This window comes from Apiospora kogelbergensis (genome assembly GCF_038363985.1).
Source record: "Apiospora kogelbergensis strain CBS 113332 chromosome Unknown utg000001l_segment0_segment0, whole genome shotgun sequence".
Lineage (NCBI taxonomy): Eukaryota > Fungi > Ascomycota > Sordariomycetes > Amphisphaeriales > Apiosporaceae > Apiospora > Apiospora kogelbergensis.
Window position 1 is genome coordinate 1 of NW_027117418.1, and position 113,183 is coordinate 113,183.

Below are 113,183 nucleotides of genomic sequence, written 5' to 3' on the forward strand. Positions count from 1 at the left end.
CGGTGTCGCGATAGGGGTCATTACAACTGGGGCCGCTACGGCCGGGGTTACCAACTCTCCTTTTATGAGCACGTGGAGCTATTACTTAATGGGACGCAGTTTCTTCCGTCTTGTTAGAAGGAGCCACACGACACCCTGGAGCAGCTCCACGCCACCGAGAGCCGAGTTTTGGTGTTAGCCCCAACCCGTTATTGAAACAAGCCCAGCGCGATACTATGGACAGCCCCTCATCGTAGACAGTGCCTGTCCGCTTCAAAAACAGCCTGCCCGAGGCCCCGGCCACCATCTGCGGCTCGGTTGACAAGGCCGTGTCTGAAACTTGATATGCACATTTAACGTCACTTCAAGAACTCGCAGAGTCCCAGGCTGTTCTTCAGTCACAAAATTAACTATCTCTTCTGGAGTACAAGCAGCAGTGCCTCACTGACTCGCCAGCTGCCCCAGCCATCTCTCCAGGTCAGCCATGATGCCCTCTCCCAGCGCGATATCGACAGCACAGTCCGGCCAGCTGGCGGCGACACACATTCCACGACCGGCGACACTGACGGGCGAAAACTCGATGGCAGCAGCAGGGATCTCGGCACTGAGACCAAACTGTGCCCAGTCGATCGACCATTCCTGACCAGTATCGTTGGGGCCGCCTTCTAGCACGCCAATGTTGGTCACCAGCCATGATAGTTGGCGCGTCTTCTTCGCCTGGTCCTTCATCGTCTTCTGCCAGTCCGTGACGTACTTGAACACCCCCACAATGTCATTCCGCAGCCTGGCTTCCAATCGTGCCGTTATTTCCTGCCGGCTCCGGACCGATACATCCCAGAGCTCGCGTTGGAGGTCGGCAGACATGGCTACTCCCTCGCCCTTCTCGGCCGGTAGCTTGGAGCGAATCCGCGCCACTAACTCGGTGTCGTACCTGTGGGGCATCTGAGTAACGTAGTTCGCCACTGCCCTGTCGGACTGAGCCCATGGGACGTCTGGCGGGGCTGGAGGCAGATTCCGACGGTGGTCAATGATGGTGCAACCTTGGAAGGCAGGGGCGGTCGCGCTGTCGAGGCGCGACGAGAAGGCGATGAGCGCCAATCCGTGTAGAAGGCCGGTGATGGTGGTCTTGTTCTGCCGGCAGAGGGCGAGGACGGCGACCAGGGATGCTTGGTCTATGGAAAAGGCCCGGAACTGAGTTTTGTACGGAGAGGATCGAATTGGGGACCAAGTCGCCTGTGCAGGGTCCCGATTCATGAACTGGGGCCGGATATCCTCCCAAAATACCTTGGCGAGGTACGTGAGGTCTACCGGAAGCTTCTGCAAGCGCTCGATGGGGACGGGAAGCAATGGACGAGCCTGGGGTAGTGTGAGGATATCGCCATCTAAGCCCGCTCGGTCGTGTACACTGCCGGCGTTGAGAAACTCGAGAAAGTCTTCGTGGAGCACCTTGGCTCCTGCACCGTCGAATTGAGGGTGGTTCCAAGTGAGCAGGGCCTCCATGATGGGAGAACTCTCTTGCCGGTAGATAATCATCGTCCAGCCGGGCTGCTTGATAGAGAATTCTGGGAAGCGGCCGTCGAGCTGAGTGCGAAAGGCTTCCTGCACAGTGTGTTCAAAATCGTCATGGCCGCCGATATGAACCCATTTGATGTGTTGAGTGAGGTCCAGGCTCCGCAGTTGGATCCACGAGGGAGTCTTGGAGGTGGCATCGACCATGCCGACTTGCAGCATCGGGTGTCTCATGATGGTGTCCACGACAGCGACCTTGACTGCCTCTTCTAGCTGGGTCCGCGATTCCGCTGGTGCAAGATGGGGCGGGATCGCATAGCGGCATGAGAGAGTGGTGCCGCGGTACTGGTCCAGGAGATACATGGCCAATTGGTACGACTCACTGAACACGATGTTAGTTTGATGTCCCGATGTTCCATGCTAGTCTATGCTTACTTGATTCCGCATTTGCGTAGGATTGTCTCCGCGCCATCTTTCGATCGTTGCGCCATGGTTCATCGATGAGGTGTAATCGAGTAAATGGAGCGATCAGCGTCTGATTGATCTGGAATGAACGGAGGAGAGATCAGTGAGAAAATAGCGTGTATTTCACCTCCTGAAAATGAGTCTACAAGTAGTAAGCCTGCACGCGCCATGTCTGGATGCACTAACTACTATTGTGATAGTGCAGGTACTCAATGCACGGCGCGTCTATAGCTTCACCGGCATTACTAAGCATTTGACGAGCACGTTCGAAGGATGAGATAGAATGAAGTTGCAAAAGGAGTAAAAGTGCAGGTCGAAATTAAGTTTTGAGTTCGGGCTTAAGTCTTAGCATGAGCTTATTCTCACCGCACCTGTTATGAGCCCCACGCGGATCACGCCAAATGTTTATGAAGTATCTTGAAAGGCACCTTAATCGGTTGGGACATCCGAAGCTCTGGTAAAGGCCACAGTGATCTCTTCTGCTCACATCTATCCTCGCCGGTGGTCTCGCTCCGGGCTCCAGTTACGCGCTGCTAGAAGATGAACCCCCACAAGCTCGTTCTGGAGGGCAGCGCCGCGAAAATCCAAGTTGTCACTTTTGCTCTCCCATTGCTCAAATCATTGCAGATCATGTGGAAAAAGGCCTGGTCCCATCGTCAGCTTCCGAGCCTCTCTGGCCGACACCTCGACATCAAATTCCGGCCATGTTGGTCAAGTCTTCGGACGACAATGTGCTGTTGTTCCTGGCGTCTCTTGGTCTCATGAAACTTGGTGCTGCTTCTCTCGACGCATGCCTGTCTGACCACTCTTGTTAAATTGTTATTCATCCTGGCTGTCAACTGCTTTGCTGACCATGGCTGCAGGCTGTCTCTGAAACTAAACATCCCAAACCACCATCGAGAGCCTCCGCTGTTTCCAGTACGGCGGAGCGTGGGTTCCCACGATATCTTGGCCGTCGTAACAGCGGATAGCCACGACTGGTTCCAACATCCTCTGGAACCTCATTGTAATCAACCTGAATGCAACAGAGCCATCCACACGCTGACGCCGAGCCTCTTCACGAAACCTCCTGCTTCCGAGTTTTTTGTAGCCACGGGACTTTGATTGCAAGCCATGTCTGTCAGCGGAGATCTATCTCTCAACTATGTACCTAGCATCGTACGCATGCTCCCAAAGCCTCCTCTTTATGTAGTGCCAATGCAAGATCACCGACGTGGGCAAAGGTCCGCCCCAGTGCTTTGTTCAGCTTCTCTGGGTTGAGTCCAGCGTATTCATCTTGACCGCAGAACAGACGGCCAGTCTCCCTACCGGCATCGATGACTTCCTGACACCTGGGCCGCCTTACTGCATCAAACGCCCTGAATGCTGCATTGATCTCCACTGTCGATGATATGCTGCCAGCAAGGTGGCCAAGGATGAAAGCGTCTTCGATGGCCAGTCCGGCACCAGCACCTTGCCAGGGCGTTGTCGCATGGGCTGCATCGCCGATAATGCAAACTCGATTATTCGCATACATAGGGGTGGACTTGTGCTCCCACTCGGCGTATCCTTTTGGGTCGTCTTGGTCCAAGATGAGCTACATGAGTAAGCTGCACTGTACTGCAACAAGGCTGCGCAGGTTCATCGAAATCAACCCGCGGCACAAAGCTTACCTCTACCATCCCCCTGGCTACAGGACCTTCATCCCAACTTGCTGGAAGTGCATCCATGAGCAATTGTCTCGTCACCGGTCGCTTTCGGTCAGCCGAGCAGTTATTGTCAACAACCGCAATGATGCACTGAACCATTGTCCGGTTCTCGACGATGCCATGAAGCATAGCTGCCCCATCGCCAAGCCAGGCATACTGGCGATCGACCTTGAAGGACTCATCTCCGAGTGCTGCCCTGGCCTTCTCGAAAGGGACCAAATGGCGGATGTCCCACCAACCAGCAGGAGACGCCGCATGCTTTTGTGCTTCGTCTCCGATAACGTGATTTCGGACGGAACTGAAAATGCCGTCTGCACCAATAACAGCATCGAACTGAGTTACCGTGCCGTCCTCGAAAGCGACTCGGACTTCACTTTCTGTTTGCTCGAGAGACGTGACGCGCTTTCCTGCGTGGAGAATGTCCCTAGGCAACAGTGAAAGAAGTGTTTGGAGGAGCGAGGCACGGTTCATAGTGAGACCGGCGCTGACTCCAAGATCAGAGATGAGGGCACCTGCCTGCGGTCCCGAGCCCTACTTGGTGTCAGTACAATACGGTCTAGTGTTTGGACCAGAGACGCCACAGACCAGCACAAGTCGGGCTGCATCCAGACCTACGGCTCCTGCCCGGGTTCTCAACAGATCTGTCGCTAAAGGAATGATGTCCTTGAGGGCCTTGAGCGCGAGCGGGGATAGCCCTACACCGGCACCCCTTTCAGTGAACTGGGAAGCCCCTTCGTAAACTTGGACATCCACATGCGAATGTTTTACGAGAGCGATGGCTGCCGCAACACCAGCGATACCGCCGCCGATGATACCGATGCGAATAGGGCCAGTCATTTTGGGATTCAGGTGGAGGAGACTGGTGGAGGAGACTTGTGGATGGCAGGGACAGGGGAGAAAATAATGTCGCCGGATACGGCTCCGAGGTATTGGTCTTGTGATGCACATGTGTTTCTGGCACACTCTGTGCATCTGATATTGACTGCCACGTGCATATAAGCCCAATCACATAGTAGCGTGCAGGGTCATCTGCGCCTCGGTAGAATTACTCGGAACAACTTGGCCCTGCGCAGATTCAAGAACAGAGCCTGCGATTGGATACCAATCCACGGCCAGGTAGCTAAAGCCAACGGCTGGTTCAGCGCCGGAGACACCTCCTCGGCGTGTTTCTAGTGTGACGGCGGGCGGATTTCCACGATGGCCTGGCGCCGTAACGGCATGTTGGCCCGCAATCGACAGGCTCTTCTGGTCGACAAAAGACATCCTACAGGACACAGAGCTCGCGCACAGGTGTCAGGGTGAACTTGTCCGCCTGCAGCACATGCTAGCGGCCCGTCGTGTGCTCCGATTCGGACACAAGGTAGCCGCCATCCGGCACAGCGCCAAGGTCGAGTGTTCTGGTATCTGGACCACTGCCTGCGCTGCCGCCCGCACCTCGGACCGGAATGACCCAGGGTACATTACAAAGACGCGGTCGCCAGGGTGGATGGTTCCGGAACCGCCACCGACGCTCGAGACAACACCCGTAAAATAGTTTCCAAACAGGGGTTCGGGATCGTAGCCGGTATGGCGAGATGGTCTTGGGATTGAAGGGAGACGGCTTCGAAGCCGATGTCGATTTGGTCATGCCCAGGGGTATTCGACAAGGCATGGGACTGTTTCTAGTACAGAACATCTTCCAACCTGAAGGGTGCCTTCATTCAAACCTCGAACGCCATATCAACGGCGAGAACAGGCGTCTATCTATCTAATCATGACCGATCCAAACTTTGCGCCTCGCACATCTTTCGGTACATGCCTCCCAGCGCCAACAGCTCAGCGTGCGTCCCCATCTCGACGACGCGCCCGTTGTAGAAGACGCAGATGCGGTCCGCGTCCTTGATGGTGCTCAGCCGGTGCGCCACGGCCACGGTGATGCGCTCGCCCGACGCGGCCGCCTCGGCCAGCGCCCGCTGCACCGTCTTCTCTGACTCGGTGTCGAGCGCCGACGTCGCCTCGTCCAGCAGGATCACGCCCGGGTTCCGCACCAGCGCCCGTGCGATGGCGATGCGCTGCCGCTGCCCACCCGAAAGCTGCGATCCGCTCGTCCCGCACGGCGTGAGCGCGCCCTCGGGCAGCGACATGACAAAGTCCCAGGCGTTGGCCGCGCGTAGGGCCCTTTCTACCGCAGCGTCTTTGTTGTTGTTTTCATCGCCCTTCTCCGCGGACGAGGACGAAGATGGTTGGGCTTCGGTTTCTAGCCCCATGAGGATGTTCTCGCGGATGCTGCCTTGGTAGAGCGTGGGCTCCTGTTGGACCAACGCGATTTGTTTCCGATACAGCCGGGGGTTGATATCGGTAAGAGCTTCGCCGTCGATACGGATGGTACCCGTCGTTGGATCATAGAAACGTTCTAGCATGGCGATCATGGTAGACTTGCCGCATCCGGATGCGCCCACGAAGGCGACAAATTCGCCCCGCTTGATCTCAAGGTTGACCCCGCATAGTACGCGTGCGGCAGGTCGTAGAGGATATGAAAACTGCACCTTTTGGAGATCAATGGAACCAATGTTGTCGGCGGGGCCGTGATCTTTGTTCTCGGATGTATCTGATCGGATGAGTGGCTGCAGAGCTTCGATCCAAAAAAGATAATTTGCTGCACTCTTCCCCTTCGTGATGCCTAAATCCCGTGTCAGTTTCATTAAATTGAGCATCATCAAAGCAGGTTGCTTGGAAGCCACACTTACTGCTGGTGTAGCCAAACATTTGGCTGGCAGCTTGACCCGAGAAGAAGGTGCCCATGAAAGACACAAAGAATTGGTAGAACGTCAGCTCGCCATTGGCAACCAACTTGCATCCCCACCAGAACCCCAGTGCGAGAATGAAATACTCGATGGATTGGGTGAGAGAGAACCAGAACATCATGTGTACGAGCGGAAGCATCGACTGCTGAATGGCGTGGTCGAGTCCTACGGTGTATCGATTCAACGTCTCTTTCTCAATAGCCAGACTGGAAACGGTGCGAATGGCCGTGATAGACTCGGAAGCAATGGATGCGCTTCCCGAGAAGCGATGCGCATTGGCGCTGTCCATGTGGGTTTCGAGTCGGATCCGCGCATAACCGGCAGTCAGCATGGGCGGCAAGCCGGCAAAGACACCCACAAGGCCCAGCTTCCACGATACGACAATAGCCAGGATGGAGGAACCGAGAACGTTGAAGATGCTGATCAGAATGAGGCCCATGTTGTAACTCATCAGCTCCAGGATGGCTTGAGGGTAAGAGTTGAGCCGACTGGCTAGCGCACCAGTCGTATTCTCCGGTCGGTCGAAGAATTGGATGTCCTGGCGGAGGATATTCTCAAGCATGGCCTTGCGAAACTTGCGGTTCATCTGCTGGGCCACCATGTTTGTGAACCATCCCATGGTGAAATAAACCACCAGGGAGGCGAGTCCGAGCACAAACAGCATCAATGCGAAAAAGTTGCCCCGAGTCTGCATTGCCACGGGTTCCAGTTGAAACACATCCAGGACCTCGGAGAGAATGATAGCCTGGGCAGGGAAAATGGCAGCTAAATAGGTTTAGCAGGCACAATGGAGCCCGGGCCGGTGCAAAAGGAGCAAAAGGAGGGTTTTGGTGATGGACTTACAAGCTACAACACAAGCCACAACAATGATGAAGTACAACCATTTCAGCTCTGGAGTTCTTCTTAGAAGACCCCAGACGGTAGCCAGGAGCCCAAGGTCTTTGTGTTTGTCGTAGTTATCACGGTCACCCAGATGTTCTGCCCGTTTCTGAACCGCAGTTGGGTACCGTGTCAGCGATTTGGTGGCAGCGAGCGCTTCCTCCTCGTTCTTCTCCGAAACCTCACTGTCTTCCGGGCTTTCCACTTCCACCTTGGCCGTGATATCCTGCGCCCGTACCAGTCGCGAATAGGCTCCGCCCATGGCCAGCAGGCCGTCGTGGGTTCCCTGCTCGACGATGCGTCCCTTGGCCATGACGACGATGTTATCGGCATCCCTGATAGTTGCGAGCTTGTGTGCGATTACGATGGTCGTGCGGTGGCGGGAAACGTTGTCGAGCGCTTTCTGGACGATTCCTTCGGCGTGGGGATCCAAGGCGCTTGTTGCTTCATCCAGTAACATGACTTTGGGGCCAGACACGATGCTTCTCGCGATGGCGACACGCTGTTTTTGGCCACCCGAAAGCAGTCCCCCACGTTCACCGATCCGGGTGTCATAACCTTCAGGTAAGTTGGAAATGAACTCATGAGCGAATGCGAATTTCGCCGCTTCCTCGACCTTGGCCATTTGTTCTTCGCGGGGTACCTGCTCCCAGGGGGTTCCAACCAAGCCGTTTGCAATGTTCTCGAATACGGTACCATTGAAAAGTACAGGCTCTTGCTGGACGAGGCGGATATTGGTGCGCAACCAATTGAGATTGAGACTTTCGAGCGGATGGCCATCCAGCTTGATGTGGCCCGAGGCTTGTTGATACCAACGCTCAATGAGGCCAACGATGGTACTTTTCCCAGATCCACTGGCGCCCTAAGCAATATGTCAGCTACTGTACACCCGGAGCGTCTCATTTGACTTACGACCAGAGCTGTAACTTTGCCAGCGGGAACTCGCAAGGAAAAGTCTTCCAGAATTGTGACTCCTGGACGGGTAGGGTAGCTGAAAGTGACGTTTTCCAGTTCAACGAGGCCCTCGACCGTTGCGAGCTTGTCTCCCGACTCATCAAAAGGGTCTATTTGCGATCTCCGATCGATCAGCGCAAACAACTGAGAAGCGCCAGATGCTGCGCGATTGAATGCGATGGTGTATGGAGCTATCATGGTTACCGAGACGGTCGCAATGATGACCGACATCAGGACGCTGAAATGGGTTAGCGACACGGGTTCCCCGGCGGGGGTGGGAGTCCTACGTGAAAACGGTGCCCAGAGAATCCACCTCTTTATTAGCCACCATCTTGATTCCCTGCCAGAAAGCAATACCCATTCCCGCATAGATCAGAAAATACTCGAGACTGAAGAGTATACCCATGAGCGGGCTTTTCTTGTCGCCAAGGGCTTTAGCATCGATCAAATATTCGTCGTAAAGCGTAACAAGACGTTCCCGGATGCCAAAGGCGTGGATCGTCCTGGTGGTTGAAAGAATACTCTCCGCGAAAGCGCCTCCGCGGGCAAACACATCGAGCATCTTGCTCTCCAGCTTAGCTTCTCCGACAGAGATGAGGCCCATCAGCATAATGAGCGCGGGCGCCAGCCTGGACAATGTACCGTTAGAATATGTGCCTTTATGCTTGTGCAAGCCGCAGGTGTACCGAAACATTCAAGCTACGTACCATATTAAGATCAGTGTCAATTTCCATTGGCCAGTGAATGCAACGATAAATGCAGCCACAAACGTCGACGCGGCCTGAAAGCATAGTCCCAGCTTCTCAGCAATCCCTGACTGGATCAAATTGCCGTTGGATGTTGCTTGCACTTCAAAGTTCGTGTCAGCCTCATATCGATGAGCCCTTCAGGGACGCTGACGCCTAGGGACGAGTGAATGGGCGCGGCAAGACGTACTAGATATTGAGCCGCCGTTGCCTACATCAAAGAAGGCAATCTCCTGAGAAAGGGCAGCCTTCAGGTAGGCGGTCCGGATGTTTCGAACGATGTGGTAGGCGCAATACGTTGTGAGGGTGGTGTAAATGTAGGTCAAGCACAGGCGGGCAATTCCAATATAGACAAAGTACAGACAGTACGTCGAAACATCGCTCATGAATTCATCCCTTGTACTGGCACCACTCACGAAATTGTTGAGAACGGTGATGAAGCCGCCCAGCACAACGTTGAGGAGCGCTAAAGCAACTCCCGAAGCAAGAGCGGCGGCAATGGCAATGAGCTCGAGTGCCACATCCACTGGACGTGCATATTTGAAGATTCTCTGGTAGATACAAAGGTCGGTCAGTAGAGTTCTCGTAAGGCGAAAAGGGGACGAGTTACAAAGTAAGCCCCCGCCGAACCCCCTGGATCATCCAATCTGTAATGTTGGAGTGGATCCTTTACTTCGCTGGTGCGTGGTGATGAAGCAGAAGTGTCTTGTTCGGCAGTCTTTTGTGTGGTGGAGGCCATTGTGTGTGATTAAGTCGTCGCGGGTTCGAGATAGGTAAGTGAAGCAAACGACGATCCAAATAAAATGGGAGGTGCGGGAGTACGTCAATTAGCCAGAAAAGGTGTAGACAATGAAAAAGGCAAGCAAAGAAGCTGCAGTATTATGTCAAGCCCCATGCCAAGGGTTGTTTTCAGGAGTAGGACTCTCGGGAGCTTGGCGGTTGAATGTTTGCGTTCCCGCGGACCCTGCTTCTTTCCGCAGCGGCAGATGCGTCCACACACTGCACACTTGGTCGGCTGAGTCATCCAGCAAAAGTCGGTATCAATATATTTATGCCAGCTTGGAAGTTGGCAGGTGACGATGAAAGTACGAACTTCGGAAAAAGGAGGCCACGGGTCCCGAGGTTTAGTGGAGAAACCAAGGAACCACGCAAGTTTCGGGCTGCGAAATTGAGCGGGGGCCACGAAGGTGCGGCCTTCTCACACCCCCGAACTCCTTCGGCTGAAATTGACAATTGGGTTTGTTAGCGGGCACACAATCAACGACAAGGCTGATACCGGGGACGACGCCCCTGCCAAGGATCCAAACTCGCCAAGAGCCCGGTGTTGGCGTCGGTAGTGCGGTCGAGAAGAATAGTCGTCGCCAGCCCGAGGGACAAGGCCATGGCCCCTATTTGCGCGCACGAACAAAACGCCGATATGTCAGACGTGTTGGTGCGCTGGTTCTTTTGCTTGGCGACGGTGAAGCCCAGTTGGATGACGGGTCCCTGAGGCACACAATGACCGAATTTTCGTAAACATCACCCCACGATGTCTTGTCTTAAGGAATTCTGTCAAGCAGCAGGCCGTTAGATCCAGCTCCCACGATAATCAGCACAAAGGCAAGGACGTGGACTGCTGATTGTCGCGAGCTCTTGTCACAGGGGAGCTGGAAGAGAGGTGGAAGTGAGTAGATGGTCGCGGCAATTTGGGAAACTTCGAGAGCGGACTAGACAAAACACAGACGACTAGACAGTGGCCGAACAGTTGGACTGGAACGATGCGATGAACCAAGAGCCAGTAAAAGCGTCGCTGCAAGAAAACGGCGGCCCAGAGGACAATGGAGATGTAGAGGCCAAGCTTTGAAACACCAAGTATCATGACAGTGGAATTGACCTGTTTGATTCGCTGGAAAAGACCAGGAGAAGCCGCGGGGAAGTCGGAACGAATCAGATACGTGTTGCAATGGCTAGAGCAGCAAGGCAAATGATATTGTAAATCCGATCGACAGCTCGTCGCTGAGATAATGTCACCTAGACTGGTTGTGCTCGACAAGAGCCGTTATCGCCGACAGGACGCTAATGGTGCCCACGAGAATGAGACCCGAACCCAGAAGACTCGCAATACATGGATAGCTGACTTCTCTCAAACGTGGCGTGTAGACGCCGCAAGGCTCACTGAAGCTAGGTCTTTCCATCCTGTTAAATAAGGGGCTCAGTGTCATAAAATTGTCACCCAAGTCATCCACACGGTGCTGTTCCCCTGGCGCACAAGAGCAGCGTAACTCTTTACACCGACCGAAAGGAATCCCAGCTCGGCAACCGAGAGCTTGCTGTCACTGGCGGCGTCGGTGTTGGGTCTTCGGTCAACATGATGATGTACAGTCGCGTCCATCACTAGAATGACTGGGCTGGGACGTTAGGGAGACGACTCTTCATTTGGATAAGTGTGACGAGACCACCGCCGCATCGGCTTCTTTCAATTCTAAGGTCCATGTTGAGCTGTTCAACAAACAGAAATAAAACCTTGTTCAATGGCCGATTCCCAAGATATGCTCACGGTCAGAAGAGCCAATATACCCAATAGCCTCGATAATGCCGTCTCTTCGTCTAAACAGGCCTCCACAAATAGCCCACTGCAGGTCGAATCAGGGAGAGTCCATGGAGGTACGGGTCTTATGGTTGTTCCAGAGAAACTGCAGTTTCAACAGCACCACCGAAGACTTCTTCGCAGCTGCAACCAACGTAGGCCAGCCCGAATGCCCAAATCTGCAGAATCTGGATACCAACAACAGCGTGGTGCAAGCGCGCCGCTTCATCGGCTGTGCGATTACCTGCAACTTAACCTTCCAGAAGAGGCTCATGCATGTAATCGCGCATATTCTAGTCGAGATATGAGGGGCCCCGGATTCTCAAACCAACAGCAAGCCGTAGTGGACAGGGAAGGCCAAATGCTCGTGAAATCCTTACAGTCTCGTAGAGCAACACACTCATCTCGCAGGTCTATGTGATGAGATGTGATCCCGAAAGTTCCTACGAACGTCGGGGACGACGACAGGCACGCTGGCGGTGTTGAGCACGGCGAAATTGCCAACACCGGACGCTCCAGTAAGAAAATATTGCCCGGAATACATGCATGCCGGCAAATTTAGTTAGTTTCGGCTCTATCAAAGGAAAGTACGTTCTGCTATAACGTTCAATGCCATCACCGGCGGACGGATGGACGTCAATGAGTTGGACCGCCAAGGGCATATCGTGAAGAATGCGTCTGTCATGAAAGTGGCTGCCCTGGTACCCGGAATTCAAAGGCCTATGACTAGAATGCCAAGAGTAATTCCAACATTGACCATGACGGCGGGTTTGAGCGGGCCAGGGGCAAGCATGATGCTCTCCAACTCAAGCGCTTGCACTCTTTTTCACTCATATCTACTCATTCCCAGGAGACCTGGGCGCCATTGTACCGGGCCTGTATTTGGATGTTTCCGCCTTGACTTTCTACCAGTATTCTTGCGGAAGCCTATATCGCCAGTCTCAGCCCGGATACCCCAACTGACTTCACAGTGGGCTTCTTCGCCGAAGCGGGCGACCAGCTCAAAGTCGAGAAACAAGCCTGATCGCACATGAAACAGCGCGAGCTCATCCGTCGCATGCAGACGAGCCACGGCGAGCTGACCACGACGCACCCGCGCTTCCCTGGGGGCTCAGCGGCGGCCACTGTTGAGCTGACCGACCGTGATGGGCTCCTGCCGACCGACGCTGAAATGAAGGAGTAAGCGCACGAGAATGAAGGCACCACGTTGCACTCGCTAGACACTTGTCGCATGGCTCCGCTCGACCAAGGCGAAGTCGCGCACCTGGCCATATACGGGTTTCAGAGTGTCAAGACGGCCGAGCTGAGCATTGCCCAAGAACGTGGCAGTCAACACGGCCAACACAGCAATGGCTGCAGCAGAGAAGGCAGCGGATACCCTGGCCCATGGCAGTGGATATCAGTCAACAGCAATTAACATCAGCTATGGAATGGCTCGGCGTCAATTATGTGAATAAGTAAGCACTCTTCCAGGGGAGCTTCTAATTCAATGCTCTTCATAACTAAATATAGACAATGGTCTTGATGTACAAGATGCAACACGAAAGTACCAGCGCCTAAGTGGTGTGGCCTTCGCCCAGTCTGCTACTGCTCGCCGGCTTTGCTCATTCAAGAGACAGCAGTACGTCAGCAATTGTCATTTGCGGAAGTTTATCTCTAGAAGCATTTTCGGGCCACCGATCTTGTCTATCCGCGAGAAACCTTCAAAAACTGTAAAAGTAAACCTGCGCTGTCGGGGTCTCCCTCCGATTCCCATACGTATCAACACTGGCCAAAGACAAGTCATCGCTCGCCTTGGGCTGAACAATGTAACCGAAACACCCGGTCGTAGCATTGGTCGACATACGAATCTTGCCTACCTTGCTCTTTTGGGGCGCGATGTTGATCTTGCTAGGGGCCCAACTGACATCGAGGGGTCGGAATACATGGGAGGAAGACGATGCATCGTCGTACTGAAGCGTGATCTCGAGGGGACCATCGATGATGGCCGGAGTGAAGGCAGGCGACACGTCGTCGTTGCGCTGGTAGACTGGGAATGATATGTTGCTCGCGTCGCGGGGCGGGTCGAAGACCACCTCGATGGACTGCCAGTTGCGGACCCGGCAGTCGAGCTGATACTGCGGCGGCTCGTGCGGCTGCTCAGTGACGTTGGCTGCGAGCGGAATTTGTACTTTGGCAGGGCACGTCCACGGCTTGATGGTGTGGTCTGCGTTGAACTCGAGTGGGTAGTAGAAGGTCTGCGACAGCGCTTGGTTGTTGTTGGCATGCCCGACGAGGCCGTTGAGCGTCACGCTTGTCGGACTCGAGCGGTACGCCAGCGCTGCTCCCACCACGACCTCGCCATGGGCCGTCGGCAGGACGCTGGTGCCTTTGTTCTGCGCGCCGCACCCGTCCGTCCGAAGGAAGCCGCCGTCCGTGTAGGGTCCAAGGGGGTTGTCCTTGGAGTACAGGTAGTAGATGAAGCCGGCGCAGTTCTGGCACGTCTGGCCAAAGATCATGTAGTAGTATCCGTCGTGGTAAAAGAACGAGCATGCCTCGAGGCTGAGGTCTAGCGCCGCCAGCTCCGTGGCGCTGCGGACGAGGCGGAACGTCGCATCGCTCGGTGCCGGGACCGAGGTCAAGTCCGGGTTGAGCTTCTGCACAACGACATCCCATGTGATACCCACCGTTGTGGGGTATTTTCCACTCCCATCGATCGGGAGCGTGGCTTTTCCCATGGTGTCGGTGAGGAGCCAGTACGTTCCATCAGGACCGAGCGCGATATCAAAGTCGTGGCCAATGTTGGCGCCGGACAGGACGCCGGGAGCAGCGGATGAGGGGCCCGAAAATGGCCCTGCCGGCGATTTCGACACGAGGTAAGCAAGGTCGGTGAGCTGTTGATTTCCAAGTAGCATGACGTATTGGTTGGTGGCGTTGGAGTAGCGCACGACCGGCTTGGTGGGCGTAATTGTGAGCTCTGGCGGCAGATAGAAATCTTCGAGTTTCCACGTGGTCAAATCAGGCGACGAGTAAGTCCTGCATGATCAATCTTTGGTCTGTTTTTGACTGGGGAACTGCAACTCACTTGATGCCACATGGCGTAGGCGCTGATCTGGACACGAGACATCAGCACGGGCGAGTGTGTTGGAACTTGGAAGCAAACTGACCCTCGAGGTGTTTGTGGATTGGCCGGCGAGCCCTGGGCGGTTGCGTTGATGTTGCCGAACCCGGTGTATCTGCCATAGCTGAACTTTCCACATGCCCAGGTGGCTCTACAGAGGTTCACGTAAGCTTCATTCAACCGGGAAGATAAAAAAAGACTGCCACTGAGCAAAAGGACCGGGAGGACAATACGCACGAGTAAAGATAGTAGCGACCTTCGTAGTATGAAAGGTGGGCTTCAACTTGCTCTAGACCGTTTCCGTCCTGGTCCACGGCCGTTGCAAGCTTCCCGCTGGCCTGGTAGTCGACAGGGTGCACAGGGATCCCGTCCTGGCTGTCCAAGAGATCTTCCACATTGTTGTGATAGGTGGCGTAGACATTGTCACTGCTATTACGCGGTGCCACGGTCGCCTGACAAAGGGAAGCTCCAAGAGCGAGACACCCAACCACGCAAATGAGCATCTTGTCGCTGGTTGCTTGTATCTTATGCAGGGCTATCCATTGCTGGAGATTGAGTTCAGACGTACGTGGGCATCGGAAGCCGTTATAGTTTAAAATGCCAAGACCTGGGGTCATCGCGCGTTATTAAATAAGCAACTTGGCGCCATCTCCCCCTGTCCATCCAGCCAATCAATCAGCGAATCATCCAGCCCACGTTCCGGCCGCTGCAACGTCCACGGCGGACACTAGACAGCATAGCCCTCCGAGTGGGGGATGAGCACGGAAGAAGCCAGAAGCGGGTCATTCACTTCACATCATCTCACCCCGCCTTTGGTGCTTCCTTCTCGATCCCTGCCGGCGTCTTGTACAGCCTGTCTGACTGCGTCCCGGGATTATCGTGGTCAAAATCAAAGCGGTCTACAAGTTCCAAGCCCTGCCTCTGCATGCGCAGCGATGTCAAAACGGAGACCCCGTCCCGCATCAACCAAGCGTCGTCACTCTCAAATTGCCATCTCTCGACCAGGCCCCGGAACTCGGCCAACTGCTCCTGCACCGCGGGGTCGTCCACTATGTTATGCAACTCGTCTGGGTCATTCTGCAGGTCGAATAGCTCCTCGGGCCCGCGAAAGAGGTATTTCGCCAGAGGCCGGCCCCCGATCATGATGGGCTGCTCCGAGTTCCGGATCGCCTCCCACGACAAGCTGCCGTACAGGTCGGTCCCGAACGGGAAGTCCAAGCGCCAGGCGATGTTGCGGTGGTATTTGTACTGGCGCGTCCGCAAAAATCGCGTCGGCCAGTAGTTCTGCACCTCGTGAAACGTATGGGAGCCGAAGACGTGCTGTTGCCATCGGTCGGCGCCCAGTATGTCGGCGCACTCGAGTACGGGCAGGAATGAGTGGCCTTTGAGCGGCGGAGAGGGCTTTTCGGACGGTGCCGTGACGTTTGATGTCGCGAGGGTGTCACCCGCCCAGTCCAAACAGGTAGGCAAGATATCTACGAAGGAGACCATGTTCGGGTTGATCACGCCGGGAGTCGCGTGCGGTCTCCGCACGATGAGCGGCAGCCGGACACCGGCGTCATACAGGGTCGTCTTGGAGTTGAGGAAGGGGGCGCCGTTGTCACTGACAAACATGACCAGCGTTGTCTTGTCCAGATCGCGTCGCTTCAGCTCGTCCAGGAGAAGGCCCACGCCGAGATCCATACGCGAGACGGACGTGTAGTACTCAGCGAGCTCCTGGCGCACGACGGGCAGATCCGAAAGATACGAAGGCACCTCGACGTCGTCGGGACCATAGTGCGGGATGTCGAAGCCAGCGCCAAGGACGTCGGGGTCGTCGTTGCCGAAGCCACCACGCGTGTCGTCCCGGTGCGGATCGCGGTAGCCCACAGTCAGGTGAAACGGCTTGTCGGCAGCGGCAGCGTTGTCGAAGAAGGCGCCGGCCCGTTGAGCGTTCCAGCGCACGTCGCGCGTTGCGCTTTCCTCGTACACCTCCCAGGAATACACATCCCGGGGGCCGACGTGGACCTTGCCGATAATGCCTGTCTGATATCCTCGGTCCTTGAACAGGCTCGGCATCGTCGCCACGTGCGCATGTGTCTGGAAGTGGTGCAGCCCGTGATGCAGCCCATACATTCCGTTCTGGTGCGTGTGCAGGCCTGTGTAAATCGTGGACCGACTGCCGCTGCATGAGGCCGTGCTAGCAAACGCGTGTGTGAACTGCGTCCCCTCGGCAGCCAGCCGGTCCAGATTTGGCGTCTGGATGCTTTTCACGCCATAGCAGTTGAGTGTCAGGCCAAGGTCATCGGCAATGATGAGGACAATATTACGCCTGTCGTTGGGGTCAGCCATAGTAGCGAGTTAGAACTTTGGTAGCAGGAGTTGGCAACATGGATGTCAGCGAATGGTGTGTTGTAACAGCTCTTCAACAGTTCTATTTGTTCGCCGAGTTCCTGCCCAAGTCATGTCCGACTACCGCCGCGGGGTAGGCAAATCTCACGGGGACTCCTCACCATTCTATACCCCTGCCGCAATTGTCCAGGGGAATGGTATCATCTACCACCCCACATTCCAGCCCTCCAATCCGTGGTCACGCAATACGAACCCCCGCATTCCGCCATGGACTAATCCCGATCTGCTGCAACGTCCATCCTGTTCGGGGTACAGAACGGGTCCAGTCGTCTGGCAGCTGATCAGTTGTCACCACGCCGGCTTCATAGACAGACTTGGCCTACATTAAGAGGGTTGCGAAATCTTCCAGGCCTACTCATTGAATTATACGCTTCCGGATTGCTCGTCACTTCATCTCGTCACTAGACAAGACCTGAGCTGACAGACCTCACGATGTTAGGGCTTGGCCATTTGGAGCTCCGAGAGAGCTTCAACAAGCGTCTCACCTTCAGCATCTTCCTCATCGCGTTCTCCCAGTTCAATTTCGGCTTCGACCAACAGGGCTATGCGGCAGTCCAGGCCATGGATGCCTTCGCGCGCCAGTTTGGCGTTTACAATCCGACCAAGAAAGCCTGGGAGCTGGAGGCCCAGTGGCTCTCGTACTTCAACGGCTTCATGTACCTGGGCCAAGCAGCCGGTGTGTGACATCGAACAAGGTTCTGCCCGGACATGGCTAATCCAAACCCAACTCAGGCGTCCTCATCGGCAGTCAGGTCAGTAGACGGTACGGCCGTCGGATGTGCATGTTCTCCATGAGCATCTGGGCCATCGTTTGCGCCACAATCGCCATCACCTCCAAGAGCCCTCACCAGATCTTGGTTGCGAGAGTGCTGAACTGCAAGTAGCACCGAGCTAACACGGCCATGGCTGTAACCGGCGCTGACGTGTGACCAGACATTTACATTGGCATGGAGCTGGCAGTCGTGCCCATCTACCAGTCCGAGATCACTCCCAAGAAGTCCCGCGGCTTCGTCGTGGGAACATACCAGATAAGTCTCATGGTAAGGCCTTCTCCTCATCTCTTCTCATGAAACAAGGCTTCATGTACTGACATGGACCAGCTCGGTGGTCTCGTCATGAACTGCATAGCCCGCGGCACCGGATCCATCAAGAGCAACGTCGCCTGGCAGATTCCGCTCGGGCTGTTTTACGTGGTGCCGACGATAGTCGCCTTGTTAGTTTGGTTTATCCCAGAGGTAGGTTCTCCCGACCCAGATTATTGGCGGTGAGCACGTGGCTAAGAGATCGGGTATCTCCAGTCGCCTCGCTACCTCGTGATCCATGACCGACACGACGAAGCCCTCCGGGCCTTGACGGAGCTACGCGTCGGCAAGCAGACGGAGCAGCAGATCACGGAAGAGTTTGCCATCATGGTTGACAGCATCGGCAATGAGCCGCAGCGGGGCACCTTCGCCGACATCTTCCGCGGGACTAACATGCGCCGCACTTTGATCGTCGTCGGTGCCAACGTTCTCATGCAAGCCATCGGCCAGCAGTTCACCAGCATATACGGCGCTCTGTACGCCAAGAGCCTCGGCACCGTCAACCCCTTCAACGTGACCATCGCCATCGCCGTCGTCAACGTGGCCACGGCCTGGGTCGCCATGACGCTCATCGATCGCATGGGGCGGAGGTAAGTGGCTGGTCTTCATATCGGCTTGTCCGGAAAGTCTAACGTACCCCGTCCAGGTTCATGATTCTAGTCGGCGCAACGATCCAGGTGGCATCTCTCATGACCATGGGCGGTCTCGGCACCACATCCGCGCCCGGGTTTAGCATCAAGTCCGGCATTATCGCCATGATGGTCGTCTTCAACTTTGGCTACTCGTTCGGCTGGGCCCCGTCCGCGCACATCCTGAGCGCCGAGATCCCGAGCACGCGGTGCAGGGACATGACGTATCGGACAGCGTCGGTGCTGAATATTCTGACGCAGTAAGTCTGGGAGGCGTGGAGCCGACTTAAAGCAAATGACCGTTGCTAACATGTCACCGTCCAGATTCGTTGTCACCTTTTCCCTGCCGTATCTGCTCTACGCGCCGTATGCCGAGCTCGGGTCCAAGGTGGGCTTCATCTTCGGCTCCATCGCGGCTGTGTCCATCGTCTTTGTCTACTTTTGCGTGCCGGACTGCAACGGCCGCTCGCTGGAGGAAACCGAATGGCTGTTTGAGAACCACACACCGACGAGGAAGTTTGCTTCGACGAAGGTCGACTTGCAGCAAGCGAAGTCGGATGATTTCCGCGAAGCACAGTCTGTGCGGAAAAATGATGTGGAACTGCGAGAGGACGCCTGACCGCCTACATCTTGGTTGCGAACGTCGGATGTTGACGGTGTGACCGAGTCCGTTGAGATTGGCTTTAGGGACAGTTGATTCCTATAACATGAGTATAGTCTTGAAACGTCATCATTCTAGCTCCAGACCGCACGTCATTAATACGTGCCAAGTACCAAGTCAAGGGATGCTGAATACAGGTCTGCAGGGTCTTGCTGGCGTCGCATCATCTCAGACAGCGGACCCTGTAGCTATATTAGACGATTTGAAAGAACAAGGCCCAGTTCACCAGCTCTCTTGATCTCAGGGTGGTGATCTCCTTGGATCCCGGTGATCTGGGTCACTGTTGTAGATTGTGTGTCTGTCGTGCGATTTCCGTTGAAATTCTGAGCTGAAACGGACCACGGATCTCCGACTGCTTTCTTTATCTCCACGACAGGGCAGTTCTCAACATGCCTGGTGGTTGCCCGTCCTTGGAACTGTGACTGGAGATCAGCTCTGTTCACATCAACAGGAAAGAGTGGTTGCAACGAAGTATCGCAGTAAATTGCATGCTCGTTGCTATTGGGCTAGCTAAAGTCTTACATTGACAGTGGCCTGCGCGTGTGGAGGGTCAATTTTGACACGACTAGGTAATTTCTTGCTTATATCTCAAGAGACGTATGAAACTTTATTTAAATTTGACTGTGAGGCTACTCTGGACATACACTAGAATATCCGTAGAAGAATACCACACCTGTTACGTTATTGCTCAAATATGTGGCTGCCGGATATCGTAGCTTTCCTACCTGCATGTCTCACTAGACCTTGGATTGACTGCGACTACAGGTTCTTCAGTTGAGTACAGCCTTTAGAGCACGTGCACTTGACTCCCTTTGACTAAGCAACATGCCACAGCCCCCTTCCTTTGTTTGCTCTTTGTTTGTCCTTTGTTTGCTTATATTACACCCCTTTTTAACCGCCTTTTTAGTTTTGAGCCCTGCTCTGCTACCAATAATGAATAGTTATGCATATTCATTCAAAACACACTTCGTTATCTCTCACGACTCGCAAATGCCATTGTCTTCCTCTTTCTGATCATGGCCTATATCCTCGTCGAAGTCCCCGATGTGCCCTGTGGCAGGCAAATTCCCATTCCCGAAGCTGTCTTAGAACGATTACGAAAAACAAAGCAAGAAGCAGACAAACACAAAGTCGATACTTGGCTAGCATCGGTAGTGACACACGATACCGAGTCCGACGATCCCAACGAACCCAACGAGCCCAACGAATCTGATACGTCCCTCCCGACTAAGCGTGAGCGCCAAGATTGTAACGAGGACACTCAAGACCCTCCCATAAAGCGACGACAGACAACTACCTCGAATCCCTTAGCAAATAATCTCTCGATCCCGCCTAAGATGCCAGACTTGCAGAAGAGAAAGAACGAAACTGTAGACGATGTCAACCAGCAACTATCGAGTATCACCTCTAAAGGTTCCACGAATATAAGCAAGCGTCGAAAGGGGAACATTAAGACTGTGAAGTTCACGCACTACGAACAATTAGTGCGCCTCGAGAAGCCCTTCCTTATCGAAGAGATACCCCATTTGACAGCTTTGCTGCCGGAGGACATCCGCGACCTATACGATCAGCTCTGTGACATTTCCGACAAGAAAGACATTGTCCCTTCTTGTCTTCGCGAGGCCATCACCGAAACCCTCGGTCGTCCTTTCCCAGACACGTATTTCCAACCGCCTAACCCCGCGATCAATCCGACCGAAGCAAAAGAAGCCCACACAATGCTTCAGAGCATAAAGAAGATTGTGCAAAGTGCGAAGATTTGCAGACAATCTCTTCGGCATGAATGCAGCTGGAACACCCTTGTCCATGGCCCAGTCCTTGACCTAGTCTTCTCGAGTGAACCTATCAATCCGCCCGTGCTCTGGCAAGAAGACTTGCAACGACCCACTCGTGATCTGCATGTGCGATGGGAGTCGACCATGAGCGCGACGATCGCAGGCGACTCTTTGCCGCTGATACCGAATGTTGACAACCAGACCCAGGTCCCTTGCTCGGTTTCGGCCGACACCCAGGTCGTGCAAGATCGGCTGGAGGGCACCGAGTCTTCTACTCCATGGTCGGAGCCCGCCGACTTATCCCAGATGCATTCCCGCCCCTCCGGCAAAAAAATAGATTATGTAGCCGCGCTCGAATTTGGACCATTAACGGCGATGGGCCGGACCATCCATACCATCACGAACAACATGCAGTGGTATGGCGTCGGCGGCAGCCACCGGCCCCATCTAAATCACACTTGTTACAGCCCATTGAAGGATTCCATCATTGCCCTCTCTGTAGAGACCAAGCCGGACGTCACTACAAGCGACCCCTTGCTGCAGCTCGGCCTCTGGGTGGCCGCGTGGCATAAACGAATGTTCGACATTCGCTACCTCCTTGCGAATAATATCCTCACTTATACAGGACTCCAAATCGAACTCCGGCCTCGTCTAGTGACTGTACCCCTGATTCAGGTGGTCGGCCATCGCTGGACAATACACTTCGCTTGTGACCAGGGCGACCGAGGCGTTATCTACACAGGGTTCGAGATTGGGTCAACCTGGTCGCTCCGGGACGCATTTGTCTTGGTTAGCTCTCTCCGAGCTATCCGATCGTGGATTGAGACACGGTTTCGCGCTAGCATGGAGATGTGGTTTTGTAACAATGAAATGCCGGGAGTGCCATGCCGGGGCCTTGAGGGATCGACCTAGGTACTGCTACTCCAGTACATTGATATACGCTCAACATCCTCTAGAAGCATATAGCCTTAGTGGTCTTGCTGGCGGCACCGCATCCTTATCCCTTGGGCGACCTTAACCCCAAATACAGCGGGCGTAGGCTTATTAGATAATCGGAAGTCTGAGACATAACCCCTTGAATATAATACTGAGCTTAGTCCCATTTACGCAGCTGTCTACTTCAAATTTAAATTCAAACTAGTATGGTGACTTGATGGATGTCGCGGCGATTTGGGATTGCGCAGTGCGCTTTATGAGTTGTCAACGATCGCTGTGGTTTAACAAAGCCGAAGAAGCATTGATGGACTCTGCCTTCTAGTGGGAGGTGCGCATCTGGATGTCCGATAAGCCCCAGTGTGGCCACGTCAGCTTTGACATCACCAAGGGCTTCTAATGCATGTTGATTGATCTTGCGAATCCTAGTCCTTGGACATCGTTGGGTATCTTCGTAACCCCAGAGCACTTGAATGCGGAGCTTGCCTAGCTTGCTCATATATCCGGGAACCCGAGAACGTGGCTTGAAGATCCAGACCTGGTGGCGAGTCACCGCACTGAATGGGATCACCTCGTATTGGCCTAGCCGGATATGTCGGGAAACCCATTGCGCTCGAAGCCATCACCAACACGCCACTGCCAAGAGAATGCCGCATGCCTCCAGATAGCGGCGTGCATCGAGAGGAGCGCCTCAGGATTCTGCGCCATGCAGCTCGCTAGTTCGAAGGGATGTTGTCATCTCCAGCAGCAAGCAAGGCAGCGGGAAATAATAGGCCAAATAAGGTGGAAAACGAGAAAATAATAAGCCAGGAAATAGTAGGGCGATTTTTAATATAAAATCAGGAAATAATAAGTTAGGAAATAATAAAGTTCTTTTTAATATAAAATTAAGAAATAATAGGCGAGGAAATAGTAGGCCAGGAAAGAGTAGGCCAGGAAATAGTAGGGTGATCTTGGTGTGATATTGCGAGATAATACCTGCGACGCAGAATGCACCAATGTAGGGTGGTATTCTCCCTCTCCGGGAGGCGATCTGTGACGGCAGACGGGAGATTCCAGCCTATATAGGCGGCGCTTGAGCTGCCTGTCGCCCAGGTGCGACGAGGCTGTCAACTCTTGACTTGAATAAGCGTTTATGGGTGCCATCAATTACTGGCTAACTCTCGGGAAGTATCACAGGATGCCCTGAGATCGGAGAAAGCCACGAAGCGAAGTTTCTATGAGGCTACCACGGCCGATTTGAGCTCGTCTTGTTATTCGAAGCCACCGCGGGGTTGTGTTGCCGATCCTGGAGCTGTGTATCTAAGGGGCGGCAGGAAGACAAGGTCACTCTTTTCAGGCGCGCAAGGGGAACTACAGAATCAACTCCGTTTTCCTCGCATTGCTGCAGCCATGGGAATCCTGGAGATTCAGCCTGCTCATGACGCCGAAATCAGCGACACCGCCGAGCAGTCCAACTCCTCTCAGTGCTTTGACATAAGCGAGCTGCTTCCTTGAATGTGTCCCCTGCACGACTAATGGCATATGCCGGGATTACTTCCCAAGACGACTCCAGAGGATGACTGCGCCGACCTGAGCCCTCCACCTACAGCGTCTGATCTCCCGGGCCCTGATTGCCTCCAGCCGGGAGATATTGAGGTTTTGCCCTGACAAGTGGGACATCTCAACGCTGGCCTACAAGGCTGCCTCACCGTTGACGCCAAGACAGTTCTCATACTGCCTGACCCCTGGCAACTGGCGAAGCAGCTGTTTCGAGACAGGGCCGAGGTTGGTGGATCGTGTGTTCTCCTTGCCGAACCCCGCGAGAAAGCCCGATCTAGATCCTGATCTAGATTCCAGTAGACGTCGAACCTGTCATGATTCTATCCATACCTGCTCATCTTGGACTGGTCTCTTGGGCCGATCTCATAGCATTGCACATCAGCTTCGCTTCCAATAGATAAGGTCAAGCTGGTGCCATCTCCTGCTGCTCGGCTAGGCCCTTTCATCCCATGCAAGTTGTCCGTGGCCGGCCCAGTCAGATCCCCGAGCAACTCTCTAGACGTCAGTACGCGATAAGTTCCGGCATATGTTGAGCCATCTTCTCAGAAGCACGCGCGAGGCCGACCTGAGACCGCGGAAGGCCATATCACTCCAATGTCGAGCTGCCAAGCAGAAACTGGAGTAGATATCTCAACCTGCCACATCCCAGCCTCAGAGCTTGATATCCGGAAGTCCAACAAGTCGATCCCTCCCGGCGCAGATACAGCCATCACCGCCGAGACCGCTAGCAGCCCCGGAGCCGCCCTCGTTGCAGCAGAACCATGTCTCCATTCAAGAGCAGCTGGTGAGCTCCGGCGAGGGCGTTGACGACATGGAGCTTATTACTTCCTTACACTAGCTATTGTTTCGTACTTTAGTATTACAAAACCAGCTATTATTTCGAGGCCTATTATTTCGCACTTTTATACTACAGAACCTGTTATTATTTCGGGGGTTATTATTTCGTACTTATATACTATAGAACCTATTACTATTTCGAGGGCTATTATTTTGTACTTTTATAGTAAAACCAGCTACTATTTCCTTTACTATATCTCGTCACCGATGACGGCAACTGGTTGCCAACTCATTCCAGAGCTAGTGGCTGGTGCACAGGGGGCCTGCGAGCTCTCTTGGCTCGCTGCAGGGGCTGTGAAGTCATTCAGAACCAGCCGGGCCCATGACACCGGAATGCCACTATTCCCAGTCTCCTGCCTGTGCCCGAAAGGTCTGACCGTGTGGCCATCTACCTCACTTTGGATGCCATTGGACTTGCTTTACTGCTTCAGAGCTTGGGTGGTGGACAGTTGGCGTGCTCGACCAGGCCTCGGCACGATGACTTTGCTTCTGGCGCGAGCATCGGGAAAGGGATATTTATGGAGGGCTGCCGAGCGGGATTATGTCAAGCGTTGGTACTAGGGTAGGGGTATCGACACGAAAGGTCCAGCAGCCAGCGGCCGTTCCCTGTAGTTCGTGTCAGTCACGGCGTGGGATTGGATCTGTTGACGACATGGGCTGCAGCATCGTCAAGTATGCCTTCGACGGTCACCAGATATCCGAACTGAAGCGGCCCAGTGAGCACGCCACCACTCACTATTCCTGGATATGTGAAGATGGCGGACGTCTGATTGCCGTCTGGGCTGCCGTCTCATGCAGATTAAGCTGGAGCCGGTGCCGCTGCAACTGAGAGACAGGGGCAAATCGATGAAGGGCGTTCGAGAGGCAATAGAATCGGCTGGAAACGGGCTTTTGGTTGGGCTCGGGCTGGTCGTCCATGGAGAGCGGCTGTGCGGATATTAGCAAAGGATCAGATTCCTCTCAGAACCAAGCACCTGCGCTGGGCCCTTGGATCTTGACCTGTGGAGGTCGTCCATGCGAACCGATCTAGCCAGATGAACTGTGCATCCCATCCACGGCGTAGCAGACTCTCGTCAACGTCGTGCTAGCCCAGGCAGGAGTACGCACCTCCGTCTCCAGGTGGCCGTTGTGCTAGGTAAGGCGTGGCTAGCTGTTGCACCCTTTCCCACAGCGTCTGCTCTCGCCAGCGCTTGGGGTCATTCACTTCCGGTCCTGACGGAACTCCCTAGCTTGATTAGTACTTCCTGGATATTCACCTTAAGCGGCTTATTACTTCGGGGGCTATTATTTCCGGGATCTTCAGTCTGCGCCTCCAGCTTCTCGGACTCTAGGCTCTGTTGCTGACACCTGGTTACTGGGAACTGGAAGTAGGGGAGCGGGCAAGGCTGGAAAGGCTGCGGCGAAAGGCCAAGTGTCGGTCCATCCTGCGTTGGCCTGAGCCTTGAGGCCAACCGGGAATTATAGAATGGTTCAAGTCTTTCTTAGTGGCGTACTCACTTTTTAATGGGGCCTCACGCTGGAACTTCCAGGACCTGTCCGAGGCCACCCAACACGTACCTGGGCGAACACATCGTCACCCCGAAGGAATGCTGCAAGTCTCTTGATAAGGGGCTGTGATGCTTCGAAGGCGTCTGCAAACTCGAGGATTTCCTCTTGGATTTACTCTCCTGTGAAAGCCTCCGAGACATTGAACCGAAGAAACGTCAGCTGCGGTATGCTTCTCGAAACCACCGGACTGTGCGGCCGGTCAATGGATGTCAGGAGGAGCCGCTCGGGCAATCTTGAGACCCTGATGGTGCCCGTGTACTGTGCTGCTTGCTCGTGGAAGAAGATTCTTCCAGGGTCTTTTGCTGTCGTGGCTGACATGCTCTGGGGAAAAGAACGAAGCACATCCTTGCCGGCATTCACTCGGCTGTGCTGATGTGCATGTCGCCAACGGGGAAGAAACATGGTCCTGGGAATGTCTTCTTTGGCTCTACTCATTCGGTTGATGTCGAGCTGTGAAGGGGGCAGCCAGCATGCTCCGGATGCGCCGTCATCCAGCAGCTTGATTCGCAGTGAACTCGAACTGTCACGCCGAACCAATGCATGGGGCAAAGGAGAGTTGACGTTCCTGGCATCCTAGGCGCTTAGTGGTCGCTTCAAAGTGGAAGCCAATGCATCGACTTCCTTGGCCCTGATGGTCGGAAGCAGGAGCGGAAGGAATTCAGGTGCAGCAGGAGATACAGCAAGCGACGCAGCAAGAGAGGCAGCAAGAGGAGCAGCTAGATCAGCCGACGCAGCCGACGCAGTTTAAGACACAGGACAACGGCAGAGACACACTGAGTAAGGGAATACAGCAAAATGAACCTACATGCTCTCGTCTGGCCATTGCACGCAATCCAGTCGGGCTTTGGTGCGACCGACGACAAGGACTATAATCAAGGGATATTGCCCACCGATATAGGTCAGTCTCCTCCTGTCTACGTGACATTGCAGACACTGAGCCTTAAGCGCCCAGTCCTCTGGATAGCTACTGAAGTTAGGAGCTCTTGGAGGGGCTGGAAAATGTCCTGGCACGTTGAATCTGGGATAGATGTACGATACTGCCTCGCTCAGATACTCCAAGCACCTTTGCTGCCACCGTCACTGGCACCAGAGCACCCAGACTGTGGCTCATACGCTGGGATTGGAGATCTCGACTTGGCCAGGCTATTCGTCGAGGCAACACCAGCGGATGGTCCGGCTTGACGAAGATGCATCCCAGTCCTGCCACAGCCAGCCCACCCAAGCCCAGATCAAGTGAGCAATGGCCTGATGCCAGAAACACCAGACTCCCAGCCCGAACAGACGTATGCCGAGCCCCTCCTATTGCCATGTCCGATCCCTGGCCCCTCCTGCACTGATGGAAAGGCCTGTATCAGAGAATGGACCCCGACATGCGCAGCTCATCTCGGCTTCCTAGAGACTGCGGAGGACGTAGCTCACACCACACCACAAAGCTGTCCTTTCACGGGGTCACTCTGTCAACGTGCCTTAGTACATAGCTGCCCAGATGTCTGTCGAGCTTCGGATGGAGGATCTGGTCTTGCTGAGGTCATAGCGGCCTGTTACGTCTTTGGAATCGCCTCATCTACCTCCTGTATGGCCTCGCCTTACCCTGGGCGTCAGGAAATTATGAAGTGCGATTATTACTTCCTAGTAATACTTCCTGTTTTTACACCAAAATCACCCTTATTACTTCCTGGCACAATAATTCCTGATCTTATACTAAAATTACCCTTATTACTTCCTGGCCTAATACTTCCTACTTTCCTACCTTAAACCGACTATTACTTCTACAGATAATACTTCCTGATTTTATACCAGAATCACGCCTATTACTTCCACCCGTAATACTTCCTGTTTTCTCACCTTAAACTGACTATTACTTCCAGACCGTCCCGACCCTCTTCTTAGGTGTGAGCGATGCTAGGAGTTGTGGGAATCGTTCTCTTGCCCGTGGAGGTGTAAAGGCGCCGCCGCTACCAAGGATGCTGGTACTTGTGGTGGCGTGTGGTGACGAACAGGTCGGCTCCCAGGACAGCAGCCGGCATGGGCAACATCAGGAACCAACAGTATGTGTGGATGTCTGGCTTGGTTGGGACAGGCGAATGGTGGACTAGCTCGGCCTCTGCAGCCGCCATTCTCACGACGGTGATCACATCACAAGCAACGAGCACTTCCGTACGTTAGCCTGTATCACGGCGATGGCCGATGCTGACAAGGGCAGTGGACCAGTTCAGGATGACAGGGCAGGCTTGAAATCCCGGAGTGACTCGGATGAGCTCCATTGACATATTGATTCGAAAGGACGCGTGCTGGTGCGAAAGACGGTTCGGGTCTAAGAACCCCTGACACTTTCTCTACCACAACTCCCGGTCCATCCTTGCCGATCTCGAGACATTCAGCATTCAGGAGCCTCTCGGTGAGACAAGGCCATGTCTGGGTATAGCAGAATGATCCCACCCACTGAGCCTCGCCAAGTTGTCCGCGGAGTATGGAAGCATGCCACCTCTTCTCCCCTGAACGCTAGCGTCGGAAGTCAGTGAGCAGTATCCAGAGAAGTGCCATGCCGCCGTGATATCCAACGTCGCTTCATCAGGAGATTTGCAGCTGCCCCCGTCTGTTTCAAGAGCTCTCATGAAAGTTGATGCAGCAGAGTCGGGTTCGACACCTGAAGAGATTGGCCAAGGATGCCCATTCCTTTGCAAGCCGTTGCAAGTCGTAACTTTGGTGGTGCTTGAACTATGGTATGTCCACGTTTCGGATGAATCAGACCGTGGATATCTAGCAGGACGACGGGAACCTGCCGGAAAGCTGAAGCATCGTATGGATCTGTCACAGGTGTCTTTCTGCTCCTTCGTACTGACATTGGCGAACTGGTATTCAACAGGAGGTGGCGATGGCTAGGTCCTCTTCTCACTGCCATAATAAGGTGTTCAAGGCTATCAGGGCTGTTAACGAGACACTACTGTCGACAAGGACCCTTCCGCCCGTCCAACCAGAGCCCAGGCACTGGGATCACGGAGAAGCTGGGTTAGCTCTCTTAAGTTCAGGCTTGACAAAGCTTGCTTCATGGAAAGTCCCACGGGGATGAGCTCTGTGTGGCGGCACTTTACCAGGGTGAAGCCTGAGAGCCACAAGCCGAAATAAGATGGATGTCTACCGAACAGGATTGGGCGGTTTCGTGTCCGGGATCAATATCTTGAGATCGTCAGGGGTGAGATGAACAGGGGCGAGAAATATTACTTCTTGAAATCGCACCTTAAACCTACTTATTACTTCCTAACTTATTACTTCCTGGAATTGTATGTACAGTCCCACCTTAACCTAGCTATTACTTCCTAGCCTATCACTTCCTGGAATTGTATGTACAATCCTACCTTAACCCAGCTATTACTTCCTAGCTTATTACTTCCTCGAATTACACCTTGAGCTAGCTATTACTTCGGCTGTACTAAGGACTTCTGTCGGCGGCTTGGATTTATATCTACCTGAAGCGTTGCGGCTCAAGCACTAACCCGCCACGCCGGCGACGAAGACGCGCAGCTTCGTGGGTGGCGGCGGCAGCGTGGACGGGGGCGCCGGTGATTATCGTGGCGGTGGGGGAGAGATGCTCCTAGCTATGCCAGCTCCGAGTGCTGCCTCTACACTCTCTGCTGCTTAAGGTGGCGTCGAATAAGCCGGGCCTCTTATCCGGTGTCCCGGAGGCTGCTGCAAATATGGCAGCTATTACAGAGATGCTGAAAACTGACTCCTTGCCGCTCTTATGTTGGGTGTTAGCTGGGTGTCTAAGTTCAACATGTTGTCTACTTCCCTTCGTATACGAACAGGGGCAAGGAGATGACTGGGCGTCACCAGGGGTGCTTCCCAATCGCACCATATGGCCCAGGAATGGACATAGTATCACGCAGGAACAGATAAGACAGTCAATAAGAGCTTTAATTCTACAGACGACTACCTATGACCTTATCCGTCTCCTTCAGCGTTGAAGAGGATAGATGGTCTTGAGACACCAGGGAAGTCCTGGCCTCTCTCACTGCCCAGACGCAGACAGTGCTCCCGCCCGATGTACGTGACGAATTCGATCTTGAGGGGGCCGCCCCTACTATCCGGTAGAAAGACCTTCTGGTAGATGGCCACGATGCTGCCAAATCTCCTGTTCGCCTCGACCCAGCGCCCGCTATCGAGGTTTTCCGTATGGTTAAAGATAGCCCCACGAGATGTCAAGAGATCCACACCCCATGGTATCTCCGCATTCACTGGCTGTATCAACGGGATCATGACGCACTGGGCCTGGTACGCGCGCGCCAGGGCCCATTCCACATCGCCGACTTCGGGCTCGGTCAACGAGGTCTCGGCGATCAGGTCCTCGCACTTCAAGTGCTCGAACGTCTCGGCCAGAGCCTCCCAGGCTTGATGGACGAGAACCGCACCCAAAGTACTGCATATCATGCCATGCTGCTCCCACATTGGAGCCTCCAGATCGGGTGGGAAGAAGAGCTGATCCCACATGTACAAGTGGAAGCCGACAGCCATCCAGAGCCAACCGCGGTCAAAATAAGTTTGCCCGACCCCTTTGGTCAGCTCCCCACGCACTTGGTCCAGCGCCTCTCTGTGGACCAGCTGAGCTCCGGGGAGCGATGCGAATTAATGATGAGAGCCATCAAGGCTATGACGCGGCTCACCCGCGGGTTCTTGGTTTCGAGCGAGAGGGCAAAGAGATACGACCCTTCGAAGGTCGGCGTGCATATGGGAGCCGCTTTCTCCAGCTTCCCAAACACAACCAACGTCACCCGGCCCCGTCGAGTGACATGATATCCGTCAGAGCTGCCCCGCTTCTCGATGCAGCCCATCATGCCCAGGCGTCGCAATGCCTCAGCGGCCATTCTAGGGTCCGGTACACGCCTGATCGGCCAGTCGCATATCGGCACTCCCTCATACTTTACCACCAAAGACAGGAGCAGGCGCAGCAAGTCCTGATTCCAGGCTGGCCCTTTCGGATCCGGATTCGAGGTGGGGTGGCTTCGCTCGTCGAAAGGCCCTTGAACCAGACGACGGACGCTGCCCGGGTCTCGAGTCTTGAGGATCCAGGCTTCTTGCTGTTTGATGGCGTCATACGCCAAATCAATGGTCGTGGGGACTAGCAAACTTGTACTCGAATCGTAATGGAGCGCCGTGTACTGAGCCTGCGCGACAGAAAGAGTCAACCGCGGACAAACACCGACGACACCCAGCCCGGGGTTGACGCCGAGTGCCAATGATTCTCCGTCTGCACCTCTCTGGAGGATATCGGAAAACAGCCCATGCTTCCCCATTTCTGCTTGCGTGTTGACGAAGACGTCTGGATCCGGCACCATGTCTATACCGACATGTGCGATGACGAATCCTCCCTCTTGAATATGTTGCTGCATTTCCTTCCCTACCACATCAGCGAATTCCCCGTGAGGAATCAGCTCGGTAGGGATATCGGGGTTGGTATCGGGAACCTCGATAAGGGTCATGTGGCAGCCGGGGGCCCATCTGCGAAAGGCGGTGATTGTCCGAATGGAAATGCGGGTGTCGAGGCACAGCGCTGTCACGGCGTGGTCCTGGCGACCCAACCGATGAAGCAGCTGGCTGAAGAAGAGTTCGCCGTCGTACGAGCAGTACAGCTCGACATCGGCCAACACCACGCACTTCGCCGGCATTAAGTGCCATGGGAAGGAAGCGTAGGTACAGAGTAGCAACCCATTCCGTGGAATGGATTCCTCGTCCTGAACCGAATCTTCCCAGAGGCCCATCAGAAGGCCAAAATCTTCGGGCCAGGTGAAGTCGCGTGCCAGATGGAAGAACAGGGAAGACGCCTCCTGATAGTATGGGAGCACATAGAATATGGGCCCAGCATCGGCTTTCAATGTCATACGTGCCACATGGACCAGCAGCGACGTCGACTTGCCCGATGCATGGGGAGCACAGATGTAGGCTGCAGTCGACCTTGGGGGGCTCGGCGGAATGGGCGCGATGGAGGAAGCCGTCGATCACATCCTGCTTGGCTATCCAAGCAGAATGAAGATCCACGGTAGGGGGATCATCTATCTCCATGGCGCCTCCTGTTGACTGTGGACTGGACATCTTGGAGGATGGTGTTTTGCGGACAGGTAAAAATTCAACCTTCAAGGGAATCAAGGCGCAAAGTTGAACAGACAATGGTCAACTTATGCAAAGTTGGCCTGGGGACGTCAAAGTTTGATTAGGCAGGCCGGTCAATAGGGCATCAACTAACTGAAAGGCAGGCCGCTGTATCTACCCAAACTACAGCTTATCACTTCGAAGGACAATCCAATCGAAACTGGACTCTCTATGGGTGTTCTGCCTTGCTGTAAAGCTGCAAGCATGGATGCACTCCATTGTGTCGATTATAATTATGAAATCGAACCCAGCTCCCCTCTAGCTAAGCTCTCATGTTCCAACTTCTACTCATGCCATATGCCATTATTTCCCTTTGTCCTTTTACCATTTTCCAGTCCCGAACTGAAGTTAGATGGACGCTGTCCAATGATATCTGTCAGCAGGCAGTTCCTGATCCCCCTGATCTTGCTGTACGACCCGCGCGGTACGACAGTTGGCGGGCCACGGCCCAGGAAACTCTTTTGTACTTCTATTCCCACTACCCACGGACATATAGATGACCTACCAGGTGCTTGGTGACGCCAATGAGTACGTGATTGATTGAGACGTCATCAGTGTTGCAATATTCCATCAGATGTTTCTTTCGGTGGACTGTATCTGTTCTGAGCCAGAACATGAGCTGACTTAACCATTAACGAGTGCGATAGTAGGCGAGGAAGGGGATAAATTACCAAGTATGCCGTGAGTCTTGCTAAGTTAAATAGCAACACGGCCTGGGAGACCCAGCCGTCAAAGAAACTAGTGCTGGCAGCTCGAACCTCAACCGTTATAGAAGTTGTTTGTTACAAATTCGTCTCGAGAGCTCGAAGCAATCGGTTATTGGTGTCTTTTGGGGGTGAGGTTCGGTGTCTCGAGGAACGGCGGGAGGAATGTAGTGGTCAGCTGGGATATTGCTGGATGTAGAAGGGGCTTTATCGGTTCGCGAGAGTTACTGAAACATGGGAGAATGTTGGCTTGAGCTCGGACTTCGGCCGTAATGGGGAACCGTATTCTTGAGGCCTCGGCGAAAAAAGGTGTTGGTGGCTCTCGGGGGTGACTCTCAGGAGGTTTGGCGTCGTCTCGAGAAATGACGTGAGCATGTGGTGACGGTCGGCGTGTAAATGTTGGATGGAGATGGAAAGGGAGGGACGTTCAAGTTCAAGTCGAGGTCGATTTGCGAACGCCAATCCGACATGAGAGATTCGTAGGCGTAATAACTTGGTTTGTTGAAAGCAGCTAGGTGGTACAATCTCCATTACCTCCAATAGGCAATGATTAATTGTTCTGGTTGCCAAAGCTTTAGGCTTGCAAACAGCGCTGTATTCAATACAGAGGTGTCTGGGTGCCTATATATTTTGGCAATTAAAGCAAATACAAATTTCTCTCCTTCTTCTCTTCAACTTTCTCCCGATCACCGCATACAGAAGAAAGCTCAAATTGTCACAATTCCCCCCATTTCCAGCATCACCCGTCACGATGCCTGCGCCTCACGACTTCGCAGACCTCCCCGACATTCGCGAGCAGACCGACAATGCGCCGGCTCAAACCGTCTTCTTGATGACGGAAGCCATCGCAGGACATCGCTCGACGCCCATGCGCTGGAACAGCTTTGATGTTCTGGTCATGGTTATCCGCCATATTAATGGCCACTTGAACCAACCCGATTGCGTCGCCGGCACCAACGACGAAGAAGATTCCAAGAAGGCCTTGGTCAAACAAGAGAAGACCAACCCAATCTTGCGACTTGCCTGGTCCCGTTTCGAAGTCAACTACCAGTCTCAAATGGCCCAGGACATTGCCCGACAGGCCATAAAGACTATGCTGTGGCCGTCGATCCCGCTTCCCCAGTTCATGGAGCTCCTGGAGAGTAACGTAATGCTGGAGACCCTTTTCGGACGCGAATCCTTCCTGTTGTTTCACCCAATTGTGTTGAGTCAGCGCCTCGAGAGTCCGAAGAACGGCAGCTGGCTCCCCGAGGGCAAGGACTTTCCTTTGATCGAGTCGGCCAAGCAGAGCCTGGTGCGTTGGGATTGCGAGAAGGGAAGCCTGGCCGACTGTATCGAGTCGCGCTTTGGCATGTTCGAGAACGGCGAGCGGTGCTACTGGTACCGTTGCGACAAGCCCATCATCATGCGCGTGCACTTCACCGTCCGCCCCGACATGTTCAAGGACCAGGACGCGCACAATGCCCGTCACCGGTATGACGTCCTACAATGTCTGGTAATTGATGGCAGCGAGTGGGTGGCCGACCAGAAAACCGGTACGATCAAGTCAGTGGAGAAAGAGACCACCTACCTGCTATCCATGGTGGTGCGACTGGCCGACGACCGATACGACCAGCGCGTGCTTTTCCGGCGCTACAATCTGAGCGGAGATATGATCGAGGAACCGGAAAACTTCGAACATCGGGAGAAGGACTGGAGACTTCATGACAACTCCGGGGATTACGTCTTATTCTACGCCCGCTGCTCCGACAACGCGATCCCACGATACCCTGGCCCCCGCTTTCCCGAAGTGCCAAGCGAGGTTCATATTGAGGCGCACCGTCGATACTGCCAGAGCATGTTTGAGCGGTGGAATGCGGCTGCTAGCAACATGTAATGGAACTCGCCTCGTGATGGATTGCAGCTCTGCGGTCAAGGCTTGAGAGCTGGGTACTTGGGCCGGGCTCTTGCGTCGCAGTTAATTGCGAGAGATAACATATCTTTGCTGATCAATTGATTCGTCGGATTTCGTAGACTGAATTGCATACATTGTGACATTTCGAGATTAAGGTGATTTGATATTTCAAATATGAATTTTGTTTTGAACTATACACTGTGTTTATCCCTGAATGGAGCTCGCCACTCCAAGTGGTACTGCATTGATAAATCAATACCCAGTTCCTGGCGAGGAATAGTGGAATTAACAGAAAGGTTATAGCTATAGATAGACGGGCTTTTTGATTTTACAGGACATTCTTTAAGCAATGGCTCAGAATATAGAGGGTTGTCCACTAATAAGGGTGCTGGACTTACAGTAAGGTGTTAGTGAATAGGGGTGAGGTTCTAATAATTACAGTGGAGTCCACCTTATTATTAACTTACATGAAAGCCTTATAACAAATTCCAACATTGTCTTGATTCTGTATCCTTGTTAAAATAAGTTTTATCATTGTCCTCTGTATCCCGCAAAGCCCTGCAAGTCAAAAAAAAAAAAAAAAGAGATCGATATTTCAATCCCAAGTATATCACCAGTTCTTTTCGCGAAGCCCAGCCATCAGAACAACAACAGGAGCATCATCACTACCGACCTTTTCTCCCCTTCGTTCCTTGAAGATGTCGGCCAGCGGCAGCAACAACACCACCGGCGGGGATGGAATTGAGGGTCCGAGTTCTGCTCCTTGTCTTAAGCGGGTTAGGGATGAGACGTCGCCGGATGACGCCTCGTTCCAGGCCGGCTCCAAGCCTATCAAGCGTCCCGAACTACTCCCCCCGAGGTGGCCAAGTAAGCCTATGCAGTTGAGGCAGCCTTGGTGGCCAAAGCGGACAAGGCGACCAAGGTGTAAATTGCGGCAGAGGTGGAAGATCTCACAGCAAGGCGGCTCCGAAGAAAACCAAGGCCGAACTGGATTTGGAAATGGAGGTTTATTGGGCAGGAGCTAAGGAACATGACTAGGCTCTCTAGGAGCAGAAGGACTAAGAGAAGGCTAATGAGGACGCCATGGACCTGGACCAGTAACTCCAGTGACGCCAGAACATTTTGCAGACGCTTGAAGAGCATTCCGCAATGTACTCTTCGGTTAATCCCAAAAGGGTTTATTCATTATCTAGTTGTCATTGCTACCTTGGGGCTATGCCAAGAGAACCAGGGGATTCACTCGATATGTGGACTTCCTGCCATGCGTTGGGAAAGATCGGTCCCGATATCGCCGGCCCCCATTCCTTCATTGCCCCCGCATGCTTTTCCTTCCCAAACTCGAGCTTTGCGCAAACTCGCGGGCTGCCTCAGCAAGGAAGTTATCCTGTTCCTTGCGCCTCTTATTGGTGAGACCAACGCAGATCTGACCCAAGACCTCTCGGAAGAAGGGCTCGTCTTGGACCTCGCCCAAAGACTCAGTGACGGCATGCATCCGGGCCGAGCGGTCACAAAGAAGCGCCCAGCGCTCGTGCTCCTTGCTATCCTCGGGGGCAAACACGAACTCGCTCAAGGCGACAGCCGCATCGACCTCGTTCTTGTGGTGGGCCAAGAGGGTGCGCTCGATATGAATGAGAGCCCACACCAGTATCAAATCGTGGACCATGACTTGTCGCTCATCGATGAAGAGCACGGACAGCGGCCCCTTGGTTTGGAAAATGTTGCACAGCCTGTCGAGAACGATCTCCTCGTCGTAGAGGTCGCCCGCCCGAATTCTGGCGACTGTGGCATGGCCGAGTTTTATCATGGCGCCATGTTGCTCGCGCAGGAGACGCCGGGCCTCTGAAGTTGGTGTCTCCGTCGCCTTTCGATCGGCATCGCGGCGTTTATCGTCATAGACCTCGCGAAGAGGGGCCAATAGCTCCTCACGCTTCTCCCCAGTAGCCTCACGCGTGACGTCCGGGCCGGCACGCATACGATCCGTATAGGTACGTGTCAAGTACTCTCTCAGCCGCACCGGCTTCTTGATCTTGATCAGCTGGAATTGCCACTCGAAAAGGTCCAGAAGAGTCTGCCTGTAGTGCCATAGAAGGCCCGGGTTTACGTTGTCGATTTGTGCAATTTCGAGGGCCAGGGCGGGGACTTGACCGGAAGCAATGCCATAGTAAAGGACGAATTCGCTTCCCAACATGCTCAAAACTGCCGAAAGGGTATCGTCTATTTCCTCGGGCTTGCCCAGACATCTTTGGACGTCGATGCCCTCGGGAATGAATATCATGCCCCGCAAGGGTACGAAGCCGACGTCATTCGGGACGCCCCCAATGTCATTGTCGGCTAAGATTTCGTCCATTTCCCTGGGGTGCAGGTTGTATGAGTCGCGAGATGCCGGGGCGACGTATTGAATCCGGACACCGCGGATCTCCACGTATTCTTGGCATTCCTTGCGCGCTTGCTCCGAACATAAACGGAGCGCCTCGAGGCTGAAAGTAGATCCGAACTTGTTGGTGGGCTCCTTGTGGGCATAAGCCGGGGTCTTGGGTACGGCTCTTCGATCTAGATTCACAACGGTGTCAGCGGATGCATATCCACAGGCGAGAGAAGAAAAATAGTAATGGATTGCAGCCGAGGCGGCCAGGGCAACCGAGGTGGCCAGGGCAGCCGCGGTGGTCGAGGCGGCCAAAGCGGCCAAGGATCTCGCCCCAAGCCGGCGAAGAAAACCGCGGCCGAACTGGACCTGGAGATGGAGGATTATTGGGGTGCGGCCGACCGGGACACGGCTCGCAACAAGGAGCGCGACAACAAGGCCGCGCTGGAGGCCATCCAGGACGTCGAGATGGGCGGCCAGGACAACCTGGACTACTCCCAGTCCCAGTAGCTCCAACGACTCCAGACTTCGCGGGCTCTTGAAGAGCATTCCGCCATGTACTTTTGGGTCAGCCCCAAAAGGGGTTGACCACACGAGTCACATTACATAGTTTTGCTTCTGTACAACGGCAATGGATTTTATAAAACTGTGACTGGTGACTTAATGATGCTATCTTGGTGATATGTGAAATGTGAAATGACCCGGTCACCCACCATGGTGGGGTCCAATTGAGGCTCCCCCTTTAGAACCCAAACGTGGGGCTGGTGACCTTTTGTAGTTGTAAGGTAAAAGTGTGCGGCAACCCATGCCTTACAATCTTTCTTTTTACATCCTTAAAGAACTGCAAGCTAGAAAATCTCGATTCACGGATCCAGGTTTTCCAAGTTCCAACATTTCTTCTAACAACTGCTCGGCTTTCATCATCATTCTTTCGACATCTTCTGCCTTTCTTAGAAGAAAGATGTCGGCAGCCAGCAATAACGGCGGTGGTGGAAATTCCTCATTGGATGCCAAGTTGGATGACATCATCAACAACAGGCGCAAGGGCGGCCGCAAGCAGCCCCGGGACAATACGTTGCCCCAGGGCGGCTCAATGGCCGGCTCCAATGTTGCGCCCAAGACGGGACAGTCCGCGAAGCGGCCTCGGGACGAGGAGTCGGATGCCGGCGAAGTGCCCCAGGGCGTCTTCAAGTCTGTCTTCGACAAGCGTGCCAGGATCGAGTGGGCCCGCCTGACCGACGTCGTCCAGCACAAGGGCGCCTTCTCATACCCCTCCGTAACGAGACGTAGCTTGGAGAACAATAAACGGCGGGCCGAAGAGATCATAGCCAAGAACGACTCCAGGGCCAGGGAGTGGAAGGCCCAGCAGGCCTTAACCGCCAAGGGCGGCTATCGGTTTGATCAGCAAACCGATAACCAATCTGATGGTGGGTTTGAGTTACAGCATAGCCACAAGCGTCAGGCCGTAGACTTGACCAAGAATGTGGACGATCTCTCCGTCGTCGACAATGACGATGGAGAGAACGTCAACGTTCCCCCGAGAAGCTTTCGGGGGCTCAGCAGGGCGGTGACAATCGTTGGACCACTTCCTCTCCAGCTGTGCCCAAGCGACCAAGGATCGAGACAGGCCTACCCGACGTCGAAAGCTCCCTCTCTATTGAAGGCTATTGCGCAGGCACCGCTGAACTCAACGAAATCTTCGCTCGGTTCACTGAACGCCACAAGGGGAAAATGCATTTCGTATTGCGCTCCGTGTCGGACAAGGAATGGGCGGATATGAAGTTGGTCGAAGAGTTGAAGGCCCAGCACGCCTCAGCCGCCAAGAGCGGTCATCGGTTTGATCATCAAGCCGGTGGCCAATCTGATGGCGGCAATGGCCACAAGGATATCTCCGTCGTCGATGGAGTTGACAATCGTTGGACCACTTCCTCTCGAGGTGGCCAAGCAAGTCGAGGCCGTCGCCCCGAGCCGGCTCCGAATACCTTCAACGCCCAACTGGACTTGGAGATGAGGGAGTATTGGTCAGAGGAGGAACACGACCGGGCTCTCTAGGACGTCAACATGGACGGCCTGGACTTGTCTCAGTAGCGCCAGCGACTTCAGACAGAGTTTACAAGCTCTTGAAGAGCATTTCGTCTTGTACTCTTGGGCCAACCCCAGAAGGGGGTTGACCACACGAGTTACAACAGATACAGCACGTTAGCTATTAATTTTGTGCAATGACAATGACAATGACACTAGATTATGTGCCACTCGTGAGCCTCTGTGATATGTATGTTGGAATTGACTGAGCTACGCCACAACGATGATATGACTGAATGCCATGAGAATCGAACTATGTACGGTGAATGTTGACCTCCTAACCAAGCTCCCATCAAATCTCAAATCTCAAATGCTTCCTTGACCATGGTCGTGCCGGGGTCCAGCTCGTGCATCGATGGCTTCTCCTTGGGATATTGAAGGGGACGGCGTCATTCGGACGTGTCGGACAGTCGTATCGGAGGTGCTGTGATTGTTGGCAGCAGGGCAGGATGTGGAAGGGTCGGCTTGAAGGGGTTCGAAGAAGTTGGAAACGCTGCCAGTGGTCAGTAAAGGACGATCAATGCGACGGGAATGCTCACATACCTTGGAAGTTGTTTTGTTTCTGTTGGGGTGACAGCCCAAGAGAATGAGTTAATAACAAAGATGGCTTCAGAAACAGCTTTTGCAAGTGCCCTGTACTGTGGGCTTCTCTGGGTGTTGGGCCATCAATTCAGTGCATTTTGGGGCATCTCATTCAGTGGACTTTGGGGCCTTATTGGGCCTGGAATTAGTAGCTATGATTTGGCTCCGCATCGATTGTCAAGGACTTACATCTTCGCTGCCTCTCGATCCAGTTTATGCGGTCAACATTCAACATGAAGTCAAGCACTCTGCCAGACGTCCGCCAAACATCCGAGATTGACCGATGCCTTTGAGCAGCAAGGAATCTCCAAAATCGACAAGCCTCTCTGGTCGTCGATGTGGTCAAGAGTCAGCCAAGGTATCACTCCAGTCATTGAAGGACTACTTGTTCATCGCCTTTACTACTTCCAACGTGAGCTAACTTCGTCATTCCCAGGCACATACTCCCATACCCCGAGCAATCCGAAGACCGAGCAGTCGAGGACCGAGCAACCACACTGAGCATTCACACCTCACCGAGCAACCAATCCGAGCAACCAATCCGAGCATCCAGTCCGAGCAACCAAAAGACCGAGCAATCAAGAGCGAACAGCCCGAGACCGTGTTCATTTATTTCTGTCCCAGAACCATCGAGAAACACTCCCCACTCGACTGGAGTAAGAGATAAAGCTGTCTGCTCATGGGACATTCCACTGGGGCAATCAACTGTCACCCGCGCCGACCTACACCAAGACAAGTCATGCAACACTCAACCTCAAGGACGCCGGCATGGCATGAACCTCCGACGGATACAACACCACGGCCGTGGAATAAAGGACGCCAAAGATGAACATACCACGGGGCCAACACTGTTGGAGAATGAGATGTAAAATAGTAATGCAATAGTACAATGAAATGCAGTAGACTTGTCTGTCCCATCCTCAAACCGCATTCAGCTGTCCAACCAACACTCCTATGCTCCTTTCTTTTGCTGCCCTGTAGGCAATGCGGCCTCCCCAAGCTTCCGCAATGGGTCCAAGTGGCAGAATAGCAGTATACCCCGATCTCAGCTCCATCGGATCACACATCGCTCTTCCGGGTCCTGGCCGGGCTGTTAGTAAGCTGCCTTCCGACCTCATTCACTCCAACGGCGCCGGATCAAGCCCAAACCTTGGAAGCTGCACTTCCATGACTGGAAAAAACGGCGGCCTAGGAATGAGCCCAATCGCGGCATGTTTCGCTCTTCCACTCTGCCTCCTACCATATACCATTCATATCTCAACACCCGTTACCCTTTCAGATTGAGTCAGATTTGCACTAAACTTGGGCTTCCGTGTCTTGACAGCTAGAAGTCGCAGCAGCTTTAGTATAAGCTGAATTGGATTAGGTTTTTTCCTGGTCGTGCTGGCGCATATAGGCCCCTGAAAATGCCGAGACATATCATTCCATCGGAACAAGTCCAATCTGACCTAATGTTTGGCAGGAGCTTCTCCTAGCAATTGATAACCCAGATTGGGACCGCCTTGGTTTCACTTTCCGAGGAGCCCGTCCCAGGCCATATCATGTTGCCTCCTTGATACGGCTTTGGTCCAAATCAAGACCACGAAGTCTGATGGGTCGGGATTTACGTTCACATCATGTAAAAGGTACAACAAAGTCATTGATTACTTGGACTATCTAAGGATAAAGTACAGCCGCCAAGCTACTCTGTACCGTCTTCTCGCCTCGTACTCGGGAGTACACAGACGGGGCGCTGGACGTGTCCCACATGATCTGGTGGCACCGACGTCCACCATGATGCTGGCACTCGCCGCTGCCCTCGTCGGGAATGGCACAGAAGGGATCATCACCCCCCAGCACCGCTACCGACTCCATACAGCACCACTGGGCCGCTGGGGCGACCTCTTGAAACCATTCCAGGTGACTCCTAGCCGTCGTGCTGTTGGAGCCGTGCGCGCGCATCTCGAGCGCCGCCTGCATGGGCTGGATCGACCCGTCTGTTACCACAGGCTTGCGCTCCGAGAGGAACATGAAGGCACTCTCCACCTGGAGGCGCCACTCTTGCTCCTCTTCCGTCTCCTCCTTTTTGAGGCTTGGCAAATCGTCCCAGCTCCGACGCGCCAGAGCCGGCTTGCTGAGCTCCGCGATGGTACTGGAGAGCTCCTCGATGGTCTCGTCGCGCTGCTCCGTGGCACGGCGCTGGCCGTTCACGCGACCAAGCTGTATCATCAACTCTTCCCGCAGCACTTCGATTCTCCAGTCCTTGTGACCAACCTCGAGCTCCAGCGATCGGATTTCGTTCTTCTGGGTCTCTGCGTGTTCGGCCCACTCGCGAGCCTGATCCTGCAGGCATTCTTCGGCTTGCTCCAAGAATTCTTTCTGGGCATGCTCCTCGAATTGCTCCTTGGCCCGCAGGACCTCCTCAACTCGAGCATCGGCGCGCTGCAATCTGTCTTGGAGCTTGGCCATGGCCTCGAGAAGGTCTTCGCAGCGTTGGCCCGTCTGTTGTACCTCAAGCTCCAGAGCCTTCTCAGCTATGAAGCAAGGCTTGAGACGGTCCATTGCGTCGTATGCGGCATCTCTCTCGTCTGTTCGCTGTTGGATGATGCCCTGCTTGATGGAAAGTAGCTGCTTCCTGCCTTCCAGCTGTCGATGCAGGTCCAAAACACTACCTAGAGACTCGAGCTCGCGAACGTGCTGGCTCAAGCCAACGTTTTCCACGGACAAGTCGTCATTGGTCTCCTCGAGACGAGACGCGCGCTCCTATACACTAGTCAGTTCTTCGTGGACCTGGTCGAGGTCCAGCCGTGCGGTGTCGAGTTCGTCAGCGACCTGGTCACGCGCAGACGTAGCCAGACCAGCAGTGGTCTGTACGACCTCCAAGTCCTTGGCCAGCCTGTCGCTGGCACTGCGGAGCCGCTTGAGCTCGACGTCCTTGTCAGTCGAGATGTTCTTGATCAGAGCCAACTGCTCGCGGCTCGAGTTGGTCAGCGCCTCGACGGCGGCGTTGGCGGCGTCCTGCCGCTGCTCGGAAAAGGCAAGCTTCTCCTCGACCAGACGGGTCTTGGCCTGAGCCAGAGCGGCCTTCTCTTCGGAAAAGGCGACCTGCCGGGCCCACAGCTCGACCTTCCCGTCGTAAAGACGGTCGCCCGAGTTGTTGATGTCCCGGCCCTCTCGCACCAACTCTTCGTGTGTCCGCTCCAGACGAGCCGCCCAGCCTCGTAGCCGTGCGGATTCTGTCTTGTTGAGCTCCTTGGCGGAGTCGACATCCCGCTGCTGAGTTTCGAGCGCGGTTTGGCGCCTCTGCAGATCTCTCTGGCTCTGCTCGAGCTCTGCTTGATCTTGCTGAAGACGCTCGCGATCCGATTGCAGCGCTTCTTTGTCTTGGACCAACTTGTCGCGCTCCTCTTGGAGCTTGGTCCGTTCCAGTTCAAAGTCCTTCAACGACTCAGAAAGCTTGATACTGTCCGAGTCGAGCGTCTGCTGCTTGGTAGCCCCGAGCTGTTGTTCATTGGCAAACGTCAGCTGGGCGGCCTCAAACTGCGTTTGCTTTTCGACCAGAGCGAGCGTGCCCTGCTGAAGCTTCGATTTCTCCGCAAGCAGTTCGTTGCGCAGCGTCTCACTGCCGCGAATAATGGTCTCAAAATGCTTGAGCCTCGATCCTGCCGGGGCCGTTTCAACACCGGACCCGGACGAGTTGATCTGCCGAATCGTCTGATCGATGTGTACTTTCAGGATCCGTGCCTGTCGAAAGCAGGAGCTAACCTCCTCCTCAGACATGGTCACGATCGTATCGGTAGACGAGGATTGGATGACTTGACGATTCGATTTGCCTAGGTTTGACGGAGAGGCAAAAGATTAGCAGAAGACGACAATCCAAAAAAGAAGGAAAAGAGATGGCCAACTTTTGTGGGTGCCTGTTCGAAAGGAAGGCGTGGGATGCGCGTGGATTCGGTCTCCACCCGAGAGCCCTGCACCTTACAGTTCAAGCAGACTATCTACGAGTGGCAGAGGTGCTGGCTACTGGTCTTGTGCTTGGGTATACGCTGGGTCCTGTAACTGAACCTACGATACCACCTTTGGGTGATATACTTCAGAAGCCTACAACCGCCAAGCCAGACGTGGAGTAAGGGGCCATTGGCACAAGATCTGTAGTGCACGACGTTCAGGGGTAAGGCAACTTCTGTCAGCAAAGATTGACCTAGCAAGCAGTGAGTAACCAAACAGTGAGTACTGGGTGTAGAGTGCTGTTGGGCTTGGTCCCTTTACGTTGCAATTGATACCAGAGGTCTTTGACACCAACATCCCTGACTGCTCAGAAGGGCAGTCAAGAAAGTACCTCCGATTCGAACGGAAACTCACAACATATGTTGCCTTCTATCAGAAACCTCAGCAGCCCAAGTGAGAGTGTGATCGGCCTTGATTCCATTGTGTGAGTTGAAGTCGAAGTGGTTTCAGGGGCCCTGATATCACCATAATAGAACCGGCCAATGTCTGGTCCAATGAGGACGCCATCTCGACCGCTACCTTCTGCGATATCAAATAAGCTTAGCGTGAAACCTCGGGGCAATCCATTTTGATCTGGGGAAGATATGGCTGTTTGAGCCTGGCTGGTAGCCGCGAAGCAGCAAAGTATTGCTAGTATAATGTCTAATGTAAGGATATCCCCATTTGCTCACGCAGCCACAACTGGAGTTGGCATAATAGTTTGCCTTCTTTCGATCGGATTGCTGGGATGATTCACCTACCGGCGCCGGCAGATAAAGGCCAAGACAAGGCACATGCGACCTTGCGTATCTATGATAAGTTCAAGTGAGTGTATTAAGCATTAATCCGTTTATTAGTAATTAGCCTTTAGCTAGATGATTGACCCTTGGATCTATTGTGGCGGGCGACACCTGACCCCGGTCTAACGACGATCTTGAATCTGCCGTTAGGGCCGACACCATGGACTGGCACCGATCGACACCCGCATGCCGCGCGAGGACCTCGGATGGCAGCTCGGCGGGCAGCTCGACGGGAGCAAACGACGTCGGCATCTCGTACAGCGGCTTGTCGGCCAGTGCTGCCATCTCGAAGCGCATCCCGTCGTCGCCCTGCACCTCGGCCGCGCCCTTGGTCGCGCTGTGTCTGGCGTCTCCCAGCTCGGCGGCCGCGTGATCGTGTGTGGACGGGCGCGGCTGCGGGTCGTGGTCGTCGTTGTCGGGCAGCGCGACGCCGCGTTCCCGGGCCCGTTTCCGCCTGGCGCGCCACAGCAGCCCGCTGACGACGAGGAGGGCCGCGAGCAGGGTCCCGATGACGGCGCCGGTGATGATGGTCGCCGTGTTGGTCGGTTTGGCGGGCTCGTCGGTGGGCTGGGGCGCGCCGGTCGCCGTGCTCGTGGGGACGGCGCTCGAGTAGGACGGTTCGACGCCGGTCGCGAAGGCGGGCGCGATGGTGGCTATAATGGTGACGGGCTTGCTGGAAAATGAAGTTGCGGTGCTTACGAGGGGGCCAGGCGGTAGCTGAGGCTCCGAGTCAGCGAATCTCATTGCAGTAAAGTCTGCGGGGCGGTTTCGGCTGCCTGGGCGCAAAGGTCGGACTTACCGTCGCGGATGGCGTGTCGGGGGACCGGGCTTTGAAGCTAAAGGACGGGGAGTTGCAGACGGTGCCGCGGGCCAGATCCCATAGCTGGACGGCGAACAGCCTGTCGGGTTTGCCGTCGGTAATGTCGTCGGGCGGCAGCCATACTATCGAGCTCTGGGTGACGTTCCCTGGAATGGTCAGCGGTGGTGGTCTGAACTGCGGTGTGCCGAGGACAGCCTACGGGCGATAGAACCGACCAGCGACGCCCGGGACAAAACGTCGCTGTTGAGGAGGATGTCGTAGAAGCTGTCGTGGAAGTTGGCCCACGCCAAGACCATGGGCCGGCCCGGGACCATGTGGTTCCAGTCATCGGTGATGAAGCAATCGGCGGCCCATAACGGCGTCGCCAACGCGAGGATCAGCCAGCGTATTGGTCTACAGGCCATGACGACAGGTAGCCTTGCTGGTCGACGGAGGTATGCATGGAAATGTACAAAATGGGAATTCCAGAACGTGAGGGAAGAAACAACGAAAGTTGGGAGTCTTCTGCATTACCGTGGGTAGGGGCGGTGGATCTGCTAAAGGGTTAGCTTTTCGTACAAGGGGGTCGCGGTTTCATCGTCAGGCACGGTGATTAGCAGGCCTGCCTGTGATCTCCGGAGCATCGTGGGTTGCTCGAATGCGTCCAAAGCTACTCCGCATAAAGGCAATGATCTCACGAGCGACAGGACTAGCACCGGCACTCGGTTGCTCTGTGTCGATGTGCGATTGTGCCTGGGTTCGAATCGTCTCGTGATGGAAGCCATCGGCGGCACATCCACTTTCATCTGCATACACTGGAGCCGCTAGGATAAGGGGCTATGCCTATTTTTAGCCCGCTAACCACGTTTGTCTACTCAGCACTCGGCAGTCCCGCTCAAATCCGATCTTTACTCCACTGTATACGAATGACCAATCACGACTCTGCATATCACATCGAAGTCCTGTTGCAGTTCCTTGAGATACGTTCTCGGGGAAACACTCTCTTAGATGCCAGCTCCCTCCATCTTGAGCTCGATGCTGGGGCAAGTGGATCCTGGAGCTCTCGGTGACGCACATTCTACAGCACCAATTATATCATGGCCATCCCAAATGATGATCAAATTTGTCCATTGAACGCCCGGCCTATCATGAAGTCTTCCACCATAGGGGCCGTCCGGTTCGTCGTCCCGTCGTTAGTCATTGTGGTGGCCAAAGGGTGTCGGGAATGGTCTTGGTACGATTGACTGTAATGCTTGTTGGTCATGACTGGAGGATCCGAAAATCCCCCGATCTTTTAAAACCTCGTGAGAAATTGAATGCTAAGGGGAACGTGGATGGGACGCCGCACTCCATTTCAAATCATTCAACTACGGCCTGCTCGTGACTGGTTCTGCAGCATGCTTATTTGGATGCCCCCTTCAAGCCTCTACCGTCCTTGGCATCTCCCTCTCCCTTTCTTCTATTAGCCGGACAATGTCCACATACTGCCTCTTCTTCGCCAAGTCCAGAGCACTCATCCCTTTCCCTCTCGGGGTATTAAGTTCCCTTCTGTATGAGTCGATGTCTATGCCACGCAGTAGCCTGAATCGGGGCGCCTCGAGCGCTGCCCCTGCGTCAAGTAGCGCCTTGACCGTCATGGCATTGCCGGTCGCTGTGGCGAGTTGCAAGCACGACCGGGGTTCCGTGTTAGTCGCTTCTGGGTTCGCACCATACTCTAGCAGCACGCGAGTCGTGTCCGGAGCCCCGCGCCTGCAACTCCAGTGGACGAGGCTGTGGTCGAGCAGGACCTGCAGGTCGGCCTCGCCGTGGGTATGGCGGTAGTGTTCCAGTAGCGTCATGAGCACCTGGGGCCGGTTTCCATACGCTGCATATTGTATAGCTCTATCCACATCTTCTCTCGCCTGGTAGTGGCCCGCTTGCAGGATCATCCGGACCATGCTGTCATGTCCCATGTATGCTGCGGCTCTAATGGGGCTTTTCCCGAGGTGCAAGAAGCCAGTCCATTCGTAAGTGGGCTCAAAGGGCAGCGCGCCTCGGTTCGTGAAGAATTCCCAGAGAGCCATGTTGCCATTCGCCGCCGCCGCCCACGACGGTCTACCAAAGAACGAGAAGGGATCGGGGCTGGCATCGGCGTCGGATGCGGTGGCGTTGCTGTCCAGAAGGGAGCGAATGAGTTTGAGATCCTGCATCCATGCGGCTACCGCCAGGCAGTTTTCCCACATGCCCCCTGGTCTATGCTCCTTGGTGTACGGTGGTGCCATTGACTGCAAAATGACATGGTATACCAAGGCGCCCGCGTTCACGGCCAGGAAAAGACAGGCGCTGGACTGTATTTTTTCGAGCGGCACAGGGTCCTCCCATGACGCCGTGTGCTTGGCGAGCAGGTCGCTGGTTTCACGGATGGTGAGAATCCAGGCATGAGTATCGGGCCCATCAGTGCGAACCCGGTGATGAAGATATCGTGCAGTCAGATCAAAGTGAGGCTCCAGCCGCTGTACATCGATGTACGGCGGCGGCGGTGGCACCACGATCTCCTCAGGTTCCACTACGTCATCTATGATTCTCGCTAAGATGACGGCGTTGAGGATTTCCTCGGAAAATGCCCCTAGGAGCCATTAGCAACAGATAGCAGTCCGAGAGGATAATACATACGGCATACAGTTCGAGATAGCATCGACTGACGTCCCTGGTCGCGGACGATGGTCAGGATGATGAGTCGGAAGACGTCTAGTGGGAGTTCTAGAAGCTGCATCTTGACTTTGGATATGTGGGAGGTGCGCTGATGCAAAGGAGAGCATTAATGGAAATTGCATGGAGGGACTGGGGTTCCTTTTATACTGCGGCGTCGAACACGTGTCAATTGCTAGTAGGCATGCAGCCTGAAGGATGAGCAATATTATGGACCGAAGAGATTTAACATTCAAATTGCCCCCATCTTCTCGGGTCTCTCCTTTCCCGTGTGTCTGTGTTTTTCGGTGAACCTCAATGGAAGAAAGGGAGTAATTGCAAAACATAAGTCTCGTACTGCACTGCATTTGCCGGCGCAGGTCATGATCGAACTGGCTTGGTGCTGGCAGAATGAAAAAGGGGCTGTTGCCTATCCTGGGGCATCCACCGTATCCTAGTGTGTTCCTGAGTCTCCATGAGGCATGCTGTTTGTTCAGGGACTGCTTACTAAGCATACTTAAAGTCTGAAGGTAGTGGTTGTCTTTTCCTCAACCCCTTTGGCGATTGCTGGGCAACACGGGGTTCAAGGCCTCATCACTCCCGAAAGCAGTGTCCGGAGGAAGGAGGTGCACCCTCGACTTCCCCCGGTACTGGCAAATGCTCCATCCGATTCTCTCGACACCATATACTCTACTCTTGGTATTAGCTCGGGCAAGTCAGGGTTCTGTGGTATCTCAATCTTACCTGCCCACGCTTTGAAGCACTCAAAGAGTGTCGATCCTACTAAAGTCATGGCAACAATCTGACCAAAACCCCATTCATTTTCGGAACTCCCAGAGAGAAACTTCTCATTGGAGGCCCGCAGCGCATACACCATATAACCGTGAACAGGGTACTGAGCCAATGCAAGCGTTAGGATGGTGACTCGCGCTTTGTATGGTGAGGCGTTGCTATTTGCTTGATAGAACTCCAAGATATCATCAAGTCGGCTCGTGTTGTTGCTGGAATCGCTGAAGGGGGGTTTCATTTTTATCTGTCGTGGTAGAAAAGTGGCGAAAACAACCTGCAACACTCGATATTTCGATATCAACCGCTCCAGGGTTTTCCAACTTTCGATCATCAGCTTCGAGAAGTCGGCCATGAATCGGGGACCAGGCCGATCTATTTGGTCCAATCTTTCTACCATCGCCGCGAAACTTTGTCCTAGTCCTTTGATTGCATCCCTGAAGGTATCTGGGGCTACTGATCTGCACATGGCCAAACTCCCGAAGAGGTAGAATGCTGTAATGCCAAGGTATATGTGGTCAACAAGAGGATGAGCTGCAGTCGGGTCTGACGTTCTGCTGGCATTATAACACCGCCCCGAAGAGCCGTCATCCCACGACTGGAGTTTCAAGCCGAACAGTATCGTGAATGCCAGGTAGAGACAAGTATACACGATTAGCAGTACGGCACTGAAGAAGAAGCCGTCTGGTCGCTTGAAGGTTGTGGTCACCGCCGCCGCAGCAGACACGCTTGTGATAATTAGTTAGATGATTGGTAGATTTGAGGATGATGAAAACTGATATACCCGGTGAGGTTGACCACGTCATAAACTATGTGGAAATGGTATAGCCCCAATGTCTGGTGTTGAGCCAAAGCGCCTATGAGCAGCGAGATTCCTGTGAAATCTAGTCAGAGGGAGACGAACCATATATCGTGGGCGTGCCTTGCTGACCGTTGAGTAGTTGTGTGTCCCCAATTGTCCTTAGCACTCTATCAATAAGCTCAATCTTTCGATCGCCGTCAAGACGAGTATGGTCTAGCATCATTTGCATTTGACTTCCTTCGGAGAAACCCTCAATGAATCCTTCAATGATTGATTTAATTATACCGCTCTCATTCTTGTCCTGCTTGTCCTTCTTGTTCTCATCGCGGCGCTGCTTCTTGATGCGTTGGGCCTCCCGCTCACGAAGCCGGCTTTCAATCCAGGTGGACCATCCCGATAGGAAGAAGGAAAGGCCAGCCTGTATCGTGAACGACAGGATGATCTGAGGCGCGTGTCATTAGTAACGGAAACTCTCATGACTTTGGGGATGGATATATCAATTGGACGCACCCCTAATCCTGCGATATCAGGATTCGCAGCTCCGACGTCGATGCAGGTCATGATTGCGCTGCTGATTCTGCCACTGGATGATGTTGCATTGAAGAATTAGACCGGGCTGAGGATCAGCACTGCTGTTCGCATTAAATAGCTGACATGGCTGACGCAGGTCTATTTAATATAGCACCCAGTTTCTCTCCCAATCGAAGATGATTGGTCTGCTCATGTTGATACCTAACCTGCGTGGGTAAGCGAAAAGCTACTGCATGTCAAGGCAACGAGGGAGCGATTAATTGATTAAAAATATATATTATGTACATATCTTGCCATCATGTCTTAGCAAGGTTCTCGGCCGTCATTTCATTCCCGTGGCTGATTCCACCAAGCGCAAAGGCTGTGACTCAAGCTGAACAGTCCTTGTCACAAGTTCACATTGGCTTGGCCGTGAACAGCTGCTTAGGGCTATTATTAGGGCATGCTGAGAGTGCTGCCTGTTGAACCTGTGCTAGCCAGCCAGTGGCGTTTCGAGCTGCAGCGAGCTTCAGCTCTTCTTCGGCGCGCATGGAATGCTGCATGCCCACGACACCCGCATAAGAATTCGATCGTTGATTGGACACAGCCGGCATGACGAGATGGATTGTGAAACCCACCATTTGATCAATCTCCGAGACCATCGAGTATTGCCACGTCTTTGATGCCGTGCTCCCTGGTGGCTTGCTTCTGACCAAGTATCGGCGAGAGATCATATGTAGCATGCGCCTGATTCAGTGCGAAGAATTATTGCCTGCTTCGTCTCTCATCTCCGGACCTTCACGACATCGTCCCAGAAAGCCCCCGGTCCGTTCGTCGTCACATCGTACGTCCGGTTGGGCATCACCACCTCCCACTGCATGGTGGCGTCCCCATTCCAGTACGTGGTCCTGGCGGTGCCGTTGGTTCGGTAAAGGGGCCCCGCGAGCTCCCGTCCCGTGGCCACGTCCCGCCCACCGATGGCGCGCCCGAACAGCTCCAGCGCCGCCAGGGGTTGGTAGAAGGGCACCATGTGCCCGCTCTCGTAGACGCGCGTGAAACTGAAGCGGCCGGCCTGCCTCGTCTGGCCGTGCGTGATGTTGTCGCTGGTGCGGAGGTCGGCGTATCCCGCGGAAGGGGCCTGGAAGAAGGGCTCGGCAAAGGCTTCGACGCCCAGCCAGTTGCAGTCGAAGTCGGCGTCGCCCGCGTAGAGGGCCACCGTGACGTTGCGGGACAGCAGGAAGCGCAGGTCGTCGGCGATGTCGAGGCCGCGGGCGTCGTCGCCCGTGCCGTGGAAGGCGCGCGCGACCAGCCGGCTGCTCTTGGTGAAGTTGGTGGCGGCGCCGAGGGCGCGCTGCACGCGGGGCGTGTTGAGGTAGTCCTCGTAGAAGGTGTAGGGGAAGGGGTCGGGGGCCGGCTGGCGCACGTCGTAGTCGCTGCGGCCCGCGAGGTCGCCGTAGGGGTACTCGACGTGGTCGGCGCAGAAGTCGTCGGCGCGGGCGCACACGTCGTCCCGGCCCGAGGTCTGGCAGTCCCGCAGCTGGTCCAGGCAGTTGCCGGCGCCGTAGAGGCTGTCGTAGAGCTCGGCGGCCGTGTCGTCGTCGAACGGGGCGTAGCCGTAGGTGTTGCCGGGGCTCACGGTGAAGTTGTAGAATGCCTGGTAGCCTATGATGGGATCGAACCTAAAGCACTTCATGTCAGTAGCCGTGCTGACATATCGCATGAGCCAAGTCGAAACTTACCATCCATTGCCTACTAGCAGCGTCTTGAGTGGGATCTTGACAGTGCTGGGTGTCAAGCGGTCGTTCCGGCGCTCTATGTACGCACTGAAGACGGGCCCGTAGTGGCCCCCATAGCTCTCGGTCGCCAGGTTGAATCCGTTCTTGGTGTATTGCGGAAATGCGCCCATGAAACCTTGGAGGGTGAGCCAGAAGTTCTTGGCCGCGCCCTCGGTCGAGTTGGCCGTCAAGGTCATGTTGGGATGAGAGTAGGTGCCGCACGAGGACGGGTCGGCCACGTAGTCCGGGCAGATGTTGTCGGGGAGCTCGATCACGTCCCCTCCTTGCTTGTAGCCGGGCACGGGCTTGGTGTAGGAGAGCCCGGTGTGGGTGGGCTGGTCGATGAAGAGCATGTTGCTGACGTTGGACCAGGAATGGGGGTTGCTGTAGACTTCGCCGTAGGGGTCGACGCCGCAGGGGCCCAGCTCCTGGAAGAGGCCCATCATCGAGCTCGAACCTATGTGCCCACGAGTGTTAGATACTGGGGTTGGAGTGGGTGGCATGTGGCGTACCTGGGCCGCCGTTGATCCATACGGTGAGGGGCGCCTCTTCTGGGTTGCCGTGCCGCGCCTCGAAGAACCACCAGAAGATGTGTTGGTCCTCGGCCACATCGGCATAGCCAGAGAAGCTCTTGACGTCGGGGTCGAGCTCGCAGATGCCCGCCTCCACCTGCTTGTACCGCACCGGCACGCCGGCATGGCCCATGACCATCTTCAAGTCGTCGGGTGGGCTCATGAATGTCGCCTCGGTCCCCAGCCCGAGGAGGCCCACGAGGAACGGTATGGATAGTCGCACCATGGCTGTGGTGGTTCGAGAAAGAAGGATGTGAATTAGATAAGATTATACATATTATTAAGAAACCGACACAAGAAAGAACGATTCTATCTGTAAGTCATGTAGATAGATGGTATAGAAGACTCAACACATGAGCGTGGGTGTCCTGGAATGAACATATAGAAGAAGCAGAAAATTACGTAGCGTAATGCCGTGACGCAAAAATTGGTCCAATTCCTCGGGACTGTTCCCGACCACAATCCCATGCACCATATTTTCCTCCATCCCATCTCGGCGGCTCGTGGCCTTTGACGAGATCGTCTCTGATCGTCCAATGGTGGGAAAGTGGGAGATCGACGCAGGGGTCGAGGGCGATCAGGCACATGGTGAAACCAGGAAACGCGGCTGGGAGCCCCTCAATTTCTCACCTAATAAAGTGGACGGCCGATAGAGCCAGTCTAGAATCGAATCCGGCCATGTGGCGGCCCAATTGTATGACAATTTGCTGTGTCTGCTCGATACGTCGACGTTGCATTGAATGACGACCCGGCTGGGGTTTACTGATAAGCCGGGAATTGTTTGATCTGTGTTTTGCTTTGCCAGGCCCCCATTCAGCCAGGCCTCCCCCAAGCCAAGCCAAGCCGCCGCCCCAGAACCCCAGGCTCCCGTTCCTTGTTTGGACGAGGTGCTAGTCCCTTGGAATTGCACGCCGGACTGTCGACAGCTTACGACTACATAAGGAAGGGCGACCCCTCGCATCGCGGATGAAACCGCTTCCGATCATGTCAATCTGGAGGGATCGCAGCCACCCAGTTTCGCACTCTTGGCCACGCCCTCGAGCACAATCTCGCTGATCAGCTTCCCAGTCCCGGGCGCGTTTTGGATGCCCCAGCATGTGTGGCCGGCGGCGACGGTCAGACCCTGGGTGCCGCCCACCTCGCCGATGAAGGGCCCTCCCTGCGGCAGGTAGCAGGCCTGCCGCGCCAGCACGCGCCCGTCCCTGCCCAGGTCGTCGCTGATGCTGCCGACCTGGTCGAGGATGTCGCGGCAGCGCGCCTCGTCCACCTCGACCTCGGCGTTGGTCGCGGGCAGCGGCGCCGTCTGGTCGGTCGGGCCGCAGGCGTAGGCGGTGCCGTCGGGGCGCGCATAGATCTCGGGCTCCACGATCTGCATGCGCCTCAAGGCCTGGCGGGTTTGGGTCGTGGACCCCGGGCGGTCCTCCGGCGTCGGCGAGGGGAAGCCCGACGGCAGGTTGATGGCGGTGAACAGGGCGTAGGGCGAAACCGTCCGCGGCGTCTTGATGACGACGCTGTGCGCCCGCGACGCCGTGACGGGGATCCGCGGCAGCAGCTGGACGTCCACGGCCCAGCCGCCACGACGCAGTCGGTCGTGGGCAGCGACTCTTGATTCCCGTCCTTCTCGTAGGCGACGCTGACGACGCTCTTGCCGTCGCTGCTTTTGTTGATGGCCGTGACCTTGGCGCCCGTCACGATCTTGACGCCCCGGTCCTCGGCCATCTGGGCCATAGCCCGCGTGAACAGTTCGGGGTGCACCTGCGCCGTGTTTTCTGGCGTCCCCATGTTTTCGTACCCCGCCCAGCGACTTCTCCGCATCCAGCCAGTCGAGGTCCTCGGGCGCGCCCAGTCTCTTCAGCGCCTTGGCCGATTTCTTGTGATCCTTATGCAGGCCCTTCGAGGCTCCTTCCTCATTGCCGTCACGGCTTTGCGCATTGTCGGCCGCCGTCATGTCCTCGTCCTTGCCACCGGTGAAGCCCGGGGGAAGCCGCGCACTGCAGTCGACCTGGCTGGCGTAGCAGCGTCGGTAGCCCCATTTGGTGTCGCCCCCGTGCTCCTTGGCCAGCTCGTCGTGCAGCCTGAAGCTCAGGGGCACGATGTTTTGCGGGAACGCCCAGAGCGCCAGGAGCCCGCCGGCCTTTCCGCTCGCGCCGCCGGCAATGCCCTCGTGGGCGGGGTTTCGCTTCGACGCGGACTCGGGCGGGAGCAGCGAGGCGGGGTCCTGCAGGCTGTCGGCGGTCCGGCCGCCCGAGGAAGAGGAAGAGGCTTCGAGCAGGGTGATGCGGTGGGTGTCGGCCGAGTACGCGGGGTGCCGGGTGAGGAAGTAGGCGGCGCAACAGCCGATGATGCCGCCGCCGACAATGGTGATGTCCTTTTGCTGTCCGGCCATGGTGTGCGTGAACGATCGTAACATGAAAGACTAGAGTGCAATGTTGAGTTAAGCTGAGTTGTTGCAATTTGCGCCGGATGGTCGAAACGGCTGTCTTTCTTCAGTGTTGCCATGGCGGGGCATTTCTCCAATTTACTACGTCACTGAATGAATGATGCAACCGACTTCGAACAATGCCGCAATGAGGCCGTCGACGTATAACGCATCGCGATTGGGCACATGTAAAATGGCTCAGTGGCCAAGTACTGAAGGACCAAGGCAGATACTACCGTCTGCACTACTAGAATTTCAGTGGTAGACAGTGGTGATGCTGGGAGTAAACGGGAAGTTGACGGGCCAAACATTGGTGCGCCGATCTCGACTCATCGGAAAACCCAAGACCCCTCGCTAACTTTAGGGGACATGGTACCTGAACTTTACTTTAATCTCTTGCCAGTAACACGACTCACTTTCTAGTAGCAGCAATATTGCACAAACACGCAATGCTCTCTCATAACAGCCAGATCAGTTTATGGCAGCTATAATCTCAATGCCCGTACCGGCTTGCACACTCTGCGATGGAAAACGCCGAATCGCGAGTGGCGGGGACAACAGACAGTGCTTCCTCATTCGGGGAAGAATGATTGGAGAAAGTCTCATTGCCGGTATCATTACCCCGAGATGCCCAGCGAACAGGAGTTATCAGCTCAGCAGCCCCAAAATGTCTTCTGTCTGAATTGTGTTCGGGTCTCTACCACAAGACTGTGCTAGGTATTCAATTCAAGCTCACCATCTTAATAATGCACAAATATTCAATCATCGCTTTCAAAAGAACTCTAGTCATCATATCTCTAGCTCTAGCTTCCACGGCGTATAGATGCGCCAGCGAAGACGACTGCAGCCTGAACGGGATATGCACAGCCTGCGGGAGGTGTCAGTGCGATCCGGGCTGGACGTCCGACGACTGCGGCAAGCTGGATCTCCAACCCGCCACGCGATGGACGGGCTATAACCACACCAACGTGACGCGCCCGGACTACTACAGCGCAAAGGGCGGCAACTCCTCCTGGGGCGGCCAGATCGTGCGGGACCAGCAAGACAAGTCGCTCTTCCACCTCATCACGTCGCAGTTTGCCCGCGGCTGCGGCCTCTCCGGCTGGCGACCCTTCAGCACCGTCATCCGCGCCGAATCGCGGACGGGGCCGGCGGGGCCCTACCACTACGCCCAGGAGCTGTTCGGGACCTTCCATCACAACCCGACCGTTGTTTGGAGCCCCGCGGATGAGCGCTACTTGCTATACAGCATCGGCATCGACGCAGAGACGCCCACGCATTGCGCATCGTACAAGTGGAGCAACAACATCTCCGTCTCCAGCGCGTCCGATGTGCGAGGACCCTGGACGTCGCCCCAGCTCGTCACGAACGGCACCAACCCGGCTCCCTGGCCGGCCTGGAGCGAGGAGGCGCCAACGTCGCAGATCGTGCTTGCGGTCGAGGACAACAAGATCTTCACGGCGAATCGGTGGGATGACGGCATGTATCAGCTGGCCCAGACGATGCCCTGGAACACGTCCGACTACAGCGACCACTGGACCGAAGACCCGTTCCTGTGGCGCGACAAGCGCGGCAACTGGCACATCCTCTGCCACTGGATGATCGACATCGCGGTGCACGGTGTCAAGTACCCGCGGGTCGGCGGGCATCTGTTCTCGCGGGACCTGACGGGGGACTGGACTTTCAAGCTGCAAGAGGTCTACAACACGACTGTCCACTTTACGGACGGCGGGCGTACCGACTATTACCGGCGCGAGAGACCGAAGCTGTTCTTTAGTGACGATGGCCTCTTGACCCCAATGTTTCTGGTCAATGGCGTGCAGGAGTTCAACAGTTCGGCAAGCTACACATTGATACAGCCGATTGGTGATGGTGCGTGAGAAGTAAGAGGGCAAACGAAGTCTATCATAAGATCACATTTGAATATACCCTTGCAGAGCTATGGCGAAAGAGTTCATTCATCTATGGAGTTACTAAGTTGCCCGTAATGTAAAGCAACCCGTCCTGACCTACCAATTGTTCGGATACTCCTCCGGGCTGAGCCCAAAGTACCCGGACGCGGGCAAGGGGTACATGGAGGCGTTGTTGTTGTAGAGCTGGTAGTCGACGCCCTTCTGCGCGACCGTGTTCCCCCACAAGGCGAACGAGGCGTCCTTGCCGGCGCCGAAGGAAAAGGCCAGCGTGACGATGAGCCCCGAGATGGCCACGCCCACGTTCAGGCCGGCAAACACCAGGTACGAGTACTTGCCCCACCACGCCGTGTACCGGCGCTTGAGGTAGTACTGGAAGAACCAGGCCACGTAGATGCCCAGCGTCGCGTAGCTCAGGTTGTTGTTGCCGGCCCAGGACAGGGCCCCCGACAGCGCGATGGCCGGGTTGAGGCACGCCAGGGTCGCCGCCGCCGGCGTCCAGACGAGCCGGTCGAACGAGGCGAAGCGCGCGGCCTCCATGCGCGACGCGAGGACGGCCCGCAGGCGCGGCAGCAGCCTCTCGCCCGCCATCCACAGCACGCCGAGCACGGCGCCGAGCAGGAAGCACCACGGCAGGACGGGGTAGAGGCGGAACATGTTGTTGGTGCCGAAGGCGCCGTAGAAGATGACGGACGACCACACCGAGTGCGCGTACTGGCACACCATGTACTGCTTGTTGTCCCACTGGCACAGCGTGTCGTCCTGGTTGGCGTAGACCATCATGACCTCGAGGATGGCGCAGTAAACAAAACAGTTGACGACGCAGGCGGCGACGTGGCCGCGGAAGACGGCGCGCGGCGGGATCTTGGCGTAGTGGGCGTACTTGAGGTCGGCGCTGAAGCCGCCGGCCATCTGCTCGAAGGCGCCGCCGAGCATGAGGATGATGAGCTGCGGCAGCGGGCGGCCGGGGAACCAGAGGCCCGGCAGCACCTGCCAGATGACGTTGAGCTGGATGCCCGTGTTGGCGATGGACTCGATGACGACCCAGGGGATGGTGAGCAGGGCGCCGACGCCCGTGACGCCGAGGATGGACCACCAGGGCGTCTGCGTCGGCCAGGCCGTGACGCTCGCGACGGACACGGCGAACCCGAAGGCGAAGACGAGGCCGTACCACCACTCGGGCACCTCCTTGTAGGTGCGCATCATGCGCGTGTGGCCGTCGGCGAAGCCCGTGTAGACGCTGCGGCGCTTGACCGTGTTGACGACGATGCCCACAAAGGCCTTCTTGCAGGGCTTCCAGAACTTGGTGAAGACGTAGACGATGGAGAAGGTGTAGTAGACGAAGTTGGCGCCCGTGACGAACAGGTTCGCGACGGCGTAGTAGGGCGGACCGTACTCCTTGTACTTGGCCACGTCGACGCCGTTGGTGGCGTCGAGCACCTTGGAGACGTTGTACTGCCCCCTCTGGTTGTCGAAGGCGCCGTTGGAGTTGATGGGCATGTAGGCGGCCCAGAAGGCGTTCTTGTAGTACATGACGAGAATGATCAGGCCCGAGAGGGCGCGCATCACGTACTGCTGCAGCTGCGCGAAGAAGGGCGAGTTCATGGCGTCCTTGCCCGACACGTTGGGGTCCCAGCTCGAGAAGGGGTTGAAGCCCATGCCGCCGTAGGCGCCCGTGACGGTGGCGAGGTTGAAGTTGGTGGGCGAGATCCAGGTCATCCAGTTGAAGAGGCGGAGAGAGACGAAAAACTGGTTGGGGATCCAGTAGTAGACCAGAAACACGAGGCTCGCCCAGACGAACATGGTGTAGCGCGTCATGTGCCACCCGTTGATCTTCTCGCGCTTGCTGTCGCTGTTGATCAGGGTGCGGTTCAGGGCCAGCGTCGGCAGCACGTTGGGCCAGACGGCCTCGATGGGGTAGACGGTCAGGCGCCGCAGGATGCCGGCCATGCCGAGGCCGTAGACCTGGTTGGCCAGGGCCAGCATGATGTTGAAGCCGAACGAGGCCCAGCGCTGGCCGAAGAAGACGGGCAGGCGCATGACCAGCAGGCCGGTGAAGTTGCCGATGGTCGAGGCGCCCGAGAAGATGATGGTGGCGAACAGCTGCTCCTTGCTGGTCCAGGGGCCCGGGTTCAGCGTGTAGCGCGCGCCGCGGGCCGTGAAGCCCCAGTCGGGCAGGACGTGGGCGAGGCCGCGGCCCATGGGCACGAGCAGCAGCTGGACGACCGAGTTGGGGATGGAGATGCCCGGTTGGCGGGGCGCGAAGAAGGTGTTGAGCGCGGTGCAGACGCAGACCCAGAAGAAGCCGAGGAAGTAGGCGCGCAGGCTCTCGCAGGCCTCGCCCGGGTCGTCGTAGGGCAGCGTCACGGCGCGCACCTCGGTGTAGGGCGACCAGTTGTGGTACAGGCCGGCGCGCTTGCACACCTCGTACGCCCACTCGCCCTGCTCCATGCCGCATGCCCCGTGGCCCTCGACGAGCTCGGCGAGGCGGGCCATCATCCGGCGGTCGATGCTGTAGTCCTCCTTCTGGGTCTCGAGCAGTTCCTTGAGGACCTGGAGGGATTCGTCCTCGTTGAGGGTGAGGACACACTCGACCATGCGGTCGGGATCGGCACCGGCCGGCAAAGCCTCGCCGCCATGCTCGCCGGTGTATTCGGCTTTGAGACGGTCGAGCCATTCGGCGGGGGGAAGAGGGTTGGCGAGTCAAAGCGGCCTTTCTTTTCGTAGTCCGGTTGACTTACTTTCTCGTCTTGCTCGACGACATTGTCGATCTTGTCATCGGGCTTCTCGCCAACATAGTCCACGTTGGTGCCCATGTTGGGAGATTACTGAGAAACACAATCCGCTGAGCCACCGGAAGCAGGAATCAAAAGTAAGAAGATTGGAGGAATGGCCAGACTATTTCAGCTTTCACTTTGCTTTCAATGCAGGGGCGCGAGACTTGGCATCCAGACCAATCATGCTGACCTAGAATGGCCCATGATCTGGGGGTCTTCCGGTGACAGAGCCGACGGGTAGCCGAATGAGATGTTGGGTGGCATAACCTCGTAGCATTTGCCCCTCGTATCACCTTCCGAGTCGGGAAGTCTGGAGGTCTGGAGGTCTGGGGATGCGATGCGGGGTAGAAGTGTATTTGTGACGCTGGCCCGCGTAACGGCCATGATCCCAGCCCGTAGCATGTCTCTGCTATGTCTTATCGGGGGCGGTCTGCTGGCCACATAGATCGTTGGTGAAGTCCAGCCAGCTCTGGGCTCGGAAGTTGGTCTCCGATGCAGTCCTTCGTGCCAACGTGCCAACTTACCGGGACTGGGGTAGCAGTCGTAGGCGGGCAGGTCAATTGGCGGCGTTCCAGTTTCTTCTTCACTTCTTCGCCAATCCTTGGAGCGGCCATGCACGTTCTTATCTATGCGGCAGGCATTGACTGGTCGCACTGCCCATGATGGATGTTTGTGTGGCTGGCAAATAGTTGTACAGCAATAGACAGGAGCTGAGAGTAGAGGCCGGCCAACATGTGTAACTTCCTGGCCGCTTGCTCTAGCTTCAATGTGATCAGGGATGGGCTGGATGTAACGTTGGTTCCTGCGAGCAACCCCAATTGCGGAATATTTCTCCAACAATCCTGAACGATGACTTGGCGCTCCTCCCTTGTGCTTCATTCGGTCTCTTCAATGGCATCAAGACATCAAGCACAGCGGTCATGGTGCTCCTGGAACCACTGATCTAGAGTCCATGCTCTATCAAGCCCATGACAGAAGATTCTCATCCATTATAGTACTGGATGTGGCCACCTCCCGCATTTGGTGTTACACGCTCTAGCGTAAAGCCACGCTGACGCCACCCGTGGTCGTGCATGCCCCAAATCGCGGGGTAATTGAGCGACATCCATTGGCTCTACTTGAATACCGTACTGGACGCCGAACGCCCCTTGCGTCCCTCTAACATGGCCTTGGTTTGCTTGATGGGGTCCCCGAGAGGCAGCCGGGAGGCGGGCACGGGAATCACCCACTCAAATGCCCACTCCTGGTGACTGTGTAGCATCTTCTACTTAATGGGACCGAACTCGCGTCGTGCGACCGGCCCGTGATACTGTGTGACCCTCGACAGTCGCTATCCGAGACGTGGACGGATGACATCTGTGTCCCGAGGGCTTCTGTTGGTGACCGCTAGTTGGTTGACGGTAAGTTAAGTACCTAGTCAGAGGTCTGGAAGCTCTGCGTGGCTAGGGGAGTCCTGGAAGCCTCGATAACATGCAGAAGAGCCAATGCGGTCATGTACATCAATCTTCATCGTGGTGTCGAGTGACTCCAGAGCATCACTGCCTTGCAGTTCGCCCGAATACACACCAGGGAAATTCTTCTATTTGAATGAAGTCGTATTGTAGTAGGAATCCAGCCCCGTGACAATCTGATCCCAATCCTCACTCAGCAGCTCGGACCCTAGGAAGTCGTCCCATAGATGATCCAGGCCAAAGCTGGCTACTGCGTCCTCGGCATCTACTGGCTGCTGATAGACTCCCGCCGCCGCGGTTTTGTTGCTATTTGACAAGTGCGCATCATCCTCTGCTGGCTGTCCCGCAGTGCCAATGGGTGGTTTCCCACAATCGACACTTGTTGCGTCATGTTGAGGCTCCGGGGCATGAACCTCTGGCCACCTGTCGGCCCCCTTAATCTTGATCCGATACCGTCGGAGTACTCCCGTCAAACCCCGTACCAAGCCCGCAGCCACCGCCGACTCCTTGCCAATGGCCGCGAGTAGATGGCAGGCACATGCCAACGCGTCCTGGACATCGCCGTCGGCAGCCTGTCTAGGCTGCTCCTCGTTGCGGTTCATGCGTAGACTCGAGTCCAAGGCGAGCACGGCGCACGCTGTGAACAGGTGATTGATCACGACGCCCATGCGGTGGACGGGCGAGCCGGGGCAGTTCTCGTGGCCCTCGTGGTCCAGGATATGGGGGATGGGCTGCTGGGGATTGGGGGTTCTTTGAGAGACTTCTCGAGCAGCGCCATGGAGATGGAAAGCACCGTCCGCGCCGATTGCACGCATATTTCCCGTGATCTATGGTATCGGAGGTCGCCAGGCCGCCCGTCTGTATCCTTCCTCATGAGGAACGGCCGGTGTAGTCGCGCGCGTCGCGAGTGGAATCCCAGGTAGATCGTCGCCCGCTGGAGACAAAACAGCCGCGGGGCGCCGGAGGGTACGGGGGCGTGCAAGGCCATGGCGGGCGGCGACGAGACAAGCATCTGCTCGAACAGCTGGTCCAGGGCCAGAACCTGCTCGTAGTCGCTGATTTCCGCCTGTCCGGGGGGTACCCGTCGACGACGGCGCGGCAGACCTCGCTCAGCTGGATCCTCTGCAGGAAGGGGCTCATCTGTGTCGGCACCTCGGGCGGGTGGGCCAGCCCGTCGACGGCCACGGCCAGGTCGCTGTCGTTCAGATTGCGCGGCTTGGCGACGCTCATGTGGCGCGGATGGATGCCGTACGTGCCGTCGAGCGGCCCGCCGTGTTGGCCCAGCATCCAGTCCGTCGCGGCGACGTGCCACCATAGCCGCCGCTTGGTTTCTTTGGTGGCAGCATCGTCGGCCGAGTCGCTGCCCGGCATGTCGACCAGATGGATGGAGATCTCGCGGCAGGCAGCAACCGAGCTGGCGTGCAGAAGCCGGAACTGCGCCGAGTGGCCATCCACATTGTAGTGCAGATAGGCAATGATGGTGTATGCTTGGGCCGCCTCGAGCGACATGATGACGGACTGCTGGACGGTGGCCAGCAAGTCGACTGCCGAGCAGCGCCAGGCATGAGACGCGTGTTGGGCTGCTCTATCGGACTCGAAGCCGTGTTGACACGTCACTCGTTCATCCCAGAAGAAGGCCGTGGTGGCAGCAATGCCAAGAATGAGGGCCGCATGCGCCGGATCGGCACTCGCGCCGCGGTCCCTCTCGATCTGCGTGTAGAATTGATTGATGAGCAAGCGCAGCGTATCCAGGTGAACGACGTGCAGTAGGTGATAGGCGTTGTCGACAAAGTCTTGCAATAAAGAAAGGGCCTCCTTTCGTGGCATGAGCCAGGTGGTGCCCGGCTGGCTGCACCGACTCCAATCACTACCGGAGACCTGGTACTTGGGAGAGCTAGTGGTCACGGTTTGATGCTGATTAGCTGTGATGCCCAAATCCGTCCCAGTCAGGGCCCCTTCTTGGTCAACCCTGTTACTTCGGTCAATGGCCGAGTCTAGAAACTTGGCTTCCTGGCGGCGCTCGCTATCCAGAATGGAGTGCGGCGAGGAGCTGTTGTACGACAACTCATTCGAGGCCACCGGGGTAGGCTGTGAAGAGGCGTAGACGGTAGGTGCGCCGGTGCTTCGGTACACGGTTTGCTCGAGGGCGGCCACTCTGGTCAGGATGGAGTGGATTGAGACGCCGCCCGACTCGGCAGCACCAACGCCGAGAGGATGGGCGGCCGCATGGCCATTGACGTCGTGCCGGATGCCTGGCGTGTTTGGGGTGGTGCAGGCGATGTCGCGGCTGCGACAGCTGCCACATGGCTGCCCGCGGTCGCACTTGAGCTTCTTTCGCCGGCACGAGTCGCACGAGACCTGCGGCTGCCTGCGCGAGGGCTGTGTGGCACCGGCCGGGGGCTTGCGGCCTTGCGCTTCATAGTGTCGTGTCGATGAGAAACGGATAATCCGCTCGAGTTGGTGACCCTGAGACGGAACGATGGGTGAACGTGGGTGGTTGTGAGGTCGAATTAGAGCGGGATGACGACGGATAATCCGTTGGGCTCTGCTGGTGGATAATCCGCGGATCCTCCGGCAGCCCCCATGACTGTCGATGGAAAAGTGACCCCCTGACACGTGCTTGCGAATGTAGGGTCGCAGTTGATAAGAAAGTGTATTTCTCTTCTGCGCCGAGATTTCCATTCGCCCGACATGTGCATTGAATTCGTGATCGCTGTGTTGCTTGACTTGTCGATAATAATTCACTGCTACACACACTACACCGATTGCCATGGCTACCCCTGATCCCAACGCTGCGATGGCATCTCACCCCAAAACTAGGTAAGAAAGACGCAGCCAAGCCTATACTACTTCCTACTGACGCACTGCAATTAGTGCCCGGTCTTGGCTGGCTCTGCTGGGCGCATCGCTCGCCCTCTTCTGCACCGTTGGCTTCGTCAACGCTTTCGGCGTCTTCCAAGAGTACTACACGACATACCTCCCAGGCCGGCCCGCCTCGGACATCTCCTGGATCGGGTCGCTCTCCATCTTCCTGCTGTACGCGGGCTCGCCTTTTGGTGGCATCCTGGTCGACCGGATCGGGCCCACCATTCCGCTGTGCATTGGCAGCGTGGGCCTGCTGCTCTCCTTGTTCATGACGTCGCTGTGCTCCCAGTACTGGCAGCTCATGCTGGCCCAGGCTCTCCTGTTCGGCGTCGGCGCCTCGCTGGTCTTTTGCCCGCCGCTCGGCGTCGTCCTTCGGCATATGCCCCACCGACGCGGTCTGGCCATGGGCTTGACCATCGGCGGTTCCTCCATCGGCGGCATCGTGTGGCCCATCATGCTGCAGCGGCTGCTCAACCACCACCACGTCAGCTTCGGGTGGGCGATTCGCGCAGTGGCCTTCATCATGATTCCGCTGCTGGCCATCGCCTGCTTCACCGTTGTCGAACCTGTCCAATACTCAAAGTCTGAAGCTAAGCCCTCCGTGCAGAGCGACAGCGAAGCTCCAAGATCTATAGACGAAAACGCAACCGACAGAGCGGCCGAGAGAAGGAAATCGGGCACCCGGGACTTTCTCAAACGGCCAACGTACGTGCTTCTCTGTCTTGGCTTGGCTCTGGCGTATCTAGGCTTGTTCACGCCCCTCTTCTATGTATCCGCCTATGCCATCGACCAAGGCCAGGACACCTCGACCGCCTTCTACCTTTTGTCGGCCGTCAATGCTGCCTCTTTCTTCGGCAGGGTAGCCCCGGGTCACATCGCGGACAGCTCCGGACACTACAACCTCCTCATCTTGTTCACTCTGCTTTCCGGCCTTATTGGTTTCACGTGGACCAAGGCTGCAAGTCTGGCCGGGTTGATAGTCTGGAGTTTGGCATATGGGTTCACTTCTGGTGTAGGTTTTCGAGACCATACATCCCTATCCAAATAACATCTGCTGACTGCCCCATCTAGGCCGTCATGAGTCTCCAGAGCGCATGCGCGGGTAAGCTGGCTCCTCCGCAGTTTCAGGGTCTTGCCGTCGGCTGCCTCTTGGGGTGTCTCTCCATTGCGTAAGTCACAGTTCCTCATGCCCGCTGGGAGATAGACACTAACAGCAATATGATAAAGTGCCCTTATTGGTACACCAATTAGCGGACAAATCCTGGATCATTCCGGATATCTTGCCTTGTCTATGTGGACGGGCGCTACCTTGGTTGCAGGGGGTGTGGTGATCGGTTTGGCTCGGTTCATGACTGTTCCAAAGTTGGTGGCTGTCTTCTAGACGTCCGAGATCCTAGAGACGCATGAATAGACGTTGGCAATAGCACGTCCAATGGGTTTCTGATTTTGCGTGTCTACTGAACGACAAGACGAAGACGTCCCTCACATTAATCACATCTACAATAGACTATATATCGTTTCCTCTAGATATACACACTACTGTTACCCGGCATTTAATACCCAATTAGGGATCCCCTGCTAGGGTGATAACCCCTGTCATTACTGCAGGGCAGCGCTAAGCATTACGCTTACGTGAGATTATTACTCCGTCCGTCAGGTAAATTTCTGGTCATCTTCAGCTTCATTTCCTTTCTGAAGCCGCCGGATCTCGTCTCTTATTCGGCGGAAGTCGAAGAGCGCTCGCTATGTCTTTATTTACCTGGATCCGGGAGCAACTCCCACAGGTCGGAGTGGTGCTTATTCTCTTACTTGTTACGCTTGTCTCTCCCTTGTGGATTGGGTTCATGGTACTCGTACTACTATGCCTGATCGGCCTTCTATTGGTCCATATCGTCTTGTGTCTGGTAATCGCAGGCAGCGACAGGTCTTCGATATCGCATCGCGCTGCCGTGGCCTGCATACCAATAGTGCGAAACGTTCACCTTGTCGTCATGGTCATTACAGTTGGCCTGGGGATTAGTGGGTTTGGTTTCCCGGCCTTGGCACCAATTGTCATTCTTTATATGTTTTTCAATATCATATGTCTTCCTTTGCGTCGCTGCGTTGATTTGATGGAAAGGTTTGGTTATTATCTCTCCGCGACGCCCAGTTGGGAGAAGTGCGTCTTACGCATCGCCCGTGCCCTACTTCTGGACATCAGCTCTATGCGTGAAAGGTACGAGATCTGGGCGAGCGATATCCTCCGTGTAGCGCTGCCGCCAAGCTTGATATGGCCAGCGATCAACCACACTACCATGGACCGTTTTGTCCTCACCATCCGCCAGTTACAAAAACGACTTCGCCCAGGTTCACCCGTGGGAAACCTTGTCGAAGTCGCCCTAGTCGTCATACTATATTACGCCACATCCGACATTGCTGCGCAGATGTTCTTCGGTTTCATAATCGAGGTTCTTCGGCCCACAAAGGTTTTATTCGAGCGGCTCATGGGGTTCTATGCAACTGCTGTCTTCCGTTACGGAGTCTCGGTGGGACAGGAATGGCAAGATGCGCACAGTGCCAATTTCCATACCTACCAAGGGCTGCGCCTCACCAAGGAAACATCCATCAGGCTTCTCACCATACGCCCTGGGAGTCGCCGGGGACCGCTCTCATGTTTCCTCCAAGTTGCTCAGCTCTCTAACGACGAGCAGCATGGCCAGGTCTACGAGGCTGTTTCGTACGTTTGGGAAAGCGACCCTCCAAGCGTGGAAATAACCGTCAACGGACAACCCTTTCTTGTTTCCCGCAGTCTTCATCATATGATTGCTCGCTTGCGAAGCCCTGCGAAGCCCAGGGTGGTGTGGATCGACGCGATATGTATCGACCAAGGAAACATGGACGAGCGTGCGAGCCAGGTACGCCGCATGGCACAGATATATTCATCCGCCCAGCAGGTTGTCGTGTGGCTTGGGAGCCGCTCGCCATGGGGACTAGGCCCAGCATTTCAACATGCTAAGCAAAATCCGAGCGTAGGTGGCGTTCATTATGGAAGTATCTGCGTAGCTACGGCTTTGCTTAGCAATCCATGGTGGACAAGAACTTGGGTTGTTCAGGAGGTCGTTCTCGCACGCCGGGCGGTCGTCCACTGCGGAGAATACAAACTTGACTGGGATGATTTCTCTCGGCTTATTCACCAGGCTTCATCTCACGCCTGCTTTCGAGCAGAGACTTGTGGTGTCCACCTTGGAGGCTTCCTCTCGATAGATATGCACCACCGCCGACGAAGGAAACGCGTGGGTTTGGATCAGGCGCAGGGCACATGCCAGACCCTTTCGAAGCCGGCGCCGAGTGCCTCGCGCGGGGTCAACATCCTGGCGCTGGTGTTCGACTTTCGCACGAGAGAAGCCACAGACCCACGGGATAAGATCTTCGCACTGCAGGGCCTCTCCGATGAACCGGAAATGTGCGTCCCCAGCTACGTTCGGCCAGCCCGGGAGCTTGTGATCGAGTTCGCCAAAGAACACATCCGCCACTCCCGAAAACTCTCCGTCTTGGCTTTGGCCGAGTGTATCCGACAGCATCGATCTTTGGAGAAGGCACCCGAGGAAGAACAAGACAATCTCGCTTCATTCCCAAGTTGGTGCCCGGCGTTGACGGACCGGGATGCGGTGAAAAAGGGTTTGCAGCTCAAACCGCTTTGGACCGGACTTCCAGATGATGACAAATATGGGTTTCACTCTGCAGCGGGCAATTTGGCGATTCCCGAGGGATTTACTTTCGATGTTCCAGAGGCCGAAGACCAATTATCAGTGCACGTTCTCCGCCATGTCCGTCTCACCGTCTCCCTTGTCGGTCCCGCGTACCATGCAACGGTTGACAGCTTGAAGCGGGAGCTGATGGATGTTATGCGTGGAAGACCTAGTAGCATGCGCTCGTCTCTCATGGGCTTCCTGGACAAAGAAAGTGTTCTGGATACTTGGTCAAGACTTGCTGAAGAATCATCTCCAGACTCTACCCCAAATAAAGACTCGAGCCCCGTCCCATATGGTGGGGAGACTAAAACAGACATCTTTGGCCGCATTCTGGCCGGAGGAGAATCTGCTTCTGTGCCGGATGAGGCACCAGGCCAGCTCCGTGATAACATGCGGAAGAGGGTTTACACCAGGCGAAAATTCTTTACGACCCAGTGTGGGAATTCCGGTCTGGGGCCCGAAGACCTGCTGGAAGGGGATGAAGTTTGCATCGCCCTGGGATGCCAGACACCGATCGTTCTTCGAAAGGAATCCATGAAGGGCGGTAACAACAATGCAGAGGATGCAAAGGAGTACTACTCCTACATAGGTCAGGCTTACGTGGAGCATCTCATGGCGTACAAGGGTGATCTGGCAGATGAATTACGCACAGGGAGAGTGAAGACGGAACGCAGGATTCTAGTATAGTCTTCGATGAATTTTAATATCCCTGATCGTCCCCCCTACATTTCGCTTATATGGTCTTTAGACGATATCGTGTTTAAGTGTGGTTTTCTTTGAAGGGTATATACTTTAATAAAACTGAAAACGACATCCGACATACCGGTAGCAGAAGGCACTAGTGGTTTAGTGGTAAAATCCATCGTTGCCATCGATGGGCCCCGCGTTCGATTCGCGGCTAGTGCAATATCACGGCATTCGCTTTTTGCATCTGTTTCATTTTGATCCATTCCATATTGACGATAATATGCACCTCCAGGGTTATGTGAATTGATTGGCATCTCGACTTGTAAAAAGCTGTTACTGTGCTCCTGAGGAGGTTCTGCTAGGCGCGGCTTTACTGATAGGATATATTGACAATATTGCAGTCGCTGTCTACTGTGGCATGGCCCCTTTTTGACCTGGGTCACTGTAGAAAGCCTTCGTTGCCAGCCAGGGGCGACAACATGAGTTGTACAAGCAATGCCACGATGACAGCCCAACAAAGGAGGCCAGATGCAGCAATATCTTGTAGAACCCTGCTTTTTTGTCCAGGTAGACCGAAAGCCAAATGTTGGCTAGCCTTCAATCTGTTGTCTTCGGAACGCTTTGCCATCTTCAGGGATGTCTGTTGAGCAGCACATTCGCATAATGGCAGCCTGCCAATTCAACATGTCTGCGTATTTCATCGCGATCAAGCGCCTACATGCAGAGCTCGCCTCTGTCTTCCTGGGTTCGTGTCAGAAATCGCTGGCATCACCCTTGTCTTGGTGTCAAACTCTACGTTATACGTGGAGGGGCATCTCTTCAAGCCTCACTCTTCTCATCTAGAAACCTTATTTCGCTTTCACTTCTGAGACATACAAGAAGCTGGCGGGCCGACAAAATCCACGGGTCGCCCCTGATTTCACAGCCTGTGCGCGTAGGATCGCTTTGCTCCAAGACTTCACCCGTGCGGCAACCGACGGGACCACCCACTCGCGCATCCTTCGCAGCCAGATACCGACCCATTAAGGTGCAGGAAGGACCCCTGGCCACAGAGCTGACAGTTCACTGGACCTCATCGCTGCTAGATCGTCACTCAACAACGTCTGTGCCACGGCCATTTTAGGTAGCTGGCACCCGGGAGGATCGAGTCTATAGAAATAGCACAGGGCTTACGTGTAGACCCGTTGCGACCACCACTCGGGTGGAATGATGGCATTTTCCAGCACCCAGACGTTCGTAGATAATAGGTTCGATGGAAGTCGTAGCAAATGGTTTCCAATTCACTCAGGCACCCATTCTTCTGGATCAGTTCAACCCACCTGCTCAATCAGACATATCAAAGCTCGGTCTCCCGATACGTCTGAGAGTATCTCAGCCCAGACCTTCCGCCACTGGCAGATCTTTGCCTGTTAGCGCCATTCCTCTTCCACCGACACATTACCATGCACGGCCACATCAGCCACCTGCTTCTCGCAGTAGCTGGCGCGGAAGCAGCTCGATGGAGTCCCGAACGGCGGTCCGGTGACGCCCAAGGCCTTGACGCGGCGGCCAACTTGCCTCGGGCCCCGTACGCGGACGGTGCTGTCGACCCTGTCGAGGCTCGCTGGGGAGGATACGGAGGCCATGGCGGCTATGGCGGTCACGGCGGTGATCACGGCGGAAAGCAGGGTGGGGGCAACAAGGGTGGTGGCAAGGGTGGTGGGAAGGAGTGGACGACTTGGACCAAGCAGACCTGGACCTCGCCGACCTGGTCCGAGGAGGAGACCACAGTGACAAACACTGCCACCGTCACAGCCACCTACACCAACAACTACTACAGTACGGATACCGTCACGGCCACCTACACCAACAACAACAACTATTACAGCACCGACACCGTCACGGCCACCTACACCAACAATTACTACAGCACCGTGACGGCCACTTACACCAACAATAACAACTACTACAGCACCGACACTGTCACTGCCACCTACACCAACAACAGGAACTATTACAGCACCGACACGGTCACTGCCTCCTACTACAGCACCGTCACTGTCGGAGGTGCCACCAACACCGTCACTGCCTACCAGACAGTAGTCTCCGCCGCCGCCCCTGCCGCCGCCAACACCGTCACCAAGTACCAGACCGTCGTGTCTGCCGCCGCCCCTGCCGCGCCGAACACCGTCACCAAATACGAGACCGTCGTTTCGGCCGCCGCTCCCGCCGCCCCCAACACCGTGACCAAGTACGAGACGATCGTCTCGGCGGCGGCGGCGGCGGCTCCCGCAGCGCCCCAAACCGTCACCAAGTACGAGACGGTTGTTTCGGCGGCGGCTCCGGCGGCCCCCAACACCGTGACCCAATACGAGACGGTCGTGTCGGCTGCCGCCCCCGTGGCGAACAGCGCCACCACGGAGACGGACACCAACACGTACACGAACACGTACACGTACACCATCCTCGTGACGGCCACCGAGACCCAGACGGCGACGGAGAGGGTCACGTACTCGGTGGCGGGCCAGGCCCCGTCGAGCGTTGCGTCGGCGGCGCCGGCCACGGCCAAGCAGTCCACGTACCCCACAGCACAAACCACGACGCAGGCCGTCAGCCCAGCGACAGGCTCCAGTGTGAAGGGTGCCGGTTCGGTGTACCCCACGGCCCAGACTTCCAGTGTCTACAGCACCAACACGGTCTACGGCACGGCCTCTACCAATGCCCAGTCGGCCTACACCACCGGCTACAGCTCCGCAGTCAGCACCGTCACCGCCGCCCCAACCACTACATGGCAATCAAGCGCCTGGGCCTCTTCCGGTCCCGGCAACTGGGGCTCATCCACTTGGGATTCGTCCACCTGGTCGTCCGCCTGGGGCTCTTCGAACCCTGGTAACTGGGGGTCCTCCAACCCAGGTAGCTGGGGTACTTCCACCTGGGGCTCTTCCAATCCTGGTAGCTGGGGTACTTCCACTTGGGGTTCATCCAACCCTGGAAACTGGGGTACTTCCACTTGGGGTTCATCCAACCCTGGAAACTGGGGCACTTCCACTTGGGGCTCGTCCGGTGTTAGTAACTGGGGCTCGTCTTTCCCCGGCGATTCTGCTGTCACCATTGGTCCCAACGGAGGCTTCGGGGGGCTCTTCAACTCCAACGGCGCAGGAGCCGTCACGGCCACCTCGGGAGGCGCTTACACCTTCCCCGGCGGCAACACTTTCACCGTCACCTCGGGCGACGTCATGTCGTTCAACTCGGCGGGCGTCTTCACCGTGTCGGGATGGACGGGAACCGCCACCGCTTTCAACTCGGGCGCCTTCCCCACTGCAGCCTCTGCTTTTAACGGGGACGGTGTCCTGAGTGGAAGCCGAATCACACTTTCTTCGGGGCCTCTTCCCACTGGTGGACTTGGCGGCTCCGGAATCGGCGGTTCGGGAACTGGTGGCTCAGGAATCGGTGGTTCGGGGGCCGGTGGCTCCGGATTTGGGGCTGCTGGCGTTATCCGAAACGGTATGAGTGTGAAGCAGGTCCTCACCAACGGGACTGCGAGTGCTCTGACCACCGCCCTGCCCAACACCCCGGCCTCGGCGGGCTTTTCTACATCGACTTACGTGTAAGTACTTGCTTTGAATTTATGACGACAGGGTAACCGTACTGATGAACGCACAGCACAACCTATCTCCTCTCGCAGAGCAACGGCGGAAAACTGCTGACCATGACCGGCGCGCGGACAACCGTCGTGCCCGTGGCCGCCGGCACGCCTGGCATCGTGTTCGGCAAGAACGTGACCGCGCCGACATCGGTTCTCTCCGGCTCGGCATCTAGGTCGGCATCGGTCACGTCCTACAGCGGCGGACTTTACAGCAGCAGCTCCGCAAGCTCTCCGACCAGCGAGAGTTCGGGCGAATCTGCGTCCGAGAAAACGTAAGTACAAGCACCTAGGCCTCTGTTGCCTTTCCGTGGGCGAATCAACCGCATTATCGATGAGAAACTGACACACCCGTGCTACAATAGCCAAGCTTCTACCACGTCCTCGCAGTCCGGTGATGTCTTCTCGTCATCCGAGTCATCGGGTGCGTTCAAGCAGACACTCGCAAGAGTTGCACTGTTCTTCCCAGCTGTGGTAGCTGTTATGATCTTCACTTAATGTCACTCCTAATGACCAGGCCATTCGTACACGCAATGGCTGGAGCTTTCTTTCCTGCATTTTCACTTTAATAGCTTTACCATAGATGACCTACACATAGCATCCCCTATCAACTAGATACTGTGCGCTTCAATATACATTTTTTCAATTTTAGATAAGGGCGGCCTCGATAGCAGATCTTTGAAGAATGTAACATGTTATTCTCGCCGGTTTCAATGAACGTATGCCCGTGGTAACCGAGCGAAACAGGCAGAGCTAGCGATTAATATGAAAAAAGTGAAATACAAACCGGCTCCAAGTTGCAACAACGTCTGCATCTTACTCATGGAATGAATATCGACTTCATCTTCGAGTCTGAGTATACTGGGCCTCTCCATTCCCTTCCTAGGAGTTCTGGGTGAAAGCTTGTGTGGCTCGAAAGCCTCAGCTATCGAGCACCATGTAACGGCACACATGCCTAGCCTTCGATAACAAGAGAGGTTTCCCCTGCCAGCTCACCATTGGCTGCTCTGTACGGCGTACAGACTTCGCCTTCAACCTTTTCGCCATTGCAGGTACCAGAACCTGTGCATTGTTAGGGTAAGAATCATTTAGTCGCATGGGCAGGGCACGCTTACCAACAGAGCAGCGCAGGTAGGCTGTAAAGATGACATAACCCTTTTCGCCTTTCGGGACGGTGAACGAATAGGCCGTGGAATCGGTGATGGATTCTTGGAAGGTGCTGGAGAAGCTCAAGCCGAGAGACAGAACGTCGGCAATCCCCAACGACATCTCCATTGTCGTGCTCCAGGACTGCGTTCTAGATCGCGTGATCTGGATCTCCGATCCTTCCGGTCCGCCATCGACCTCGCTGGCCACGATGGTCGGCCCATCGGCAGGGCGGATATACGAGTCGTCATGGGGCTCTGGGCCCGGCGTCCAGTCTCCGGCGCAGACGCCCTTCTTATCTTCCCGGGCGGCCAAGCGGGCTGGACCGGGCTGGCCGGTGGTCGTGTCTGTGCTCGAAGTGGCGGCAGTCTCATCCACGGAGTCAGCAGGGCCTTCGTACGCCGGGGTGATCAAGGTGCCGTTTCGGCTGAGGCGCAGCGGGCCGGAGCTTCCGCCTCCCCCAAGGGCGCCGAATTTGGCCGAACAACCAGGCATGTTAGGAATGCCGGCGGCGCTACAGTCGCAGAAGCCGCAGCAGAACTGAACCATGAAGGTTTTCGCAAGGTCTAGCTTGCCGCATGACTCCCGATGAAATGCGTATTTGACCACGCCACTTGTTTTGGACATCTATCGTTAGCCATGCCATGCTAAAGAAGGCTGCTCATTTCGCCGAAACATACCAAGCCGTGCGGCCTCGTTCGGCGGGACTCTTGATGATAACATTGCAGTTCTCGTCCGTGTTCTGCTGCGGAACATCAAAGTAGGCCCGAAAGTCCCTAGAATAGTCAGCACGAATGGTAGGGACGCAGTTTTGGGGGCACGATTTACTCGAGCTCGGAGGGTGGGAAGTCTTGGCCCCCAAAGACGTCATCGGTGTTGTAGATGATGCATTCTGGGTATCCGGTGCCAAGACTGGCGAGAGTGACGGGGCAGTCGCCGCATCCCTCGTCGCGGCACATGCTGTAGTCCTCGGCGAGGACGTTTTCCACGACCATGAATGCCACGACTGCGGCTAAGAGGGGACGGAGAGACATGATGGGTAGTTTCTGGCAGATAGGGGCTCGGTATCAGATGGTGAGGTGGTGTGATATCTTTGATTTCCGTTGCTTTTTGAAAATACTTGGGATTGCACCTGTCTTTTATAGAAAGCTGCGTACTAGGTAAAAGGGGAGAACCGATAATTATCCCCTGCGTCTCGGCCTAGATGTGAGTCGCAAACTGCTATCGTTGCCTAATTGGACGTGCCGTGCTGAGTCTTGAGTCTTGCGAGAGAAAGTCCTACCGGCGTACCGCTGTGACAATCCTGAGAAACAGCCCATGATCTTCCTTCATACGACCATAGCCACGATTTCGAGGTCTCGTACATCTTACCCCTCACTATGGCAATGCGGTTGGTCTACTGACGTTAAGCTGGTCTCCTGATCTTCGGAGGTTGGTCGATGGCTGATACGGCACGGTCAAGGCCTAGCCCTTTGATACTGGAGTCCAAGATAGTCCGCGGAAGAACGCAGTGTATAGATCATGGCCCTTTGCCTCGATTTTGGGGCATTCTCGTGATGCCATACCGGAGTGCCGTTCGTTCCGTCTTGAATCCTTCCGACTGAACCAGCGGACGGAGCAACTTAGGCGATTTTAGAGCAGTATACGTGGTAGGGACTTCGAGTAGGTCGGTTATCCAGTACGGAGGGAACAGATCTATTCACCTGGTCGACTGTGTGAAACGGAATACAAATATCTGCAAGAATTCTCCTTATCTATGGGTTCTTACACGTATAGCACACAGCTCTTTGTCCTCGTCCAAGCCATTACTCGAACACCGTCGCTGCTTTCCAACCCACCCTATCTTCTCGCCCTTGTCCAACATGAAGATCACAGCCTTGTCCCTCGCAGCCTTTTCTGCCTTCCTTGGCTCTGCCGCTGCTAATTGGTAAGTGAGATTCTATGTACGTGGCCGAATGACACAGTCTGAGTGATCTGTACAGGTCCCTCGAGTTCTACGAGACTGGTTGTTCCAGCAAAGACTCGTCAGGGGCCGACGGCTACATCGGCGGCTCCGACACCGACGAGCTCTGGTGCGTCGCAGTCAGCATTGCACACAACGTCGTTGCCACCAACATCGCCCAGGAGAACATGGAGGTCACTATCTTCTCCGACCCACTGTGCGCAGAGGGCTCCGATATCACCACCTTTGCCACGGACGGCTGCAAAGTCATTGGGCAGGAGGCAAGTACCTCCCCGATTTTACTAATGGATACCGGGCTGACTGAAGGATTCCAGCAAGTCATTGCGGCTGCAAGGATCCTTCCCAAGAATTAGAAGGCCGGGAATCCGACTCTTGAGTCTACCGCATGGGACTGTCAGAAAACTGGGGGAGGAGAGAGACGTAAACTGCCGATGCCTTATTGCAAGATAGTACTATAACGAGAACAATATAGTCTTTTTATTGGTCTAACGGGTATCCTAATGTTTATAATTGCTTCATTACGAGCCCAGCTTGTTGCGCCAATGAGAGCTTCACCAGCAATTAATACTTAACTAACTACACCTGCCAATAGATGCCTAACACGGCGTGGGATAAACAGGCCAAAGTTCGCATGCGCCGCAACATAAGTTCCCAAAAACATACGTTGGGTACCGAGTTTCATCGCCAACGGACTACTTCAATGGACTGATCATTTTGTTGGTTCAGTTTAAAAAGGGGCCAAAACGGTTAAACGGCCTCGACATGCCATTGCGGCCCCAAAACGTCAAGCGATGTTGCTCCGGATGGGTGGTTCGGCGAATCAAGCGCTGTGCCGCGATGCAAACTGCCCCTTTCATATGTATACATGCGTCATAGCCAGTCTTGGCTCCAACAACACGTTAGTCTCGCGTTCCGAGGCTGGCATGTCGTGGTGTTGATTTCCCCCATTGTTCAATGGAAGAAGCTCGCAGTTCTTGTTCTCTTCCCTACCACACAAACAAACACTCTGTATCTTTCCATTATTGCCTAGCAATTCGAGAAATTATGCATCTCTCCCCATACCTAGCAGCGTGCTTGCTCGCACCCATTGTCGGTGCTATCAACAACGTCCCTGGCTCTCCCCAATATCTCGGGTCAGACGTACAGGCCATCGAACCCTCAGGGCCAGGCATACAAGGCCGTCGCGGTGATGAGGAAGACCGCCAGTTCTTGGAGGCCATGAAGACACCCAACATGACCGGGTCCTGCTCGTTCGCTACGCCCAACATCACGGCACCCCCTGCCAATGGCACAGTCACCGCCCAGCTCCCAGGCTGGTCCCTCTCCGTCGCCGTGCGAGCCAATGCCCAGTATCCCCGCAATGGCGAGTACTATGTCGCCGGCACGGTACACTTGAACACCCCTGAGTCCTTGCTCACCAACATGACCATCGCCGAGGACGGGCAGAGCCAGAAGAACGTTTCGGCGATCGAGCCCTGGAAAGTGTGCGTGACGCAATGGGCCCTCGACAGTCGGCCTTACCCGTCCAAGATGCGCAGCGACGACGGCACTTGCTCCAGCGTCCTGAGCCCCGGATGCATCCGCGGAGTTCAGGCCGCAGCCCGACGCGACTGCAAAGACCCGCAGATCCAAAGCATCCCTGCCTGCGCCAACGACGATACTACGGCGTTTCAGTCCACGTCGTATTCTTACTACTTGCCAGCCTCGAAAATACGTCGGTTTCCCCAGGGCCACGCGCAGCTGTGGGCTTTCGCAACCGAGACCGCCCCCGGCGCCCAGAACTTCACGTCGTACAATGACATGGGCACCGTCGCCTGGCCGGTACTGCTCTCCCTCGGGGACGGCAAAGGAGGTCAAAGCTGGTCCGGGCTGTTCTGTGTACGCCCCACCAAAGCCGTCAACGGCAGTACGTTGCCAGTCTGGGAGGACAAGGAGGAGAAGAACGGAGGTGAAGGTGAAGGGGGCAACGAGGGGAAAGACGACGATAAGAATGCTGCTATCCACACTGCTGCCGGCAAGGCTTCTTTTGTTCGTTCTGAGCGCTGCCACACTGGCCTGGCTCATGTTGTAGTAGGATGTTGTTTGCTTGTGTCAGTGATTCACATGGGTATCTTGTATAAAGACTAGGCTAGATATGTACACAGTCTCAAATGTCCCACCTCCGCATTGCACACTCCTTTCATTCGAAATGTCTACAAGACCAACACCGCAAGTGCTGCCAGGGGTCCAACGGCCAGAAGGTTGCGGACATCGCTCATAGCTCCGTACATTCCGGCGGCGGCGCTCTTTGGCGAGGTAGACGACGGGGTGTTGCTCGTGGAGCTGCCGCTGCCAGATGTAGTATTGGTGGAGGAGCCGACCAGGGCCGACAGCTTGGGGTCTTCGTTCAAGCTGGCCGTGACAGAAGACGAGTTGGTGCAGGCCGAGGGGGTTTTGTCGTTGACGCCCGCGACGAAGTTGAGGACCGAGCACTAGAGGTCGTCCTGTCAGTCTGGCACTCCACCAAACATGTGCGGCGTCACGCAGGAGAGCTCTGGGTCGTGGGCAACAACATACCTGATACAACAAGCCATCGTCGCCGTTGGCCACAACGCTCAACACGGCCTTCTGGCCGACGTAGCTCTCGGGGACGGCGACCCTGGGCAGGCAGAAGGTGCCGACGCCGCTCTGCAAGACCTGGGCGTGGATCTGGGACCAGTTGCCGGCGGCCTTGTCGTCGGTGGTGATGCGGTAGAGCCACTGGGTCTGGGGGTGGCCCGACTTGGTGGCGATGGCGTCGCCGCCGACGTGGAAGTCGGTGGCCTTGGCGAAGTCGGGCGTGTAGCCGCCGCACGGCGCGTCGGCCTCCTTGTCGTCGTTGAAGGGGCCGATGGTCGGCGGGTACTGCACCTGGAAGTGGGCGTGCGCGGCCGACAGGAACAGCAGCGTCGCCGACGCGATGGACAGGAGAGGCGCCATGGTAGAAGCTGGGCTGGAGCTGGAAGAGAAAGATGTCGCACGGGAAGGAGTTTGGGAATTCAAGTCAGGATTGGAGACGGGGTTATGTGTTGCAGAGCAGTGATCTTCAGTCAATTGGGGCTTGGACGGGAAGAAGTGAGACATGACTGAGCGCCGACAGCATTCGTCTTCTTTATATGCGACTGGCACATCGGGCAGAGGAGGAGGTCGAGCCGAAAGCTCGGTTACTAGCAGCCACCCAGAAGACGGCGCGTCGGGACTGGGGTCCTGGCTAGGCCGGCTTTCGAACGTTTGAGGGAGCAGGCTAGCAGGCTAAGAGACTTTTCTCCAGCCCAACAGCGGTGAGAGCGAATGCGTTGATGGCGATCTCGAGGTACCAGCGATACGCGACCGGGGCTGCCAGATCGAGGAGAGATCGGGTGGAACCATTGGCCCGGGGGTCTTAGACAAGCTTTTGCGCCAAGCAGATGTTACAGGGAACTGTCCCGGGGAAACACTGCTGATTGAAACGTCTGTATTCTGTGTCCGCAATCTCTTCGTGTTCGCTACTGGAAATAGCCTGTGCCGACCTTCGAAGGGGTCTTTCCATCCAAAGGGCATCGGGGTTTCTGATTAGAATAATGTCTGAATGAACAGACACCGGAAGTTGCGTAACCAGTCTTGCAGGAGACAGTCGCACAACGGGACCCCTTCATCCCTGTTACCCTGCCGGCTAGTGTGACTGGCGGGGAAGCCCAGGGGCAGCGAGGGGCTTGACGAGGGGTAGCTGCTTTCCCCAATCGCGACTGGTCGAGTTGATATGAGCAAGTTGTGGCTCGAGGCTAAGCCCGAGCGGCGCAAGAGCCGGAGAAGCTAGCCATCTCGGCTGGAAAGCTGCTCAAACTTGCGCTTGTCTCCTAGGCAAAGGCTGGGAGATGAAGTATCAGGGCACCGAGGACGGATGGGGCCGAGGGGGCAGCAGCAGCAGCATATGCACTTACCCAATGGGCAGGTTTCGCCCAAACAACTTCCTCTTCCTTTGAAGGTGGAACTTCCCGAGTGGCTGCATCTTTAGTAACGCCCGTCTACCCGTTCGAACCTTCATCTCGTCTTCGTCCCTTGACCGTGGCTCTGGGCTCGGTGACGTCCGCATTGACCCCCTGGTCTCGAAACACTCTTGTCCCTACTGTATCGGATTAGACACATCAAGTTTGTAAGAACACTGCCCGATAACGCGCCATTCCAGAACCCGACGGGCTCACTGATTAAGCAACATCTCTCGGCTTCTCTTCACAATCCACATGAGCATACACCACAGCGCCGACTGCACCTGACCGCCAAGATGGACATGGGTACGGGCGGCATGGACATGGGGAGCGGCATGTTCTCGAAAGACAACCAGGCCCTCGCGCGCGCATACTGGTACATCATCGCGGGGGTGCTGGCCCTCCTGCTGCTGATACGGCTGGTCAATTCCGGCCAACACTGGTTGAGGTAAGAGCAAGGTTACGCGGCGATGGTGCGAGGGGGGCCAAGGAGCTGACCACGAGACCAGACTGAGGACATCGCGGACGAGCTCCATGCAGCATCCCACCAAACCCACGACGTGGTATTGGCAGGCCTGGGCGACCCTGACGGCCGTGGCCCGTGAGATCAGCTACCCGCAGCTCTACGTCCCCTACAAGCACCTGTCGTGGCTGACGCCGCCGCCCGTGGGCCGGGTGCTGGTGCTGCTCGGGTACTGGGCCGTCGTCGTCTACATGATGGCGGCCGGGGCCATCGTCAAGGACGTGTACTACTGGGAGCGCGTCGGGTTCCGCAACGCGTGGGTGACGGTGGCGCAGGTGCCGCTGCTGTACCTGCTGGCGGCCAAGACGAGCCTGGTGGCGCTGCTGGCGGGGACCAGCTACGAGCGCCTCAACTGGCTGCACCGCTGGGTCGCGCGCACCGTCTTCCTCACGGCCACGGTGCACGGCTTCCACTTCTGGACGGAATGGGTGCGCGCCGACTTCGTGCAGGACTACCTGCAGTGGATGCCCATGGTGCGCTTCGGGCTCGGCGCCTGGGCCCTGCTGCTGTGGATGGTGCTGACGTCGCTGCGCCCCGTGCGCGCCGCCGCCTACGAGGTCTTCGTCGCGCAGCACGTCGTCGCCGCCGTCCTGTTCCTGTGGCTCGTCTACCTGCACGTGCCGGCCAGCGCGCGCTACCACGTCTGGCTCGCCGTGGCCGCGCTGGGCCTCGACCGCGCGTTCCGGCTCGGGCGGCTGCTGTGGCAGAACACGCGGCTGCTCCGGCGGCCGGACGCGTCGCGGTGCCGGGGCGGCCAGCGGTTCGGCCACCGGACGCAGGTCGCGGCCGTGGGGGCGTCGCTCACGGTGCTCACCATCAAGGACGTGCACTTCCGGTGGCGCGCGGGCCAGCACCTGTACCTCTGGCTGCCGCGGGTGGGCGCGTTCGAGACGCACCCCTTTACCATCGCGTCGGCGCACCCGACGCTGCTGCCCGGGACGTGCACGTGCAACAGCATCCAGCTGGTCGTGCGGGCGCACGCGGGCTTCTCGAGGCGGCTGCACGCGTACGCCCAGAAGACGGCGACCGAGGGCCCTCCCGGGAACCCGAAGACGCTGACGGCGTGGGTGGCGGGGCCGTACGGACGGCCGCCGCGGTGGGACGTGTTCGAGACGCTGGTCCTCGTGTCGGCGTCGACGGGCGCCTCGTTCACCCTGCCCATCCTGGAGAGCGTGCTGGACGCGGCGGGGGAGGACGGGGACGGCAAGCGGGCCATCTGCACCCGGCGCGTCGACTTCCTCCTGGCGGCGCGGCAGGGCGACGAGGTCGGCTTCTACGTCGCGCGGCTGCACGAGGCCCTGGCCAAGGCGGCCGCGCGGGGCGTCGAGCTGACCGTCGCCGTCGCCGTGACGGGCCGCGGCCAGCTGGAGACCATCTCGGATTCCCTGTCGCGGCCCAACACGGCCTCTACATCGACGGCGGCAGTCGCGGACGAGTCCAAGATAATAACCACGACAGAAAAGACCACGGCGGACGCGGACCTGGGCGCGACGGGTGGTGGCGGCTGCTGCTCGAACCGCCGTCGCGTATCACGGGCCACCAGCAGCAGCACGGACTCGCACATCCACCACTCGGCGGCGCGGCCCGACGTGGCGGGCTTCCTCCGGCGCGCGGTCGAGGCCACGGGCGGGGAGACGGGCGTCGTGGTGTGCGGGGGCGCGTCGCTGGTGGCCGAGGTGCGGACGAGCGTGGCCGGGCTGAGCGACGAGCGGGCGGTGCACAAGGGGACGGGGGCGCAGGGCATCCATCTCCACGTGGAGGAGTATTGTTTCTGATTGTAGGGGAAGAGGCATACATGGCCTGCGACTTCATCGGCGTCCGCCAAGGACAGGGGACGTGGTCTGGTCTCTCGCGGGTGGCTGTGGGCCGGTGGTCTGGATGCGACTCGCTGTTGAACTGTGCCTGTCTGTGAGGACACCTGGATAGATGACAGTGAGCGTGATACAGGGCACGCTGGCTCTTGTCGAGGCCGAGTTTCAAGAGAGGCGAAATCCGGCGCAGCAACGCGATACTAGATTGAGAGCATCTTTGTCATGCCATCGCCGAACCTGTCACATCGGTATCCTCCCCACTCGACGCGTCGCGGGCGGCTACAGTCTGGGTAACTTTGATTATTTGAAATGTATCCATGACTGATAGACCCAGAAGCACCATTCGAGTGTAGGGTTTGGTGTACTACAGGGGCAAAACTACATTCCGAAGTCGGCAAAGATTTCACCGCCATCACGAAGCCACCTTGTACTTGTAAGATATAGCGAAGTTAATACAATCAATTGGATATAGTGCTAGAATCACCAGGCAAGAATCCAGTATAACTACAGCGACGATGTCCTGCTTGGTTAGTCTGGTTGGGCATTTTACGTGCACATCGCTCCGAAATAAGGGAATTCGCAAGGCATTCAAGGGTCACAAAAGCGAATAAGACCTCTTGACTTTGACTTGTTTATTTTAACTGCCGTAATCTCGTAGAACATTTTAACTTCCGCTCTACATCTATCATGTCATAATCGTTACATGCTAAAGGTCGGGTCAGTAAAGGCATCATAGCAAAAGGCGAAAGGGAACACTTACCGCTCCACGGGCGACAAGCCCAGCAGGCGCATTCCGTTGTTGAGCACGACGCGGGCGGCGTCGTACAGCGCCATGCGGGCGCGCATCACCTCGTGCTCGCTGCCGACGACGCGGAGGACGTCGTAGCTCGAGCTGAGCGTGTGCGTCATCTTGAAGAGGTAGGTCAGGATGGTCGTGGGCTCCAGCGTCCGCAGGGTGTTGGAGACGACGTCGGGCCACTGCGACAGCACGCGGACCAGGTTGACGGCGTGCGGCTCGGTCAGCAGCGACAGGTCGGCCGTCGCGATCTGGTCCTCGCTCAGGCCGGCCTTGCGGGTGATGGAGCTCAGGCGGGCGTGGGCGTACTGCAGGTAGGGGGCCCGTGTCGCCCTCGAAGGACGTCATGGTGTTGATGTCGAAGGTGTAGTTGTTGCCGCGCTTGCCGCTCATGTCCTGCACCATGACGCTGCTGATGCCCAGGGTGTCGGCGACGGCGTCGGGGTTCTCGACCTGGTTGTACTTGTCCTCGTTCTTGCGCATGACGTTGTGCATGTGCTCGCCGACGTCGCGCAGGATGTCGTCGAGGAACTTGACGGTGCCCTTGCGGGTGCTCATGCCCAGGACCATGCCGAAGTTGATGTGCTGGACCTTGGCGGCGATGTCCTTGTAGCCCATCAGCTCGACGACCTTGAAGAACTGCTGGCAGTGCAGGTCCTGCTGCGAGGCGATGACGTAGATCATCTGGTCGAACTTGTACTTCTTCTCGCGGTTCAGCAGCTCGCTGATGTCGCGGGTGAGGTACAGGGCGGTGCCGTCCTTCTTGCGCAGGATGACCTTGCCCAGCGACTTGCCCTGCTTGCCCGAGACGTGCTTGGAGAAGTCGATGAGCTGGGCGCCGCGGTCCTCCTCGGTCAGGCCCATCTCGCGCATCTTGTTGGCGGCCTCCTCCATGTCGGCCTCGGCGACCTGGCTCTCGCCCGAGTAGTCGTCGAAGTGGATGTTGAGGCGGGCGTAGGTCTGCTTGTAGCGGGTGATGGACAGGTCGCGGAAGCGCTTCCACATGGCGATGGCCTTTTCGTCGTTCTCGGTCATGAGCTTGAAGTAGCGGCGGGCCTGCTCGTCCAGCCCCTCGTCGCGGATCTTCTGGGCCTCTTCGGGCTTGCCGTCGGCCTCGAGCTTCTCGGCCTTGTCCTGCTCGTCCTTGATGTCGACGTTGATCTTGACGTAGACCTGGAAGAGGTGGTTGATGGGGTCCTTGGTGAGGTCGTCCTCGTTGCCGTACTTTTCGTAGCCGAGGGCCAGCAGGCCGTACTGCTTTCCCCAGTCGCCGAGGTAGTTGATGCGGACGACGTCCCAGCCGGCGGCCTCGTACAGGTTGGCGAGGAAACCGCCGATGATGGTGCTTCGCAAGTGGCCGGCGTGGAAGGGCTTGGCGATGTTGGGGGAGCTGAACTCGACGATGATGCGCTTCTGCCCCTTGGAGGGGTCGCTCTGGTCGCGGAGGCCGACGGCCTTGTTGGTGCCGAAGTCCTTGCGGTGCTTCAGGGCCAGAGGGATGAGGGTCTGGGTGAGGGGACCGGGCTTGAAGAAGAAGGAGATGAAGGCGCCGTTCAGGACGGGGGGTTTCGACGAGCGTGGAACCGGGCCACTGCGAGGTGGTGTCAGCGAGGGAGAGGGATGCAGGAGTTGGAAGACACGACGTACCTTGGAAACCCACTCACTGCCCAGAACATCGGGCTTGCCCTTGATGCGCAGGGCGGGGATGGGCAAGACAATGTCGCCCTTGTCGAGGGTGGCGGTCCATTGCAGGGCCGGGTAGACGATCTTGGGGTCGACGCCGGTGATGCTGCTCAGGATGGAGGTGAGGTGCGAGCGGTAGATGTCGGTGGGGTTGATGTCGGGGAAGCAGTTTGGGTACTTGTCGAGGGCGGGCAGGTGGCTGAACTGCTTGGCCAGGTTGTCTACGGAGGCGTCGCTCGCCATGGTTGCGGTGGTGGAATGAGAGAACCTCTTGCTCGTGAAGGGTGCGGACGAAGAAGAAGTCGGGGAGAAATGTGACTCGAAATCGCGGCGATGGTGGGGTTGAGACGACTGAGACTGAGGATGATAAAAATTATGGCGGGGTGAAGGGCGCCAGGCAGAGTTGGGTTTAGCGGGGTTTTGGGGGTTTGGGAAGTTTCCGGCCGTTGCAGCGCCTTCAGAGAGAGGGCGAACGAAGAGAATGGCCGTCTGGACAGCCCATGACGGATTGGAGCCGACACAGGCACAAGCCTACCGCTCCGGATGATCATGGCACGCGGTTGCGCTCTCGCAGGCTTCGATTCCTTAGCAAGATGGCATGGGATTGACAGTCATCATGCGCTTCTTCCTAAGTCGGACGCGGTGTTGACTCGATCAGATTGGGGTTTGGCGCGTTGACTCACTACTGAGGCTCGTCAGCGCCCGCGCCACCCCATCGGGGCCGGCCCTTACTGGTCCCGCCCCACCTCATTGCCCTGGCTTTGGCTGTTACAGCGCTGGCAGCTTTAACAGCTATCTTCAAGCTACCCATGGCAGTGGCATCGTCTCAAGATAGATGCTAGTGAAATAGTCATATTTATTTCATTCAGTTAGGTATGTATATCTCTTGAATTATGCCCGCAATGGGGAAGATAGAATGAGGCTAACTGTTGATGTCGTTGATGGATGACAGTAGAAATAGAAGAACAGTTGAGACAGTAAATGTAGCACCTCTCTTCAAAGTGAAATGAAAAATGTCTCATTCTCATGCTCGTGACCCTCTGGGGACACGGATTGGTATTGGATGGAAAACAAAGAGAAAGCTGCCAACGGATCGGGATATCAAAGAAGTAAACACACTCAAGCCGTCGTCTGCCAACGCGCATTACCGCCTCACACTCCCTGCTCCTCTCCCCCTTAGATGCGAAAACCAGATTACCACAATGAATTACATGCTTCGTATTACTTGGAGGCCCCGGCCTTCGCGCCTTCCGCCTGCTGACCGCCCCCCATAAACTCCTGCTTCAGCCCCTTCATGGGGTTGTCGTTGGACATGATGTCGAGCATGCGCTCCTTCTTGCTGCGGCGCGCCTCGTGCCCCGCGGCGGCCGCGTGCTGCTCCGTCTCGTCGAGGTCGCTGATGTCGTCGGAGCTGAGCGAGCTGGAGCTGGGGCTGCGGTTGAGCACCATGTGGACGTTCTCGCCCTCCTTCTTCTTGACCTCGCGCTGGTGCTCCTTGAGCCGCTGGTCCTCGTCGTCGTCGCACGCCAGCGTCACGATCCCCAGCCCGGGGAAGTTCATCTCCAGGAACCGCCGCAGCTCCGGCAGCACCGACTTGTCCGGCCGGTACGTGCCGCTGTCGTTGTCGATGACGAGCTGGTAGTACTCGGGCCGCGTCGGCGGCGTCTCGTGCGGCGGCCCGCCGGGCACCGCGGGGTCGCTCGGGTGCGTGGGCTGGTCCGGGTCCGGGTCGGACGAGGCCGTGGGCTTCTGGAGGCGCCGCACCAGGAACTCGCCCGAGCAGGCGATGTAGGCCGCCACGTCGCTGTGCATCGTGTGCTTGCTCAGCAGGTCGATGCCGAACTCCTTGCCCGTCTCGGTGAAGCGGAACATGCCGTCGAGCGTGAGCACGTACGTGAAGATGCGGCCGCCCTCGTCGTAGTGCGCCAGCTTCAGGAACTGCAGGCTGGCCTCCTCGCTGCACGGTTCGAACTGCCGGTACTCGGTCGAGCTGTCGAAGTTGTAGATGCGGCGGTGCTGGTGCGACAGGGCCTGCGGGGTGACGAGTCAGCGGATGTGCTCACAGGCGCAAAACACCAGGAGGGAGAGGGGATTACTTACCTTGTGCAAAATACGACCCCGCAAACCGCTCCGCGAGAACATCATGCCGATCATGGGCCGGAACTCGACGTAGCGATGGTACAGCTTGGGCGGGACGGGCCCCTGGAGCTGGATCTCGTTGGCCTGGAAGTCGTACTTCTGGGTCTTGTTGTTGCCGCCGCTGCTGCCGCCGCGGCCGTCGCCGTTCTGCCCACGGCCGCCGTCCTTGCTGCCGTTCTCCTTATTGTTCTTGCTGTCGCGCTCCTCGGCGAGGGCCGACGCCTTGGCCTCGGCCGAGTGGTCGTGCTCCTCGTCCTTGTTGACCTTGAGGCCCGCGAGGCGGCCGATCATGGGCGAGAAGTGGCGGAAGTAGAAGGTAGGGCCCAGCGTGTACATGTGGGCGTTGGGCTGGGACTCGGAAAGGCCCAGGACCTCGGCGCTCATGAAGAGGCGCGGCGTCATGGAGGCGCCGCGGTGCAGGGCCGTGGTGGCGGCCTTGACGAGGTAGGCGCGCTTGCTGCCGGCGCGCTTCTTGACCTCGAAGTCGGCGACGGGGAAGCCGGTCCACTGCTCGTTGATGCGGTGCACGATGACGGTCACGTTGCCGAGGCGGTCGTTGTGGTCGGGCCAGTCCTCGTCGTAGATGCGCACTTTGAGCTTGAAGCCCGAGGCCGGCACGTTGGCCACGGTCCACGAGTCCTCCCACTGCGGCTCCAGCGTGTTGCGGATCGTCGGCGTGCGGTGGGCGAGGTTGGGGTCCTCCTTGTGGCGCTTGGGCAGCGCCGTCGTGAGGGTCGCGATGCAGAACGGGTCCGACGCCTGCGTGCTCACGTCGGCGGCCGGCAGGTTGGTGGCGCGGTGGAACGTGAACCGGACCGTGTAGCCCGGCGCGGCGTCGGGGACGGGCGTGGTGTCGAAGCCGCCCTCGGGCTTGGTCTTGTCCTTGATCTTGTTCTTCTGGTTCTTGTACTTCTCCTTCATGCCCGCCGTGCCGTGGCGCGCCGGCGGCTTGGGGTCGTCGCCCGTGCCTGAGGGGCGGCGTTCGCCGTGTCGCCGTCGCCCTCGTTGGTGCCGTTGGCCTGCTGGCCCTTCTTGCCTTCCTTCTCGCCGTCCCGCTCTTCTTCCTTTTCTTGGTTCTTCTGGTCCTTGTCGTGCTCCTTCTGCTTTTCCTCGGCGTCGTTGTTCCGCTTCCTCCGGCCGTCGGTCACGACCTCGAAATTCGCCTCATGGTTTACGCCGCCGGCGGCATGCGGGTTGGCATGAGGCGCAGCTTGATTGGACGGGGTTCCATTCACGCCGTTGGGCGCATTATTCACGCCGTTCGCATTGGATCCATTCGTCGCCGTTGTCCCCACGTCGGCCTGCTTTCCGGCGGCTGCTGGTGGGCCAGCGTTGATGTCGTTGGCTGCCGACATGGCGCGCAATGGGCCCAGTGTTGCGGTGCGACAGACGAGTGATGATGTCAGGATTTGTGACGAGTCGCGGTGCGGTGCGCCTCGATGGATCAGTCGATCGGAAGTCTCCCCGAATGCCAAGAGGTTTGGCAGGCGGAGACTAAGGCAGCGCGCGCAAGCAATCAGGCAGCTCTCTGCTCTCTTTGGCTTGCTGCTTGGTCTCTAGGCGACTGTATGCAACCGGGAGTGGTCTGGGTGGTTCGAGCGGTCGGAAATAGCAGATCCTGGTCTAATGCGAATCGCAATGTAACGATTTGGTCGCCAAGTGTCCCGATAAGAAGCAAATGCCGACTTCTTGGATGGATTGGGATTGAGATTGCCAAGAGGGGGAGGGGAAGCTGGGAAGCTGGAAAAGGCGTTCGCAGCTCTCTGTCAAATGCTTAAGCCGGCTGTACACGTTCTAGATACGTCGTAGTCGCAACGGTAGGGACGGTAAGGTTGGCCCAGGTGTGTTTGAATGCCAGCGCTGCAAGCCGAATCAGTATTAGCCCGGATTTTAGGACGATACGCAGCAGCAACACTCACGGGAAAAGACACAGACACAGACGACGATGAAGTCGGGCAGTTATGAAGTCGACGGGCAGCTTGGTCACTTGGGGGAAAAGGGACGATCTTTGATAATGTCCATCCTTCAATTGATAATGGCTTGATTCCTGCTCTGATGTATCCTACGGATGAGTCCCAGTTGGTCAACAAATGGCTGGTGAGACGCGCGTTCGGCGACAGCATCGCGGTTATACGGCACGCTGCCATCTTCATCACCTTGCCGCATTGCCTTGCCATCTACTGACTCAAATCGAACCCCGGGGATTGGGAATTCAAAAGCTGTGCCCCTCCCCTCTCCTGCCGCTCCCTCACCTTCTTTTTCCGCCCTTGCGGCCTTCTTACACCCTGTGTCACCCCCCAATTTCCATTTGGAAACGGCAAAAACCTGATGTTTAGCTAGGATTGACGTCAGATGGGCCCCCTTAGTAAGCCGGCTAGGCAGGCTAGCAAGGAACAAGACGAAAAAAGAGTGAATGCATGGCGGGAAATGCGAAATGCACCAGGAGCTGGAGTCTTAATGTTCCGAGCAGGGCCGAGACACGCGGGAGCCGAGCCCTTTTTATGGTTGTGTGCCGACAACGTTCTGGGAGCTAGAGTCTGGGTGAGTAAGCGAACAGTCCTTTGCTTCTTTGGCACGTTCCGTCTTGGTCGCTGGTCAGTGGAGGACCTACGTGCTGTCCTCGCAAAGCCCAGCAGCTCTCGAGTATTGCCAGGCCGGGGAAAGGCGAGGGGATTGGGAATCCTATGTACTCGCGCACAGCATCAGCACTTTACTTGGTAGGCACGGTAAGGACAGTGCTAGTCCACGCAACCAGAATCCTTCAGCGACTGGCATCCTGCTGGTTTCTGTCGTCTGTGCCCACTACGACTGCGACTGCGACCGCGACCGTGTTGGGCTCCTTAAAAGGGCGCCTTGGCCTGCAAAGCGCCCTCCGCCAAAGCCAATCGCCTCTTGCGACTGTCTCCTCGGGGCTCTTCATCGCCTCCTTACGTCCGGAGTAGCCTCTGCTTCTTCAGAAAAGCTTCAATTAATATCGCGGTGGTAGGGATCGTCCGAGTGAGATGTCGGAACCACCCGAGCAGCCTGAGCCAATCCAGCGGCCCATGGTAGCAGGGCAGGTCGCCATTTGGTGTGCCAGAGTCGTGCTTCGCGACACGGCACGTAGTATCCCAATCTAACTGTATCGTAAACATTGCTCGCATTGCATCTAGGGCCTACTCGCATCTCCGTTCGTTCTGATCTTGGAGATCTTGACACTTCTTCTGGTGTCTGTTGTGCTCGTGGTTGTCGGTCGGGAGCTGCCCGTGTCGGGAAATTGTTGTCGTGGCTGGGGGGGCAGTGCATCCCGGCGTAACCCCTGCTACGATCATATTATCTTATTGCATTGTTTGTTGATGGCTTCGCCGAGAGATTTGCTGCCAATTGCCTGCTGGGCTTGCTGCCTCCTGCCCAGTGCTTGGACCGCGGAAAAGCTGGGCGCTAGCTAGACAGACAAGTGCCATCCAAGCAGTTCATCCCAACATTGTCATGCATTCTACCTATCATTTCCAGCTGCTTGCCCGTGTTTGCTTGTTTCTTCATCGAATCCCTAGCCGTCTACATAGCACCAGCAAGCGCGGGACCCAGTCACCAGTGGCAGGCGCTGCTCGTACAGCGAAACAGCTAGGCAAACCTTGGAGATGGCCGGCGGGTATTCATTCCCAAGTGGGTTCGAACTGCCAACTGGCTAAGGAGAACGCCAGACGCCCACTGCCAGCAGCCAGTCAATCGTCGCGGGCCCTGGACGCCAGCGCAGTAACCGGCGCGCCCTTTCTCGTATCTAACGGCGGTAAGAGACGGGCCTGCAGGCTTCAGGGCTGGAGCCCAGGGCCAGTATCCGCGCAGTAGTCCCCATCGCCCCGGCCCACGAATACATCATACATGCAATGCACCAAGCACCGGCATGAGCGAAAGAGAGCGGCACACATGCGAAACACGCCCGCAGTGGGGGCGAAGAGGCTTCTCGAAGCCACGCCTTCGTAAGTCCGCCGTCATCGGATGGGGGGGGAGGACGGCGAGGATGGAGCGGGTTTGCAACGAATGCACTGCACTACTTCTTCACCAGCTGTCAGTCAGCAACACGAGTATCGATTGAGAGCGTACGCAGCACGGAGCGTGTTGGCCCACTCGCCCACCCCCGGTCGTCATTCTACCCCCTTTTTTAATTATGAGGCGAACTCCTAGTGGACCTGCCGACCGGGTCGTATTCTTAGATTCTCACTTGGGAACAAAATTAGCAGAGAGAATCTAGACGCCAGCGCCTTCTAGCAAGGCTTAACCTGCGAGTAGCGTGCCATATATGGGCCAGTTCCGGCAGTCATCGAGATAGGCACCCGGGAATACGTATTGCATGGTTGGATGGTGGTGAATAGAATTAAGAGTGATGGCGGCAAGGAAGCAGAAAGCAGGGAGGGCAGCAGAGAGCTGGTAACGTATTGTGGGCGTGTCACAGCATGATTTGGCAGCCGGTTTCAGCGCTGTCGCTCGCCTGTCCAGAAACCTGTCCGTCTTTGTGGGTGCAGGCGTTTAGTCGAGGCGTCTAAATCTTGATTGTCTGCCCATTTACGTACACAGAGGTCATGCATCGGCCGTTGGTTGGCTGCCGACGCTGCTGCAAGCTGCTGCAGATGCCGGGTATTTGGTGTGTGTGTGTGCGTGTGCAGGTGCAAGCCAATCTCGAGCCGCCCAAATGCTAAAATAAGCCTCCCACCTCCTTTTGCAGCCGCCGCCGCCGCCCTTTTCTCCCCGCACTTTTTCGATTTCTTTAACCGTATCTGCGTTACCGCCCCCTAAAATTTGATCTCACCAATCTCTCTGTTACGGTACCTGGGTTCTGCCTGGGGTCTTCTTCTTTAAGGTCAGGGTCGTCAGGCACAGGCACAGGCACAGGCACAGGCACAGGGGCACGGAAATGGGCACACCTCGGGTCAATTGCAATAATTCCATGCAATCCACCTGACCTGTCTCCTCCCATTCATTCTAGACTGCTGCGGTTTCCCCTGACTAATTGGCCAGCGAATGACTCGTCATCAACTGGATTCCCACGTTGGGAAAGGAACAAGAACAGGAATAAGAAAGAAAGGGGACGGCCCAAAGCAGAACTACCGTCCGTAGCATGCGAAGTGGAGAGCATCGGGGAGAGGAAGCATTCCGCCAGTACAGTAAACAACACGCTCTGCCACTGCCAGACTGCCAGACCATCCGTGCAGGAATCGAGGATCGGCAATCACGACAATAGCTCATCAACTGGGCTACCGTGGTCGGGACTAGGGCAGGACACTAGGAAACTAGGAAATGGGCAGCCAGAAGGCAACTCCTGTATGTACGTATCACCGACAAACCGGTGCATACGAGGACAGTATGCAGGGACTCCACCAATGGCGTTCACCCGTTCCCACATGCCCACCCTTTTTCTATACGGTCGCGTACATGTAGATGCGCCGCGAAATTGCTGTGTACTCTAGGTACTGTCCTTCCTCCCAGCACATCATCGGGGATGCCCAGGTGCCAACGCCGTCGCGGGTGCAGGTACAGGCACGTGCGGGCTTCCAACCGTTCGTTCCGGCCATGGTCTTGACTGGATTCGGAAGGCTGAGTGCGCCTCTACCCCTGGCCAATATGACTACTTATGCAGAGCCTTGCAGATCCAACCCTTGCCGTGCCCTGGATATGGCGAGGGCAGGTGGCAGGACCCAGCAAGATGGGTCCCCAGTGTACCGCCGCAGGTGGATGCAACACATCGTATTGACAATCTCTTGGGTCCTGCATGACTGCGAGACTGGCCCGTCGTCGTCTCCCCGTCCTGTGCTGGTGCTGGTGCTGGTGCTGCTGGCCAAAACCGCGGCTTGCTATATTTAATATCACGGCCTGCCACCCCGTTCCGTCTTCTCTCTTTCCCTTTCCCTCACCACCACACCTTAATTGCACGAAAGAGAGAGATCTATTTCCTTCGTCGGGTCGAGTCTAACTTCAGTCATTCGCTTGTGCTGCAAAAAACGAAAAACCAACGTCTTTGCTTCATCTAATTCAAACCAACAAAACCACCTTTTTTAATTAATTAACCCAACACTCCAAACCACCGCCAACATGGTCCGTCTTACCAAATTCACCGGAGGAGCTCTGTTCCTCGCGGCCGCCAACGCCCACAACTACCCCGTCGAGAACAACGGTGGCTACCCCGTCCAGGCGCCTCCCCCGTACCAGGTCCAGCCTCCCCCGTCGCCGAGCGTGCCCTCGCCCAGCGCCCTGACCTCGACCGATGCCCAGAGCAAGCCCACCAGCCCGGCCAGCCCCCTCCGGCCGCTGCCACCACGCCCTCTACTCCCGGCTACCCGGCCCACCCGCCTCCCCCGGCCGTAGAGAGCAAGACCAGCAAGGCGTCCACGCCCCCGGCTGCCGCCACCACCCCCTCGGCCCCCGGCTACGGCGTCCACACCCCTCCTGCCGCCGAGAGCAAGACCACCAGCAAGGCCACCACGCCCCCTGCTGCCGTCACCTCGTCTGCCGCTCTCTCCAGCAGCACCAGCAAGCCCACCAAGCCTGCCACCACCACCGAGGAGGACGACTGTGAGGAGGAGACCACCACCTCGGCCCCCGTCGCCGCCACCTCCTCCACTGCCGTCCAGAGCAAGAGCAGCAGCACCAAGGTCACCACCACTGCTCCCGGTGCCCAGACCACTCCCGGCTACCCGGCCAAGGGCACCACCCCTCCCGCCGCCGAGAGCAAGACCAGCAGCGCCACCACCTTGACCACCAAGGCCGTGACCTCGTCGGTCCCCGCCCCTGGCTACCCCGTCGGCACCCCCCTGCCGCCGAGAGCAAGACCAGCAGCAAGCCCACCAAGCCTGTTTCTGCCACCTCGGCCACCTCGGCCGCCACCTCTTCGGCCAGCACCAAGGTCAGCACCACCACTGCCCCTGGCGCCCAGACCACCCCCGGCTACCCGGCCAAGGGCACCACCCCTCCCGCCGCTCAGAGCACCACCGCCACCGAGGATGAGTGCACCGAGGAGTCCACCGCTCCCGCCACCATCCCCGCCACCGGCACCGTGACCAAGCCCAGCGCGGCCACCACCACCGCCCCTGGCATGACCACCACCGCCCCCGGTGTCCCCGGTGTCCCCGGCACCACCGACGTGGTCTACTCTACCCGGTACCACACCATCTCCAGCTGCGGCCCGGAGGTGACCGACTGCCCTTACGGCAGCAAGACCAGCACCGTCATCACCATCAAGCCCACCACCAGCGTCACCGTCGCTAGCGAGAAGCCCACCGGTCCTGGCTACCCTGGCGTGCCCCAGTCCAACACCGTGACTGTCCCCGGCGCCCAGACCACTGGCCCCGTCCAGCCCGAGCAGCCCGGCAGCACCATCTACACGACCAAGTACCACACCGTCTCCAGCTGCGGTCCCGAGGTGACCAACTGCCCCTACGGCAGCACCACCTCCTCGTCGGTCGTCAAGGTCACCCCTCCCGTCCCGGCCCAGCCCCAGTCCAGCACTGTGACCGTCCCCGGTGCTCAGACCACTGGCCCGACTTACCCTGGCATGCCCGGCAAGCCCACTGGCGAGCAGCCCGCCCAGCCCACTGGCCCCGCTACTCCTCAGCAGCCCGGCTACCCCACCCAGCCTCAGCAGCCTGGCCAGCCCGGTAAGCCGGAGCAGCCCGCTCAGCCCCAGCAGCCTGGCCAGCCCGGTAAGCCCGAGCAGCCTGCTCAGCCTCAGCAGCCTGGCAAGCCTGAGCAGCCCACTGGTCAGTACCCCGGCCAGCCTCAGCAACCTACCGGCCCTGCTCAGCCCCCGGCCGCTAAGACTACCATCGAGTCTTCGTCTCCCCCTGCTCCTACCTACCCTGCCCAGCCTCAGCAGCCTGGCCAGCCCGGTAAGCCCGAGCAGCCCGCCCAGCCTCAGCAGCCCGGCTACCCTACCCAGCCCCAGCAGCCCGGCAAGCCTGAGCAGCCCGCCCAGCCTGCCCAGCCCACCGGCGAGTACCCGGCCCAGCCCCAGCAGCCCTCTTCCAAGCCCCCGACCATCCAGCAGACCACTGAGGCCTCGTCTCCCCGGCGCCCAGCAACCCCGCCAAGCCCAACTACCCCGTCGAGGGCCCCGGCAAGAGCACCCTGACCAAGGCCATCTACCCCACCGGCGGCTTCCCCGGCACCCCCAGCAACGCGACCCAGACCACCCCCTCGGTCGGCCAGGTCACCATCCCCGTCTACCCGACCCAGGTCAAGGGCAGCGCCACCGCCAGCGGCAGCGTGAGCCAGAGCCAGGGCTACCCCGTCGCCCCCACCGGCACCGGCCCGGCCTACCCCGTCGTGACCGCCGGCGCCGCCGCCCTGTCCGTCAGCGCCGCCGCCGGTGTCGTCGCCGTCGCCTTTGCTGCCATGTTCCTCTAAGCATGCCATGATCCCCCCGCATATGTCTCAAGATACCCCCAGAGGAAGCCAATAGTTTTTTTTTTTCTAACCAAAATCGATGAGCGGAAGTCAATCGAAGAAAAAGAACTTGAGCGGCCCTCTTTTTGCCATTGTACATGATTGAAAAAAGTCGCGCCCTGTTGTCTGTTTTACTATATACCAAGTTTTTTGGTGGCGCGATTCACATAGATATTGTTTATTTAATAGTTTCACCCACCTACAATTGACTTCATCGTCTCTCTCTTTTGTTAGCAAAATAAAGTCACTTGACCTTAGAATTCGCTCTTGCTCTCCTGTGTGACCATCGTGACTTGTCGTTGTAATAGCAGTAGACGCTATATCCACAGTTCAGCTGGCCGTTGAGTCGTGGCGTAAAGTTGCTCTAGGATCTACTACAGTCTAGCGGGATCTGAACCGCTGCCGGTACTTGAGATAGCTTCCAATAGTGCGAGTCTTTCAGCTGGCCTTGAGTCGTAGGAAAAATTCCATGCATATTTCATAATTACGCGCAGCTAACGGCTAACGCAAGTCTAGGCTCCATCACCAATTATCCTACAAAGGGCCAATAACATTCGTCGCTTGATGTGTGCATTTTGGGAGCTAGATATCTCATTAGTTTCGTTTCTGTTGGGTTAACAGCTCGACGAACTGACAAAGAAAGAATATAACTATTTTGTAGAACTCTGACATTTAGTCATGCTTCTCAGAAGGTGCAACTATATTGTGTGCCGTTTGTACTGCCGGACAGAATAGACGACACCTTTGTTTTAATAAATGCTTCTCACGGTGGTCATGGTGTAAGCCTTGGCGAACTATTCTCCCTGGATTCAACCACTGCACCACCCGCCTTTGCTGCAAGAGTCTTTTGAACTGGTCTGGGATTTATCAGGGGCTTCGAAGTGACTGGATGTAATTCCCTTGCGGCCACAGTCCCTCAAACCGGCTTTGCTGCCTCCTTCCTCAGTTGTGATGGCCCATGATGTATCAGTCGGGGAAGTGAGGCAGGCGATGACATGGACCCCGTAACCGGATTGGTCATGCTTGACATTCCCAAAGTTCTGATTCGTCTCCATCGCAGGGGAAAAGGTCACTTCATAGTTGTTGGATACTATTCACAGAACAGTCAAGGCACTTTCAGCATTCTCGCTGCCGGAAGTTGCCGAGCTCCAACAACCCCGCAGACAGCCTCCTGCCCCGCCTGGATCCGAGGCAACCCGCCTATCGCAAGAGTCCCTCAAGCTGCTGATGGGCTCAAAGAGGCAGGTAGGTCCTCCGTCTGTCGAAAGCTTTTCCCACGCCAAATGTCCTTCGTCCCTCTGCGATTCTTTAGCAGGTGTGCACGAGTCCAACTCCCACGAAGCCGTCGCCCAACGCCCTTCCGAGTCGTACCATCGTCACTGCTGCCAATCGGGCCAACCTCGAATTCCTTTCATCGTCTTCGGAACTTCTCCACGACCCCTCCTCGTGCGACGACGACGACCACCACCATGGACGTGACCAAGATCCTCGCGGCCAAGTACCCGGCCAAGGCCCACGCCGCGCGCGTCGCCGCCTACATCCGCGCCAAGACGGGCGTGACCGACGGCGTGCTGTACGTCGAGGGCCAGGCGTCGGGCCTGCTCGAGGACTGCGACGAACCGGTGCCGTTCCGCCAGCGCCGCGCCTTCATGTACCTCAGCGGCCTGGACGACGTCGCCGACAGCTACCTCGTGCACGACATGGCCACGGCCCGCACGACGCTCTTCATCCCGCCCGTCGACCCCGAGGAGGTCATCTGGTCCGGCCTGCCGCTGTCGGCCGACGACGCCCTCGCCCGCTGCGACGTCGACGCCGTGCTGCCGGCGACGGAGCTCAACGCGACGCTGGCGCGCCTCGGCGCCGCCGCCGCCAAGAACACCGTCTTCGCCATCGCGGACCGCGTCGCGCCGCACGTCAGCTTCCTGGGCTTCGACGCGACCGACTTCGCGGCGCTGGGCGAGGCCGTCGACGAGTGCCGCGTCGTCAAGGACGAGTACGAGGTCGCCCTGATCCGGCAGGCCAACATGATCAGCGAGGCCGCGCACCGGGCCGTCATGCGGAACGTCCGCGCCGCCAGGAACGAGTACGAGCTCGAGGCCTTGTTCCTGGGCGAGTGCCACAAGAAGAACGCCAAGTTCCAGGCCTACCCCAGCATCGTCGCCAGCGGGCGCTCGGCTGCCACGCTGCACTACGTGCACAACAACAAGGAGATGCCCGGCAAGGATCTGCTGTTGCTGGACGCGGGCTGCGAGTGGAAGCTGTACGCTTCGGATATTGTGAGTTTGCGCCGACGGTCTCCTTGGATACGTGATCCCTGCGCTTCTCCGTCGACTGACTGACCATGCCCCAGACGAGAACCTTCCCCATCTCGGGCAAGTTCACCAAGGAGTCGCGCGCCGTCTACGACATCGTGCTCAAGATGCAGCTGGACTGCATCGCGATGCTGAAGGAGGGCGTGGCCTGGGACGACGTGCACCTGCTGGCGCACAAGATCGCCATCGACGGCCTGCTGGCCCTCGGCGTCCTGAAGGGCGACAAGGAGGAGATCCTGAAGGCGAGGACGAGCGCCGCCTTCCTGCCCCACGGCTTGGGCCACTACCTGGGCATGGACACGCACGACACGGGCGGCCACCCCAACTACGCGGACCCCGACCCCCTTTTCCGCTTCTTGCGGGTGCGACGGAATCTGCCGGCCAACAGCGTCATCACTGTCGAGCCTGGTGTAAGTGTTCTTTCTTCCTTCTCAGCCGTGCGCTATGCAGCAGTGACTCACGGGATCCCTAGATCTACTTCTGCGACTTCATTATCCGCCCCTATCTCAAGGACCCCAAGCATGCGCAGTTCATCGACGAGAAGGTCCTCGACAAGTACTGGGATGTCGGCGGCGTTCGGTGAGTCTCCCGCCTGCTATTTAATACTTAATACCCTCGTGACTTGACTAATCTGACGGTATGTGCAGCATTGAGGACAACATCCTCGTCACCAAGGACGGCAGTGTGAACCTGACGGACTGCCCCAAGGACCCAGAAGAGTTGGAGAAGATCATCATGGGCGCCTAAGTGCTGAACAGATTGGTTGGCCATATGAGTCTGCACGAATGTCTGGCAGAGCGTGTAAGGGGTTTCATCGCACGGCGTTCTTGATACCTTGAGTCATGACCAATATTGCATTATCTAAATGTCTAAGCTATGCAAACAAGTCTATCTATTCATAGTTGTCCAAAACAGCAGCGTGACCTCTCGCCCCAATCATACACCACCCCAATTCGTAAATAATTCGTGTCCTCGTTCTGACTGATTTTTGTATCGGTACTACACCGACATCTTCATGGCGATGGACTTGTGCGGGTCGTAGCCGTGGATGGCGAAGTCGTCGACCTTCCAGCCGTCGATGCTGCCGTTCTTTTCCTTGGCGATCTCGAGGCGCGGGAACGCGCGGGGCTCGCGGTCCAGCTGGGTGCGCAGCGCGTCGACGTGGTCGACGTAGACGTGGGCGTCGCCCATGACGTGCGTCAGGCTGCCGGGCACCAGGTCGCAGACGTGGGCCAGCATGTGCGTCAGCAGCGCGTAGCTGGCGATGTTGAAGGGGACGCCGAGGCCCATGTCGCAGGAGCGCTGGTAGAGCTGGCAGTGCAGGTGGCCCTTGGGCTTGTTCTTCTCGTCCGTTTCCGTCGCGTCGTCTCGGCTGCTCCGCGGGTACGACACGTGGAACTGGGCGAACATGTGGCACGGCGGCAGCACCATCTCCGGCATGGCCTTGGGGTTCCAGGCGCTGAGGACGATGCGGCGGTCGTAGGGGCGGTGGCGCAGCTTGTGGACGACCTCGGCGAGCTGGTCGACGCCCTGGCCGCTGTAGTCGGCGTCGCAGTCGACGTAGTCGGCGCCGAAGTGGCGCCACTGGAAGCCGTAGACGGGGCCCAGGTCGCCCTCGGCGCGGTGCGTCAGGCCCAGGCCGTCCAGGAACTCGCGCGAGCCGTTGCCGTCCCAGATCTTGATGCCCGCATCGCTCAGCGGCTTCGACGACGTCGACCCCGAGATGAACCACAGCAGCTCCGCGACGACGGCCCGCGTGAAGACGCGCTTCGTCGTCAGCAGGGGCAGGATCGGTTGCGGGTCGGAGGAGGCGGAATCGGGGGCGGCGGGGGCGTGGAGGGCGAACTTGAGGGGCCGCGGCGCGAAGATGGAGTATGTGCCTGTTCCGGTTCTGGAGGATTGGGGCCGTCTGTCAGTTTGTGGCCTCCTTTTCTTCTTCGCTGGCAGAGGGAGAGAAGACAAGAAGACATACCTGTCGGGTCGGCGTTCGCCGTTATCTAGGATGTCGCGCACGAGATCGAGGTACTGGTATTCCTCATGGTTTCTGGGGTTCGTGGAGCCCATCTTGAAGTGCAATTGAGTCTGTTGCAGATCTGTATCCTGTGTCTTCGTGGTGGCTGTGGTGATGTATTGGGTATGGGAAAGAAAAATAAAGTGATTTCAATTAAGGAGCGCGACGTGACGCGAAGTTAGGGAGGGTAGCGCGTTGAGGGGCCGCTAATGCATGGAGGGGTTCCTGGGTCTTTTGGCGCTCTTGGCGCTATTCTTTAGTGGAAGCCCGCTGCGCGAGACTTCGGACGGAGAGGCTGAGACATGACATGCAGCTGGGACTGTAGGGTCTTGATACTAATGGGAATATAAATCGCTAACAACAAAAGACTATCTAAACGAGTCCAGACGCCTGCGCTCAACGCAGCGCCTCCTTGACCCCCTGCCGGGCCCGCCGCAGCCCGCCGGCCAGCGACTTGCCGACCTTCTTGGACCCGGACTTGACGAGGGGGCTCCACTGGATCGGCTGGACCGGCGGCTCGCAGCCGTAGGGGCACGGCTCGTCGAGGTGCGCCCGCAGCGCCGGCGCCACGAGCACGTCGAGGTCCTTGACGGCGCCGCAGTCCTGCTGCCGCGACGCCTCCCGGTCGAACCGGGGGCAGTACTGCGTGATGGGCTTCATGGCCGCGTGGGTCAGGCACGGGTACCATATCGTCTGCTCGATGCACATGGTGCTGACTTGTCTGTTTTGTTTTGTTTGATGCTGCTCGAGGGAGAGGGAGAGAGACGAAACGAATCTACTTAGCTTGTGATGCGATGTAATCCCCCAACGAAAGAGACCGGTGGTTTGTTGTCTTCGATGCCAGAGCTGGTCGGCTTGAAAGTAGGTGACGAGAGACGCGGCTATTAGTAGGCTGCGGCCACATTGTCTCTAGGGGCACAATCCGTTCCAACAAAGGCGCATTGTATGCTCGGGCGGGCAAAGAATGGACAATGCTTGGTCTGTCCGGCATTCGTCGATCCGTGCTGTCCGGGCTAGATGCTAAAAATGCTAACAATGGCCAGCAGCAAGTATCAATCAGTTCGCGGCGCTCTTTGAAGGCCCGTACAATGCCAGTTGGTCTTTGACCCAACGTGCCGCCCAAAGGAGAGATCAGTAGCTTACAGGACTCGCGTGGACGTTTCCTCTCGCGTCCACCCAAGAACTCTTGCTTGTCGTCCTCGTACTGTTGACGGCCCCGGGCTTTGCCCAACAAGCCAGCCACACATGCGCGACAGCTCTACCTGAAGCGTCAGCAGTACCGAGCGCGCTTAGCGGTCAGACCCCTGATCAAGGCGACGAGGAGACAGAGCAAACATGAATGGGCGGTGGCGCTCTTGATCTCCCCGGTGCTAACCCCAAACTAAAACAAGCCACCACTCCCCCTGCGTTCCCCGAATCCTGCATAGGCGACTGGGCGAGAGAGTCTTGGGAGCTGGGCCCGAAAGAGGAAATCTGGACAGCCACACGTGCTGAAAGCAGCAAGAAGCGAGCGCCGCATCTGTATTGCACAACCGCCATAATTTGACTCAGCATGTTGACGAGTGTGCTCGGAGACTTATGCAGGCACCTTGGATCGCTTGCATGCGGGAACCTGCCCATCTGTGTTTGGCCATCACAACATGCTTCTATGGGAGGTCTGCTTGCACATGTGGTATTTCGTATGCTGTCACGTGGGAGGCCCCCTATGTTGGCTAGAAGCAAAGACAACCAACAACACAGCGTCGGTCCCGGCAGGTTTGTTTTGCCGAGTCGCCGACTCCCTTATTCGTCGCCAACAACGGGCCAGTGTGTACGCACCTCGTTTACATAACCGTCCCCCCAGCATTGCACCGGCTGGTTCTGCGAGTTATTACCGACCCGGTGATTGGTGGCTGTAGCCCGCCAGGTCATGCAGGCCACGCCGGTTGGGCGGGCAAATCTCCGACGCGGCATCCCGCTTGGCAACCAAGCCGACAACAGCTTGGGCAGGCGAGGCAAGGCAAACAAACAACTACAAGCCCCGAACTACGACGAAGCAACTGCGAGAGAGGGCTTTTCTTTGTTCTGTTCGGGCAACCGGGATCAACCAGGCAATCTCGGCACCACGTCTACCTGCGCTCTATCTAACGGTGAAGCCAAATCCCGTCCAAGCCTCACGCCTGGCGCTTCGTAGCGCGGCTGAACTTTCGAGCCAGCCTAGTGCGTGTTATGCTTGCTTTTCCAGCAGGCCGGTCACGGCTTCCCATGGCATCGCCTTGGTAATTGCCCGGTGTCGCGGCAGCAGCTTGCGAGTAGGCCTGTCCATTCGCGAGGCCTTATCCAATGCTGCAGGTAGAGGGCGAGGCGCACGGCTCAGAAGACACCGCTTTCCCAACGGCTGCGCCAACGAGGATGCTTGGCTGTTGGTGGTTGGCTTGCTGGGCGGCCGTCCGCCCGCAGCATACGAGCTGCACCTATGCAGCAGTTTCCGCACATGTATGCATCTTGCTTGGGTATGAAATGATTTCTATATCGCCTAGCTTCTTCTAGTCTGTGCCCCGATACGTCGGGCTATACCGTCATCGACTCGCAGAGGGGGATGGGCAGTGCTCCGCCAGATCGGTGCTCGATCACAAGCTGTCTGCTGAGTGTCTAGAGTTGGTCCGATGGAATCTTGTGCCAAGATGCCGATGCCTAAAGTCACAACACGACCCCGGCCTCCTGCTTTACCCTGCTCACCAAGCAGCGTCTCGCTGTGAAGGAGTCCTTGTCCCCGGTCAACTTGATCTTTCCACCGTGTACAAAGGCGCACTATGCTTGTTCGAGTGACAAGTTGACACCCGCCCCCGCCATCTGCTCCAGCAGGATGACTAGCCCATCCGTTGACTTCCTCGTGGTTGGGCCCATGTCCTGGTCAGGCCCTGTCCTCTCTGGCCCGCCATGCCAGGCATGACATACCCGATGTTCTGGGCAACGAGAAGCACCCCTCTTTCTCTGTTCCTTCCGCACACGGCTGTGCCCTCATGGTCATCCCCCTGTAGTCAAGGTTGGCTGCAGTGCGTCCTCTCGACTCGGCCCATGCTGTAGCCGCGCCTCGACCGCCGTCTCGCTCTCGCTTTTTGGTAGTATATGTATGCACGAGAGGGGTTGTCGACGAAACTCTTCCGTTCATCATAAACCTATGCACCCCGGGGCCTTATTCCCTTTTTGCTTCCCTGCGGACTCTTTCCATTGCCGATCCACGCTCGTTCCATGTGGTTGTGCCTCCTCCCCTAAGACCACCTAGCCGTCCGTCATTCTTTTCCATCGTGTCGTATTGTTTATTGTTGACTAGAATCGAACACGATCCCACCTCATCTTCTCTGCTGGATACAGACGTTTCATGAGTCGGACCGAACACTGAGGCATCATGGCCGCAGGACCCGTTTTTGCCATTGTCTTGTTGCTGCTTTACGTCGCGTACCTCAAGAAGAAGGAGCATAATCGGAACAAGATCCCTCCTGGTGCCCGACCTCTCCCTGGCCCCAAGGGTAAGTGATGCTGTCGATGCTGCCTGCCTCTACTGTGCCACCATGCTGACCCAACATCGCCAGGCCTCCCCTCCTGGGCCGCATACACGATGTCCCTGCCGAGAAGACCTGGCTCAAGTTTTACGAATGGGCCAAGGAGTACGGCCCCATCTACCAGATGGAGATCTTCGGCTCGGTCCACGTCTGGATCTCATCCGAGGCCGTGGCTCACGACCTGTTGTCGCGGCGCGCTGTCATCTACTCGGATCGCCCCATGATCCCCAACTTGCCCAACAACCGAACCGGCGGGGAGTATCTCGCTCTCCACGGCCGCAATGGTGGGTGCTTGCCAGCCAAGGCTTCCTCGTCTAAGCCGAGCCAGTTACTGACACTCTCTAGATACGTGGAAGAGGCAACGGAAACTGGCCCAGCACCTGATGGCCCAGTCGGCCAACGCGTCGCTGCACAACTACCCCTCCAAGGAGCGCGACCGGTTCCTGTACCTGCTGTACCAAGACGCGTCGCAGTACCGCGAGTACATCGAGCAGTTCACGGCGCGGACCGTGTCGCGGCTGTCGTGGGGAGCCCGCACCCGGCCAACCTGCTGCGCGAGACGACGTTCGGGCTGCTCGAGACCATCTCGCCGTCGGGGGCGCTGCCCAACATCATCTCGTGGCTGATGCACGTGCCGTACTGCCTGTCGCCGTGGAAGCAGCGGGAGCACGCGCGGCACGAGGTCGAGGCGGGCCTGTTCAAGAGCAGCGTGCGGCACGTGCGCGACGCCGTCGGCGCCGGCACCGCCGACCCCTCCTTCGTCCGCACCTTCGTCGACACCCTGTCCAAGCCCGGCGACGCGGCCAAGTGGGGCGCCGAGGCCGAGGCCACCTACGTCGTGGGCCAGATGGCCATCGCCGGCGCCCTGACCATCGGCAGCCCCATCCAGAGCTTCCTGCTGGCCATGCTGCACTTCCCCGAGTGGCAGCACAAGCTGCAGCTCGAGATCGACGACGTCTGTCCCGGCCGGTGCCCCGAGTGGGACGACCGCGAGAAGATGCCGCTGCTGCGTGCCGTCGTCAAGGAGGTCATCCGGTGGCGCCCGCCCGTCCCTACTGGTGAGTCTTTCTCTTACGGGTCTGCATTGTGTCACGTTTTACTTGGTCTGACAATTTTTTACACAGGCATCCCGCATGCTGTGGAGAAGGACGATGTCTACAACGGCTACTTTATTCCTGCCGGCGCTACGATTCACGCATTGGAATGGTGAGTAGAAGCGATACTGTTTGAGATCGGTTTCTTCTATCCTGTTTTCCCTCCATATCACTTTCTTCTCGCTTCTCGTCCTGCCAATTCCACGGCTACCTCTCCACTCAGATTGGCACATGTGTGCCAAGCGCGTCATGCAGTTTTGACATTGCCCCAAACCTTCGGACATCCGAAGTCGAAGAGTAACTTTGTTTGCCACTTGAGATGAAAGCCACTAACAAATTCTCTCCAGGGGCATCACCCGGGACGAGACGACGTACCCGGACGCCGAGACGTTCAACCCGGCGCGCTGGCTCGAGCCCAAGTACCCGACGTACAAGGAGCCGCTGAGCATGTACCCGAACCTGGCGGGCTTCTCGCAGTTCGGGTTCGGGCGGCGGACGTGCCAGGGCGTGCCCATCGTGGAGATGGACCTGTTCCTGGCCATGGGCGGCATGGCGTGGGCCTTCCGGATCCAGAAGAAGCGCAACGCCGACGGCACCGAGGTGCCCGTGCACTGGAACGACTTCACGCCGCTGCTGATCGCCAAGCCCTCGCCCTTCGAGTTCGACCTCGTGCCCCGCCACGGCGACGCCACCGCCCACGCCCTGCGCGGCATGTGGGAGACGGGCAAGGGCGAGGACGACGAGGAGCTCGAGCGCGCCGCCGAGCGCGACCGCCGCTCCGCCGAGGACCGCCACCGCGAGGTCGTCGTGCGCGCCGCCGTGGCCGCGGCGGCGCTGGTGGCGCGCAAGGAGAAGGAGAGCGCTGTTGCGGTTGAGGATGACGACGCGTGCTCCGTCGGCGGCAGCGACACGTCGGGCGGCAGCCTGTTGATGGCGCCGGGCGTCACGCCCAAGACGGCCAGCTCGCTGAGCAGCACGTCGAGCGTCAGCGACTTCCCGCAGCTTCGGGCGGAGGCGGATGTCTGGTCATAGCGAATGCGACAGGGGGAACAGTTGATTAAGTTGAGATTAGACCGTGAGATAGAAGAAAGAAAGCAAAGAAAAGAGATGTCTAGAAGGTAGAGAGAAAGAATATACATTCTAGATAGCGTGTGGTTTTGGGTTCTTAAGGGAAGGGAGGCCTTGGAAAGAGGAGGGAGGGATGGAGCGATGATACGTCGGGGTCTAATCTGTTTTATGCATGATACACCCTTTACTACCGCGAACGCGACACTCGGTAGAATGTGCGAGTTTTCTTCTTACTCTCCTAGATGGAATATAATTGTTATTTTTATTGCGACTTGTCTGTCATGTCCTTGAAGTCTCAAAGGGTTTGAAAGTCTCAAAAGGTTTGCCTAGATATTGAGCAAATGAATGCGGGAAGATTTCATACCTCGACAATGACCACAGTAATTTTGAGCGAGGATAGTCAAATTACGAAGTGTGCATACAGTACGCAAGTCATTCAAATCACATGATCGGTTAAGTTTGTGTAAAGTAGTCTTCATTGTGCCTGTCGAAGCAAGGTGGTTCAACATTATGAGATGCCCATCATTCCCACCAAGGCTCGTCAAGTCGCAGTCGTAGTGCTTCATATCCCCATCCAGCCAGTACATCTTCTCACAGTCTACAAATCCTTATTACCGAGTATGATAACAGGCTCGTCTCCAAATCTGACCCAGCTTGGTCCATTCCTGTTGCGAGATATGAAGAGGGTCACTTGGTAGAATTCGCCATCGCTTACTTTCACCTGGTCACAGGACCCGGAAAGACGGCCGTCCCAATCTCCCGTTCGCTCTTCAAGACGGCTCATAATCGCTCGAAGAGCAATCGAAGGAGCGTCCTTGTGCTGGATTACGGTAGTCACACCGTCGTAGGGGAGATGGGTCCAAACGAAACTACTAGGAGGGTTCGGGATCTCATAGGACGGCTTCTTTGGCTGTTCGCGCTTCTCGTCAACCTTGTCGACCTTAATGAGCTTGTCGAGGAACTCGTCCAAACCGTCGCGTGCGGGGGAGGGCTCTTGGGCGGATCGACATCGTCATTATCTGCTTCTACTGCTGAATCTTCAACCTTGGTGCCCTTCTCCATGTTTTCGGCCTCGCCGAATTTTGTCCAAATAGGCGGCATCTTGGGGGTGGTCTCAGAAGATGGTCTTGGATGATGGCCTTGAGTGATGAGGGGGGTTGTAGAATCGAATTGGATCGCGAGATTGACGGTCGTTCCAGGAAGTTCGGAAGTGAAAGGTCTTCGAGTTACTTGTCAAAAAAACTCTGAGAATGGTAGAAAGGTCGGATTGAAGTTTGGTTGTGACTTTGACGGTCCTCCCAGGAAGGAAAGATGGGGAGGACGTTTGTGATGGTGATGGGCTCGCAACCAAATGAATTATTCGGTTGCAGTTGGTAGGGAAGTTTCTGGTCAAGTCAAGAGACTCGTTACCTCGAAAAAAAACCAGAAGTATTGTAAAGAGTCCCTTTGAAAAGCGGTGGGTTGATTGTTTTGATTTTTGATTGTCATGCAAAGGTGACGAGGGCATCAGTAGAGCACTGCCGGCCCAATCCACACCATTGTTATGTGACAATCACTCCCCTCGTAGTCCAGTCACTCCATCATTGAAAAGTAAATCAACGGCCCACATGAATAGCAGAGAAGAAAGCCCAAGCCGTACATTGCTGTTTCAGCAGTTCAATAACCTGCCCCGAAGCGATACGCATACACATAGATGACGAAACAACCCACCTCCTGCCACAAGTCCTCTTCATCTCTCACCTCTTGCCCATAATCACCTCCGAGTAAGCCGCACCTCGAACCCGCGGTTGTAAGCCACGCCCCCGGCCACGGTGTACTCCCCGACGGCCAACAGCTGCATGTCGAAGCGCCGCACGACCTGCGGCAGCAGCTTCCACAGCTCCATGGCCGCGACCTCCCTGCCCAGACACACGCGGGGCCCGACGCCGAAGACGAACTGCGCCGCCTCCATCTCGGCCGCCCCGGCGTCGCCCCCTCCAGCCAGCGCTCCGGCCGGTACGTCTCCGGGTCCGGCGCGTACAGGACCGGGTCGCGCTGCACGACGTACGCGTTGCTCGTGACCTCGGTGGCGGGCGGCACGAGCGCGCCGTCGATGGTTTTCGAGGACCGAGTCAGGCGCCCGAAGAAGTTGGTGGCGGGCGGCTGCAGGCGCAGCGCCTCCTTGATGCAGGCGCCGAAGTAGGGCAGGTGGCGGCGCGCCTCCTCGTACGCGACCGGGTCGCTCAGCTGCCCGGCGCGGTCCGCCGCTTCGAGCTCGGCGCGCGCTTCCGCGAGGACCCGGCCGCCGTCTTGCGCGAGCAGGTAGCGCAGGGTGCTGCTCAGGGCCGTGGCCGTGGTGTCGGCGCCGGCTTGGATCAGCAGCGTGACGTGGGCGCGCTTCTCGACGGGGGTGAGAGGGGCGCCGGAGTCGTAGCGGGCATCGAGGCAGCTGTCGAGTAGTCAGCGAGGGGTTATTCCGATCACGAACTGCCTAGTTAGACTTTTGCAAATCCGGCATACGCAATGGAGGGACCGAGAAATAGACTCACTGCTGCAAAAGGTCCGGCCGCTCCATGTAGTACGACTTGCCCTCGGCGGCCATCCTCGCCTCGCGCAAGCCGACCTGCCGGTCGGCCTGGGCGTACAGGTAGCCCATGCCGCTCTGGTCGTTGCCGGACGGCAGGAAGAAGCCCGACAGCCGGTCGTTGGCCAGGACGTTCTGGCGGAACCACCGCCAGCGGGCCGCGACGCCGAAGAAGTCAAGCCCGCCGCGCCACGACTCCAGGAGCCGGCGCTCGTCGCGGCTGTGCTGGACGAAGCCCCAGGGCTCCGAGAAGGAGACCATGGTCATGATGTCGGCGGCGAACTCGCTGTGTCGTACGCATCAGCTTTTCATTGTATCCGCCTGGGGACTTGTGGGAAAGGGGCTGGGCAGCGAATGAGCGAGCGGCTTACGCGACTTTGTCAGACAGTACAATGACTTCCTTTCGCTCTGCGAATTGTGTCATCTTCTCCTCGAATAGCCGGACTTGGTCGTCAATACGGTGCTCCCAATTGTTCTTGAGATATCCGATAGACCACTAGATGGGGAGTTAGAACGGGGGCACGATCCAGGTCAAGGCCTCTCAGCGCCAACTGCAACCTACGTGCGTGCCGCCCAGAGCTTTCCGTAATCTCCGGTGGACTTCGCCGTCGCGAGTCGAGAAAAGATGCGGCGGCCCCAGGACGCCGGTCCCGTAGAGCTCCGTCTTCTGGTTCAGGGCCGGGTCCCAGTAGATGTCCTTCAACGCCGACGGTCTGGGGAACAGCAACATGGTCGGGGCGATGCGAATAGGGCTCTCCGCTGCGAGTCGGTCAGTTGCGAGACGCTCGAATCCCCCGTTACTGATCGAGGTGTACGATCGATTGACCTACTCCCGTACTTCTTCGTCAGGCCGAGCAGCCATTCCGGCTCCATCCTCCGCCACGAAACGATGGCCGACGTGAGCGACGTGGCCGCCGCGTACCACGGCCCGGGGAACTGCGAAAGGGGGTGCAGGTACACATTGCGCACGACTCGGACGGCTGCGGCAGAGACGAGCCCCACGAGCAGCAGCCCGAGGACATGACACCCAGAGAGATCGTGAAGCGACAAGATTGACATGGTTAGTACTGCTGGCGGTGACTTTCGGGGACGAGGCAATCAACCAGGAAGGGTGCAGGCAGGCTGAGCGAGTGCCAGCTTTAAAAGAAAGAGAACGAACGCATCGTCGCCGTCAAATGATTCCATGATGTCTCATGCCGCGCCGCGGGGAACCATGCACTCAGTCCCAAGTAGCCGTTAGACGAACGACGCACCTCTGCAATGCAGTGCAACAGTCGGGACCTATCAGAAAGCCAAAGTTGTCTGATTTGACGATCCTCAAGAATCCGGGTGGTTCGACGACCGACGATCTCCCCGTCTTGGGAGACGCGATGCAACGTCAAGGCCAGTACGGGACCGACGAGAAAACGGCCTAGCTTGGAGAGCTGCAAGTGTTAGTGAAAAGGGTGTGCCAATGATCTGATTAAGCTATAGCGTCTGAATCTTGTCACAGATCATTGTAAAAGAGCTGGCTTGTGACCAACTTTGGGGTAGTACAAAGTGGGTGGTCGCCGAGAACACGATAACTACCCCGACAAAAGCTTATGGACATCAAGCAAGTCTTTGGTAGTATAGTGGTCAGTATGCGAGCTTGTCATTGGATTTCCATTGTCAAATCACGCTCGAGACCGGGGTTCAATTCCCCGCCAGAGAGAGAGACTGACGCGCAGTGCGATATTTTTTCCTTTTCTTTTTGGTGTTTTCCCCCCATCGCATGTCGCCCCTGGAATAGGCAATAATTATGTGATAAGATTTTGACGGTCAATGAAAGATAGGGCAGTGAATTCTATACCATGGTGAGAGGGAGTTGGGTTGAAAGTTTTCCTCCACCCCTCAACCTACTTCATTTTATTAAGGCCTCTTGAAGACCGCCCGTCCGCGACGCACCAAAGCTGGCTGCTGCCACAGTCCCTTGCCTCCAGATTGATTCCCTACTGATATCATCAAAACACGGATCAGACTGATGTAGAACACGGCGATGCTATTTCGGTTGAATGATTATTCATTTGATTCAATTACTGTATAGTACACCAAGCAAGAAAGGGGTATGTCGAGTAAAGCCAACGCAGCCGCCGTGCTAAGAAGCCCTGGCCCTGCACATGATAATAAATCGTCATGATGAAAAACTCCATGAGATGCAAGATAATCCAAATTCCACTGCTACTCATCAGCACCCCCTCTTAATCCAACGAACTTTTATAGCTCCCGGCTCCGCTCCGGCTGCACCGACGGAATCGTCGACAAGTGGTTGTGCAGCCGCTGCGCGTGCTCCTCGTGCCGCATCCCGACGTCGTCGTCCTCGATGGTGTCGCCCGGCCCCAGCGGCCCCTCGGCGCTGTGCCGCCGGCTCTGCGCCCGGCTCTGGCTCGCGCTGGCCACGCGGCTGTGCGCCCGCTCCGCCGCGTGCCTGCTGGCGTAGTACGAGCTGCGCCGGCTGCTGGGCCCGAAGCGGTCGCGCCCCATGCCGGGCCGTGTTGGCGTCTTGGCCCCCGAGGGCGTGTCGGCTCCCGATCGGTGCGCGGCGGGCGTCGCCACCCCGGATGAGTCGGCCATGTCGGACGGGCCGTGGGGGGCGGCGGCGGCGGCAGTGGCCGCGGGACCGCCGGCACGCGAAGGGCGGCGGGAGGCGCCGCCGGCGCCGCTGGCGTGCGAGTGGCTGCGCACCAGACTGAGGCGGCGGCCCTGGTACTCCTCGGTGCCCGAGGCCAGGCTCTGGGCGAAGGGCGAGCGGCGGCGGAGGGCGGGGCCCTTCCAGTAGATGACGTAGACGGCGGCGACCAGGATGAAGGATATGCAGAACAGGATGGTGGAGGCGTAGGGCAGGTTCATGCCCTTCTCGGCGCCGATGTTGGAGTAGAAGGGCGTCGCGGGCACGGTGAGGACGCCGGCCAGGAAGTCGCGGGCCCAGCCGTTGCCGCCCGTGGCCGAGGCCGAGTAGGGCCCGTAGGCGCAGATCATGTAGTCGATGGTGGCCATGTAGATGGCGTAGTTGGCGATGCCGATGATGGCGCTGCCGACCATGGTGCCGATCCAGTGCAGCGGCGGGCCGGTGCTGGTCCAGGCGAAGATGATGAGGCCGACGGGCAGGCACGGCGCCAGGAACAGCAGCCACTTGAGGCGCGACTCGTACTGGGCGTGCTCGTCCTGCGGGTTGCGGGCGCGGGCGCGCTTGTTGCGCTTGATGGCCGGGATGAAGGACAGCCAGGCGAGGACGTAGCCGATGCCGATCGGGATGAAGGACAGGCCGATCTGCGAGGCGCTGAAGCCCCACTGCTTGTAGACGAGGGCGAAGGACTGGATCTGCATGAAGATCAGGGCGTCGGCGAAGCCCGACAGCAGCGACAGCACCAGCACGATGGGCTCCGTCAGGAACATGCGGAAGGGCCGCAGCCAGGTGTAGAGCAGCTCCTTGACGGTGAAGCGGTCCCAGAAGGACTCGATCTCGTCGGGGCCGTAGCAGTTGGGGTCCTCGCCCGTCTTGCGGCGCTTCTTGGCGATGCGGTCCAGCATGATGGTGGTGCGCGTCTCGGGCACCGTCAGCAGGTGCAGGGCCTGGACGAAGACGCCGAAGATCAGCTGGATCCAGATGGTCCAGCGCCAGTGCAGGTACTGCTCGACGAAGCCGCCGATGATGGGGCCCAGGATGGAGCCGCCGACGGACGAGAAGACGATGTAGGCGACGGCGTACTGCTGGTGGTCGCCGTCGAACATGTCGGCGATCATGCCCAGCGTGACGCTGCCGCCGGCCGACGACAAGCCGCCCAGGCAGCGGCCGACGATGACGCTGGCGAAGTTGGGGGCCAGGGCGACGGGCAGGCAGAAGACGTTGACGAGGAACAGCGAGGCCTGCAGCACGGGCTTGCGGCCGAACTCCTCGGACCAGGGCGCCCACAGCTCGCAGCCGAAGGCGTAGAAGATGAGGAAGAGGGCGGCGCCGGCGCGGGCGCCCTGCTCGCTGACGCCGAACTCGTCCGAGATGCCGCCGAGCCCGTTGGAGTACAGCGACGTGTTGAAGTTCATCGACGTCTGCACCAGGAAGATGACGGTCAGGATCCACCACTTCTTCCACTCCGGGAAGGCGAAGCCGAGCTGGTCCTCGACCTCGTCCTCCTTCAGCTCGCGCTTGCCCGTGCCGGCGGCGGCCTTCTCCTGGTCGAGGCGCTCGTGGCGGGCGCCCACGGTCTCGTTGGCGGGCTTCAGGGGGCCCGCGTGCTCCTTGTCGCCGTTCACGCCGTTGTGGTTGTTGTTGGTCGAAGACTCGGACCCGAAGGCCGTCTTCTCGCTGTCGGTAGGTGCCACCATGGTCGACGGACGGAGGGATGGATGGCAAGGGACAGCAGTAGTTGGGGGTTAGTAGCGAGGCGGACTACCGCATAAGGCTACGGGTGTGTGGGAGGAATGCTGTCAGGTTGCAGTAATCAGCAAGGCACGACCACTTTGTTCGTTTTTTCTAAGGGGGTTCCCCAGATTTAAGTATTTTGCGGACCAGGAAAAGACTGCGGAGAGAGAGGCCGAGGCGGCTCGTCTAGTTGGTACATGAGCGTGTAATAAAGAAAACGTGCAGTAAGAAAAAAACCGGGGAGTGGTGATACGTATGGGTCGGTCTAACGTGTGAGAGGAGGGAGGAGTAGCAGTGTATGCAACCTACAGCTTGTTTAGCATGGGTGCATGGTGCATGGCTAACTACATGCTGCTGCTGCTGCTACTACTAGATTCGTTCCCGGCGAGTAGCCAGTAGCTGCTTACCAGTTGCAAGGGCGCGAAGACGCGAACGACGGGCGCATCACGTCATCGGCAAGTAAGGACAGAAAAGTCAGGGCAATGAGCACAAGAGATACGGAAGTGAGATGCGCGGTGGGCGGGCATGCACAGTCACTGCATGCGAATGCCATCCCACGTCGATCCTGTCGAGTCTGTATTTTGCCTTACCTCTGGTGCAACGGCAGGGTGCTGCAAGGTAAGACGGAGATCCGAGCCATCGAAAGTTGCGTCTCTAATCGGGCCATTTCCTCCAGGACTTTACTATGTAGAATAGCCAGAGCCGTGGGGACCCGCAATGACGCAGATTCCGTGATCCGACGCTGTGGGGGAAACCAGCATCACGAGTAGTCGCAAGAAGGGCACACTTGGACATAAGCCTTCCGCATCGATGCAATGGCAACAGCCACCTGCTTCATCTTGATAAGGTGTGCGGCCGTTCGAGCCAACGTCATCCAACGCTACCCGTCACGCGACAGGCAGGATTCTTTCCTGGATTTTGCCCGTCGTCTCTTCTGCCACCACTCCTTCCCAAAAGCAGTTCTCGTCCAGGAATGATCTCATCGCACATACCAGTACAGTACATTCAGTTTGCGAGTGGATACGGTATCTATCGTACCAGCCCTGAACGGCGAAAAAGGAAAAGCGAAGCGTTCGAGAGCAAGCAACTGGGCGGGCGTTTATTTCCCTTATTCCCCTAGAGCCTAGGGCCTAGAGCCTAGAGCCTCCACCATTAAGGAAACCCACTGTTTCCCTGACAATTCCTGGGGGCGCGCGAGGAGAAGCCGGGGATGCCGGCGCCTTCTCGGCCACTTTGCTTTTCTCTTTGACTCTTTTTTTCTCTCTCTCTCTCTTTAACTTTGGGACCATCGATCGCTGGCTCAACAGCAACTGTACTTGTATTCGCATCTCCATCTCGACGCGCATTGTGCCAAAATGCCATTTCCATCTTTCCCATCCATCCGTCCATCCATCCAATTAATTCTTCACCAGCCAGTCACTTGCACCCCTGACAAGACGGTCCAATCTGCTTACCTCTTTTCACCTCCCAAGCAATAGCCAAGAGCAGCCGCAAAAAGCTTACGTCGCCTTGGCTACCACAAGACAAACCTTCATCTCCCCCGTCCCCCGGCTAGCTCGACGGGTTGGCTGATCACCACTGTTCCCGGCCTTGGCGCGCGCTGCTTGGTGCTTGGCTTTGGATCTGGTGGCTGGTTGGCCGTGGACAGACAGCTTGATCCCTGGCTAGCTTGTGTGTAACCCAACCCAACTGCTGCCACTCGCTGACACTATTTACGTAAATCGTCTGATTGCCGCACGTTTTTTTCTCTCTCGCTTCAAGTCAGAAGTGAACAACAGCATG

At 56.9% G+C, this 113,183-nt stretch overlaps 43 protein-coding genes across 43 annotated transcripts; 18 read left to right on the plus strand and 25 right to left on the minus strand.

The window, feature by feature from the left end:
- Window positions 1-420: 420 nt before the first annotated feature.
- On the minus strand, window positions 421-1,979 carry PG998_000001 (alcohol acetyltransferase-domain-containing protein; the record flags this gene model as incomplete). Its single annotated transcript, XM_066866819.1, has 2 exons — window positions 421-1,870; window positions 1,924-1,979. The coding sequence occupies 2 exons, from the start codon at window positions 1,977-1,979 to the stop codon at window positions 421-423; spliced, it is 1,506 nt and encodes a 501-aa protein (XP_066735234.1).
- A 1,124-nt stretch (window positions 1,980-3,103) lies between these two features.
- On the minus strand, window positions 3,104-4,478 carry PG998_000002 (uncharacterized protein; the record flags this gene model as incomplete). The annotated part of the gene is made up of 3 exons (XM_066866820.1): window positions 3,104-3,529; window positions 3,606-4,172; window positions 4,257-4,478. 3 exons carry the CDS (start codon window positions 4,476-4,478, stop codon window positions 3,104-3,106), a joined length of 1,215 nt encoding a protein of 404 aa, XP_066735235.1.
- Window positions 4,479-4,962: 484 nt separating this feature from the next.
- Window positions 4,963-5,175, plus strand: PG998_000003 (uncharacterized protein; the record flags this gene model as incomplete). The annotated part of the gene is made up of 1 exon (XM_066866821.1): window positions 4,963-5,175. One exon carries the CDS (start codon window positions 4,963-4,965, stop codon window positions 5,173-5,175), a length of 213 nt encoding a protein of 70 aa, XP_066735236.1.
- Window positions 5,176-5,392: 217 nt separating this feature from the next.
- PG998_000004 (multidrug resistance protein) lies at window positions 5,393-9,742 on the minus strand (the record flags this gene model as incomplete). Its single annotated transcript, XM_066866822.1, has 8 exons — window positions 5,393-6,300; window positions 6,368-7,189; window positions 7,268-8,165; window positions 8,216-8,495; window positions 8,545-8,886; window positions 8,965-9,106; window positions 9,194-9,554; window positions 9,677-9,742. 8 exons carry the CDS (start codon window positions 9,740-9,742, stop codon window positions 5,393-5,395), a joined length of 3,819 nt encoding a protein of 1,272 aa, XP_066735237.1.
- Window positions 9,743-10,541: 799 nt separating this feature from the next.
- PG998_000005 (uncharacterized protein) lies at window positions 10,542-11,374 on the minus strand (the record flags this gene model as incomplete). The annotated part of the gene is made up of 4 exons (XM_066866823.1): window positions 10,542-10,709; window positions 10,772-10,949; window positions 11,014-11,178; window positions 11,229-11,374. The coding sequence occupies 4 exons, from the start codon at window positions 11,372-11,374 to the stop codon at window positions 10,542-10,544; spliced, it is 657 nt and encodes a 218-aa protein (XP_066735238.1).
- A 1,898-nt stretch (window positions 11,375-13,272) lies between these two features.
- On the minus strand, window positions 13,273-15,172 carry PG998_000006 (uncharacterized protein; the record flags this gene model as incomplete). The annotated part of the gene is made up of 2 exons (XM_066866824.1): window positions 13,273-14,543; window positions 14,926-15,172. The coding sequence occupies 2 exons, from the start codon at window positions 15,170-15,172 to the stop codon at window positions 13,273-13,275; spliced, it is 1,518 nt and encodes a 505-aa protein (XP_066735239.1).
- A 298-nt stretch (window positions 15,173-15,470) lies between these two features.
- Window positions 15,471-17,000, minus strand: PG998_000007 (uncharacterized protein; the record flags this gene model as incomplete). Its single annotated transcript, XM_066866825.1, has 1 exon — window positions 15,471-17,000. One exon carries the CDS (start codon window positions 16,998-17,000, stop codon window positions 15,471-15,473), a length of 1,530 nt encoding a protein of 509 aa, XP_066735240.1.
- A 492-nt stretch (window positions 17,001-17,492) lies between these two features.
- Window positions 17,493-19,390, plus strand: PG998_000008 (sugar transporter; the record flags this gene model as incomplete). The annotated part of the gene is made up of 7 exons (XM_066866826.1): window positions 17,493-17,736; window positions 17,793-17,936; window positions 17,994-18,100; window positions 18,161-18,295; window positions 18,359-18,732; window positions 18,789-19,031; window positions 19,096-19,390. 7 exons carry the CDS (start codon window positions 17,493-17,495, stop codon window positions 19,388-19,390), a joined length of 1,542 nt encoding a protein of 513 aa, XP_066735241.1.
- A 1,379-nt stretch (window positions 19,391-20,769) lies between these two features.
- PG998_000009 (uncharacterized protein) lies at window positions 20,770-22,119 on the plus strand (the record flags this gene model as incomplete). Its single annotated transcript, XM_066866827.1, has 1 exon — window positions 20,770-22,119. One exon carries the CDS (start codon window positions 20,770-20,772, stop codon window positions 22,117-22,119), a length of 1,350 nt encoding a protein of 449 aa, XP_066735242.1.
- Window positions 22,120-26,862: 4,743 nt separating this feature from the next.
- On the plus strand, window positions 26,863-27,404 carry PG998_000010 (uncharacterized protein; the record flags this gene model as incomplete). Its single annotated transcript, XM_066866828.1, has 2 exons — window positions 26,863-26,965; window positions 27,118-27,404. 2 exons carry the CDS (start codon window positions 26,863-26,865, stop codon window positions 27,402-27,404), a joined length of 390 nt encoding a protein of 129 aa, XP_066735243.1.
- A 2,605-nt stretch (window positions 27,405-30,009) lies between these two features.
- On the minus strand, window positions 30,010-32,154 carry PG998_000011 (uncharacterized protein; the record flags this gene model as incomplete). The annotated part of the gene is made up of 3 exons (XM_066866829.1): window positions 30,010-30,666; window positions 30,729-31,973; window positions 32,017-32,154. 3 exons carry the CDS (start codon window positions 32,152-32,154, stop codon window positions 30,010-30,012), a joined length of 2,040 nt encoding a protein of 679 aa, XP_066735244.1.
- A 1,512-nt stretch (window positions 32,155-33,666) lies between these two features.
- Window positions 33,667-34,791, plus strand: PG998_000012 (uncharacterized protein; the record flags this gene model as incomplete). Its single annotated transcript, XM_066866830.1, has 1 exon — window positions 33,667-34,791. The coding sequence occupies one exon, from the start codon at window positions 33,667-33,669 to the stop codon at window positions 34,789-34,791; it is 1,125 nt and encodes a 374-aa protein (XP_066735245.1).
- Window positions 34,792-35,507: 716 nt separating this feature from the next.
- On the plus strand, window positions 35,508-35,737 carry PG998_000013 (uncharacterized protein; the record flags this gene model as incomplete). Its single annotated transcript, XM_066866831.1, is given in 2 exon segments — window positions 35,508-35,676; window positions 35,691-35,737. The coding sequence occupies 2 exon segments, from the start codon at window positions 35,508-35,510 to the stop codon at window positions 35,735-35,737; spliced, it is 216 nt and encodes a 71-aa protein (XP_066735246.1).
- A 1,680-nt stretch (window positions 35,738-37,417) lies between these two features.
- On the plus strand, window positions 37,418-37,681 carry PG998_000014 (uncharacterized protein; the record flags this gene model as incomplete). Its single annotated transcript, XM_066866832.1, has 1 exon — window positions 37,418-37,681. One exon carries the CDS (start codon window positions 37,418-37,420, stop codon window positions 37,679-37,681), a length of 264 nt encoding a protein of 87 aa, XP_066735247.1.
- Window positions 37,682-38,132: 451 nt separating this feature from the next.
- On the plus strand, window positions 38,133-39,223 carry PG998_000015 (uncharacterized protein; the record flags this gene model as incomplete). The annotated part of the gene is made up of 2 exons (XM_066866833.1): window positions 38,133-38,598; window positions 38,769-39,223. The coding sequence occupies 2 exons, from the start codon at window positions 38,133-38,135 to the stop codon at window positions 39,221-39,223; spliced, it is 921 nt and encodes a 306-aa protein (XP_066735248.1).
- A 2,268-nt stretch (window positions 39,224-41,491) lies between these two features.
- On the minus strand, window positions 41,492-42,376 carry PG998_000016 (uncharacterized protein; the record flags this gene model as incomplete). The annotated part of the gene is made up of 1 exon (XM_066866834.1): window positions 41,492-42,376. The coding sequence occupies one exon, from the start codon at window positions 42,374-42,376 to the stop codon at window positions 41,492-41,494; it is 885 nt and encodes a 294-aa protein (XP_066735249.1).
- A 201-nt stretch (window positions 42,377-42,577) lies between these two features.
- Window positions 42,578-43,594, minus strand: PG998_000017 (uncharacterized protein; the record flags this gene model as incomplete). The annotated part of the gene is made up of 1 exon (XM_066866835.1): window positions 42,578-43,594. The coding sequence occupies one exon, from the start codon at window positions 43,592-43,594 to the stop codon at window positions 42,578-42,580; it is 1,017 nt and encodes a 338-aa protein (XP_066735250.1).
- Window positions 43,595-44,661: 1,067 nt separating this feature from the next.
- PG998_000018 (uncharacterized protein) lies at window positions 44,662-45,825 on the minus strand (the record flags this gene model as incomplete). Its single annotated transcript, XM_066866836.1, has 3 exons — window positions 44,662-45,318; window positions 45,401-45,567; window positions 45,633-45,825. The coding sequence occupies 3 exons, from the start codon at window positions 45,823-45,825 to the stop codon at window positions 44,662-44,664; spliced, it is 1,017 nt and encodes a 338-aa protein (XP_066735251.1).
- A 993-nt stretch (window positions 45,826-46,818) lies between these two features.
- Window positions 46,819-48,152, minus strand: PG998_000019 (uncharacterized protein; the record flags this gene model as incomplete). Its single annotated transcript, XM_066866837.1, has 2 exons — window positions 46,819-48,005; window positions 48,083-48,152. 2 exons carry the CDS (start codon window positions 48,150-48,152, stop codon window positions 46,819-46,821), a joined length of 1,257 nt encoding a protein of 418 aa, XP_066735252.1.
- Window positions 48,153-48,615: 463 nt separating this feature from the next.
- Window positions 48,616-49,878, minus strand: PG998_000020 (uncharacterized protein; the record flags this gene model as incomplete). Its single annotated transcript, XM_066866838.1, has 4 exons — window positions 48,616-48,755; window positions 48,812-49,581; window positions 49,638-49,737; window positions 49,758-49,878. The coding sequence occupies 4 exons, from the start codon at window positions 49,876-49,878 to the stop codon at window positions 48,616-48,618; spliced, it is 1,131 nt and encodes a 376-aa protein (XP_066735253.1).
- Window positions 49,879-50,949: 1,071 nt separating this feature from the next.
- PG998_000021 (serine carboxypeptidase) lies at window positions 50,950-52,738 on the minus strand (the record flags this gene model as incomplete). Its single annotated transcript, XM_066866839.1, has 3 exons — window positions 50,950-51,844; window positions 51,905-52,397; window positions 52,453-52,738. 3 exons carry the CDS (start codon window positions 52,736-52,738, stop codon window positions 50,950-50,952), a joined length of 1,674 nt encoding a protein of 557 aa, XP_066735254.1.
- Window positions 52,739-53,494: 756 nt separating this feature from the next.
- Window positions 53,495-54,898, minus strand: PG998_000022 (uncharacterized protein; the record flags this gene model as incomplete). The annotated part of the gene is made up of 1 exon (XM_066866840.1): window positions 53,495-54,898. The coding sequence occupies one exon, from the start codon at window positions 54,896-54,898 to the stop codon at window positions 53,495-53,497; it is 1,404 nt and encodes a 467-aa protein (XP_066735255.1).
- Window positions 54,899-55,677: 779 nt separating this feature from the next.
- On the plus strand, window positions 55,678-56,811 carry PG998_000023 (uncharacterized protein; the record flags this gene model as incomplete). The annotated part of the gene is made up of 1 exon (XM_066866841.1): window positions 55,678-56,811. One exon carries the CDS (start codon window positions 55,678-55,680, stop codon window positions 56,809-56,811), a length of 1,134 nt encoding a protein of 377 aa, XP_066735256.1.
- Window positions 56,812-56,940: 129 nt separating this feature from the next.
- PG998_000024 (uncharacterized protein) lies at window positions 56,941-59,657 on the minus strand (the record flags this gene model as incomplete). Its single annotated transcript, XM_066866842.1, has 2 exons — window positions 56,941-59,498; window positions 59,579-59,657. The coding sequence occupies 2 exons, from the start codon at window positions 59,655-59,657 to the stop codon at window positions 56,941-56,943; spliced, it is 2,637 nt and encodes an 878-aa protein (XP_066735257.1).
- A 1,540-nt stretch (window positions 59,658-61,197) lies between these two features.
- On the minus strand, window positions 61,198-63,489 carry PG998_000025 (uncharacterized protein; the record flags this gene model as incomplete). The annotated part of the gene is given in 4 exon segments (XM_066866843.1): window positions 61,198-61,800; window positions 61,863-62,135; window positions 62,174-63,448; window positions 63,460-63,489. The coding sequence occupies 4 exon segments, from the start codon at window positions 63,487-63,489 to the stop codon at window positions 61,198-61,200; spliced, it is 2,181 nt and encodes a 726-aa protein (XP_066735258.1).
- Window positions 63,490-63,839: 350 nt separating this feature from the next.
- On the plus strand, window positions 63,840-65,315 carry PG998_000026 (MFS transporter; the record flags this gene model as incomplete). Its single annotated transcript, XM_066866844.1, has 4 exons — window positions 63,840-63,889; window positions 63,944-64,946; window positions 65,006-65,103; window positions 65,162-65,315. 4 exons carry the CDS (start codon window positions 63,840-63,842, stop codon window positions 65,313-65,315), a joined length of 1,305 nt encoding a protein of 434 aa, XP_066735259.1.
- Window positions 65,316-65,925: 610 nt separating this feature from the next.
- On the plus strand, window positions 65,926-68,352 carry PG998_000027 (uncharacterized protein; the record flags this gene model as incomplete). The annotated part of the gene is made up of 1 exon (XM_066866845.1): window positions 65,926-68,352. One exon carries the CDS (start codon window positions 65,926-65,928, stop codon window positions 68,350-68,352), a length of 2,427 nt encoding a protein of 808 aa, XP_066735260.1.
- Window positions 68,353-69,794: 1,442 nt separating this feature from the next.
- On the plus strand, window positions 69,795-72,472 carry PG998_000028 (uncharacterized protein; the record flags this gene model as incomplete). Its single annotated transcript, XM_066866846.1, has 3 exons — window positions 69,795-71,938; window positions 71,995-72,249; window positions 72,340-72,472. 3 exons carry the CDS (start codon window positions 69,795-69,797, stop codon window positions 72,470-72,472), a joined length of 2,532 nt encoding a protein of 843 aa, XP_066735261.1.
- Window positions 72,473-72,929: 457 nt separating this feature from the next.
- Window positions 72,930-74,154, minus strand: PG998_000029 (uncharacterized protein; the record flags this gene model as incomplete). Its single annotated transcript, XM_066866847.1, has 4 exons — window positions 72,930-73,036; window positions 73,090-73,733; window positions 73,801-73,896; window positions 73,949-74,154. 4 exons carry the CDS (start codon window positions 74,152-74,154, stop codon window positions 72,930-72,932), a joined length of 1,053 nt encoding a protein of 350 aa, XP_066735262.1.
- An 828-nt stretch (window positions 74,155-74,982) lies between these two features.
- PG998_000030 (uncharacterized protein) lies at window positions 74,983-75,436 on the plus strand (the record flags this gene model as incomplete). Its single annotated transcript, XM_066866848.1, has 2 exons — window positions 74,983-75,047; window positions 75,103-75,436. 2 exons carry the CDS (start codon window positions 74,983-74,985, stop codon window positions 75,434-75,436), a joined length of 399 nt encoding a protein of 132 aa, XP_066735263.1.
- Window positions 75,437-76,127: 691 nt separating this feature from the next.
- PG998_000031 (uncharacterized protein) lies at window positions 76,128-77,210 on the plus strand (the record flags this gene model as incomplete). The annotated part of the gene is made up of 1 exon (XM_066866849.1): window positions 76,128-77,210. One exon carries the CDS (start codon window positions 76,128-76,130, stop codon window positions 77,208-77,210), a length of 1,083 nt encoding a protein of 360 aa, XP_066735264.1.
- Window positions 77,211-77,275: 65 nt separating this feature from the next.
- Window positions 77,276-78,041, minus strand: PG998_000032 (uncharacterized protein; the record flags this gene model as incomplete). Its single annotated transcript, XM_066866850.1, has 2 exons — window positions 77,276-77,554; window positions 77,640-78,041. The coding sequence occupies 2 exons, from the start codon at window positions 78,039-78,041 to the stop codon at window positions 77,276-77,278; spliced, it is 681 nt and encodes a 226-aa protein (XP_066735265.1).
- A 1,321-nt stretch (window positions 78,042-79,362) lies between these two features.
- PG998_000033 (ferric-chelate reductase) lies at window positions 79,363-81,364 on the plus strand (the record flags this gene model as incomplete). Its single annotated transcript, XM_066866851.1, has 2 exons — window positions 79,363-79,514; window positions 79,576-81,364. 2 exons carry the CDS (start codon window positions 79,363-79,365, stop codon window positions 81,362-81,364), a joined length of 1,941 nt encoding a protein of 646 aa, XP_066735266.1.
- A 792-nt stretch (window positions 81,365-82,156) lies between these two features.
- On the minus strand, window positions 82,157-84,122 carry PG998_000034 (uncharacterized protein; the record flags this gene model as incomplete). The annotated part of the gene is made up of 2 exons (XM_066866852.1): window positions 82,157-82,484; window positions 82,540-84,122. The coding sequence occupies 2 exons, from the start codon at window positions 84,120-84,122 to the stop codon at window positions 82,157-82,159; spliced, it is 1,911 nt and encodes a 636-aa protein (XP_066735267.1).
- Window positions 84,123-85,100: 978 nt separating this feature from the next.
- On the minus strand, window positions 85,101-87,373 carry PG998_000035 (uncharacterized protein; the record flags this gene model as incomplete). The annotated part of the gene is made up of 3 exons (XM_066866853.1): window positions 85,101-85,910; window positions 85,980-86,966; window positions 87,167-87,373. The coding sequence occupies 3 exons, from the start codon at window positions 87,371-87,373 to the stop codon at window positions 85,101-85,103; spliced, it is 2,004 nt and encodes a 667-aa protein (XP_066735268.1).
- A 4,711-nt stretch (window positions 87,374-92,084) lies between these two features.
- Window positions 92,085-94,394, plus strand: PG998_000036 (uncharacterized protein; the record flags this gene model as incomplete). Its single annotated transcript, XM_066866854.1, has 4 exons — window positions 92,085-92,166; window positions 92,208-92,766; window positions 92,826-93,983; window positions 94,067-94,394. 4 exons carry the CDS (start codon window positions 92,085-92,087, stop codon window positions 94,392-94,394), a joined length of 2,127 nt encoding a protein of 708 aa, XP_066735269.1.
- A 1,508-nt stretch (window positions 94,395-95,902) lies between these two features.
- PG998_000037 (uncharacterized protein) lies at window positions 95,903-97,492 on the plus strand (the record flags this gene model as incomplete). The annotated part of the gene is made up of 4 exons (XM_066866855.1): window positions 95,903-96,709; window positions 96,784-97,155; window positions 97,218-97,324; window positions 97,393-97,492. The coding sequence occupies 4 exons, from the start codon at window positions 95,903-95,905 to the stop codon at window positions 97,490-97,492; spliced, it is 1,386 nt and encodes a 461-aa protein (XP_066735270.1).
- Window positions 97,493-97,744: 252 nt separating this feature from the next.
- PG998_000038 (uncharacterized protein) lies at window positions 97,745-98,809 on the minus strand (the record flags this gene model as incomplete). Its single annotated transcript, XM_066866856.1, has 2 exons — window positions 97,745-98,636; window positions 98,718-98,809. The coding sequence occupies 2 exons, from the start codon at window positions 98,807-98,809 to the stop codon at window positions 97,745-97,747; spliced, it is 984 nt and encodes a 327-aa protein (XP_066735271.1).
- Window positions 98,810-99,152: 343 nt separating this feature from the next.
- Window positions 99,153-99,464, minus strand: PG998_000039 (uncharacterized protein; the record flags this gene model as incomplete). Its single annotated transcript, XM_066866857.1, has 1 exon — window positions 99,153-99,464. The coding sequence occupies one exon, from the start codon at window positions 99,462-99,464 to the stop codon at window positions 99,153-99,155; it is 312 nt and encodes a 103-aa protein (XP_066735272.1).
- Window positions 99,465-102,144: 2,680 nt separating this feature from the next.
- On the plus strand, window positions 102,145-104,424 carry PG998_000040 (uncharacterized protein; the record flags this gene model as incomplete). Its single annotated transcript, XM_066866858.1, has 6 exons — window positions 102,145-102,269; window positions 102,329-102,582; window positions 102,644-102,807; window positions 102,858-103,356; window positions 103,423-103,504; window positions 103,740-104,424. The coding sequence occupies 6 exons, from the start codon at window positions 102,145-102,147 to the stop codon at window positions 104,422-104,424; spliced, it is 1,809 nt and encodes a 602-aa protein (XP_066735273.1).
- A 634-nt stretch (window positions 104,425-105,058) lies between these two features.
- Window positions 105,059-105,561, minus strand: PG998_000041 (uncharacterized protein; the record flags this gene model as incomplete). Its single annotated transcript, XM_066866859.1, is given in 2 exon segments — window positions 105,059-105,421; window positions 105,433-105,561. 2 exon segments carry the CDS (start codon window positions 105,559-105,561, stop codon window positions 105,059-105,061), a joined length of 492 nt encoding a protein of 163 aa, XP_066735274.1.
- Window positions 105,562-106,213: 652 nt separating this feature from the next.
- PG998_000042 (uncharacterized protein) lies at window positions 106,214-108,082 on the minus strand (the record flags this gene model as incomplete). The annotated part of the gene is given in 6 exon segments (XM_066866860.1): window positions 106,214-106,358; window positions 106,373-106,888; window positions 106,989-107,309; window positions 107,395-107,519; window positions 107,586-107,782; window positions 107,854-108,082. 6 exon segments carry the CDS (start codon window positions 108,080-108,082, stop codon window positions 106,214-106,216), a joined length of 1,533 nt encoding a protein of 510 aa, XP_066735275.1.
- Window positions 108,083-109,258: 1,176 nt separating this feature from the next.
- On the minus strand, window positions 109,259-111,364 carry PG998_000043 (multidrug resistant protein; the record flags this gene model as incomplete). The annotated part of the gene is made up of 1 exon (XM_066866861.1): window positions 109,259-111,364. One exon carries the CDS (start codon window positions 111,362-111,364, stop codon window positions 109,259-109,261), a length of 2,106 nt encoding a protein of 701 aa, XP_066735276.1.
- Between the last annotated feature and the right edge of the window lie 1,819 nt (window positions 111,365-113,183).